At 40.6% G+C, this 144,179-nt stretch overlaps 1 protein-coding gene across 1 annotated transcript; it reads right to left on the bottom strand.

The window, feature by feature from the left end:
- Positions 1-81,855: 81,855 nt before the first annotated feature.
- Positions 81,856-143,771, bottom strand: Irs1 (insulin receptor substrate 1). Its single transcript, XM_076865643.2, has 2 exons — positions 139,504-143,771; positions 81,856-86,490 (listed from the first exon to the last, which is right to left on the bottom strand). The coding sequence occupies exon 1, from the start codon at positions 143,251-143,253 to the stop codon at positions 139,525-139,527; it is 3,729 nt and encodes a 1,242-aa protein (XP_076721758.1). The 5' UTR covers positions 143,254-143,771; the 3' UTR covers positions 81,856-86,490; positions 139,504-139,524.
- Between the last annotated feature and the right edge of the window lie 408 nt (positions 143,772-144,179).

Here is a 144,179-nt window from a genome sequence, read left to right as displayed (position 1 = left end):
AAACTGACCATTGATTGTGTCAATCAATTCCCTCTTTTCACAAAATCTAATTCGAGTTGGGCTTTGGTGGTTTGCCATCAAGAGTCACATACAGTTACCAGAACATTCCCATAAATTGTTTTCTAACTTACTCAATAAATGGGAAACACATCCTCACTGGCCTTTTCCCAAACCTATGATTCTAAAACATGTTCTATTCTCTAACTTGAGCAGATTACTTTCTAATGTAGCAACCAATTTATTTCTGGATCCGTTTTCTGTTATTTAAATAAGATTGAATTGTTCCTCCCTCAAATATTTTGTGGAGATGAATTTGTCCTCTCTTAAATTTTTATGGATTCAAAATTTAGACATGCTGTGAAGAGAAAGTCCAACTTCTGCAAAAACAGTCCGCTGCCTGGTTTGCAAGTACGAGTCTGCAAGTACGGCTGTGTCAGATTCAGTCTTCTTGCCGTTGACCTTGTTGTATAACTGGGACGTCAGCCCCTTATTTGGTTCTGGTGAGAATCCAAACAAAGAGCAAAAGCAAAATGTGTTGATAATATTTGCTGACGTATTGTGAGCAGTTATATCGTAAGACCCAGGCCTTGGCAGGCCTGATAAATCCAAATGACCACAAGAAAAGGTTACATTGCTCTATAAACAGTTTTTATATATAAATGTCACATGAAAGGCAGTGGGATTTAAGATTTATGCTGTGGGGTTGCCTGGAAAACATCACCCAAGCACTGTTGCTCCTTGGGCCGTAGATGTAGTGGCACTTACTATTTGTTTAATCAGGGCCTCTCTTTCTTAGAACTCTACAATGTCAAAACAGTCCTTTGTTCTTAGTTTATATGTGTAAAATTTTATTAAAAAGAACTGGAGACATTTTATTTCTTTTATAAAAAAACAAAGAACTAGAGGCAACTATGAGAAAATGTTTACAAAAAAACACTTCTGTTTTTTGGGAACACAGGTGTTTTTTTGTTGTTGTTGTGAGGGGTTTGTTTTGTTTTTCTTGGTACATAAAGTACTTGGGGCTCTATTGGTTACACCAAATTATCACCCATATGGAACAAAGCTCCAGAAGGATTTGTGAGTATATTTTCTGTCCTAATAGAAGCACTTTAAGAAAAAAGTTATCAAGTGTCATAACTGAACCCAGAGCTGAAAAACAAAACATGTTTAGATGAAAATGTTTGAAAGCACTCAGAACACAAAGGAAGCCAAACTGGGAATCTCCCTACAAACCTGCACTTGTTAAGAGTTTTTCATCTTTAAGATGAGAGTTGCCTGGAAGGACTTAAACAACCACAGAGGCTGGCTGTTGCCATATACATACAAACTGTACAGATATTCTGCAGATAATTTAGATTTTTATTGCTTTGGTATTATTTGTCATTTTCATTATTACTTACCATTGCTTAATCTCAAGAAATAAAGTTTTTCTTCAGCATAAAAGCCATAGCTTTATTCACATATGACTATTTATTTAATCCACTCTAATAATATTAACACAGCACTCACTCAGAAATGTAATAATTAAGCATCAAAGGAATTTTTCAGGCAGACTATCCTTTCATGTCATTTAATATGTCAATTATTGCACAATATGATTTATTCATGGAATCCGGTATTACGTGAAAGGAAATATATTGTTCCAAGCATAGCCTGCTTCGGAGAGAGTTGTTGGGACTCATATTCCAAATCTCTCACAGTGATTGACATATTCAAAGAAAAAGATTCCAGGTTTTACATCAGAAGATATGGGCAAACAAACATGCATTTAAGTGTCTTAAGGTCAAACATAATATTTAAGGCAAGCACCATTTTTTTAATTATTCCCTAAAATAAACTGATTATTTAGTGAATACGTTAATAATCACAATGTTTAGTTCAATGGTGACTTATTACAAATGACATTTATTGCTTTTCTATTTTTATAATCAACCTATAAACTTCAAAAAGTATCAGAAGCTTAATTACATTTACAGAACAAAATGTAAATGCTAAAATCCTGAGTGATGTAATAGGAAAGATAGAACCGACAGAAATCAGCAGTCAGAAGAGAAAAGGCTGACTGATGTTGGGGGAGCAGATGTCCTCCACCTACATAGAATTATCACCTGAATTCAAGGAAACAATAGAGAGAAATAAGTATAAGCATAGTGCAGAGTTACATAGGTTACCATGAACTGAAAATAACGTAACCTCTAAGTGAGATCTTTTAAAAGTAGGTACAAGACAATTCTTTATCTGCAAGAACAGAAATCAATACTGATATATTTGAGGAAAGAAAAGAGATAAATATTATTTTGCATTACACAGAAGTTATAAGAAAAATGAAGTCAGAAATGAATAAAGAAACTGTGGTATATATACACAATAGAATATTACTTAGCATTAAAAGAGAATAAAATGATGACATAGACAGGTAAATGGATGGAGTTGGAGAATATCATGCCAAGCAAAGTATGCAAATTCCAAAAAACCAAAGGCTAAATGTGCTCTCTGATAAGTGGATGCTAATCCATAATGGCAAGGTGGGGGAGAATGGAGAAACTTTGAACAAAGGGGAGGCACTGGAGGGGTAGTGTATGGGGGCAGGAATGATGAGATGGACATCATTTCCCTGGGTACGTGTATGACTGCACATACGGTGCAATGCTACATCGTGTACAACTAGAGAAATGAAGAGTTGTGCTCCACTTGTGCACAATGAATCAAAATGCATTCTGCTGTCATATATACCTAATTAGAATAAATAAATCTAAAGAAAAAAAAAGAAACGATAAATTCCCAGTTTTGCTCTTACTTGATCCATCAGCACCATTTGCCTGTGGATGACCCTCTCTCTGATGCCTGGCCTGCCTAGGCTCCTTGGACCCTATTCTCTGGGCTCTTTTTTTTCTGCTTCTGCCTTCACATTCCTCTTTGCCGCTTCCACCTCTCTGGGCTTTTAAGGTCATGGTGCCCCAGACCTTTTCTTGATTGTTTCTTTTTCTCTTTCTTCACATTTTCCATTGATAATGACAGTCACTTAGCTTAGGATCGTCTGGATATTTTTTTAGGATTTTGAAAATTGCAACTAATTGTGATAATTAGTTGGCAAATATTCACTAAGCACCTATGATATCAAGGCCCTGGACTGCACTCTCAGGCAATATCATTCTAGAGAATTTTCTGTGAGGATGGAAACATTCCATACCTGAACTCCCAATGAACCACTAGGCTGCATGAACCACCCATTGCACCCAACTACAGGGACAGATTAAGCCCATAGACACCCCTAGATAATAGATATCCATTGGCAACCCTATGATGATGTTCTTAAGCTTTCTCCAGTATCTTTTATATAACTGAAAGGCAATCAGGGCTTTATGCCTTTCACAGGTCTTCAAAATTTATTATAACCCAACCCATGCTTGGGTCAAAGGTACAGTGAAAGGCCATGTCTTGCTGGAATGCTTGAACTTGAACTTATTCTCCAAGGCTGTGTCTTCCTTTAAGAATCTTCTGTTGAATGAAAAAAAAAAATGGTCTGAGAAATTGGTTTTTCCCTAAACCAACAAAATTTGAGTTCTCTACAGTCCCTTAAAATTCTATTTGCAAACCAGCTGTCTGTTTTCTCAGTTTATCCTATGAAGCTCAGTGAAGCTAATACTTCATCATTCTAATAGAAACCATCTTGCTCAGCCTACAAGTTCATTGATCACATGTGTATCTTCCTGCTCACCAGGAAGACAATTATACCAAAGAGTTCATGGTTACATAAAGTGGACCAACACTTTTGTAGGCTTCTATGACTGTTCCTTCAGTATTTTACCAACCTACAGCCACTACTTAATCCCACATATTTTAATTTTTGTTTTAGCTAGCACACCATTATGAACTTAAACTTCTGCATTGGCTTGCAATTGGTACAAAAACCTTGCATAACAAACACCTACAAAATCTGTGGTATACAACAATATTTAGTTAGCTACATTTTCTGTGGTTGGCTAGGGGTTCTGTTGGACTAGGCTAGAGAACCTCAGCTGGATGGCTTTGCAACCGGGGTCTGTCATCCTCCTTCTGGAATCTGTGACTGACCTGGTCATGCTCTTCTCATGGCCACAGCTGAAGTGCAAGAGCCCAGGACTCCACATGAAAGAGCATCCTCAGATTCCATTGAGTCACAACTGCTAACATCCCATTAGCAAAGCAAATCACATTCTAAACCCAAACCAAGAAGTAAGGAATTTCTCTCTGTCCACTCTGAAGCCCAAGAAAGTTACATGGTCAAATCCAACATGAGTGGGAAATATACTCCTTTTGTGGAAGTGAAGGAAGAGAAAATATCAGACAAAAATTAAAACTACATCAAAAAAAATAAAATCATATTTCTACCTTTCTTTCATAATTCCTATATTAAGGAATTCTAGGTATGAATGAGACAAGACAGACCATGCATAGGCAGTCAGGTAAAGGATCTCAGAGAAGAAAAGATGAAAGAGAAGATTAGGAAACCAAGCTTCTGACCCCAGTTGGTTCTAGCCACAAGAACAGTCCCTTTATAGTCCCTAGCAATGACCCAGAAATGTTCTCTCAAAGGCACTTCTTCTTGCACACACACACACAAAAACCTTCATCTTATCCTTGTGCTAATAAAGGCTTAGAAATCATTTTTCTCCAGAGTTGCTAAAGAAGACAAAATAGAATTGATGGGCCCTTTCTGAATCTCATATTTATATGTCATCCCACAAATCAACTACAGGGACAGATCAAGCCCATAGATACCCGTAGACAATAGATATCCATTGGCAACCCTCTCTTGGGGCACCCCCTACCATTTGTAGCTCTGCTATCTCTCTATTACTCTAATAAATCTGACTGCTGTGCTCTCTGTCTTATGACTGTGGATTTCATCCTTTGAATTTATGAAACAAAGAACCCACCCATCCATGTTCCTGTTACATAAACACGGCTAAAATAAATTTCACTAAACTAATCATGAAGGAATTCATTGGAAAGGTATGTAGACATTCATAGAATCAAAGAAAAATTCTGATCATACAGGTAAGAAGAATAATAAAGACAAAGAAAAGCTTCAAATATCCAGGCAGCAGAAACTAACAGTCTCTGGGGAATTGGCCACGCAATGGGGTATGGGCAAGATGTCCCATCCTCATGCAGGCCACTAGAGATTCAAATTCTCAAGACAGATCAGTTGAGAGAGTCTGCTCAGCCCTAGGCCAGAGAGGAGGGAGCTGGAGCACTGTCCTGCCAAATCCACACACAACAGGGAAAATTTGGTCCCAGAGGAAAATCAATGCTTTATTACCAGGAGTGATGGGCTGCATGCTGAGAAGGCAAAATCAACAGGTATACCCACCAGCCGCCTCATGGGCCAATCTATTAAAATTTTATGGACATTAAGGCTGTCAAAAGCAACACATTGTGCTAGCACACTTACACATGCCCATCCAATAAAAACTTGCTTGAAGAAATAAAACCATGTCACTCTAGTAAACATTGTTCATAAAAAGTATTAGAATCAGAAGACTTAGGCTGAAGATCTAGGGCTACTGTTTACTACTTTATATGACCTTGGGCAAATCACTAAGTCAGCCTTTGCATGGCAGTACATTGCTAAGTAAATTAACAGAGACAAATGAACAAATGGATAAAACTACAGAAGTACTCTAAACACTGGGAAGAGACTCCTCTTGACAGCAACTCTTATGTGTTTAATGATACCGATACCAATTAAAAATGTCTTATTATGACCAAATCTTATCACCACAACATCCAAACCCTATGCCTATAAATACAGGCAAGTCAGGAACACATTCCTCACTTAAGTTCATGGTTTCTTATTATAGGAAGAAGACACTCTGCTCATAGTGCCCTCAAAAGTTGAAGGAGGGCAGAAGGGTGGTTATTTGCATAGCAGGCAAGTTGGAAGACAGCCTTAATGAGACCCAGGTCTGGGTCTTTACTACAAGGGCCAGTTCTTTATCACCATAGGAGGTACTGAGTTGGGAAAATATTCAACAGTCCTACAAAGTGAAATGGCAGAGGCCGGCAGGCAGAGAGAGACAGAAAAAGGAACAAATAATAATAATAATAATAATGTTTCTTTGTATTGACAAGTGCAGCTCGAATTTTCCCATTAATTAGCAATGACTATTCATGCTAGACAGCACATTGTTTAATTCCATACTTAAGTCCTTTCACTTCTTTTAGGTGTTTGCCATTAGGAAAGAATTGTAAAGGGGATAGAGTATAGCAGAAAACCCAAACAATCTTGGTGTTGTCAGCTGTGGGAGCATAAAGGCTCAAAAGTGGCTCAGCCATGTAGCCCTTAGAAGATTTGCTCTGGCTGGGGCAATCCAGCCTCAATTTGGACAGCAGCTCACAGTAGATGACAAGGTAAATCCTGTGCAGATGAAGCTTGTGTTAGCTTCCCCAAGTCCCTCCCAGAAGCACTGCATCTTTGAATTTATCCTGGAAGCTAGTAGAGTGCTGGGCTGCAGTGTCCACCTTAGCCCAGAGGGGCGTTCCGTTCTCACTGATTCAAGATGAAGCCTCTTGTGACTGTGTCCCAGCTGGGGACCTGCTCATTCATTAGCTCCCAAACAATTAGGCCCCAGTTTATGACTTGGCTTGTAACTGGCCTTTGTTTGTTCTTTATTTCCTGTAGCAAAATAATGCTTTCGGGGACAGTATATTTTCACCTCATGGCAATTTCCTTTTGTGGCCCCAAATCCAGATCCTTTGCCCCAGGGGATTGTGGTGGCAAAATCTTCCTGACTTTGTGGTTGCAAGAACTTCAACCCATTAAGAGACAATGTTAGTGCCTCTGGGGAAGACTTCACTGTAGAGGGCTGCCCTAGAGGAAAACATAACAGATCAAAGGAGGTAGGGGTTTTTGTAAAAATAGTGAAAGGTTTCCTGAGCTGAAGTAATACTAAGGAAGAGAGTAACAAGAACAATGACCTGAGTGGGTCGCAAGAAGAACTACTGCTCTACATAAACACACAAACACACACATACTCATACACAGGTAAGCACACATCCATACACACAATCACAAACCCACATGGACACATATGCGGAGAGCACACACAAACACACCAAATACACATATACAGATAGACACAGAGACACAGACGCATATAGACACAAATACACATACAGGGACACATAGAAAAAAGCCACTGATACACACACACCCATGGGCACCCATATACAGGTAGACACAGACTCACGTGGACACACACACAAGGACATACACACATGCACACTCTCCTCATATTCTACTTCTGGGGCAGAGCCTTGTCAGTTGTGTTCAGGCCTGCTGGGTCCTGGGAAGATGAGATCCCTGTGACGTGACATGACATCAAGCTTTCAGACTGTTAGTAGACTCCAAGGGGCCCAGGAAGAAAGAGTAAGGCTATTGCATCTGCTGCCAACCAAAGACTAGACAGCACACAGAGATGTCAGGGGATTCCTGATAGGTATACCAACAGATGAACCGAATGTCCCTTCATCCCAACACCTTGCTACTATTGCACAGGAAAAAGTAAGGAAGCTCCAAATGGTTTTGAGATAAAATTTCCAGCACACCAGCAGTATGGACCTGGAAACAGAAGTTGAATTATGGAAAAAATAAAATCATCTAGTGTGCACACTAAGATTTGTTGCCTAAGATCCACACTGGCTACCTGTGCATGTTTTTGTCTTTCAAACGAAAGTATGAGCTCCTACCAGATGTCAAGCAAATGCTTCTCTCAAGGATTGTTACAGCTTAACCTGTCAGATGTGAATGTGTGTTTGAATCACTCAGATCTTATTAAAGTACACATTCTGACTCAATAAATCCAGGGTGGTGCCCAAAAGTCTTCATGTCTAACAAGTTCCCAGATGTTTCTGATCACAATAAGGAAGACCAAAGATTCATAGTAACCTGCACATGCAATAGATACTGGAGTGAGGGGGGGAATAAACAAGCAGATTTAATGAGATTCTTGAATAACTTGAGTAGTTTGAAGAGAGTGCTGATTCTATTCATCATTCATATTTTTACTTCTAGGCTCAGAATAAGAGAGAAGGAAGGTATAACATATGTACAACACTAGGCTAAATGTTCTCATGAAGAAATGCTACCTTCATCAATTATCTTGTAGGTGATACCATACATTCATTTAAAAGTTTTACTGAACACACAATAATGCATGCTGGGGTTGCCAACATAATGCCACCTAGATGGGACTTACATTCTAGTTTGTTAATTTTTTGACCCTAGGCTAGATGAGATTTGGGCACATTTATCTCAACTGATCCATAAAAGAATTAGTTTTACAAATGAGAATACTATCAGCAGTCAGGGTATAAATTTGAACCTGATTTTGTTCATATGTTTCATGTCTTCTTTCTAGTATCCTAGTGAATGAATTTTACAGAATTAAGACATGGTAATAAGTGATTGTCAGGCTCTTCAGTCAACCACACTCTTCCTATGCTAGAAAATGACAAAAAGGATCTCACCTTATTGGTCAAATGTCATTTTTGTTTGTGAAAGAGATGTTCATTGGATGTCTGCACATCAAAGGACATCTGACTTCCATCTGGAAAGCAGGAAATAGTCTCATAAATGAATCAGCTTATATGTTCATCTTTATTTCAGATTCTTTGTAAATCTATTTGCAATTCTTGTGGCCTCAGTGGTTATTACCTTATCACCGGAAACATTCAAGTGCTTAGAGAAGTGATTTCTAACAAAACAAGGAAAAAACCCTTTCTGAAAATGTAAAGAATTGGTAACTCTGGAAGTTCATTCATGCATCTTCTAACCATTCACAAAGAAATTTCTATCCAAACTCAACAAATTAAATTTTAGTAAAATCTTCTGGAGTAAACTGATTATGTCACCTTTCAGGCAAAATTCTTAGAAGTGGCATAACATGGCCCATAAACTAGAGAGATATTATGGAGTCTGGGGGAAAAGGACACAGTGAAATAGACCAGCAGGTCCACATGTGAAGTCTCCATTAAATTATGAACTGAATGATTAAAAGTCATATAACATCTCCTGCTATACCTGAAAACTTCTCATACTCAGGAAGTTCTCTTCAACATAATATGCTTTATTTAGTCAACACAGTTCCCATTAAGACATTTGTAGAAATGCAAGAATTAAATGTATGCTGCAGAGTGCATTATAATTATTTCAATATGAGGGTAATGGGTTAGCTTAAGATAGCTGTTGAAAGGATGAGATAACCTAGGTTGGCAACTGCCATAACCAGAGTGAGCATGGTGGTCCTAGACACCCCCAGTTACTGCCTTTGAGACATCATAATCATTAAGAGCTCCCTTTATTATATCCAAATGTGCCCCTCTTTTGAACAACAAATTACACAGTCACTTTATTTCTGATCAACTCTCAATTCTGCATAAACTTCACTCTTTGCCAATTTTCTGATTTTGCTGGGCATTTCTCTACACAAAGATAAAAGAGTAAGGAACATAGATTCAAGGGTCCTGTATAATAAGGGAAATTATAGAGTAAATCAGTAAACCAATGATACCATGTTACATCTCTATCATGAATATCTGAAAAGACTTAAAAATTTTATAACTAAGTTATTACATGGAGGCAGATATGACATGACAAATGATGGAGCTAAAATTAAGAAAAGGTAGTTTAAAAGTATTTGAGCACCTACCTGACAATGAGCATGACAATAGGTGGTATTTAGAATCTGTTGTGGGACAGCACAGGCTAAGGGAAAAAAATGTAAGAAATTGTAAATGACAGGGACAGACTCTTGCTCCCAAGTGTTGAACGACCTCTCCCAAGGTTACACAATAAATATGTGTCAGAGTTAAAAATAGAGGGAGTGGAAATAAAATAAACATTTATCAAGCATATACCATCAGTCAATATGAATTAGCTTTATGTCTTATCTCAATTCTGTTACCAGCCCTATTAAGGTGAGAGTGTTTTTCTCACTTGCAAATAAAGAAACAGACCCTAAGAGAAATAACTTGCCTGAGTGAGAGAGTCCACCCCCAAATCTACTGAGGTCACAGCTATCATTGTCTTCCCTGTACTCTATAGATTGCCTTTATTTCCTATATCCCTGGGAAGAAAGTGACAATATCAGGAATTCACTGATTATTGAGATTCAGGAGAAATAAATGCAAAATTGTGCAAAATGTAATGCAAAAATAAATTTAAATAAATTATTTTTTAAAAAACTGAGGGAATGAAAAAAGATTGCTTCTTCACATTTTCCTTATCTGATTTCAAAAGCAAATTTCCATGCAATTATGTATGATTTGGAAAAGGGGGAAATGGATTGTGCAAAAGTACATAGTGATCCAAAAAATATTTGCTGAGCTGGTCATGCTGACTTCCCTAGAAAGACTCTCTACAGAATGGATTAACCTCTTCTGGCTGTTCTCCTAATGCTGTTTCAAACAAAACCCCCTATTTAGTGTCACCCTCATTGTCGTGGAAGGAAAAGAATCTCTGAGCTGCAGGTGGACACTTCAGAGCATTCAAAACATGAAGACATTTGTGCTGCTATGGATTCAAATCTCCCACCCCAATTTATCAAATGCTTTCGTGGAGGCTGGATGGAGGGAAGGGGCAGAAGAGAGCCAAGACACAATTCCTGGCCTCCAGGATGTTATGATCCAGTAGAAAAGTGGAACAAGTACATTTGTAAGACAAGGAGTCACCCTGCAATTTGCCAAAAGTAAAGTAAATACAGAGATCTGTGAACTTGGCCCAGTCGTGTATGTCTGTAATCTTAGCTACTCAGGAGGATTGTTAAGTTCAAGGCCAGCCTAGGCAATTTAGGGAGAGCAGGTCTCAAAATAAAATAAAAAATGCTGGTTCAGTTCCTCAGTGGTAGAGTACTTGCCTACCATGCATGAGGCCCTGGGTTCCACTCCAGCACCACCAAGATAAAAATAAAAACAAGCGAAGATAAAGAACTATGAGCATGCTGGTGTCCAGGAAAAATGAATTCTCATCTCCTTTTCCCACCCACAGTCTCACAGATGAACTTCATCGCCCTTGTCATTAGAACAGGCCTCACTGGAAAGGATGTTAGGGAGGAGGGGGAGGAGAGGATGGTTAATGGGACAGGAAAGCAGTTAGATAGGAGGAGTGACCTCCAGTGTTCTATACACAGTAGAGTAACTGTGGTTGACAGCAATTAATGGAAACTTTGAAATAGCTAATTAAGAAGATTTTGAATATTCCCAACAAAAAGAAATTATATATGGGGAAAATATATATATATACACACACACACATACACATGAGGTGATAGAAATGCCAGTTATCCTGATCTGACCATTACCCATTGTACACATGTATTAAAATCCCACACTGTACCCCATAAATATGGACAATTAATATGCATCAACTTAAAATTTTTAAGTAAAAAATAAAAATAGAATAAAGCAAGGCTCGTAATATCTTCCACGACTTCCTCAATAGTTTAAGAATGCAATTTTCAAAGTTGAAAATGCACTTTGAAAAATCTTACTTCAATACACAAATGGGAGGCATTATTTTTAAAGAAGAAAACAGCAAAGCCTTGTTTAACTCTTAATGCAAATCCACACTGTCCAGCTACATCATGGGTCCAGCAGGCTTCTGCAGGTCTGCAAGTGTACTGCCTCCCTGCCTGATCGCTGTCCAGCATGCTGTGCCCCTACCCCCAGGGTCTCTCTCACACTCAGCCATCTCCTCTGAGGATCTCATGCACATACACAGCTTTAAGTCTCTGTTGACCCAACTTCATGCATTCAGCCCAGACCTCTCTCAACTCCAGACTTCATTTGCCTGCCTAGTGAAGATTTCTACTTGGACATCCCTAAAGCTAGAAGGAACTCACCATCTTTCTTCTCCTCCAAAGAGAGTCTGCTTCCCTTGTTCCCATTCTCCATGAATGTCAATCATCCACCAGATATAAAACTTTAACCTGAGTATCCTCTAGGTATAGTCCTCTCCTCCTCCAACCATCCATCACTTATTCTTCATGTTACTTGCTTAAGATACAACATAAGAGGGAAGGAAAGTGGCAGATAATATTTTTTACCATTTACTGCTCATGTTCCCACATGGTTAAATGTTGCTTGTTTTTGATTTCAGTATTCTAGGATCTCTTGTGTCTTAACAAGGAGAACAAAGAACATTGAATATCTATATATACAAGCATTTTCCTAACTGGGGTCTATGAAAGGTTGTTTCCAAAGATTTGAATTGCGGGTGTTTCTTTAAAAAAAATATTTCTAAAAAATGTGGAGGTGGTTTCATGGAAGTCATATTGAGCATTGATCATGTGTCCTGGGCCTTCCCCCTTTGCCTCATTCCCAGGTCTGGGGCTTCTGGGCTGGCTGTCCTATAACGAGATTTTTCATTCTGGCCTCAAGAAAGGAGCAAGATGCGTCCATCTGCATTGAACACGCAGACAGCATGCTTTGGTACAAATGTGGTATCTGAACTTGAGGAGTGTGACTCGATGGTATTTTTCCGACTGGCTTTTTTGATGTACCTGAGAGAATTGGGAGATTTGAGAGCGTACAGGTCCCAGCTGACACAAAATTGGTGTCTGTCCTTTCCCAGGGAAGCCTGATGTAGCAGGACCACACAGCCTCACCTTCCACTGCTGTTCACTTGCTAGAAATAGCCCTCACAATGGCTGTCCCACCTGACACCCCTTCCTGCCAGGTGCAGTGAGTACAGATGCGGCTGCTCCCAGCTGCCAGCAGCATGCTTGGTACCTGCCTAGGATGCTGAAAGCCTTGATGGGTCTCTCTCCAGACCTTGGACTCTTCCGTTTTCCCCTAGTGGGGTAAGGTCCTGTAGTCAGCCACAAAGCTAGTTGTGCTTTTACTCCTGTCTGGTGTATCCATATTCTCTTAGCAAGGCTTTATCTGATGAAGAAAAATCACCTGTCCCTTGTTCCCCATCACAAAAGAAATCAGCGATTAACCAAGCTAAAGTACATCAACCCTGCACTCCTGAACCCATTTGCAAAGCCACCAAACACAAATGTTCAGTCATGTCCCACAGCATAGGACCTGCGTGCTTTTCTTGCCTTTTGAAATCTAGTTTCCCAAGCTGTTTGCACGTCAGATAAGACAACTTGCCTTTTATTGGGTACGTGTTGACGAAAACTGGCAAAAAAACACTTGAGGACTTGAAAGTAGCTCCTGCAGCAGGGCGTTCTGGGTAAGCCCAAGGACTTCAGCTTTCAGTTGTGTTCAGAACAGGTGACGAGGGGCACCTGTGTCTCTTGGTGTGAGATAATCTACATCAAACTGCAGGTCCTGTCCTAAAGAAGGGCACAGCTTGTTGATGCAGGAGACTCTGAAAGAACGAAGGAGCCAGGGAGAAGCAGCCAGAGGAAGAGCACAGACTCTGCCTTCTCCTGCCACCTCACCCTTTCTGGTTTTTCTTCCTCAACCTTTAGCTTGAGTCCCTGTGGAATGAAAGCTGAGAGATGATCAGGAAGCCGGGGCAGGGCAGTCACGGTGATTCTGTGCATGCAGTGAGGGCCACTCAGGGCCCAGAGCAGCACTGAGTTCTGGAAAGAAGCATCCTTGCCACCATACCCCAAGTTCTCATTTTTTGGCCCCAAACTGCAGCATAACTTAAACTCCTGAGTCCAGTGGAATAGCCTCCCAAGAAGGGCAGCAGCAGACCAAGGACAGGAAAAGTGTCTGGCCAGGGTGTGTGGAGGGGACGAACAACCCAGGCCTGTTACTGAACACAGGAGTGATACCACAGATCAGGGGCATCCAACCCAGGACCCCTGTTGTGTGGGGGTTCATGCGTCTTCATTCCACCCAGAAGCTGGGCAGCCCCAGGGGGTAGATTCCTTTACCCCAACATTGACCTTCTTGTTTCCTCCTCCCCTTTTTCCCCAGGCCACACTTTCCCCATCTTCCCAGTCCTCAGGAGCAATCCATCCAAGGAGGTAGCCAGTGAGAGGCAGGGTCTTTTCTATTTTATTCACAGGGCTCAGTGGGGGGTCGTGTCAAGACTCCCCATGGGGTTACTGGACTCCAAACAGTTTCATTAAATAAATGGGAAAGCTCAGGTCAGAGTTGTTGCGAGTCTGGGGAGCTCCCTTGTCCTAAATCCCCAGGACTGTGTACTGGGGAAGGCAGTGTTTCATGTGAAACAGGACGAACTGCAGCCATGCATCTCTTCTGGCACGGCCAGGCTGAGCCCAAGGTTTGCATTCTAAGCACTGTAAGTGCAGAGTGGCCACGATGGCAGCAAGCCAAACAGTAATGTTTCCTTTTGCTGTTGTTGAAAAAGGCATTCAGGAAAACAATTGAGCACAATAAGGGCCTTCCTGTTCCGGCAGGCAGGCCGGCGTGTGAACCACCCGAACCACCCAGCAACGTGGAGTGAGTCATAGCAGGGAGCTGCAGCAAGACGCCAGGGTGGACCTCCACCAGATTAGCATTTTCAGAATCCATTTCTCACACCTCTCCAGGCACCCAGGGATTTCCAGGCTAAACAAAGTCAATGTTTACGCGGGGCCATGTCACCAGCTTTGGATGGGAAGGGCATTGGCAGCCTTCCATTGCTGTCCAGCCAGGAAGTCAGTCCCGTAAAGGGAGGCCCACTGCAGCTTGCCCCCAGGATCAGAGTGCTGAGATTTCCCGGCTTTTGATTATGTGGGGGACACAGACAAACATGCGCTTGTCTCACTAAGGTAGAGCCAGATAATTGCAGCTGCCCAGGAAGGGGAAATGACTGAGCGCCAATGAAATCAGCTGTGTACTAAAGCAGTCAGAATGACCAGAAAGAGACCACGCCTCAAAATGGGTTTTGGCCCTTAATTTTTTTTTTTCAGGTAGTGTGACTGAAATACTAAGAATTGCACTGACATGTCCTGGATCAATGAGAAGGAATCGAGAGATATAGAAGCCTCAGTGGTTGGTTGGCATTATTAAGAGTGTTTCTGTCTTTCTTTCTCCTTGTCTTCCTCCTCCTCCTCCTCCTCCTCCTCCTTCTCTTGGCATCTTTCTCCCCTACCTCTAGTGTATTGTAAAACATTCTTCCCTGAGTGAAATCTAAAGTCTAAAAGACCCTTCAAAGTCTGACCCAATAGAGATGGTAAACTTGACATCATTCCTCAGACTGTGCTAGGAGCCAGCCCTCCAGCTGCTAATCAAAAGTTAACAATAATTACTGTTAACTTCCAAGTATCCACATCCCATACTCTAATACAGTTTCCACTAGTAATTTTTATTTTCATAAAATGAGCTCAGCGTCAAACTGCACTGCCTGTTTCTGTTTTCTAGCTTGCCTTGCACAAATCATCTGAGTTCTTCATTTCCTCATTTTAAAACAGGGATAATAATAGTGTCTACCTCGCAGATTGTCTTGAAAGGGCTTCCTACCTAACCAGTTTTAAAGTCCTACCCAGTGCTCAATAAAGGCAATTACTATTTCTATAAAAATAAATTAATCAATAGTCATTAGATTAATTGTTTTAATTGGAGGTCTAATAAATTGGACATGGAAGAGAGGAAAGCATCACGCCACATCTTGGGAAGGTTCAGCCTCTCTTCTGGGCCACAAGCTTCTAAAGATAAATTGTTTTGTGATGAAGGAAGGAGGTGATTTGTCAATGGAAGAGTGGTATCTTTTTTCAATCATAATAGAAAATATCTCAAAAAGGTGTAAATTTCAGGAGGAAGGATTTCTCCAACAAATACGTGGATAGTTTCTATTGGTAGATAGTTCCTAGAAATTCATACTTAAGGGTCAACTAAACCCTTGAACTACACAAATCAGGTAAATTAAATAAAACATTCATTTGCAAGACACTGAAATATCTGCCAGATTTGTATGCTAACTGGATGTGATAGCATAATATGTATTTTGGGGGTTTTGTTCACAGGTCCTAGCTCATAAATCCCTTCCTTAATCTTCTCTGCCTGTGTCTTAGAGCCATAGAGAAACCTCTGACTCTTTTTTGTCAGACAGTAGATCATAAGACTCTTCTCATTCTAGAGGGCTCCTACCCTGCACCCTGAATGGAGGAATACTGCACAAAGGTCAAAAAGAATCTAAATGGACACCCAGTCTGTAAGCAATCACCTATGCAATGAAGTCTCTACAAAACCTCAAAAGGACAGGGTTCAGAGAGCATCTATTCAGCTGGGGACCCAGAGGCTCCTGGAGGCTGGTGCACCAGGAGATGACATAGAAGCTCCCTGCCTCATCCCCCATACCTGCCCCTGTGCATCCCTCCATCTGTAACCTTTGTCATACTCTTTATGATAAACCTGTTAAGGTAAATACGTATTTCCCTCAGATCTGTGAGCCTACCCCCCCCAAAAAAATTCATTGAACCCAAGGAGTGGATTATGAGAACCACACTTTATAGGTGGCCAGTCACAAGCACAGGAAAATCCACCTGAGGCTAGAAACTGGCATCTAAAATTGATGTGGGAGAAGCAGTCTTGGTGACTGAACCTACAGCCTGTGGGAACTGATGCCATCTTCAAGTAGATGGTGTCAGAACTGAATTGGGTTACAAGATGTTCAACTGGTGTCCACTGATACAGAATTGCTTGCTTGGTGTGAAGGGGACAAAACCCCACGTCAGGTGTTCTGAGTCTCCCGTATGGATGGGTGGTGTGAGAATAGAGGAAAGCACCCCATCTATGTTTGCCTGAGACATACTGAATCAGGCTCATAGCTGGAGGAAATTCTGGGATATCCTTTCTCTTTATTCTAAAAGAATAATCATTCAACAAAACACATTCAAGTATCCATTCTGGTAAGTCCAGTGGCAGGCAGTTGTACATCTCAATTAAGCCCTTTGAAAACTCATTTTTTTTAACTGCACTGTTGTGTCAAATCTTGGATGTGATCCAAGTTAGGGCACATCTCATTCTGGAGTCACAATCCACATCCCTATGGGAGTCTCGGCTTTGATCTCAGCCATTCCATGTAAGAAAAATGTCCACATGTCAAGAAAACCCAAGTGCAGCAAGATTTTGGCAACACAGACAGAAAATTAAGAATGATTCTGGTTAATACATCTGAAGTGTTTACACATGATCTTGGTGGGCACAGGTCATTTTCAGCTCAGTCAGGACTTTGGAAAACTGAACCACAGCAAGAGCACAGATGCCGAACAAATCAGCTACATCCTGTGGCTCTCTGCTTCAAAGGTAGCCACAGATTCTTAAGGTATGATTCATAGTCATCAAAATCTATGAATGCCCTCTGAAATTGCTCTTTCACTTCCACTAAACAGCACTCTAACTCTTCAGATCTGTGAGGCCATTAAGGTCCAGGAAGTGCAGCAGGTCAGGAATGTGGTAAGAAATGAGTGTAGCTGACATCTCCTCAGGCCAGTTGGCCAGTCAGAGCCTGCATCTACTTGAACCAGGATTAGAGGGAAGTCAGGCCTCATGCCGTCTTAAGCCCTTCAGGGGTCCAAGGAAGAGCTACTTCAAAGATACTCAATGCAAGTGGCTTATGTCATCTGGGCTTCTCTGCTAAAGTTTAAGATCCTATCAAACAACTCTATATGTGTCTGCCAGTTGTGAGAGTTTAGAAATAATGCCATACAGAAAAATGCTAGATAAAAGAATCCTAACAGAAATACCCTAGTAATTCTCTCTGGGTTTCCCCTCCTTGGTACTATGCACCGAACCCAGGGGCACTTTACCACTAAGCGACATCCCTATTCCTTTTTGTTATTTTGAGACAGAGTCTCACTAAGAAGCAGAGACTGGCCTCTAATTTGTAATTTCCTGCATCAGCCTCCCAAGTCACTGGTTTCTTACAGGCTTCTGCCTCAATGCCTGGCACCTATTAATTGATTAATTCAAAACAGGGATCCACAAAAATGCTCAGAGAGCCCAATGCCACTTCAGGCATAAATTGATGACTATATCAGTTAACTTATATGGCATAGCAAGCCACCCCAGAACTTAGTAGTTTAGAACAACAGCTAAGAATGAACTCACAGTGACCACTCAGTTTCCAGCTCACTCATGTCTCCGAGGAACCAGAAGGTTTGCACAGGTGCTAAAAAAAATACATTACTAGAGATAGATGCTTCAGCAGAGAGCTTTGGTTTCTTATTATGATGGATTTATGAGTTTTCCACAAAAGCCCCTTTCTAGTATGACTTCAGTTTGGGAGGACTACAAAGGATGTCCTCTCCTGAGAGTCAGAGGAAGGAAAATAGGCAGTAGCCACACAGTAGCATACACATACCTTCTTGTAGCAATTGGGTTAATGTCAATCCAGATGTTGCTGTGAAGAGATCTCATAGATGTATTTAAGGTCCCTAATCAGTTGACTTTCAGTAATCAGTGGAGAGACTGTCCTGTTGGATCCAACTTAATCAGTTGGTTATCATTTATAAGAGGGCCCAGGCCTTCCCTAACTTCGGAGAGTCCATATTCCAGCTCATGCTTCTAGATTCTAGCATTGCTATGGTTTGAATGTCCCCAAAAACACTCGTGTTGAAATTCAATCCCCATCCGGAGGCCTCAGAAACTTAGTGAGATCCTGTCTCAAAGTAAAAAATGAATAGGCCTAGGAATGTGGCTCAGTGGCCAAGTACCCCTGGGTTTAAACACCAAAATCAGAAAAAAGAAATTCAGTTCCCATCATGGGGTATTAGGAGTTAGGACCAGGTGGGACCTTTGAGGCCTTTATGAATGGACTTGAACTAATCCACTCAGGGACTGGTGAATTGGTGGGTTATCTTGGAAGTACTTTTGTTATGAAAGTGAGCTCATTCTGGCTTGCTCTCAGCCCATGATGTCCTTCACCATGCCATGACCCATCAGGAAGACCCAAGCAGATGGCGACACCATGCTCTTGGACTTCCAGACCCGTGGGCTAATTACCCAGTCTGTGGTATTCAGGTACAGTAACAAAGCAGGCATGTCCGTGACTTCCCTTCCTGACCACCTCCTCCATGGGCTCCAGGCATATCTAGCCAGTCCCCCAAATTGCCTCAGCCAATCCGTTTTCACAAATGTCACATGGGTTCTCTTTCTCTCTCGAACCCTGACTGAGAGTTATCACCACAAGGCAAGAAGTCTATTTTTAAGTTTGTTGTTCACATCTTCCACAAAGAGATGAATATCTACAGAATGTGATGGGGCAAACATAGACTCCGGAGCCACCTGACCTGAACTTCCTGTTGGCATTTACCTTCACCACCCAAGAGACTTTGGCAAAAAAACCTGGCCAATTTTTTACTTATAAAATACCTTTACGTAGTAAGTCCAAATCTAACTACTTTCCAAGATTGTTTTGAAAACTCAGAGGAGATAATGTGTATGAAAGCACTTCTGTAACCACCAGACAAATGAAAGATCTGACATTTTTAGATAGAGGAGACAGAGAATGTGAAGGAATAAATATTTACTACTGCTTGTGGTAGTAGGGACTTATAATTTCTACTTTTTGCAGGAAATATGAACACATTCTCCCAAGCGATCTCTGGGGCCTTCTCCTAAGGCAGGCAGATTGCTGAATATCAGAGATGAGGACATTGCAGCTCTAGAAGTTGAGCAGCTTGCCTAGATCACAGGTATGATTTGAAGGCCATTAAGAAACCAATTCTATGACACCAAAGGCCAGGCTTTGCCTGGGCCTCCTTCAGAAAAGAAAGACATTTCTTTTCATGTGACACCATGAAATCCATTCTAGCTCCCAGAAGACTTGTGGGAAATATGTTCAGGATATGCAGCTTTTCTTTGGGACATGCTACTTTAAGTGAGAAGCAAACAGTCATTAGCATCAAAGTGGTTTCATCTGAAATGCCTAGAGTCAGGACACTTGAGAAATCAGCGAAAGATAAAACCTTTCCTGCTTCTTTGCCAAGTGGCAAATTTTTATTCCTTAATTTACAATTAAACAATTCCTGTAGAATAATGAAAGTGAAACCTCACTCTTTACTTATTTTGAGTGCCACAGTCATTAGAGACTCACAAAGGACACTTTACCATGCTCATGCCCACAGGGAAATGGCTGTGACTATAGGTTGAAGTTATTCAACAAACAAAAATAATGTTTTTAAATGTTCCTTTTCCTAAAAACTTTAAAGCAGCCAGTATAACACAGGGTTTAGGCATTTCCTGAGAATTAATGGTCAACCATTGGAAAAGTCCTTGAGATAGTAAGTTTGTAAAATAGCAAAGAATAACCTTCCACTGGATGCTGGAGATTTGGCAGCATTTGTGAAGCACAAACAGAACCTAGAATGAGCAAATGTATATTCAGAGAAAATTGGTCTTTTTCAGATCACTACATTACATGTAAAGTTAATTCTACTCAAATTAACTTTAAATATAAAGGAAGGAGAGGAAGAACACTTATTCGTTATTCATATTATGTTTGGCATCTTAAATTCCTTTTCTCTTAATTCTCTCAAGATTTCTTATTTATTAATCCCATTTTAATGTTGAGGAAATTAACAGAGGTTTGCATAACTAGTGAGAATAGTGATAAGGCACAAACCCAGCTCAAGTCAAGGGACTTATAATTTCTACTTTTTGCAATTTTATAGTCTTTTTTCTTAAATGAGTATTTATTATTACCATAGTTCAAGAGGGTTTTTGTTTGTTTGTTTTTTCAGTACTAGAGATGGGGAATTCAGGGCTTCACACATGTTAGGCAAGTACTTTACCAAGAAACTACATTTGCCAGTCCAAGAGTTCTATTTTAATAAATAATAAATGTACCAACCTTACCACCTTGACTTGGAAACAAAACTGAACCTAGTATGCAAAAATCCAATCAATGCTCTTTAAATCTTCTTGAAGCTAGTGAAAATCTTCATAACTTCTTATATTGGGGCCACAAATTTTCATTCCTACTAGTTTTTTCATACTACTAACTATTTTTTATACTACTAACTATTCCTACTAGTTTTTTATACTATTTTTTATACTACTAGCTATTCCTACTAGTTTTTTTTTTATACTACTAACCCTAGTGCAATCCCAATGACAGGAAACTTATTATATGCTATATTGTATATCAAACTTGGAGCACAGCATACAGTGGATGTTAACAAACAGCAAGTGCTCAATAATTGCAACTGAATGCAATCTCATACATGCCTGGTGCATCCAAACTTACAAATCACTCTTGCTCTTATTATTGCTGTGACAGTTTGGGGTATGATTATAACAAACTGCTAGCCCCACTTTTTAAATAAGAAAACTGAAACTCAGAATAAATTGAGCAATCTGTTCAAAACCTCTTGGATTCAACTCTTAAGTACAAACAAAGGTTTCATTCTACTACAAACACTCCTTCATGAATACCTATCAATTTTTGTTAATGATTGACAAAACTATACCTTCTATTTAAATAAAATGCTGAAAGGAAAATACCTGGGTGATAGCAAACTACATGTTAAAGCTTGAGGTCCCAAGTTTATTATCAATGCCTGAGTGGGCTCTTACCACACTGAGCATCTTGTAAACTAGATCAGTAGTTGTCAGTCATGGTGTTGGGTCACCATGGTAGTGATGTGTCTGAGACCAACTCATAAGACAGGAGACATTTTAGAGCTGGAAATTGTGATATTATCCACGTAGCACCTGATATTATTTGCCATCACCAATAGCAAGGCCAGCCATGAGCAACCAAAAGTTAGTGATGGGTACCAGTTAACTTGATTCATTATCAAAATGTTAAAATAGAGGCCAAAAATAGTAAAAAATATACATCCTTGTGGGCTGACACAGCTGTTTCTTGAGATTTTATATTTAGAGCATAAAGTGAATAATTTAAAAAAAATTGATATAGAGGAATGAACCTAGTGGCACTTTACCATTGAACTACACCGCCACCACTTATTTTTCATTTTTCATTTACCACTTATTTTTATTTTCGGTCTCAATAAGTTGCCAGGGCTGGCCTTGAACTTGTGATCCTCTGGTCTCAGCCTCCCAAGTAGCTGAGATTATAAATGTGGACCACTGTGCCCAGCTTTTAAGAAAAATTTTTATGTGATTATACAATGTCAAGTTTGGAAGAACTAAAGCCGTAACAAATGCAATGTAAACCAAAAACCAAATGTGTGTGTGTGTGTGTGTGTGTGTGTGTGTGGTGTGTATGTAACGCTCATAATCTCAACCAAAATTAGAATATTTAAAGGGATATATTTTCACTTGAGTTATCCCAATGTGTAAAAACCAACACATTTTATTCTCAATTACACGTGGTCTTATTTGCTTCCCACAGAACTTGAAGGACATGAGGAAGCTGCGTTATGCATTACTTGGCGCTATTTAGCACACTCTCGAATTTTCTTACCCCATCTAATCCCTTTTCATAGCCTTAGGGAAATTCAACACTATGCAGAAAGAGCCTTTTGCTTTATGGTCTTATATAAAAGATCCTATCACCCAAAAGTCATGGGATATGTTGCTGACTCAACCTAAAGAAGGATTTCAGGTTGGGTCAGCAACATGTCCCAGGGGCTGAGGCTGCCAAACTTCCTCTTAAGGCCAGGTCACAGGGAGCACCCTGAGGGGACTGGATGGATCCTGTAGTGACTGCTGGAACTCACTCCAAAACCAACATCTATAAAAAGAAACTTCTCTTCAGTCTCCCCTCCCAATCAGCAAACCTGGGAGCTTCCTCGCAGGAAATAGAGGTGAAACCACTTTTTCTTTTCTCTCTGGCCTTTCTGGGGGAAGAACCCCACTTCAGAGATTCGGAAAGATGATGTATGTGTCGTTGGGCTTTGTCCATTCAAAGTCAGGTATCATATGGCAATGTAAGTTCCTCCTTACAGGCTCCCAGGAGTAGGAATGGGAGGGAATGGTCACTACTCACCGAACTGCCCCTTTAAAAGCACTGACTTTATTATGTGGGGGTTGGGTGCAAGAAGATGACCCTTCTTTAGTCCTGTGCACCACCTTGGAACCGCCAGATACTTAAATAACACCCAGATTAAGATATTTCTTATATACCTGTGTCCCCAGCTCCCCACACCAGCCTGGGAGATAAAATATCCTCACAAAACAGCAGAGACCCTATTTCCTTGACTGTCATCTCCTCTGACATCATCTCCAGTCTCCAGAAAGTCCCATTTGCTTATTAGGAAGAGTGACCTGGGGGTAACTGCAGTTACTTGAGCTCCTTTGCCCCTTCTTCACTATAGCTGTCTCTACAATGTTGCATGAGGCCTCTGGTCACCACAGGGCTCTCATTGCTTGACCTGCTCTGGCCCTGTGACAAGAAAATTACCCTCCCTGCCAAAATCTATGTCCCTGTGGTACTCCTGAGAGTACCAGCCAGCCCCCACTCTCACCCCCAACACCAAGCACCCCCGCCTGGGGCACCTCCTGGGCCGCACCCATAGGATATCTGCAGCTGGTGCCAAAGTGAGAAGAATGAAAAATGAATACTTGTCGTAGGCCAGCTTTCCCATAGAAACAGAACCAATAGGGAGGGGGAGGGGTGTGTGTGTGTGTGTGTGTGTGTGTGTGTGTGTGTGTGAGAGAGAGAGAGAGAGAGAGAGAGAGAGAGAGAGAGAACAGTTGTGCCATGGGGGTTTAGTCCCAGTACCACCCTTAGATGCCAAACTCCACAGATGTTGTAGTCTCTTGTACAAAACTGTATGGTGTTTGCCTATAACCTCTTCATGTAACCTCCTCTATACTGTAAATCATCTCTAGATTGCTTATAATACCTAATACAATGTCAATGCATCATAAGCTATATAAATAGTTGTTATACATTATGCTTAGGAAATAATGACAAGAAAATGGTCTGTACATAGTCACTCCAGATGCAATGTTTTTTCCAATATGTTTTCAGTCTCCAATTTAGTCTGTGGCTGCAAAACACACCTAGGACTGACTCTGTGTGTGTGTGTGTGTGTGTGTGTGTGTGTGTGTGTGTGAATAAACATGAAATATAATGTATGCATCATTCATAGAACATAGCATATAATGCAACACATTTAATCTATGTATATAAATAGATTGACTTAGGGGATTGTCTCACGTGGTGACATCTGGCAAGCCTGGAGCCTGCAGGAGAGGCTGGCAGGCTGGAGACCCAGGAAAAGTATAAGGTTGCAGGGTCCAAAAGTAGTCTGCTGCCTGGCAGAATTTCACTGGGAGAATTCCCTCTTTGGGGAGAAAGTTGATCTTTTCTCTCCCAAGGCCTTCTGCTGGTTGGATGAGGCCTGTCTGTGTTATAGAGGGCAAATTTCTTTACTCCAAGTCTACTGTTTTTTGTTTCCCAAGAAAACTGATTTAAATGCAACTCTCATCTCTAAAATACCTTCACAGGACATTCAGGATACTGTTTGGCCAAATGCCTAGGTATCTATGTGTCAACATGGCCCAGTCAAGTTGGCACATAAAATTACCAGTATGATGCTCTCCGTCTCTTTGATTTGACAGTCTAGAGGCCTCCTGGCTACTTGCCCTCCTCTTGGTGGGCTTACAGCTCTAAGCAGTGGTTCTCGAACCCCCCTGAGTATGTTTAGCTATCACAACTTGGGAGCACTATTGGCCTCTCATGATTAGAGCCCAGAGACACTGCACAATATCCTCCAAGATACAGAACAGCCCCCAACAGCGCAGGGTTTTCCGGTCTCACATGCCAAGAGTAGCACTGCGGTTGAGAAATCCTGCTCTAAATGACCAGCTCACTTCCTGTCTTTCTAACCCTGTTCATTATTGCTTCATCTTCTCTGGCCTCCTTTCAGGTCACAGAACAGGCCAGTTCCTTCCCTCTTTAGGGCCTCTACAATTGTCATTCCCACTGTCTGAAGCACTGGATTCCTTGAATGGCCAGCTCCTGGTCATCTCTCCAGTTTCACCAAGAAACCCCAGCCTTGCCTGGCCCCGAGCCCTCCAATTCATTAACCTGAGCACTTCTTCATCTCCAGCTGACATCTGCTTGTTTTACCTGGTACATCAGGAGCCTGACCCCCAGTAAGAGTCAGGAGGGATGAGTACCAAGGACTCTGCCCCAGGGCTGAGTGTAGGCCTGCCACATAGCAAGTGCTCCACAAGTACTCCTTGAACCAGGGAGGAATGTGTCTTAGATATTTTTAGAGGACACTGGCCTCCCTGTGTGTTTGGCCCCACACCACACCTTTCCACCAAGTCACATGGGCCCTTAGAGCACCTGTTCCCCAAAGCGTCACCTTGACAGTAGTTTTCATATGCTGACTCTGCACAGAGAACACTGAGTCATTTTCTCCTGAACCTAAAACATGAGCCCAGGTCTTTTCTCAAGGTCATTTCTCTCCCAAGACACAGTGTGGTCCCTCAAGACATGTCTGAGTCCTACCCCACGACTTTTCCTAATGTGCAGAGATTCAGCTTCAATTCAAAGGGGGACCACAGGTACAGAGCCCATAACTGATCAGAGTTCTTAAGAGGGACTTTCCATAAAAAGGGATTATAAATAGATCTCATTAAAACAATTTACATTGCAAATACAACCAACCATACTACCTGGGACCACAGATGCCTCCTTCCAGGAACAATGTCATCTAGGCTGGACCATCTAGCTGGTCATCTGTATCTTGACCTTCATCCTGATTCTTCCCCTGCCCCCTGCCCCCTTTGTCACATATCTGGCATGTTTTTAGGGAGACAGCTAAGAATTTACAAATGCCTCTGAAGTGACTCAGTCTGTGGCCACTACTGATAATTTATAGTCCTTTGCTGTTTTCCCTGTGAGTACTGTAAGTGACATCTCTTACCCCCATGCACCCTGCAGGACACTTGACGTGACCCTCAAAGCATCCTTCCTGCTTTGGCATTTCCTCACATGATCCTTCTGCTCTCCGTTCTGCTCACGTGGCTATGCACGTGGCTACCCACCATTGAATAGATCTGCCTCTGTCACTCCTGTCTGCACTTGGTCTCCTTCTGGACTAAATATCCATCATGTGGGCAGGAAAAGCATGTCCCTTCACAAATCCACTGTTTAGGGGAAAAGATTAGGACCTTTGAGACAAGGGAGGCCATATTCACAGGGAAAACAGGAGTTGGTGCCCCTTGCTCTCTCCATTCCAAACACTCCTGTCCACATAAGAGTCACAACCTGTGGAGGGGCTGCCTATGTCGTATCTTTGCTGCATGTGAGTGATCCCAACACCCTCCACAGCTGTAGCTTGGCTTCACTGGCATAGCTGCAGACAGTGAGCAGGCAGAAGGTTGCAGGAGCCCTTGTTCTCTATGATATTTGTAGAAGTAAAGAGGCAGAAGGACCCTCTGACTCGCCCCTCAGTCCGCACAGGAAAGGGTAGCATCTCTCCAGTTTATTTTTTTTATTATTGTTTTATTACCAAACAATCTCAAAGTTGAAAAAGGTATCAGAACTATTTAAGCCAATTCTTTCACTGTGAAAAGGAGGCAGCCATGTCCCATCTGAGAACAGGCAAATGGCACATTCCAGGCTGCACATGTGGAAGTTAGGGTGAAGCCAAGTCTGGAAACCAAAGCCCTGATGCCTAGTGTTCAACCCTGTGATAATCTCATGGCACTCTTTCCCCTTCTGTCTGCCTCTCTTCATTTTATAAACCACCCTAGTCCATGCGCTTCACCACCCCCACCACCCCCACTCCAGCAATTTCCTGGAAACTCTAATTAGTCCAGTAGGTGGTTAGGAACCAAAGTGAAATAACGAGAATACTTTTATAAAATTGATATGGACACAAGCATCATGAGAGGTGACCTTAGGATAGGCTAACTACTATGAAAATAATATCAAAATCATAGTGACTTAACACTATGCAAAGGTTTTTTTCTGGCTTGGGTAACAGACCAGTGTGTGTCTGAATGAGGAACCCATCCTCTCTCAATCCTCTGGGCCAGGGAGTCTTCCCTGGGTCCCCCTGCAGCTGGCTGGTAGCCTGGGAAGAGAGAATGAGTGAAGTCTCTTGAGACAGGCTGGATTCTGCCACTTCTGCCACCTCCCATCAGTCAGAAGTCATCACGTGCTCACACCTAAATGCAGGAGAGGTTTAGAAATAAGTACAGTCCTATCCCCAGAGCAAAAGGGAAGAATGGATCAAGTGAACTAGCGCAGGTTACCCGAGTCCACCTTTTCTATCATGTGGAAAAAGAGACTGCTAAAAAGTGTAACTAAAACATAGCCCAAAAAAAAAAAAAAAAAAAGAGAGAGAGAGAGAGAAAAAAAACAGAGAAAAAGAAAGATCTGAGAAACATCATTTGGACCTCTCGATAGATTCACGTCTGAGGTTGGACCAACTCCAGTAGTTACCATTTCAAAGAGAACATCCTTGCGTTTACCAAAACGTGTTCAGCAGAATAATATTTTCACAGGATGGCAGATAAAAAATCTTACAGCTTAAAGAGGTGACTGGATGAACCAGCACTTTTACACAATCTGCAGATCCCTCTTGGGCCCACCTCTTCTTCTGGCCACTGTGTGAGGTGTCCATTTCCAGGCTATCACTCAAGTGCCAGCTGGTAATGTTCACCTTGGCCCAACGCCTGGGGCCTTTCCTTCCAACTCAGGGCTTCCCTAATACGGCAGCCCAATTCTTCAGTGGGAACTACTCATCAATCATGGGGGAGCAACCCTGAAGGGCAGAGGTTTAGGCACATGGGGACCACCCCTGACCAAGGCAGCTCAGAAGCCCAGGGATAAACATGCCTCCTTTCATGGATAATTCTGAGACATTTGATAGGACTCTAATTAGAGGCTCACATGATAGTTTCCATGTGCTGTTCTCCTTTTCTGAACATTTCCCTCTAGCTCCTATGTTTCAGTTCTATTCTCCAGCAGGAAGACCCTAGGTCCAGCACAGATGCCCTTCGTGAGGCTGACCCTGTGCACAGGCTGACTTCCTCTCCTCCCCTTCCTTACTCCCCCTTGCTCCTTGCCCTGCTCTCTGAATTCCTACTCCCTAACAAACTACCCCCACACAGCCTCTGGCAGCCTCTGCTCTTGAGGTCACACAGGCTAAGACACTTCCTCCGCTGAAGAGAGAACTCTAATATGTTCATGTGCACTTTGATTGTCCTGGAAGAAACAGATGCAGAATTCCCCCAAGATATTTGCCTGGACCACTCTTGTTCCTTTACATTTTATCTTTCTAGAAACCTTTAGAACTAATATGAAGGTCTTTCTACTGATTTTACTTCTAGATTATAGGTACCTAATGCTCTAAGCTTATGTGTCCCCAACCAGATCACAAGTGCTGGGTAGAACAGACACAGATCCATTGATACAACCATCAAACTAAATAAATTAAACACTAAATAAATTCTCACAAATGGGTTAATAGAAGGATCGCTGATTGAATAGATACTCACACTTCAACTATTTCAGTGATGCCTTAAATAATCAGAATATTTTTTACTTTTATTTAACTGGAACAAAGTGAAATGTTAAATAGTTTAAGTCTCTATAACAATAACATACTGAATCTTTTTCTTCTTCTTTCCTCTTTTTTTTTCTTTTTTTGGTTTAAAATTCAGGGAAAAATTCTCCAGGGACACTGAGTCAGTCAATCAAAGATTCAAAGATGTGTTGAATCCCATGGTAGAGAAAGTAGAGAGCCACTGAGAATTCCAAAATAGATGTAGATCTTGTGGGAAAATCACCACCATGCCTTCCGCTCCCATAGAGGATGGTGCTCATTTGCCTGTGTCCTTCTCCTGTGTTTATAATTATCTTGGGCTAAACATTTCTTTGAGAAAGTCTTTCCTACCTCCCAACTCCCACTCCCATGAACTTTGCTTTTATTGGTAGTGCTGTCACAACTCAAAAGACTAAAACTTCAGTGAGAAGTAGTGACATGTTTAGAGGCAATAACTGGTGGTCAGTCCATCTTTGATTCAACAATCGTATTTCAAGGTAGAATTTTGTAAGTCTCTCTGATCCTCAATTGGTTAATGTTTAACAAATTTCTATTATCAATCAAAATCAAAATATACACATTATCTCCTTAAGCCCTGGGGCATAGTAGTTTTCCTTTCATTCTATCCCTATTTGTTTATTCACATAAATAAATAAAATTTGGTATGTATATCATGTGATGGGTTTATTATCATTATTCTGAGCCACTGCCTATTAAAAGGGGACTATTTGACTCCATACCTACTCTTTTACACATATTGTATTTAATTTTTGTTTCACAAAAATCCTGTAAATTAGGGATTGCTATCCACACTTTACAGGGAGGTTTAAATAACTGGCCCATGATCATACACCCAGTTAGGTGGCACAGGTGGGATTCAGACCAATACATGTCTGATATCAAAGTCAGCACTCACTCAATGAACCTCCGTTTGACTGATATGAGAAGAATCAGTGGTTTGAAAGGTTAAATGACATTATATATGTGCTTAGCACATAATAAAGTATCAAAAATTATTGGTGAGAGGACTATTATGTTTATCATTATTGGTCTCTTAGTATCATTATTCAAAGACTCAGACTCTTCAAACCTAATGTCCAGGCCTTAGAAAGACCTATGGTATTAAAACCATAAATGTGATGTTAAATTCTCTAAACTAATGTCAGAAGGTGAAAATATAAGGTCAATAAAGGCATTATGTCTAAATATGAAATAAATGAATTGAAATAAGAACTTTCTCTAAAAGTTTCACAGTTGTTCACAGAATTTCAACACAGGAAATGTTGCAGATGGATAATGATTGGCCAAGCTATGGAAAGGGCAAGCTGGTAATGAGTTCCTTAAAATAAAAAAAATAATAATAAAATAAAAAATAAAAAAACATACTCCAGCTCATGATAGCCATATCCGATGGTTACACCAAAATGGCAGGGATATGGATTGACCAGCTATTAAACACTGAGTTACTTTACCTAGAAAGACTGTAACTTTTCTTTTCTAGAAGTATGATTTCCAACGTACAATATGTGGTCAAAAAACAAGCTGGCCAGGCTGGGGAAATACCTCAGATGGCAGAGTGCTTGCCTTGCATGCACAAGACCCTGGGTTCGATCCCCTGCATCACAGGAAAGGGAAAAAAAAAATCTGCCACTTGGTGTCTGTTGCTCCAAATACTCTTTCCCACTTACAGGGTGTTGCAGGTCCTGGGAGCAACACACAGAAGTCTGTTATGTGCACGATACAACTAAGGTTCATTGTAATCCCAGTGGCTTGAACACCAAGGACTGCAATGAGAACATGCTGCTGGAATCCCAGCCCCAGAGAGCAAAAAATGTGTCTGCCACACTGCAACCCTGGAAGCAGATGGAAGTCCCTTTCACCTCCTCCCTTCTGGCCAGGAAGAGAAGCAGAGGCTCTACTGGGTCTCTGAGGCCTGGTGGCGAGGGATCTGAGGGATGGTGGCTCTGGTGGGGAAAACGTCAGAGCAGTGGTAAAGAGCTGGATCAGAGATTCCAGATGACAGCAGCAGGGAAGGCTCAAAACACCTTGGAAATCTCTGGGGTACCTTCTGATCCTGAGTTTCCCTATCCTAATCCCTGTGTCTTATTTCTTCCCAAGGGTTCGAATGGAGTTTCCTCTTGCCCTCATATACAAAGACAGTATTCTGGTTCTCTGCTTGGGCTCTCATGGGCCAAAATCAAGGTGTCAACTGGGGCAATGAACTTTGGTCTTCTTCCAAGTTTATTGGTTGGTGGCCAAGTTCAGTTTGATTAGAGGACCCATGATCCCACTTTCTTGCTGGCTATTGATCATGGGTTACTCTCAGCCTAAAAGTCCACATCTCCTAACTCAGGGCCTTCTCTCATGACTGCCCTCCTTCTAATAGAATCTTTCAGAGACTCCACTTTCCTTACCCTTCCTTGAGATTCTCAAAGGAGTTTTCTAAGGTGTTTTCCTATCTAGGGTGAGCTGCAGATACTAAGGTGGGACCTAGGCGGGTATGAGGATGAGCCCATGTAACACTCCTCATTCCCCTTTGTTTAGGTCACAAGATGCCAAATTCCTTTGCAGGAATCCTCCCCTCCTCATTGGGAGGCTGTGAAGGAGAATGTTCTAACTTGCTCTGGTCAAGGAGTAAAGCCATATTCAAGCCAGGACTCCTGTTTCCTAGGATATTGATAATTTAGGAAGAAGGCTAAAGAATGAGGAAAAAAGTGGCACCCTGGAAAAGCTATCTGAAATTAATTTGTACCTGCATTTATTTAATAAGTACTATTGAACACTATTCCAGGAATTTGAGATTAGAGAGTAAAAACAAAAAAAGCACAAAAATCTGTGCCCACTGTAATTGAAGTTGACAAGTTGGGAGAGAAGGAACCCAAGAAGTAAGATAACTATAAAGAAAACTAGCTTAAGAAAAGGAGACAGAGAAGAAAAATGAGGTTCACCTACACAAAGTTCTTACTGAGAAGGTGACATTTGAGTGAAAACCTGAAGCAGGGTGGGGGCGGGGGAGCCATGAGGCTGTGAGAGATGAGAGATTCCAGCATAGGAAACAAATGCAGAGGCCTAAGTGGGAAGAGGCCTAGTGAGGTTAAGGTTAACCAAAGAGACCAAACTGGCAGATGTGCAGGAAATAGGAAGGGAGGGATTAGGACCATTATGGGATAGAATGTGCAAGACACTATAGACCACTGGAAGCACTTTAGTCTCTCCTCTGAGCCTGACTCAGTCAGTTATTGCTTCAAGACAAACACACAGACTCTGGGGTATAGAAGTATAAGTATTTCTCATTTCTACTCACTTGCTCAAAGCCGGTACATGGCCAAGCCAGAGTCAAGGAATGGGGCAGCACACTTCACCTCTTATGAGAGGGATAGAGAAAGAGGACAAATAAGCCATTCGACCAGCGAGCTATTGGAAGTTGTCAAGAGACCTGTTCTGTCTTTCATTGAACACCATCAATCTGGTTCAAAATACACTTTGAGAGAGCCAAGGTGGAATCAGGGAGAACAGTTAGAAGCAATTACACCATTCTAAATGAAACACCACAATGGCCGAGATCAGAGGGATAGGAGAGAAGTTAGTGAGAGGTGGTAAATTCAGGAAATATTCTGAAATTACATCAAAGGATTTGTTGATGGATTGAGCATAAAACATGTTACAAAGTTTTTGCATTAGGCAACTGTAAAGACAGAGTTGTCACTTTTGAGATGGAAGGACAGGAGGAAGAGTGAGTTAAAAGAAGGTAAAGGTGATGAACCTGGTTGGGACATGTTAAGTGTGCAATGTCCCCAGATGGAGATGTCAAATAGGTAGCTGAAAATCAGACTGAAGTTCAGGAGACAAGACTGAACTGGAAATCTGAATTTTGGAGCTATCAGTATGCAGAGGGTGTATTCGTTTTCTGGTACTGCAAATCAAATTACCACAAACTGAGAAGCTGAGAATGGTACTCATCGTCTGATGGTTGGGGAGGTCAGGAGCCCAACACAGCTTGACTGATTTGTCAGCCTGGGCTTTCATTGTTGCAGGGGCTGAGGTGAGATATCTGGTCTTCTCCACATGGCTATCTTCTTCCTCAAGGCCATTAAGAGAATCTCTTTCTCATCAAATCCATCACCCTGAAAAAAGATGCAGTCCCTCTTGTAAGAGCTCACAAATCCAGAATAATCACCCTTTTGATTAAGTCAGGGTCAACTGATCAATGACCTTATCATAGAAGTGATATCCCATCATATTCATAGTCCCACTTCCAGTCAAGAGGAGGTTATAGGGAGGGATGAGAATCTAGAGCCCATCTTGGAATTCTAAATACTTTGAGATTCAATGAGACCATCAAGTTTAGTGTAGATAGAAAATTACTTTCTTCCACAGAGACCCACAGAACTGCCTTGTCTTTATCCTTTTCCTGGCCTGATTCTCCAGTCTTCCATTTAGTTCTGACAGCTGCTCAAATCCTCGCTCTTTACAACAGCCAGAGAAGATTTCCACTACTTTACAATATACAAATGCCAGTAGACTCACCCCCTGATGAGTCTCATTCATACCAATGATTGAGGACCACTTGCTCAAACCAGCAGAGGAAGCCTGGAATGCAAATAAATACTAATGAGTCTTTGGTACCCAAAATTCTGATATACAACACACCTCTGCTTCCTGTAGGAAATCCTGTCTAAATAATTGTCTTGATGTTTGCTTCATGGAAAGAGAGAAGTCCTTGCATCTAGAACGTGGCAACATGGCAGAACAATGTTCTACAGTGTGTTTTAGAAGACTAACTCCTTTCATTTCAAAACTGGTCATAACTCCTTTCATTCAAAACTGTCTCTCTTTTAAGCCAAGGCTTTTCCCATGGTTTTCTGCTTAGTGTGGTGGACAGAGAAGCAAGAAGGAAATGTAATAGGGACAGAATGTGGTAGAATGTCAAAAGACCCTGAAACCAGGGGCCCACGTAGTATCTCCACCTTCTCAAGACTTTGCTTTAAAAAAGGCATTGAGTACAGTAACAAAAGCACAGACATTAGTGAGAGACAAAGTAGTTTTCAATTCTGACACTTCCATTCACCAGTCATGCAACTTCGAGCTCATTACCCAGTGTTTTGTGTCTTTCTTTTTTTTTTCTCACCTGTGAAATGCAATTATATTACCTTACTTTCGCGTTATTTAAAGGATTAAGCAAGATGATGAATATAAATGCATTTATATCATTTTCTAAGTAACAGTGACTATTACTATGGCTATTGTCCCTGTAATTCTCTTTGAAATAGGAGTTGGAAAGATGACATCCCTATGTCTCTTACTATTGCCAAACACACACAAATCAGAAGCCTTAGGAGAGAAAAGCTGTAAATAGCATGAGGCAGCAGCTCAGCTTGCTCATATCCTTTGCCCTAATCCTGATTTGCTAATCTTATCCTGCCTTCCCATAAGCTTCAGTCTAGATTGAACAGAAAATTAACAAGTAGGAGGTGGGGAGCAGAACCCATACAGTTAAGCCATCCTGTGTACATGCACATGAAGTCAATGGGGTGGGAATCATGAACCCCAGAAAAAGGAAAAGCAAACTAGGGCATTCAAAACCTTTCCTTGCATGAATGAAAAACCACAACAATTGCACAAGGTATGGCTTTATTCCAGGTACTACCTTCCCCTGAATCAACACAGAGAAACAGCACTTAAGATGTGTACACAGTCATGTCTATTTTCTTGAACATTTTTTACTACACAAATATACAGTGTGACAGATATCTTTCCTCACTTATCTACACTGTAACTCTCTATTTTTGTATATTTAAAATTTTTTCCTTATATTACCTTCTGCCCATTAGCAAGGCTTGCGTCAAATCCAGCTACTAATGTTTCTCAATAACTCTCACAGTTCTACTAGTGAAAATAATCAGAGCACCCACAATTTACGCAGTTAATTTTCACAGTCCTGGATTCCAAGGATTATCTTCATCTAAATGTAAAGGTAAGGATGAACCAAATGTTCCCTTTGGGAGTTTTTCTTATTCCTCAATGCTTTAAACAAGTTGCTGCCACCTGATTATAAAAGACAAGGTTTGGACTGGGTGCAGAAGCACACACCTATACTCTCAGCAACTCAGAATACTGGGGGAGGAGGGTTGAAAGTTCAAGACAAGCTTCAGCAGCTTAGAGAGATACTGTCTCAAAATTTAAAAAAGAAAAAAGGACTGAGGATATAGCTCACTGGTAAAGTGCCTCTGGGTTCAATCCCCAGTACCAAAATAAGCAAATAAATGACAAGGTCTAAGCATATATGAAACTCACCTTGTTATTTTTCCTTGAGTATAGATAGACAACCTAGAACCCAAAGCTCTCAGTTCAAGGAATTCACAAACATCACAAGCTTAGCTATCGGGAATTGAACTGCTATAAACATCAATGTGGCTGTGTCATTGCCCCATATGCTACCATTGTGTATAATTTTAAAGAACCAATAAAAAAGAAAGTCAACTTTGAATTCAAATCAATAAATGACTTTAATGAAATTCTTAAAAAAGAAAATCACAAGCAACAAGAAGAACCAAAAGTCTAGAGCAAATACAATGGAAGTTCTCATGACCTCTTTGACATGTTCTGACCTCCATCCAAGTTTCACGTTAGCTAAACCAGAGTATTCATGAAACAGAATAAAACAATGGCATGCCTCACTAAATCGGGGAGAGAGAGCTTTTTGACAATCAAAACTGCAAATATACACTGTGACAAATGGTCAGGACAATATTTGACCTCTAAATTTCTGACCTCTTCTTTCCATTTGAATTTGTAAGGGTTTGGGAAGGAAAAGTAAACAACTATAGGAGATGAACAACATTATTTTGTATTTTTTCCATATTTTGTGCATGAAATTCAACAAATAAATATAATAGGCATTAATAGGGGCCAAATAAACTGGATCTGTGAGTCAGGTGGATATTGATATGCCATTTTATCAGCTGCTAACTCAATGTAAGACCATCCCACAAATTACTGATTCAATGCATTCAGTGATATTTAAAAACCTCAGGAAGCATCTAATTGCCCAAATCAGCCTAAAAACCGAGGCAGAAACTACAGAGGACAGAAAAACTGTTGCATACGCATACTCTTTGACTCCAAATAATTGCATATATATTTATTTCTCTCCCTCACTCCTTCTTTTCTTTCTTTTTTTATTAATTGCCTCACTCCTTCTCTGCTATTTTCACTTCTTTTCATTTTCTATTCCCTTTTTCTATCTTCCATATTGGAGGCAAAAACATCTGTAGTCTCACCGGTGTCATTAAAAACCCCAGAGCTTATTCACGCTTGGCTCACGTTATTTAGGATTAAGGATATCTGTTCTACAGTTTCATCACATTTCCTGGGAATTGCTCAAGATGGAACGACCCACCAAGTTCACCATTGTGTAGAATTCACTCCGCTGAGCTTCCTTTGAAACAAATGCAGAAATTGACACCAGCCGTCGACCCCAGGCGTTCATAATTCAAAAACCAACAGGAAGCGGAGCAGAGAAATGAAGAAGAGGGTGTGGATAAGGAAGGGGATTCGATGCCAGGAAATAAAGCCCTTTTCGTGGTAAGAGAAGTCTAGAAACCACAAACCGATAAGGAAGGCCCTAGGGCTGCCTTCCCAAAGAGATGCCAATAAGGAAAACTGATTCTGAATTTAGAGGAAGCAGCTGGCAACCAGGAAAGAGTGTGGGCACATGGACCAGCAGGGCAGCGGTGGGGGGGGGGGGGCGGGGGGGGGTGGTAGAAGCCACAGAGGCCTCTGAGTCAAGACTCCGGCGTTTAGTCTTGGGTTTGACATTAAAGCTGCACGGCTCGGTGCCACTCATTTCATGCCTGTGAGCGAGAGCTGCCTCGTCTGTACAATGTGGAGGACAAAAATTTACTCCCAGAGAATTGTTTATGGTCTCAGATGAAATCAGGCTGTGCAAGCCCCTCATCAGGTGGAGAGGGATTTGTACATGTCAAACTTAGCTCTTATTAACATTTGCTGGACTTGTGGCCCAACCTTGGGATCTTTGCCTGGAAACCCTGGGGTCTCTGCCTCAGTGCAGTATGATTTGGAAGGTTTCAAGGAAAATTGCAGAAAAGAAGCCTTTATCCCCTGATGAAAGGGGAAAAAACGATCCTAAGCTTCCACACCCTTGGAGAGAGGGCTGACTCCCCAGCACATTTGAAATGAGAAAGGGCTATCTTCTGATGTTCTGACCTCCCTTCCCCGTGTCCTATCCCATTCAGTGCTTCTCCCGGAAATATTTTCTTGTCCCTTTTTCTTCGCTGCATTTATTCCCTTCTCCTCAAAACCTCCCCCAGAAAAGAACACTAATGAACCCGTTGTGTTAATTGTAGTAGGTTTTCTAATCCAATGGTTTTAAACAACACAGAATATACGACTCCCTTATCTGAAGTCTCGATAAATGCTGGACAAACTTGGGGCTGGACAATGTCATGACACACTCAGGTTCGCTCTCTTGATGCTCTGTTCAAACAAGACACAGGCCTCATCCTAAGGGGGTTTTCTGTGAGGCTACCAGATGGTTATGTGTATCCGATAGGACCCATGCTTCCTTCAAGGAGTGTCAAGAGAATGGGAAGGGGGAAGGGGGCGAGGAAGAGCCTCGACCCAACTCATGGAATCCAAGCCTTCTCTTCTGTCTGGTTGGACCAACGTGTCATTTATTCCTGGAGTTGTGTGCTGAACCAATTGCTGGTAAGGAAAAGACACTTACCATACTTCATGGAGATGAATCAGAGTCCTCCCTCTCTGGAGCTGGGTCAATCTCCCCACACCCACTTCTGCTGCACAGAGACGACAGTGGAATAGCTGTTGTGCACTCAACCACAATATCCTGTTCCGTTTCCCTTTGTTTCTCCAAACAAAAACATTATTGGTGAGACTTTTGTGTTAGTTCTCCCAGAGATGTCTACATTATCTTTTCAAATGAGGAAACAACAGAGAAAAAATGAATCGTTAGGATTTTATTTTTCAGAGGTACGTTTGGGAAATACTCCCTGAAGGACTCTAATGCCATGTCTTAGAGGGGACAGACCAGATCTGGGAGACAAAGAGACTTCTCAGAGTTAGTGTAAGGGAGGAAGAGGCTTGGAGTACAGGTTCACCCAGGATGGATTAGACCTGGAGTGTTAAGGAGGCACCTTCCAGAAGGAGAGGCCATAACCTGAATTAGGGGTAGGAGGACTTAGAAATCAAATCAAGTCTGAGAAACAGCAAAATGAAGCAAGATGAAGGTGTTAATGTTACTCAAACACAGAAGAAAGGGTCAGCCAGAGAAGACAGACTGTTTGGGAATTAAATCAGAAAGAGCTGGAGAAAGCCTGGCAGAGCTAACCTATTCTTTAAGGAGCCACTGAGACAAAACTTGGCCAATTCTGAGGGGGTATTTTTACTACCGAGTGAGATAAAAAGAGGTTCTTCTTTGCTTCGACTCCAGCATGCTTTAATTGCTTTCTGCTTTGGGAGTATGTATAAATCAACAAACAGAATAAATTATCTCTACCAAGAGGAAATCCTAAATAAATACATGGTGTTTAGTTAAAGCAGAAATCACATAGAAATACACTGTAAACTTGTTTTTTCAGAGGTATCCAATAATATTAATCAATATAGTTTTAAATTAGCAGGATTATTTTCCAAACCGAATCTAACATGTCAGTAGAGCAGAGCCCTGTTCTGGGAGGGTTTGTGAGTATTAATTACATTTAGGATTTCTAATCAAGAAAACATGCTGTGGATGTTGCCTAAACACACAGGTGACCCTCAGTAATGATACAACTCTTGGGGTTTCAAATGAATGAAACTAACTCAAAGCAACTCTGGCCAGAAAGGCAATCTTATTTCTAGAAGGTGGAGAATCACCACTGGCTTTAGGCGCAGTGGGTATCAGGATCTAAATAATGTTTTCCAAACTCAGTTTCTCATTTCCTCATCCCTCTTGATCTAGCTTGAGTCCATTCTTCAATTTATGTTTCTCTAAGATGACCTCAGCTGACAGCCAACCCCATCCTCTCAGCATGTTGCCAATTCCAGCAGGAAAACACTCAACGCCAAGCTAAAAAATTTAGGGAATGCAGTGATTGAATCAAATTGGCCACATGCCCATCTGTGAAACAGTGCTACAGCCACACAAAGGGGATATGCCTCACACCTGTGGTCAGTATGGGGCAGGCCACTGTGACTTCCAGCCCCACCAAGTTCACGTGGAACTTGCAGGGTTGTCAACTGGAAGGAGAACAAAGATCTGCCGTCAGAACAACTCTAGAAAAACTGTATGGAACTGAGAGGCCAAAGCTACCACATCCTAGCTACTCTCTGGGTCTTAATCTTTCTTCTGTGACTTCCTGAAAGGTAATTTAAATTTGCTTAGTGCCCCACCTTGAATATAAGCTCATGGTAATTCCTATCCACACACATCAAAGTAATATTTAGAAATCACCTAATAGATAATTTAAGAGTTCAGCGAATTTCATATAACAAAATGTTTAATAACAAACATGAGAGAGGAGACCAAGAATACAACTGTGATAAATATGTTTACTAACTTCCAGTGCTGTTTGGCCTAATTAGATGGTAATCACTGTTAGTTAGTACACAGTGTTCATGCATAAGAAACAGGCACAATAAATATTTGATCTGAGTACTGATAATCCTGCCTGGGTTCTCCTTGTAGACACGTAAGTCTTTAAGGGAGGAAACTTTTTACCTATGTTTGTATGTACTGTACTCCATTATGATTAAGATTGAAGGACTAAAAAAATTTCACCAAGTCATACATAAGCAGAGATGTGTTCCAACATGACTAAATGTCTTTTAAATAATTCTCCATTAAAATTCTGCTTTTAGCATTCTAACAAGTGAGCAGAGATGGAGAGGCATAATGATATTTGTTTTATTGACAGATTTTATAGCTATCTGTTATCCTGCTGTGGGTTCCATTTGTAGTTAGTTCATCACAGGGCAATTAAAGATATTGGTCCTTAGATACCCAGCCAGATTGTTTCTAAGTCATTTTGTTAATTAGAAATTACTACATTAATATGCATAACTCTTGGTAACTAACCTACTCATTCCAACACAAACTTCATATTATTAACATCCCTGAGAAACTTTCCCCACAAAACAGTCTTGGATCAAAAGTCTACAGAATACTTCTTAAATAGTGTATTCACTTAGTAATAAATTGCAGTATACTGCTCTCATTAATTAAAGGGAATATTTGCTTATATGCCACAGCAGATCACACATAGAAAAATCTGCTTCAAAACTATTGCAAAAATAAGCAAAACTTCAACTTCTCTTGCTTTAAAAGGCAGTGAAATTCAAAACAATTTACATTAATAAAATTATGTGTTATACTTACAAAAAAATGAACCCAGGCTTTTGTGTGTGTGTGTGTGTGTGTGTGTGTGTGTGTGTGTGAGTGTGTATGTGTGTGTGAATTAATATTATAATATAATATCCAACATTGGCCCCAAGCCCAAAAGAAAGCTTGAAGTAAATTGCAAACTATTTGTGAGACGGCAATGAGCTGCCTTCTCTGTAATTGTCTGAGCCCCCAGGGACGCCTGACCTTGCTTATCTGAGTGTGAGCGCACTGCTGGGTTCAGTCTGGACCTCTCTGTATCTGCACAGGCTGACTGGTAAACTAAGCAGGCCTCTCCATGCAGGTGGCCTGCATACGTACTGCCTTTGTAGCCCAGTGACAAATGCCTGGTGCTCTCATGGGTGTTCCCTACCAGAGTCCACAGAAACGTGGCAAAAGTCAGTTGGTCTTAAATCACGAGGGAAAAAAGGGCACCATTACCCTGGGCTCTGTTATTTCAATTTGTTTCTAGAACATGTTCTCTTTTACACTAGCGTACATCTGGGTGGGGGTAAGAATAAAAAAAAAGATGTCAGCAAACGATGTCACTTTAAGAGGAGTGCTGTATCAATGAAGAGAAAGATCCAGATTTAAAGGTAGCTTGGGACTGTCTCTTCGGGGATAGAGACTGTGTCCTGCACACCATGTGTCTCCAGTGTCTGGAACTCCCTGGCACATAAACACTATGAATGATCCAACTATGGTTCTCTGATTGATCCACGACAGGCCTCATGGATCATGTTCATCTTTATCTAACGTCTTCCTCTTGCCTTCTCCATCATTTGAAGACAGAAGGTCTGACCTGTGAACCCTGTAAGGAAAGCAGACTGTGAGATACAGCTACCATCAGGTCGTAGACTCTTTTCTTGTGCAGACTTCAAGAATGTGGCAATTTGGGTTGTACCTTTCATCAGTGAATGGTGGAAGGGAAAGAGACTTCGGCCGGGGAAAGAGTGCTGTTAAAAACACAGGGATGAAAAACGGCAAGGGATGACCTGTTGGAGAAGAGATCAGGAAACAGTCCAATCCTAGAGGTTCTTAAAAGCCAGAATAATCATTCTTTCATGTTCTGTTCTCCCAAGTTAGCTCAGCTGTCAGATCAGTTGTGTGCATGAGATGACCTACCGCAGTGCCAGGAAGTAACTCTATAACAGGATCCCCCCATCCAGTCTGCTTCTCCTCGCTGGGCACGGGACTCACAGCCCAATCCGGCTGTACGCAGCTGGTGGGCATTTGGAGCCAGGTGCCTGCTGATAATCCTGTTAGGGCCTCAGCTAAATCAGTCCTCACTCAGCTTCTCCTAAGAGATCTAGACAGTAATTCTTACATGTTTCGAAAGCTGAGATAATTAGACTTATTAGGGCACAGCACAGAGGTTAGAGAAATGTCATGGATACCTCAATGTTTCAAAGTAGGCCTGGAATTCTACTTTTTAAAAAGTAATTGCTCAGGGACGGTGGAGTTCAAACCATATGCTGAGGACCTTGCACAGTCTCAGTATCTCACATAAGTCATCCAGTACTCAATAAATAATAGGCTCTTGAAAACATTTTCTTTAATAGTAATAAGGGCTTCAGACAGTCTTGACACTATGGCATGGTTCTGGGGACCCTTTTAGTTAGAGAGTTCTAGGGAATGCTGGAAATTGGGGGGTGGGTCCCTTGGGAAGTCTCTGGAAGCCAGTGACTATTTAACAACCTTATGGAACTATTAGATTAAAAATATGAAATAACTGTTATAGCCATTTCGAAAAAAACTGTCAACCATCTAAGCTCTACCTAATGCCTCACTGTTTGAATAACCCCCTCAGCCATAATCGGCACATACATCCCAGAGAGGAAGCAGGGATTAGGCTTCCCTGCAAAGGGGCCAAGTCTGACTCTTCAGCTGTATTTGCCCAGCACAATTAGATAGGATGTGACAGGAATCTAGTTCACTATATCCATGCAGGCAACCAGATAGATCCAATCATCAGTAGAAATTGTTAGGACTGGGAGATCAATCAGTAGCATACCTTGTCCCCACACTCCAGTCAGATTCCTAACAGCTAATATTTACCAATATGCTCCACGTTCCCAATATATTTATAAGGCCTTTCTAAGAATTCACTCACCAAAATCTCATACAACCCTCCAGGAGAGATTCTCCCATCAATCTCATTTTATGAATGAAAAAAAAAAAAAATGGAGTGAAAGAAATAGATAATTTTCCAAAGTTCCAGGGGTTGTCTCTGCCACAAAACTGCCTGTCTCCAGAATCTATGCACTTATCTAAGCCAGTGTTCTCCAGAGAAATTGAAACAATGGGATACATTGGTATATGAAAAGCTTTTTATCGCGAAGGATTGGCCCACATTATTATAGAGGTCGAGAAAGCCTACCATTTATGGTTCGCAAGCTGGAGACCCAGGAAAACCAGTGGAATAGTTTCAGTCTGTCATGGTTTGGATATGAGGTTATCCCCCAAAAGCTCCTGCTAAAGCAGCAAAATTCACAAGTAAAAGGGTTAGATTATGAGAGCTGTAATGTAATCAGCCCATTCTAGTTTAAATGGACTGACTGGATGGTAAGTGGAGCCTGGAGCAGGTGGGTCACAGGGGGCGTGCCCCAGAAGGGTGCATCTTCCCTGTGGCTTTTTCCCCTCTCTTTCTGTGCTTCCTGGTTGCCCTGATCTGACAGATCTCCTCGGGACTCTCCTCCCCCACAATGTGCTGCTTTGTTTTAGGCCCAGAGCAATAGAGTCAGCCGTCTACATACTGAGACCTCTGAAACCATGAGCACCAAATAAACTTTTTCTTCTCTAAGTTGTTCTTGTTGGTATTTTGGTCACAGCAACTAAGTGCTAACTAAAGCACAGTTCAAGCCTGAAGGCCTGAGACCCTTGGGAGTCAATCATGTAAGAGCCCCAGGCCCATAAGCCAGAGTGTCGTATGTCTGAGGACAGGAGAAGATGAATGTCCCAGCTCAAACAGAGAGAGAAATTTGCCCTCCCTCTCCTTTTTTTGTTCTATTCAGGCCTTCAACAGGATTGGATGATGCTCACCCACTCTGCAGAAGGCAATCTGTATGGGGTCTACAGATTTAGATGCTCACCTCTTCCAGAAATAGCCTCAGACACAGCTAGAGATACTGTTTAACCAGCCATCTGACCACCCCTTATTGCAGTTCAGGTGACACATCACAGTCCTTCACGGTCTCCAGCTGCCTCAGAATCCAATGGGAGGTCAACAGAGGAGGCGAACCACAGGAGACATTTGCAGATCAACATGGCAGCTTTATTACCAATAAAAGCTGATTGGAGCACACAGCTTAGTACTGCCACAAAGGAGTGTAACACCCACCCTGAAAGACACAGATTGGTCCACTTAATCACTGGCACAGCTGGACAAGTCTCCCTTTCGGCTGCGTGGCTCTAGCAGGACGGAGCAGAAGGGCAGATGTGTGTTGTACAGGCAGGCTGGATGGGAAGAGAGAGTCCTGCCAGAGCCTGAGCTGCGCTCCTCTCCCAGTCACCAGTGACTGTGGACAGAGTCAGTGAAAGTGTGGCCACAGGTTCTTAACACGAGGTTCCTGGAGAAAACTTGGGAAACCTATGAAATTGGAGAGGGGAAATTATTACTTCCTATTGTCACTAACCTCTCTCTGACCTACCAACTTCTGACTGAAATTCAGCCTTCAGTTATGAAAAGAGACAATAAGCCAGATTTCGACAAGCCGGGCCTGTGACTCTGGGAGCAATAAGTGTCTCAGAATATTGTCATTCCACAATACAACTGTGGAGACATCCAGAATCATCACTACTTCAAAATTATGCAAGTTCAGAGCTGCTACTAGATGTCGTTATTTAGTGCAATAAGAAGTGTGCACATTAATTAATATGTATATCCCAAGTTTAGATTTTTAATGGTATTTTGATTTTGACCTTTCAGTATAATTAATTTTCTCTACACTGCAATGTATTGTAGTGTAGAGAAAATTAATCCTACTGAAAGGTATACATCTAAAAACATTCTGAAGGGGTTCATAGGCATTGTCAGAATTTTAAAAAGTCCCCCCCAAAATAATAGCCTCCGAACCTGAGGTCTAGAAATGGAGTTTTCTCCTTCTACCTGCACTGAAACATGTTTCTTTCGCACTAAGGAATCTTGTTTCTTTAGATTCAATGTCTCCCTCCTCTCTGTGAGTCTGGTCATATCTCTCCATCAGAGTACTCAAAAAAAAGGAGCGGCTGTGAGTGGAAATTCTATGATAGAATTGCATGTTGGGGATTTCCTTTATATCTTCCTTTGATCACAAATTGCTTTTGTTTTATATATTCTTGTCCTGCTTTGTTCTAAAAATATTTTTAAGGATTACCAAAATGATGCCTTTTAGGACCATCACACTATGATATTACAAGTTCTAGTGATAGACCATCTGTCTGCCTGTCATTGCCCATGACCAGGCCCTGGACATTCAAGCTCCATGTCCAGTCCAGACACAAATGAAAGGCAGGGGTCTCTCATAGAGGAACAGCTAAGAATCTGCTGCTGCAAACAGCCAGGGATGCTTCTTCACTGCTCACTGACCAAAGTCGATCTGGAATTCTTACCCTGGATACCACTCTCCCTTTGAACTGTATGTTTGTACAAGGAAAATTCTTCCACACCCAACCTCAGGTTTTGTGTCTGCCCTACAGACAGCCTACCCCATTGCGGAAGTCTTTGTCAGGGGTCAAAGACAACCTTGACCTGAGTATAAACACCAGGCAGAGTTCATGGTTCCTTCCTACTAGCGTAATTTCTCATTGTCTAATCAGAAGGTTGAAATTCAGAGAGTAAGGAAAAAATTGACTGAAGACCCAGGCTAAAATCCTCACACAGATGTTATAGGTTTGCTTTTCCTAGAATTTCATCTTTCTTTCCTTTCTATTTTTCCCCAAATTTGAGTAAAGATCCAATATTTGTTGTTGAGATTCAAGTCTTTGTCACCTTTTCAATCATATCATGACATCCAATTTACTTTGCTCATTTGTATAACTATTTTGCATTGCCCCACCCAAGCAACTCTCTTCCTCTCCTTCTCCTTCTCTTTTCCTCTCTCTCTCTCTCTCTCTCTCTCTCTCTCTCTCTCTCGTGTGTATGTGTAAAAATGGGTTTATTTCTCTTTCTCTGCCAAATATAATCAATGACTACATGACTACTGGCCAGTGATATGGTGCTAACTTTATGAATCTTTCCAGGCTGAACTAAGCCTTATCTAGGCACGCACTGTGAGGAGGGCTATTTATCTGATTAGCCATCTTGGAAGATCTGAAACTCATATGAATTTATCAGTGGATTCCATCTGGTACAGATATGCAAATAAAAATATCAGAACAAGTTCTTTAGCCTAGGACTTTATACAGAATTCACTGAAATTGATAAAATCCATACCAAGAAATAAACACTAGCGGTTACTAACTAATTAATATAACCGTGTCCATAGACACACACGCCAGCAGCAGCAGCAGGCCCACCACACCCAGAAAACAAACTGCAAACTGCACTGTAAAGTTCTGCTGTTCGGTTCCCAGCCAGCCTTTCTTCCTAAGGAATTGGTAAAAGTTCAGAGCCAGGTGGGGCTCCTGTTCTCATTCTCTTAGTTCCACCCCCAGAGATTCATTTCTAGATTTCTAAGCTTATTTGCACTGCTGGGTTGTTTCTTTGTAGCAAGGCATTTAATTTTACCTGGGAATGATTCTCAGTCTGCAGTCCTGCTTTAAGTGGCATCGCTAAGTGCACAGTTTTGATCAACCCCATTCCAACTGGGTTTGCTTTCATTCAATGCTTTCTGAAGTGTTGGCCACCTGTTGGTATGGTGCTTATAGTTCTGTGGTTGTGCCTTTATTCTGCTGCTTGCAACATCTTGTCCACTGAAGCCCTGTCCAGCCTTCTTAGAGAGGCTACAGTGTCTTTAATGTGGTTTTTAAAGCAACTGACTTTAATTCCAAGAATGTACCTAAAGTAAAAGAGTTCTCCCAGACATATGGAATTCATGGGCCTCTTCCCCCGTCTCCACCTTTGGTTCTGGGGATCAAACCCAGGGCCTAGAACATGCTAGGCAACTTTCTACCACTAGCTACCCCCTAGCCCTTATGGACCTTTTGATAATTCCTAGGCAGCTCCTCTAAATGTGCTCCCTATGGGTCAAGCTCCAGGCTTTAAAATTGAGCCCCTTTGTCCCTATGGTCTCATAGATAGCACAAGGAATTCTCTGCCATGGGGTTGTAACACCACATGTATTAGTCAGGGACAAGGTGCACTGGAAATAATTCATCACTGAAACTCGAAAATGATTGGCTTTTTCAATATGTCGGAGTCATTGCTAGGTTATTCTCATAGCAGTGACTAATTGCACTCACCTTTCCTTTCATGGTAAAGCTGTGGACATCCGCCCTGGAAATAAAATATAGTAGAAGGCCTAGTTTATCTATGCCACAGGCTCTTAATTCTTGAGATTAGAACTGTTATTGTTAGTCTCTCCCATTTTGGTGTTTCAGTAAAATCTGACTATGGCCAGGAAGTATCAGAGCAGGATAAGGACAGATTTTAATCAGAAACATACCAGCCATTGCATTGAACTCAACCTCAATTTGTGCAGAGGTAACTGGGCATTTATGGGAAGGAGGAGGGACTAGGGAGGAGGCATGTGGGGCTCAGTGGTCAAGGAAGTGAAAAGATACAAAAAGCAGGAGGTGGATTTGTTTTCTATGAAACCCATCTGGGTTTGCTAACTGACTCTCACCAACACTCCATTGGAGGCTGGGATTTGGCTGGAAGATAATAGCATATTCTTTTTGGCATCCTTCAGTTTTCCCAGGCAGGCACTTTAAGAGGGGCTAAGGTCATCCAAAGGATGTAACCTTGAGCTTTTAGAAACTGTTAGGGTCTGTTCTTTATAAGCCTAGGTTGAGGCCTAATTGAGACAAGGTCTCAGAGGAATCCTGGCTAGAGTTTGGTCAGGGAAAGAATCTTTCTCAGTCCATGCATGAATGTCAACTAATCATACTAGCAAAGTAGGGCTGGGGAAGGGGTTGGCTCATGGAGACAGTTTAAAATGCCTGAGCCACAATCAATCAGTTTGGCAATCACCCCAGGCAATACAGTTCTAGAAATCCACTGTAAATATGACCATAAGAAATTGCCAATATTTGGCCATTTCTGATTCACAAAAGTAGCAAATTCTTGTCTTCGATTTAATATGATTTCACATTGCATTAAAACAACCTAGAGAAGTGACAGACCAACCCCCACCCCATCCCCATGCTGCTAGCTGGATCTGCAGGCAAGGGAGGAAGGCACTCCACAATGATTTCATTTTGCTCTATTTTGTTTCATTCCATTTTTAACCAAGAGGACTGCAACACTATACAGTGTTACAAATGCTTCCTTGTTGTTACCCATGTTTGGGTCTGCCCATGTGAGAACAGCAGTGGAATTTCAATCTCAGCTCTAGGCCCTCCATGGCTACAGAAAGGTACATCCACAGAAATTAAGAATGGTTGGTTTAACTCCTCTGGACCTGGAAAGCTGTAGTTTGAAAATTTCAGAGGAATGAATTATCCTTTGACTTGAACTTTTCTGATTGAGTTTCTCCATCAGTAACTGGGTACTATTATATCTGCAACTTACAATTTGACTCCAAAATACAAATAAAAATTGGACAGCATATGAAATATGCAGAATAGTTCTAGTCTCTTAAAATTTTTGTTCTATGTTCATTTATCATCTTAACCTGATTGTTGTGATTTCAAGGAAGGTATTAACCAAATACATCATAAGCTTTATACCTTGCTAGATCTATCAATATGGGAAACTGTATTTCCTTAATGTGTTTACCTTTATACATGGAACCAGTTCATCCTCCATTGCCAAGATCATAACAATTACTATTTCAAAACAAAGGTGTGGCCATGAGTTGCTTAAACATTGGCTGCCTAGATCTTCCTCTTTTTAGTACTAAACAGCCAAAGGGCCAAAAGGCCCAGCCCTTCAGGCCTTGCCTTTTAATTAAGGTTCAGGTATACGCATCCTGGAAATGCCTTAAACATTTTATCAAGCACAGGCTAATTATGATGGAGACTATGTTGGGAGATGTCTTTACCTGTTGACGTTTTTTCAAAGGATTTCAATCTTTGATGAGGGAGGAAACAGAATATGGAAAGGAACAGGTATGCTTGCTTGGCAGCTCCTTGCCTAGGGAGCCATAAGCATACAATTCTTTTCAACCCAACAGTGGCAGTGCAGTTCGCATTTGTCTGCTTAGGTTGCTGTAACAAAACGCCACAAGCCGAGTAGCTTAAACAACAACAAAGTTCTGGAAGTGGTGTTCAAGGTGCTGCCATATTAGATTCTTGGTGAGGGCTGTTCTCCTGGCTTGCCAACAACCCCCTCCTCACTGTGTCCTCACACAGTAGAGAAAGAGAGGGAGGGAGAACTCTGCCCCATCCTGAAGGCCCAGACCTCATGACCCCGCCTAATCTAATTATCTCCCAAAGGCCTCAACTCCACACACTGTGGCATGAAGGGCAAGGTTTAGACATGAATCTAGAGGCATTGGTCTTTGGCATTGGTTAAATAAATAAAATCACAACAAATATTAAGGAAATACAGAGATGGCCATTTAAAAACAACACCCTTAAGATCCTACTGGACAATTCTCACATCTTTAGAGAACTATTGCAATACACCAAGAAATTTATGGTATCTTTTTCTTTAAGCATTTATATTTACTTTCTACTTACTCTCTCCAGTCTATTTTTTTTTTTTAACAATTTGGCTTAGTGTGCTAAAAATAGCCTATTGCACTGTTTTTCCTTTTAGCGTCATTGTTACACACTGACTCCAAATTTTCTTGGAAACTAGGAACACCTCATGTGAGCCTGTGAGCATATTTGATGGAAGCTTACGTGGCCATTATGCAACCTTAGATGTGGGGCCCTGGTTCTGATGACTTCTGCGCTACCACTCCTTAATCCCACACCCTTTTGGAATTTATTTCTGCCCATGCAGAATCTGAGTATTAAACTGCTCTGAGTGGCTATAGTTAGATAGACTCTATTTTTAGTAACAAACTGCTTCCCTGAGACACACACAGCTGCTCATTAACACTGAAAGCCTTTTCCACAAAGCTCATATTCTCGTCCTTCCTTTTTAATGCCCAGTAGACTTCTTAGGGAAAATACAAACATGGGTTATATTTAGTTTTCTACTCAGCCATGGCAAGCCCCTGAATCTAGAGGAGGTTATAAATATACTATAAGGAAAATTTTCTGCTTCCTTCAAGTAGTATTTTAATACCCCACGGTACTGTGACATAAGGGGCACAGATGAATGATATTAAAATAAGAGGTAGAGTGAATTAAAATGTGACTTTTTCCAACATGTGGAGTGACCAGGGCACAGTGGACACTCTTTAAAGATTTGTAAATGTTGACAGGATGGTCAGAAGGAGTAGGATAGATGGCATCTAAACAAGATGGGTGGCTGGAATGGATATATCACTTCATATATTTACCCTCTGAGATCAGAGAAAATGTTCTTTGAAGCAAACTTCATACATATTTTTTCAAGAACAACATCAGTCAGTTAATAATTGCTGAGTTTTCATTAACTAGTATTCCACAGAAAACTTTTCTTATATTTTTATTGCAAAAAACACCATACCTCAGCTCCATGATGGGTAAAATAGACTGTCAGGGGTTAACTTTGAAAACCAGCAAATTATAAAGTGTTTCTATAAGAGCATGTTCCAAATTCCAACTAAATGACTTACAAGTCGCATATAGAATGGCCTGGTAGCAAGTTAGGATGTGAATTGTTAAGCATTTTCTCACCCTTAGCACATCTTCCTCTGTTTTTTGTTTGTTTGTTTGTTTGTTTGTTTTTTGTTTTGTTTTGTTTTTGTTTTCCCAAGATGTGGTTTGGAAAAGAGTGAAACAGCTCTCCAACACTGATGAAAGGGAAGGACCCAGGATCTAGAAGTGACTGTCAGTAGGAAAGTGGTCTACTTGCTGAGACATTACCACTTTTCATCACAACAAATATTTGCAAAGCAGTAATCATAAGTCCTTCTCCAGGAACACCTGCAACCTCAGGTTTTGGGTTTTCATATTTTGGCTTTTTTTTTTTCCTTTTCTTTTCTTTCTTTAACATAAGGGCCTTACCATATCGCAAGAACATACCTTATTTTATGATCAGCATTGCAGTCTTCATGAGAGAGAGAAATGGAAACTCCTAAACTTCAAAACCATACACTGAACATTCTGTCCATCCATTTTAAATTTACATGAAGCAGGTGCTCACATCTCTGCAGGCATTCCTATAGAATGGTGCTGCCCTGCATAGAATCCTTTAGATTGAATAGCTACTTAAAATGAATAAGTAAAATAAGTAAAACTAAACATCCAGTTTTGCAATTTCAGAATCCACATATGACTTGTGACTACCATATTGGACAGTGTAGACACAGAATGGTTTCTTCATTATAGAAGACTTTATTGAACAATGACACTGTGAGATATGGATTTTCCATGGTAAAACAAAGCCAATGATCTACATTATACCCAAATGTTACACTTTAAGAGAGAACCAGTATTCTGGACCAGTGTTCCAATGAAGACTTCTTCATTTTACCTCATGACTCTTCTAAAAATTCCAGAGTATAGCACATTCTTCACCCCATTCTTCAGACTTAGTGGCTTATTGCTTCAGAAAGATCTCCAATCACAGATTCAGACTTTTCTCTTGCACAATCCAGAAGGCAAGGAGCAGCCAGGGAGTCAACCTTTGTTCTAACTCACTTTATTAGCAAGCAAATTAGGCCAGGACAACAATATAATTATCATGTTCCCCCTAAATGCAGCAGGGATTATGAATATATAGCCAAAGTCATAACACAGTTCTGGGAATAAAGCTTCCCTGGTTTCCTGTATGGCTTTTATGACACTTGTAAAGATGACTTGACATTTTCAAGAATTCAGCACATGGACCACCTGCTCAGGAAGGGAAGGCAGATAACAAAAACCACTTCTCTAGAAGACTGGGCCAGCCTTCCATAGTAGTCCTCTAAGTTCAAGAGCACATAAAATATTCTTCTGACCTACCCCCTTTATTATTTGAACATTAATTTCTACCTTCTAAAATGCGCCTATTAAATTTTGTATCCTAATAAGTGTTTAATTAAATGTAAGTCGAGCTGCCTTTCACTTAACTCTGCCATGAGCTTATTAAATTAAAAAAAATTATTAAGAAGATCAAAAGTTCCTTCCTTTAATTCCTTTAGATCCTTTGGGGAAACCACTGTTTATCTCTGTAAAGTTCAAGTCTGCATAACTAAAAGTCAGCCAAATCTGACATCCAACCACTGGATCTTGTGGAGACCATTTCCCCCTCCTTGCTGTCTTCATATTCCCACTCCATGCCCAGACTACAGTTTGGAAGTCGCTGAATGAATTCACAAGTACTACCGTTTGCACTTTCACACACTGTTTAAAGGCAGAAGTATCAGATTTCACAGCACTGGGAAGAAGTTGGCAACCACTTCAAAGCAATTTTGAAGCATCTATTACTTTATTAACCAAGGATAATAATGATCTCCAAAGCACCAACTAGCTCATGTTTTCCTGTTCTCCTGCATTTCATTATAAATACCACAGTCTCTCTTTTCCTGCTTAAACACTAGTTAGTTCATTGCCTTTAAAATTACAGATCAGACAGAAATCACATATAAAGAGCTCAAACCACACAGCTAAATGAGTTGCACAACCATGAGAGCTACCAAAGGGTAGAAAATCTGCTGTAAGGTAATGTGTCTCTCGTTACCTTGTGGGCAGTAGTATAAACTTGGTTCCCCCATCCCTTTGTCTCTACCTTCTACACATTTCTACAGATATTGTGAGACCCAATAGCATTCCTTTACAAATTGTTAGTCCCTACAATAAATTCAATAATATTTAACTGAGTGTTTCCAAAATTGCTAATCCAAGTGGAGATGGCATAAGTGTAAACTTTCTGTCCTAAATTCAAGGAACTTATCAGCCTAGTCTTGGAGACAAGTCTAACCCACATTAAGCAATAATGAGAAAATCTAAAAATTTTAGATTCATTGTGAATTTGGGAAAATGAATTACCCTCCACAGATACCTTTCTACTTTAATGCCTTATAAATTCTAAGACAATAGAATTAGGGGACTCCATTATGCCTCTGTAAACCTTGTGGATGTTAGTGCCAAGGTGACAATTGAGTTGCCATTCCTGAAACTTGACCTTGTCACTTTCAACAAGACATGTTCTTACCAAGTGATCCCTTGTACTTAGGGTGTCTTTGTAAGCATCTAGTGACACTCCATCTCAGTTGATATCCATACTTACCTCTTTCCCACTGGCAGTTCCCTGGATGACACACATGGAGGTGACTGACCTTCAATGCCACACTAACCAGGTCTGCCTCTCAAATATTACCCATTAGTAGTTGATTCTTCTTCAAATTCCTATAAAAGAATAAATCCAATGGATTCCATATGTTAACTCTGATTATTGATCTTCCCATAGAAATGATTTAGTGATTATATCCCTCTGCCCCGCCCCCCCAAAAAAATCAAATGCTGAAGAACTTAGAAATAGCATCTACCCATGAAATCTGAGGCAAATTTTAAATTATCTCTGAATATAGCCCATTATTGGAGTATTCAGGAACTCAGGTTCCTGAACCTTGGACTTGTCCAAGGTCTGTTTGAGGAGTAAAGTTGGGTTTGGCAGAACACGAGGAAATAGCATAGTGACTTGGATCACTGAGTTTCCCCAAACTTCCTGTTCACATGATGGAGCCACTGCCTGAGTATTCTCTTTGATTAAGGTCAAAGTTAAATACCTCCTTTGACCACACTATTGATGTTCACCTAGTAATTAATGACTCGCAAAACTCCAATTGCAACCTACCAAATATTGGAGTTAAAGAGCTCTTTGTCATGCTCTTTGTCCTACATTGTTCTTACATCATGGAAAACATTTCTCATCATCACAACTGACCCAAATCCAATGGGGAAAAATCCAATAAACATAGAATCAGAGAAAACACTGCCATATGCAAAGGACTGGTACAAAGAATTGAGAAAAACGGGAAATTATTCCATATTTGTAATTGTGAAGGGTGACTTATAAAGGAATAGCACTGGCTGCTTTTTAAATAATTATTCAGTATGAAAATTCAATAGACTTTAATTTGAAGGTTAAAAAAAAATCTTTGACTTTAGATTGTTTTTCATCTACAGTTACATTCTAAATTATTAAGTATCCTCTATTAAAATAAAAAGAAAATAGGAAATGTCAAAACTTTTTAAAAATAAGCTAAAATATTTATTCATCCAAATGAGCAATGGCTTTCTAGACAGTTACCTTAGAAGGTAACAAAACATTATGAGGAAACAACATTTTCAAACCCCAAATTTGTAGTTGCTTTCGTCTCTAATGCATAAAACACATTGGAAAATCCAGCCCATTAATTTAAAAATTACACTTCAGTTGAGGCCCCACAGCATTGCCTGGATTGATAGGTCACTTCATTAACCCAGCTTGACCCAGGATCCCTGTTCTTACATTTCAAGTAATGTTCTAGTGGCAAAGGATACCAGCAACAGTGGACATCCAAAGAAGGAGTCACAGTCCCTGAAGATCATTCCCACTTGAACGTTTCATAATGACTGGAGCACAGTTAGTATCATGGGGATTGGTTTAGAGCTCTGTAACTCTCTAAAGATCTGTCCTGCAAAGCCTGAGGACCATCTCCCAGTGCCACAATTTTGCACAGTCTCTGAACTTTCCAGTTACACTCTTCTACCCCCCCATTACTCCTGCCACATGGGTTTCACCTCTTTCTTGCCCCCAAGGTTAAATCCCATGTTTTCCTGGAAACTTTTCCTGACACGAGCTGCCCACCCTCAGTCAACTCATTGACTACACTGTTTAGATGTTGTTATGAACTGAATGGTTTTGCTCCCCGCTAAAATATATATGTTGAAATAGTGATCCCCCCCTCTCCAAAGAGCACAGGGAGGTAGTTTAGGTCATGAGAGAGAAACCCTCATGGGTAATATTAATATCCTCCTAAAAGAGACTCCAGAAAGCTTTCTAGTTCTCCTTCCACCACATGAGACAGGAAGCCACAGTCTGCAACCCATACTTGGGCCTTCACCAGAACCTAATCATGTTGACACCGTGATCTTGAACCTCCACCCTCCAGGCCTGTGAAAAATACATTTCTGTTGTTTACAAGTTACCCAATCTGTGACACTTTTGTTAGAGCAGCCGCAGAGTATGACAGTGCTCCCTTAGCTCATTCTCTTTTTCTACTTGAGATAGCTCTAATTATTTCCCTATATTGGTCTTCAAGCCCCATGGCATTTACCTTTGTACACATTGCTTCATATCTTCTTTCCCATCTAAACTCTGAGATATTTGATCTCTCTTGGGTTTCTACATACCATACCATCCAACAGTGTGCCTAGTATGCAATAAGCACTCCATAACTATTTATTAATACCTCAGTTGCAAGATAATTATTTTTCTACCTAACTTTTATCTAATATTTTCTCCTTGAATTTTTGGCTAGATAAGCAATAAAAAGTAAAAAAAGCATAGACCATAAAATATATTCTTAATTTTGTATAAATTATAATAAAACTCATTCTTTCTTCTAGGCAACAAATCGAACACCTCCTCTGTGGCAGTCACTATTATAACTCCTGAGAATTCAGTCATGTAAGAATAAAGCTTACATTTAAATTAATGAAGAGAGAGAAAAAGTTAATCATTACTAATAACAACAAATAGAAAATAAAATATATATAATGGCAGACAGTGGCCCCATACTAAGGAGAAAAAAACAAAGCATGGGAGAGGGTTTAGGACTAGAAGGAGGGTGAGGGGCAGAGGCCAAGGGTACATTTGAAATGAGATGATCAGGGAAGAGCACTAAGAAGGTGATGCTTGAGGAAATACCTGCAGAGAATGGTATGTAAAACCACATAACAGGTTGAGATCATTTGGGATGCTTAAAGAAACAAAAGTCCACACAGGTAACTGCAAAAGTCTTTGCCATTTCAGTGGGTTTTCTGAGCCTCACATCCCTTTCTGGGACCCTCAAAGTGGTTCCATCAGCCCCTGTTCTTTTTTATTCCTAAATATTAATCATAACATAACACTAATGTTTTACTATACCACTCCTCAAGAGACCATGAGCTATTTGAAGCCAGGATTATCTCATTCGTCAATAAAAACTTCATAGTATTTAACACAAATCCTGGCCAGCAGTGAGAAATCAATAAATGCTTGTTGAATACAGAATACATCTTCATTCAGGTAAATAATTCATCTCATCTGTATTCAAAACACAGTTCATACTAACCTGAGTCAAATGGTGTTTGTGTGAATACTCTTTTATTTTTTAATGCAAACACTTGGCAAACTTCTTTTGAAATAAAGAATTAAAATGTCTTATGGAAAACAATCAAAGAAAACTGGTGCCTGTTTGGGCACTTCTGTCTGAACAGTGAAGCAAGCACTCACCAAGTATGCATTTGAAACTGGGTGACGTACACTAGGGTTCAACAAAGGATAGCTAGTGCAAGGAGAGGTGGTGTAGGGCTCCCTTAGGAAACTGTCAACTAGCACACAGAGTACTAACATAGTCCCAGAGTTTGAAGTTCAAGCCATCCACATGCTCAAGGACAAAGGAGATACGTCACAGTTCTTCTTGGAACAGCCATGGTAGTACAGAGACGTAACTTTCTTGCTGGCTTTTTAGCAGGGAGAGGGAATGTGAGCAATGCCAGTTTCCTCTAACACTGATCTACACCTCATGGAAAAGAAGTTTTCATTCTCTTTTAACTCTTTTAACTCATCCCCCAGGGACTATTAAAGCCCAAAGCTAGCAAAGTCCAGCAGGCTGTCATCTATGTTTTTGTCCAGAACTGCTGGACAAAGGGTGACCATCCAGCAGCCTGGAAGGCTGACATCAAGGTCCCTGCTGATGTGCCCTGGCCACAAAGTCTCATAAGGAAGTTTATTCTAATCAAATAAAATTTATTATAATTATAGTTTATACAAAAGGCCAAAGTCATTTGTCACCACTCAATACCCAACTGTGAGCATTCCACAGTGTCTCTAAGAGCTTGGGGGACACAGATGACTCGGGCCCCTTCCATATGCTCCTTGACCCTGAGCTGGTGTGGCAATTCAGTGAAATCTGCTGCTGGCTGCTAGCCAGACAGGATCCTGCCTGCTAGTCCTGCTCTAGTCATTTAATAGTTGGCCAGGTCCAGTTGTTGCTCTTCATGGTAACTCTCTGCCATCCCGAGGGGTGATAAGGTTCCTATAAAAAGCTGCAGGCTCCATCTCCCTACCACTGCTAACTCTCTTGCCTCATCTGGTTCCAGCCTATGGACTGGACCCTTGTTCTGCTAGGTCCTTCAGACTGACAGACTAGAGAGATGGTTTTACCTGATTCTATTTCCAATTCCTACTCCAACAGGTCCCTTCCTTCAGTGACTGAGCATTAGCACCAAGGGCTTGGGACAGCCATCCCTGGCCCCCTCACTACAATAAAAATGCTCTAGACTGCTAATGTGGATGGAGCATCATTTGTGGTCCCACGCCAAAAAACGAAATAGAAAACAAATGAAACAAAGGAACGCACTCAACCTGTGTTCAGCAATACCCTCTGCCATTCGAAGGCACACCTTAGCCAACAAACAGTGTGGAATCAACAGTGGGCTTCTAGATGCTCTGGGTTCTTGCTATACTCAACACACCAGAGAGCAGGGGACATGCTGTCCCAATGAGTGGGTAGAAGTCAGAGAGGGCACAATTTTGCTGACTTGCTGTAAAGAAAAAAAAAAATAATGAAGATAATCATAGGCCAGCTCATGGATGCCTCTTAAGTCTTAACATTTGTCTGTGAACATAAAGTCGTGCCTTCAGGGAGCAGTGAATATAATGGAGTAGCCTGGAAATCACCTCTAAACCAGGAGGTAGAGACCCTAGAGCTTAAATTTCAAAGAAAGCTGGACCTGAATTTTACATGTCAATTCTTTATTTTATAGATGAAAACCAAAGGCCTGGAAGTTAAATAATAAACCCCAAGAATTTGGCTGGAGTTTTTAACTGAATCTATGCAGATGTCTGTCCCTAACTCTTTAATCAAGTTCATAAGTGGTTCATTTTAGCCCTCAGGTTTCCCCAAACTCTAATGATGCTGAATGCCCCTTCCTTGAAAGAAGATACCCTCTGTTCAGAAACAAGTGAGTCACATAACATTTCCCCTGGTTAACTCAAAGAAATGAACCCCAAGGTTTCCCTCTGACCCAGCACTCCAAATGGTATGGTGAACATAACACACACACACACACACATGCACACACATTTTTTAAAAAAGGTAAAATTACAATATCAAGGTACTAAGGATGTAAACAGTCCTGATTGCATATAATTTATTACTATTCAATACAGGTAACTTTAAATCTAAATATTCTTTCATTGTTATCCTATTTAAAGATTTTAACCAAATAGGTATTTAAAATACAAAGAAAAATTAGTTTTAGATCACATGTTCTAATTTTTGTTCAGAATCCAAGGTCACTTTAAAAAAAAGAGAAGTAAATAAAAGGTAATAGAGTAAACAGAATAGTCTGATGCTTTTAATCTCAAACAGATTATCATGTCATTTGTGTATATATTTATGTGTTTTAAATACACACACACACACACACACACACACACACAACAATAAAATTTGAAAGAAACTCAGCTGAGCAGGAGGAGGACGCCTTGAAGGCATAATAAGTGAAAGTGAGTCACGGTGACAATGATCTATGGATCAGAAATTTGAGCATCTCCTCTCTGGTTTGTAGGTTTGGGGTAGGTAGGACACAGGATAAATACACAAAGCAGAATAAATTTAAGATTATTTGTCTAACCAAGAGATTTCCTTTCAGGGCAAGGAAAAAAATGATAAGTTATAACTTACTGCAGTCAGTACAACTACTCCTGCAAAAGTTGCACAGTAAGAAGCACTTACACTTCATTAGTGCCTTCTCAGATATGAGAAAGAAGTCGCTATATGGAAGTAGGAAGGGAATAGAAAAGATTTTATCTCTAATCTGGTAGCTAAAAGGAAACCAACTCATTCAGCAAGGAGGACCAACAAGTTTATTGACATGTGAACAAGCAAAGCATGGTGGGGTCAGAGTCTGCAAAGCAGATGCCAGAGGGCCTTGATTCAGAAGTGACAGCTGGCAGGAAGACGGCTGCTTTCCCTGGGGAGTACATATAGATTCCATTCCCTAAATAGCTTGACCTGTACCACGCACAGAACACTACACATAGATGATTTTTTTTTCCTTTTGCTCTGTTCATTTTTTGTATTGATAAATACAAAATTTTTCTATGGGCAAATACAAATGGCTTTGTTGTGTTTTTTTCCTAATGTAATAGCAATACATATTAATACATGTTTTGTGGAAAACATATAGATACAGAACAATACACAAATAGAAAGTAATGTCACCCATAATCTCAGCAATACTAATGATATTCTGATGTATCTATCTCACTGTTGCTTCTTTACCATGCATAACTTTTTTTTAATTGGAGATAATTATGAACACTGTTTTATAACTGCCCTTTTACATTTTAAATAGTATGATAATTTTGGCAATGTCCTTAAATAGTCTTTTAAAATGTGAGTTTTAATGGTTGCATGAAACACTGCCTATGGGTGTTCCTATCTAACAATCACCCTGCTCATACTTCAATTTATTTCAATCTACACAAAATTTTGTAATATATATCCCCATGCCTAAGACTTGAACAAATCTCTTTCCCATTTTTCTTCCAGAAAAATTTTCTGGAGGTGAAACTGTGTGGATGACTATGCATGTTTCTCAGGCATTTGAAAGCTGATGTCAAATTGTCCTCCAGAAAATTCTACTGATTAACATTTCCTCAGCAGTCTGTGAGTCTGCCTTTTCCCCTACACCTTCACTAGCAATAAATATCATTGCAAAAGGAATATGTTGAGTTGATATCTAAATAAAATTAGGATGTTGTAATTTTAGTTATGATTTTTAAAAAATTGTTGGTGACACTTTCCTGACATTTATTTAATTCATGTGGTCTAGTGTGAAAAATTAAACAAAAATGCAGTTTTGTACTGTGCACATCCTTCTACTCAAAAGCAGACAGGGTGGGTGGTTATCTCCTCTCCATCCGTATGCTTGAGGTCTCATTTCTCTCTGTCATTTTCCTTCTGACATGATGATAAAGCAGTAAATAAAAAGCAAAGATAGAAGAGCAGGAGAGGACATCAAAAAGCTTAGAAGGAGGAAGCAGATGAACAGAACAGTGGGAAATTGCAAATAAGGTTTCAACTTCTAGTTCTCTGAAGGAGAGGACCCAACAAAAAGCAAGTGAGTTCTTGCGAGAGAACATTGGGACATCTGGGAGATTACAGACACTGGTGCCTCTGGAAATCTGTATTAGGGATAGTCCAACACATGTGTTCCTTCTTCCAACCCACAGACCTGGCAGCTGCTCCCTGGCCCTATAAAGAAGACGGATGTAGAGTATACCTGGAGGGATCCCCAGGAAGGGTTCTCATTTTCTTGTATTCTGCCCAATTTGGTATTTGTCAATCCCTGGAGAGTCTTGGTTTGAACAAAAAAAATTATAAGATTACTGTATTAGATTGAAATGTGTTCCCCACAAGATATCCATCCACCAAGAACATGAGTGTAAACTTCCTCCGAATAAAAGTTTTTGCAGGTGTAATGAAGAAAGGATCTCAAGATGAGATCATCCTAAATTAAGTGAGGAGAACCCTTACTAAAAACAGAGAGAAGATGACAGAGAACAGAGAAGGACATATGCATATTAAGAAGGAGACTGGAAGTTATGCTGCCACAAGCCAAGGACACCAACAATCGCCAGCATCAATTCAAAACTGGGAGAAAGGTGAGCAATGAACTCTTCCTCAGACCTTCCAGAGGGAAACAACCCTACTTTCATTGTGATGTAGAACTCTGTCCTCCAGAACTCTGAAAGAAGAAATTTATGTTGTTTTAAGCAACCCAAATCATATGGTCCTTTGTCCTAAGAAACCAACACTGTCACCCTAATTTGGAGAGGCCAATCTCAGGAAAGCAGAGTGACATCCTGCATATATAAAGGGAAGTGAAGTTCAGACATCTCATTGGCCTTCTTCTCCTGCTCAGGTCCCGAATTTAGCCTTCAGGCTTGTATACCCAACCCTTCCCTGTTCAGGTAGGAAACTGGAAGAGATTTCTCTGGAGAAGCCCCTGACCTGGCTGGTGTCCCTCCTGAATGCCCAACTATGGGGCTCACAAGTCAACCAGTTCTGCCCATGTGGACTTGACCTCCAATCCCCTTTCCATGCAGCACTTAACTATAAATGGACACCCAATCATCAGAAGAGGAAAGAAATTCATAGAAGCAAGTGAGTAGTGTGCACAGAGATTGACCAGTTTTGGGAGCACCAGATTTCCCTCCTTCCCACATGTCAATCAATCTGTCTCTGGATTCCTGGAGTCTGACCTCACTGCTTTAGTCCCGTGTCATTTACAAAGAGCTTTTATATTCCTTTTGCCCTTCCATTCAGATGTCGTGTCTCAGGGAGATTGGATCTATATTTCCTGTGTCTCCACCTTCCTCACAGCATTGCCTCCTGAAAATAGTCTCTGTGTCAAGACTACAGATGGGACCCAGCACACTTTTCCCTGTGCAGTACATTCAGCATAACCCCAACCAGCAAATCTGTCCTAGGAGTTTCCATGGCTGGACACATCATTCCTAAATGCTATTGTGGAAAGAGTAATCCGAGATTTCAGGCACTGCGCTAAGAGCTTCATTCACATTATCTGTTCAATCTTCACAACAACTTTGGAAATTGGAATCTGCAATTATCCCCATTTTCTAGGTATTGAAACTGAAGACACTGAAGGTTTTCTAACTTGCCCAGGGTCACACAGCCTAAATTGAGAACCAGGTAATCCAACTCCAGAGTTTGGATCCTTTTTTCCTTAAGATAGATTTTGCTTTGGACATCACTTTCATGATATTCAGCTACAGGTTGAGCTTCCCTAATCTAAAATCCAGATGCTCCAAAACCCAAAACTTTTTGAGTGCTGACACAATGCCAGAAGTGGATAATTCCACACCATGAAACTTTGTTGTGTGCATAAAATTATTTAAAATACTATATGTAAAATTACTTTCCGATTATGTATGTAAAGTATATATTAAGTATAAGTGAATTTCATATTTAGACTTGGGTCTTATCCCCAAGATAGCTCAATTTCCAATAAATAAATAAATAGAGTCTGAAATTAAAAACATTTCTGGTCCCAAGCATTTTGGATAAAGGATACTGATCTACATAACCCTCATTCACTCCACCTCCATTTATAGTGTCCCTAACACCAGAGATCACAGGCCCATCTTCATTAAGACCAAAGAGGGAATTCACTGGTCAGTGCCATGGGTGAACTCTGAACTGCAGTGGAAAGCAACCAAGCCCACAGCCTGACACAGGGCCTTTCCAGAAGGATCCTCATCAACAGGGTTTCAGCCAGTGCTCCTGTGATGAGATTCAACTTGAACTTGCAAGAGTGAAGGACAGGAGAGCAGAGAAAGGAATCGTTTTTCTTCTCCTAATTTCCTCTCCTAACCTCTGTATCTGCACCAACTCCACCAGACACGGCCTCCACCTGGCAGTGTGCAGACTGGCCATGAAGCAGCAGTGGTAGCAGCAGCTGTGATTCAAACCTGACCTGGCTCCCAGGCCCCAGTGGGTATAAACTAGGCCTTTGGAAAAGTAAATGAACTCCTTTGGGCTCTAGGACTCCCTGGTACTGTATCCAGTGGCTCTGTAGAATTAATAATGCCTGAACGAGGGGCTCAGATGTATCTACGAGGAAGCTCTATGACCTTGCAGACAGTGGCTGGCTGAACTATGACCCCTCAAAGATGTTGAAGATGAAATTCCTTGAACCTGCAAATGTTACCTTATTTGACCCCCCCCCCCAAAAAAAAAGACTTTGCAAGTATGATTAAGAATCTTGAGGTAGGGAAATTATCCTGAATTATTACCCCAAATGCAATCAGAAGTGTCCTTGTAAGAGAGAAGCAAAAGGAGATTTGATTAGAGAGACAAAGGCAATGTGAAGACTGGCTGTCAAGTGCAATATGTCTGGCTTTGAGGATGAGGCTCTATCCAAAGGAAAGGATGCAAGGAATGCTTGAGAGGCTGAAAAGGTAATAAATGGGTCCTCCCCAGAGACTTGGAGTGGATAAGGCCCTTGACACTTGATTTTGGCCCCGTGAAACTGATTCCAAACTTCTGACCTTCTGTTATGTTTTGGATGTGAGGTGTCCCCCAAAAGCTCATGTGCGAGACAATGCAAGAAAGTTCAGAGGAGAAATGATTGGGTTGTAAGAGTCTTAACCCAATCAATAAATTAATCCGCGATGGGATTAATTGAAGTTGTAGGGTATGGCTGGAGGAGGTGGGAATTGGAGTGTGGTTATGGGGTATATATTTTATATCTGGACCTGAAGTCTCTCTCTGCTTCCTGATCACCATGATGTGAGCTGCTTCCCTCTGCTACACTCTTCTGTCATGTTCAGCCTAGCCTCCAGCCCCAAGAAATGGAGTCACCCTTGTAAGGAGTTAGACCTCTGAAACTATGAGGCCTCAAATAAACTTTTCTGGTCAGGTCCTACAGTCACAGCAACAAAAAAGCTGACTAAAACACCGTCTGAACTCTTAAAGAATAAATGTGTGTTGTTTTAGATCATCACATTTGTTATAGCTACCATAGGAAACTAATGCAAAGATTCATGCCTGATAATGAATAACAAGTTTATTTCACTTTCTTTTAGTAGAGCCATTTTTCTTTCTGTTACATATGTAGTGAACTTGATAACCAGGTGGTTTGTAAATAAAGAACAAGCAACAGTTGGCCAGTCAAATGCCACTCTTAACTACTGGAAAATGTGTTTCTCATTTCTTCTGAGCCTTCCTGTATGGGCCTGTGGGAAGGTGTCAGGACAAGGCAGTGTTCAATAGGACCCATGAATCCCAAAGCTTATGAAGATCTGCTCTTCCTCAATACCAATTAGTAATACAAAACACAACAAATTCACCAGTCATTGTGTGCCACAGTCTTAAATACCTTCTTCCCTCATCTCCATCCCAAGTAAGGATAGAGAGGCTGAAATGGCAGTGTTGAGATGATGTCCACATTATCAACAGCAAAATAAAATTCCTCTCACTCATTTTCAACAGAAGGGCAATAAAGCCAAGGAAAAAAAATAGGCTTAGCCACTGTAACTCAACTCCTGTTCTTTGGCCCAAGTTCACTTTGTGGAAGAGCTTTGAGAAAATTGTTGAAGACATTTGATAAAAAGTGTTTGGCCACATCCTGGGCACCTCAGATCCTCAGGCAGCATTGGTTGATAGAAGGTAAGCTGGCTTTAGAATTAGCTGAACCCAGCTTTGGCATTTCACACCTGGCCCTCAATGTCCTCATCTATGAAATGAGAGCATTGGCTTAAGATTGGTGTTTGCAAATGAGCATCTGTTTACTGATTTCATCAGCTCACATTGTCAAAATATTTAAACACCATCACTCGATGTATAGCTTCGAAATAGTGCTGCTTCAACATGTAACTGAAAAGAAAACTATTTTTCCTTTTATAGATAAAACTGTGTAGAATCTGCATCCTTTTAAATTCTAAATAGAGATGCCTATTTTTTGAAGGGGGTATTTCAAGAGAGCAACCAAAATAATGCCAGCTGGTTCTATAATGATCACATTTGCAATAGTCATATCTTATGATATTTAACCAAATGCTTAGTCAACTGTCATCTTTATTTCACTTGACCCTATATATAAACATGTGTTTACTCTGTTGGATTCTTTGTTGAACTTTAATGAATCATATATACTTTCAGAAGCTATCACAACGTGTATTTTGTGTTTAAGCACCTCCTGAAATAAATTTAACAAAGTTGCTGAGATCAAGACACTCTGCAGAAAGTGCTGATCATTACCTGTTAAATAAATTAATTTATGCAGTATCATAGGTGGTATAGGTGAGAAAGTATTTATCAGTGAATATTTTTTACAATCCTCGACCTGCTAAGAAAATGCGTTTACAGCCAATTGAGTGGTTAATTGTGTGAATTACTTTGCAAGAGTTTCCTTTTCCTCTTTCATCTTTGTAGAGGGAAAGTGTTTAACTTGCTGCAGTTTAAGGCAGAGCTGGTGGGTTGAAAGACCCTCTGCACAGTGAACATTTCCCAGGAAGCTTCTCAGCATGGTGAGAGGTCAGAGGAAAAGAGTCTATCTGCAACCATATGTGAGACCTTGAGCACCTATCTCCCTAAGCCTGGGCTTGGACATCTTGAAATGGGGACTTGGGGAATTCCCTTTCTTTCTTCCCACTTACTGCCTGCCTAACTCACCAACTACTGTTCCTCACCAAAAGTCAAAAAGGGAGAGAGGAGAGCTAAGCAGGAAAAAGTTTTGATGTGCACAGTGCTCTTGTAAGGTAACCAGGCCCTCTGGGACTAAGAACTTTCAACCTTGACACTTTCTGCCTTACTCTTGTGTTTGGAGGACTTGGATAATCTGAATATACCTTTGTCAGGCGCCGAGCCTCCTGTATCAATTAGCTTCTGTTTCTGGAAGAACACTCCATAGCTTGGATCCCCTGTTTGCTCAAGTCTTTGTCGGGCTCCTGACCACTATGCCCACCAACTGTTCAGGGCATACAGCTTCCTGAGATTTAATCTAGCCCTTGTGGAAAGTTGGGGCTTCACACAAATCTCTCTTCACAAGATCCCCCCTACCAAGTCATCTAATTTACATGTTCTTGGCCCTTTAAATCCTTCATCTATGTAACAGTCATTTGAGTAAGACATCCAAGAGACTTGATGAACCCAACTAGGATGTATAACCATTAAGCTCTTAAAAAAAAAAAAAGACATCCACGACATATATAAGTTGTTCTAGAATCTATCTTTTGAAAATGGGCATATAGATGATCTTCTTATAGGTAAGTGTGGCATCTCACATCATAGCATCTTTTTTAAAATTTGAGCTATAATTTATAAGCCATAAGATTCTCCAGTGGAGAGTGTACATTCCAATGGATTTTACTATATTCATGAAGTTGTGCAGACGCTACGACTATCTAATCCCAGAGCATTGCCATCACCCAAAAAAGAAGCCCCTCATCCATTAGCCAACAATCCTCCTCCACCCATCCCCAAAGATCCTGCAATCCCTCATTTACTTTCTTTGTCAATGGGTTTAGTTATTCCAAAAATTTCAAGTAGATGAAATCAGAAAATTTTTGGTCTTTTTTGATCCTTCTTTCACTTAGCATCATGTTTTAAAGGTTTGTCCAGGTTGTAACATGAATCAGTCCTTCATTTCTTTTTCTAGCTGAATAATACTGTGATAACAGATATAACACATTTTGTCATCCATTCATCAGCTGATGGACAATTAGGTTGTTTTCATTTGGAGGTTATTATAAATACTTACAAGATTTTGTGTGACTATGTTTCCAGTTCTTTTGAGTATATACCTAAGAGTGAAATTGATGAATAACATGATAACTAGGTTAAACTTTATGAGGAACTGCCTGGCTGTTTTCAAATATCTATATCATTTTACAGCCCCAAATGTATAAGACCCCTGATTTCTCCATCCTTGTACACTGCTGCTGCTCTTTTATTATAGCCAACTTAGTGCATATGAAATGAGATCTTGCGATTTTGAGGTACATTTCTCTAAGGACTAATGATGCTGGTCACCTTTTCATGTACTAACTTCATTTGTATATGTTATCTGGAGAAATGTCTATTGAAATCCTTTGCTCACTTTTTAATGGGATAATTGGTCCTTTTCTTGTTGATGTGTAAGGGTTATATATATATACATATATATGTATATATATGTAAATATATATATAAGTATACAAATATATATATATATATATATATATATATATATATATATATATATATATATTCTTACTACTAGACCACTCAGATAAATTATTTCAAAATATTTTCTCTTCTTCTGTGAGTCATCCTTTTACTTTCTTGGTAGCATTCTTTGAAACATAAAGGTTTTTAATTTTGTTGATGTCTAATCTCTATTTTTACTTTGTTTATATTTTAAGCTTATATTTTAAATATAAATATAAGTATTTTATATTTATATTTCTTATATCTAAGAAACTGGTGCCTAACCTAAGGTAAAAAAAGATTTACAGCCATGTTTTCTTTTAGAAGCTTTATCATTCTAGCTATTAAAATAAGATTTTTAATTTACTTTGAGTCAATTTTTGTATGTGCTGTAAGGATTTGATGTATGTTGACACCACACTAAACCTCCAACTCAGCATCTTGTTGCATAAGTAAATCAACTACATTTTTGTAAACAGGAGATGGTAAAAGAATATCTATGCCACCAAAGAAAAATATCTTTAGCACTTTAAAATAGTCAGTTGTTTTTAAAATTAAAGTATTTACTTTCATGTGCATTAAAAATCATCCTTGTATATTAGAAAAGGTCCTTACTGTCCTTTGGCAATAGATGTTTTACTTCCTTTGACTTATTATTTTTACTTTAAAGTAATACAAACATGTTTTTTAAAAAGTCATGATGCATAACCTTTAGTGCATTCAAGTTATTCCAATACTCAATAACTAATTACTCAAAGGACAAAAAAAAATCTTTACAAATAAACATGTTACTTTTATGGGTACAATCCTTATTAGGCACAAGTTAACAGAAATATTTTCACTCAAAATTGTTCTTGCTAAATTTAGGTGCCTGACCCCCCCCCAAAAAAAAATAAAAATAAGAACCTTGCAGCTTTCTGATCTTTTCTTAAGTAAAGTCTTGGATAAAATGAAGTGTCAAGGAATAGAACTTGGTAGACTGCCATCAGAACTCATTGCATTCGGAAATTCACGAAAGCACAAAGAGAAGACATTTCTAACTCAGTGGGTGTTAGAGAAGAGGGAAAGGAAATAGTACCAAATGATGTAAAAAATAACAACAACAACAACAAAAAAAAAAAAAAAGTCCATGAGACAGAAACAGCTCAGAAAAGATGAAGAGAGTGCTTTTGGAATTAGACTTCCTACATCTGTGCCTCACTTCCATGACTGACCAGATGTATAAACTTGAACCAGTTAAAATATGTAGGCCTATTTCTTCCTCTGTAAAATGGGTTTCACGGTAGTATCCATGTTATAAGGATTTCTGTGAAGATCATCAGACTTGATGCAAGAAGAACACCTAACTTAGTTCCTTGCTGATAGAGAGAGCCCAAAATGTTACCTTTATTATTTATGAAAATTATTCCAGGATGGGTTGCAGCTCAGAGATAAAGAACTTGTCTACCATGCAAGAGGCCCTGGGTTTCATCCCTAGTACCACAAAAAAAATGTATATTTTCAATTTAAAATATATATATATATAAGTATACATATATATAAGTATATATCTGCATATATGTATGTTATTCCAAAACACAGAATGCTTGCATGAGGCTTCCAAATTACTGAAAATTCTTGGTTTCAGGAGTTAAACTCCTATTACTTGGAGTTATTATACGATACATAACTTCAGGATAAAACTCCTAGCAAAATAGGTAAATTTGGTTGTGATTCTAGTCTTTGGTCATATAATTCCACACTGGGGGGAAAAGATCTTGGAAGGCCCTTGGAGTAGTTATTAGACAATGAAAACAGAAAGAATCACTCCAGTAAAAATGGGAGAGCCAATGTAGCCTGAAATGAGCATTATGAATAATAAATAAAGGTGCCAGTGAGTCTGTAGGAAAATGTGAGATGCCCCAGTTCCAGTCCAACTCTGACAGTAGACAGAACACACCATTTAACTTCTTTGGGTTTCACTTTTCTCATTTGGCAAATGAGATTGTGTATCTCATCAGTTGATCAGTAAAGCCAAAAAGTTCATAGGCAAAAAGTTATATGATTACCACTCCAAAATGCTGATGACCATTCACTTATTTTAGATTTAATGCAACATTGTAAGGGAAAGCAACATTTTAAGGACTACCACTTCCAGTGACAGCACAAATAACCACATTAGCACAAAACTTTCAACTTATTTTTCAAGTGTTAGATTTAATTTTCTGAGTAGGCAATGCTTCCAACTAATTCTAACATGAACAAGTGCAAAGGATATATCACAAAAAGCCTTTCTTTGTCCACCCAGCACCAATTCTTTCCCTGGCTTTCCAAACATAATAGTCATATGATTAGCTTCCTTATCATCACTGCAGATGTTGTTTACAAGTTTATATATTCAAGGCAACACTTGTCTTGTTCCTGATGTTAAAGAAATTGCACCTTAAGTATATTTATTAATCATGACTTTCAAAATAAATTTTCAACATACAACATTTTTCAATTTAATTAAATTCCTTTCTAAACCTAGAGGACTAGTCTTTTCAGAGTAATCAGTTGTTAACCACCACCAAAAGTTTTCTTTGCATCACTTGAGATGATCACATAATGTTTCTCCTTTAGTTTACTGATGTTCTAAATTATTTTTTAAAAGTCTGCAGTGGTAAACCATCCTTGCATTCCTGGGACAAAGTCTCCTTGATGGCATTGTATTTTGTTTTAAATACATTAATTTATTTAGGACCTGTGCATTTACATTATGTAAAGAAATGGGCCTATCACTTTCTTGGTTGTGTGCGAACGTGTGAGTGATTTAGTTATTTTGTTTTGGAATAAAGGATACATTAGCCACATAAAATAACTTGGGCAAACTTTTCTCATTCCTCCTCTCCCCTTCTGTAAGATAAAAATTAACTGTTTATTAAGATTCTGATAAAATTACACATGTAAAACTCTCTCTGCCAGAAAGTTTGAGGGGGAATTGAGTTTTTTTCACCATCATTTTAATTTCTTTAACACTCGCTAATCCATTCAAGCTATTTTGTCATCAATTTTGATATGTTATATTTTTCAAGAAATATTGCATTTCATCTGGACTTTAAAACTTATTAGCAAATAATTGTATTATATTTAATTTCTTTTTAAAAAGTATTTTGTCCAAATTTATTGTCCCTTTCCTCTTAATTCTGTTTATTTTAATCATTTCTCTCTTTCTCCTTTAGCAGGAGTGCCAGGTTTGTTTGTTTATGTGTTGTGTTTGGTTTTGTAATGGGAATTGAACCCAGGGGCACTCTACCACTGAGCTATATTTCCAGACCTTTTTAAAATATTTTTTAAAATTTTGAGGCAGGGTCTCACTAAGTCACTGATGCTGGCTCAAACTTGTGCTCCTTCTGCCTCAGCCTCTCCAGTCACTTGCATTACTGGTGTGCAACTCAGCACCCAGTTCATCTTCTTGCTATTTTCTAAGAACTGACTTTTGCTTTTGTTACTCTTTAGTATTATTATTTTTTTATTTATAGTCTGTACTTCTATTCCTTTGCTCTGTTGTGCTTTCCATTTCTTTAGTTGATCATCATGTTCATTTTCTTACCTTCCCTGTTTCTGAATAAATGTATTTAATGCAGTAACATTCTTTCAAAGTGCAACTTTTCTGTCATGTAATTTTTAAACCAACTTTATTGACATGAAATTTACAAAAAAAAATAAAATGTAGCTGTGAGTAAACAAACTACAGTGAAGATAGTAAATCTTCCCTCTCTCTTCCAGGACGTTCTCTGGTGCAGCCTGCCAGTCAATCTTCCTGATCTTTCATGGAATCTTCTGTGAGAATTTGGACATAACTCTCGGTGTTGTCCCACAAATTTTGAACTGTAGTATTTTCATATCTTTTGTTACTGAGAATTTTAAAATTTTCTTCATAATTTCCTTTTAACTTAAGAGTTAGTAAAATGTTACTCTGTGTCCAAATTTATGAGTTTTAAGCTTTTTTGAAAAATAATTTTCTAATGCTTCTACTTTCCATCTAGTGCAGCATCTGTTTTCATAACTCGCTATTCTAGAAAACTCATCCAGTGCAACCCACTTCTCAGATTCATTTTTGTGGAGTGCTGCCTCCTAGTCCTCCTCACGTCTTCCTAGGACCTCAACTGTCATCCTGTGATTATTTTCCAGTGATTAGTTTTCATTTGGTGCATTCTTTTCTTTTTTCACTTGATTTGGTCGACGGATAGCTTTGCTTTACTTTGTCTTTTCGTAAACACCAGATCTTGGCTTTGCTGTGTTTTCTAACCCTCCCTGTCCTCTTCTTAACCAGCCCCTCCCCTCTTCTCCGTTGCTCTCTCCCTCTGCTTTCTTTTGGTTTGTTTTCTTCAATTGGTCAATTCATTCTCATTTTTCCTTACATATATACTATGTTTTCATTTTCATTATTTCTTAGATATTCTGCTGTTTCAGTGTTGACATCTTCTTTGACTCAGGACTTACGCTGGAGACAAAACTATTTCCAGGCGAGTAGTGCTTTTGTTGCCTCTGATTTATTTATTTATTTATGTTCCCAATTGTGACCACTGAAGGTTTTTGTATAGAGTCTACTCTTTGGACTTCACTCCGTTTTCTTCTTATTCTAATATCTGATCATTTCTTGTGAATGTTCCATAGAAACTGGGGGGGGGGGGGAATATGCATGTTCTACCTTCAAAGGGCAGAGGTTTATAGAGTGCAGGGCATTGATTCCAGGACCCTTCATGGGTCCAGAAATCCATGAATGCTCAAGTCTGTTATTTAGTAGACTGGCATAGTATTTGCATATGCCCTATGCACACCTTCCCATACCCTTGAAGTCACCTCAGGTGATTCACAACACCTAATGCAGTGTAAGTGCTATGTTAATTGTTATTGAGCTGCACTATTTAGGGAATGATGACAAGAAGAAAGAAAGGCCTCATAATCCAGAGGAGGCCTCACTACAAAGTACATGGACCAGACCTGAGACAGGGGATGCTCCCGCAAGCCTTGGAGAGAGACTGAGCAGCCTTAAAGTGTAGGGCGGCTGCAGCAGGATGCTCCTGCACCCATCACTTCATTTACTTGGGTTCCACGCAGGGGTCAGTGTGGCAAATTCAAGTTTTGTCACTTGAAAATTGCTCAAATGTTTTTCCTAATATTTTTGGAACCTGTGAATCAGGAGAAGGCCAACTGCATGTATCAGCCGAATTTCCCTGTTAATTGTGTTATTTAGATCTACTTTTGCAATTACCTCTTATTCACTTGATCTTGCATGGACTAAAAGAACACACAGAAATCTCTTCCTATAATGTTGTTCACCTGTATCTTCTTGTGTTGGAATTTCTTTCTTTATACATGCTGACACTATGTTCTTGGGCACATATTCAAACTGCCACATCCTCATTTCGAGATGCACTCTTGGTGTTAAATTATGATGTAGTGATCAAGGCAAACAGAAAACCACAGTTATTGCAGTTCTATTTCCTCCCCATCCTCTTTCCCTGACTATTGAAACTTTATTTATAATCTTTATCATCAGACTCTAATTATACTTTCAGTTCTACCATTTGATTTATCAACTATAAATTATATATTTTGACTTTTCACCTAAAAGATCAAAAAAAAGTAGCATAACCTTCCTTATTGTCTTACACTAGCACCATGACGCTGCCGTCATTGTGGTTTCTAACATGACATCCAGCTCGTAACAACACTGGTATTCACCTAATGGACCCTGTTATGACAGCCAGTCCTTCTGCTGTGCCTTTGCTTCAGGTCTCCAGCCCTCCCCTACTGATCATAGTGCTCACAGAGGAGGCCTCATCATTGTCCTATGAGGGCCACCACGTGGCTCCAGTGCCATGAAAACTACAGGAATGCGGCCAGTTTGGAAACCGAGACTCTGGCTTTGGAACCTCAGGCAGGGGGCTTGGCTCAAAGCACAGAGTCCAGTGCTTGGGGGGACAGCGATGCCTTGTTGCAGAGAGAGGATACCAAGCAGGTGAGAGCAGCAGAGCCGAGCAGGAGGGACTGGCTTGTGAGTCTGTGAGTCTTGAAGGCTCCAGAGAATCTGGGCAGAGCTGTTGCAGGGGCCCTAGGTCCTCCTTGCCTGGGTGGGATCTGAATCACTAAAACTTGGGCTTAAAGGGAAATCTGATCAAGTGATTCCCAGGATAGATAGGTTTTAGGACACTGAGACTACACCTGTTATTAAAATGAGAGTAAATGGGAAACACATTTTTAAAAAAGATAAATAGTGAAGATTGTTTGAACAGAAATATGGGACAATAAATGTGTGTACAAAGCTCTTAGTCGAATAGAGACAGATGTACATACTTTTGTCTTTAAATAAGAATCGAAGTTATAACTGAACAACAAAAAAATAAATTACTTCTTTCTACAACAATTACCTTTTTCTGAATAGAATTTGAACTCTCCTCATCTTTCTTGACTTTCTACCCTCTAATACAATGTACACACACACATACACACACACACACACACACACACACAAATATACCATCACAATGCTGTTTTTTTTTTCCCTGAGATTTCTTGTTTCACCTCCAACTGTCCACAGCTCCCCAGCACAGCCCAGAAAAACAAAGTCACCTTGTCACATACCCTTTCCTGCTGCCCTGGCCCAGAGGCCACTTCTTCCTCCTTTGAACTCTCAGGATGCTTTATCTGACCTCACAGAGCTTATCTCCTTCTGTCTTACAGCACAGTTGTTTACATGACTGGACACCAAGCACAAGAATAAAGAACCCTCTGAGGATGAGGGCTGGGTCCATCCCTCACTAGGTGGGTGGCCCTGGGAAAACACCAACTCCTGGGAGCCTCCACTTTTTGTGCTGGCAAAATATAAAAGTATCCTCTCTTCTCGTTGTTCTGAGGGTTGGAAGGTAGTATATGTAAAACACAGTGTTTGGTAAAATACACAAAAAAGAAGTTGATGATTATTACTGATATCTTTACTGGTGATGTTATTTTTGTTAGTTCTTCCATCCTCTGCTAAGGTATTTATTCATTCATTCATTCAACAGGTATTTATTGAGGACAAACTATGTGCCAGGCACTGGAGACACAGGAAGACAAAGAGAATTTGAAGGTTAAAGGCAACAAATGAACAAGGCAACCAATGAACACAGAGATAACTCCGGATGAAGATAGTGCCATGAAGAAACAAAAACAAGATATGCAATGGAGTTGGTAGGGAAAGAGGAGATAAGAAAAACCTCCCTGGGAAGAAGCACTGGGGCTGAGGGTGGGATGAGATCCAGGTACCTGTGGGAAGCTCAGAGGCCAGAGCACTGAGTCCTGCAGAGTGACGCTGGCTCCCAGGAGCAGTTCCGGTTTATACCCAGTGTCCTGGATGCCTCCATGGAGACATGGCGCCCAGGTGGTACTCAGCATTGTGCTTGCCAGCATCTCTGACTCCTGGGCCATGTTCCCTGGCAGCCAGCCTCAGATTTCTGTGAGAGGTGGAGGTGGAGGGTAGGAAGGAAGAAGGAGGGAAGAAAGAGAAGAAGGCAGGCTGGAGGGAGGGAAGGAGGATGAAGGAATGTCACTGTAGCATCCAGACAGATGAATCTGATGGCTCTCCCCATTGTCAGGGACTCAAGTCCAGACTGAGGCCCGTGGTGGGTGGGGGGACTTTCCATCCTCCCATGAACATGTGGAGTCACACTGGCCTCCTTCCGGGGGTGGTCCCAGATGGCAGTGGGAGCTGGGAGCTGGGAGGTCTTGCAGAAGAACAACTCATCCCTGCCTCTGGCACTCGTCGCTGGCAGTTCTGTGTCTCAGGTCGCAGATAACAACTGTCAGATGGTCTTACTATGAAGCAATAAGCTCTCCCAAAACAAGGAGGCAGGCCAGCTCCAGGGAAGCGGCAGTCTGGACCAAACACACAAGCCTGGAAAGAATTAGAAGTACATGTGCAGAGGAACGAAGCACCTCTGGGAAATGCAAGGGGTTAAACCTAAGCACACGGTGTTCCTGACGCCCTTGAACACACCAGCCGGAAAATCGTCCTGCATCTCTGGTAAGTGGAATAGAAACGAGGGAGAAACAAGTTGGTGTTCCCATGTGAGAACTAAAAATAGCTGTGAAAGGTTGGCCAAACCCAAAACATGGAGGGAAAGAGAAAGGTAAGGAGTGGAAGAAGGTGAGAAGCAAGGCAGGAGGAAGAGGCAGGAGCAGCCTGCTCAGCACAGCCTGGCTCAAGGGTCCCCCTCCTTTACCCTGGAGGGTCCTCCCTCCCTCCAGGTGGGTAGAGTAGGGGAAGCTGGCTTGGCAGGTTTCCTCTGGGCACCTCCCTCCTTTTGTAAAAAGACACTATGAAGGAGGGAACCTAGACCCCCCAAATGAAGGAAAAACAGCATCCTATCCTTAAATACGTTTTATCAAAATTTTGTTCTCAAATATGAAAAGGATTGAACTCCAACTTGGTCAGTCACAGAGATCAAATGGCATGGTGGAGCGGGTACATGGTAATGGACGAGCCTCCTCAAAGGAATGCCTGTGTGCAGAACAGAACATCAGCATTTGGATGAGCAGGAAGTGTGAGAGTGTGAGACTTGGGGATCACAGACGAATCCAACTTAAAGGTTAACGAGCCTGGATTGGATGGAAGTTTCTAGTTGCAGCTCCTATCTTGAGGAAGTAATGCAGCAGTTGGAATGGAAGGTAGAGCTGGCTGGCTTGCTTGCTATTATTAACATCCACTTTCCTCATGGGGGCCAGTCTTGTGCTCAGAAAGTGCATTTCTGAGAAGGAGGGCCAAGATCGCAAGTTCTCAACATGGGACGTTTGTACCAGAAAGATAGGATGAGGACTTTGAGCAAGGCATTGTTCTTTCTGTCCAAGGCCTTTTCAACTTTAGTTATAAAAAAATACAGCAAACTGTCACAGAGGAAGAGATTGTGCCCAAACATTCTAAACATGTTCAGAATAAAATCACAACACCATGTCACCGATGTTCTGGGTACCAGCTAGGGATGAAGTACTATTCAGAATGCTTTGCATGTGGCAGGAATGCCTCGGGTTCCTCAAAAGTCTGCAAAATAGGTATTATTACCCCTCTGCCCATCACAGATGGTCAAACTATGGTTCTGAGAGTTTAAGTAATTTTCCCAGAGTCTCTTAGCCAGTTAATAGAATCTCTATGTTGGCCTAGGATTGTATAAATCCAACGCCAAAACTCATCTCTCCATGACCAATAAAAAAAAAAATAGTGACAGACTTCAATTTCCTGGTCATCTTTGGTGACAATCTTCTGACAGTTGGTGATGTTTACATGGGGTCTACTATCTTTGTGGAGCATACACACAGAGGGTAGTTTTCTTACCTGAAACACTTAGTTTCTTAGAGAAGAGATTTTGAGTTTACAGTCTCCAAGGAGCCATATGTTTTTTTACAATCTTGGCTGAGGGTTTCTTTGTGTCATGAAGAGCTACAAGGAATAGGGAAGAACAAAAACTGATGGCCCACCACTGGCAACAGGTAGGAGTCCTCTGTCACTCCGGAGGGCCTCTAATTTTTTTCCTGCTCTCCCTCATTCTGTTCTTTTTCTGCCTACATAAGTAAGCAAGGTTCCTCTTAGAGCAGGTCAGAGCCAACTTCATAAGCTGGTGGATAGATGGTCATCTATAAAAGATGACTTCAGAGATGAGAGAAGGGTGCTGGACCCTGGCTGGACTACAGACCACCAGCCAAGCAGGGTTCCAACTCCCTAAAATCAAAGGAAATAGTTTATCTTTGATGAATTTATCCCAAACTTAATTATTTGGAAAAATCTAGAAAGTAGCACTTTTTGTTAGCAAATACACAAATTATGTGTCATTTTCAAAGTAAAGTGTTATTTTTAGTTACAAAAAAAAGGGGAAAGGGACCAGCTAGCTTGTCATGATCATTTTCAGGGCTCATGCCTATGAAGTGTCCAGTATGCACCATTAGCCATCAGTTTCCTTGTGCTAAAGTGCTACCTTACCTCTATGGTAGGTTTTCTTATTGAGGCAAATGTCCTGGGAACTAACACAATAATTTCATTGACTTCTGGGGAAAAAATAGTTTATCACATGTTCTCTGCATTCCAGAAAGAATCAGGCAGGGAGGAGTGCCCACCATCAACCAATAAGTAGCACTGAGGGGAGAAGGAAGTAGAATAAACTTTGCTGGCCCAATAGCTCTAGGCTATTCCTTAATTCTATAAAATTTGGTAAGGAATCATATAAATCATGATGATATTAAGAAAACATTTCTCTGTGACCCCAGAGCCTTTAGTGATTCCACTGGAAGTTACAATCCCTTTTCCCTAGAAATAAAACAATGTGCACACCCCTGAAAACACATTTGACTCAGGAGTGTTGACAAATTTCCGAAGCCCAGGTTAAGATCAGATAACGCTCCTGTCTTCTAAACCAGGAAGGGGGTGGGCAGAGAGCAGAGCTTTGCTCTAAGTCACACAGTTCCTGGCAAGGCAAAGATGAGAACTGAAGTTTTCACACGGTCATGAAAAGAAATACCTCCCATTAGATTCCCATCTGTCAAACATTTCTGCAAAGAAAAATAGGAGGGTAGCTCTACTCAGGAAGAAGTTTGTTTAGCTCAGCCAAACTGATTTTATTTTTCAACAGATGAAATAAACCAGATTCAGAACATTTTTTTCCCATATGGGGCATGAGACCCTGCTGACTAGAATAGTTGGTGTGTGGTGGAAATGAGAGGAGGATGAAAAATTAAATGAAAATTTTGAATTTAAACCAGAAGCACACTGTTGATGCCATACATATACTGGTTATTTTACATGCACTGTTAACATTTACCCCTTGTGTGTGTGTGGCGGGGGGGGGGGCGGTAAGGTGGGGAGGATGAGGTGGGGTTTATGTGTGTATTTGGCTTTGACCTTCTGTGGAAAGCCAGAGAGAAGCCATATTTAATTTGGTGTGGAAAACCCTTCTTTAAGAACTGAGCATCAAGAGGTTAATAAGAGATTGAGGAGCCTTCCATTCTGACTTAACCAGATACCTTCAAAGCTCTAGAGAAGAAAGTTGGACTTGAGGGTGGGGGCTGGGAAGAGGGCCCAGGCTGTAGCTGGAATAAAAACAGCAAACCAAGACATTCCACATGGCATTTTCTGACAATCCAGTGTCATAAAGGAGGATTTCAAAGTACATGGAGTTTTGTTTCACTTTCCATGTCTTTTGATTATTATTGAATGGATCTGAGTTGGAATCCCACTTACCAACTGAGTGACCATGGACAAGGCCTCTTCTACACATTAGCTTATTTACTCTATAAAATGGTGTCATACTATCTAATGGGACCACATGAACTGGTCCATGACCAACCATAGGCAGTTGGAAAACACTCCATAAAGATGAGCTGTGGCTCATGTTATTTGGGTCTCTACTAGATCGGATCCAGAACTCACAGGGGAGGGACTGGTAACCTCAGTTTCTTACCTTAGTTGAGAATGAGGAGTTGCATCAGATGGTAAATAAAGCAGCCCTCCAGCAGTAAGACTTTGTGATTTTATGATGCTCTCTGGCCTCTTGGACAGTCCTCCATGGGAGACATTGCCCACCTGCCTGCTCTGCTTCTCATCCCATCTACCTGGCCCTCTAGTGCTGGATCTATCCCTAGCTCTCCATATCCCAGGCCATCCAGTTAAGACTTCAGGAACCCTTCAGGACAAGGCTTCCCCAATCCACTCACCAGCTGCACGCTCTGCAAGCTGGGCCCACGAGCGTGCTCCGCTGGGGGGGACACTATGGCACGTTTGGAATCCGTCTTAATCAATCTAGTATTGAGATGATTTTAAAATAAAGTTATGTTAAGTGAAGGTGAAACTGAAATCCAGTTTCCTTATCTAGAATAAAGAAGTAGTTCAGACAAGTTGAAATCGGAGATCGCTTGCAGAACTAATTCGGGAACTTCAAAGAGCAGGGATTTTGTCGGATGCCAAATCTCACACCTAGCATAAAATACTTCCACAGTGATATTGAGGGTGTGATGAGTGAAGATTGAGATTTGATGATAAAAATGCTAACAAATTACCTTCCTAGTTTATTTAATGACCCAATTTGGAACAATGATTCATTTTTTAAATCCAATAATCCTCAAATATTTTATCTTTGTCTCAGAGGTTACCAGATATTGTCTTCCTGGCCAGAATCCATGCTTCCTGTACTCATCTTAATTCTTAGCACTGCAGCTGTTCACAAGTTTGGGGGGAAAATGGAAAAAAAAAATATAAGTTTTTTGTCCCCACTATTCATTGAGGTCATGCTATTCAGGATACCTTATCTATTCTGAACTTCCTCTGGACTCCCTCATGGAACCCCAAACTTTATTTTAGAAAGACAACATTTAACCGATTTCTCCTGTTTTTTTTTTTCCTCCTATTTTTTCTTTTTTGATGGTTAATCTAGAAAAAGTGAGACACCAACAAAAAAGGATCATCCTAATTCTACTTTCATTCAGTTCTACTTTCCAAACTATAAAATATCCTTTTAGTGTTTGCAGATGAAAAACATTCTAATGAAGTGTTTTTGGCATTCTAAAAGTACTAGTTGTGGCAGCAGAGGTTCAGCCTCTATGATAATAGGGTTTTTTTTTTTGTTGTTGTTGTTTGTTTAAGCAAGTCCTAGAAAATTTCAGAAGCCCAGGGCAAGGGACTTTGTCTCAGATCCCAATTTTCCCTCTTGAAAAACATCTATGGCAGGGGCCAGCAAACATTCTATAAACATTTTGTAAAGACCCAGACAAGTGTTTTAGCGAAAAACAGTAAAAAAACAGTAAACAGTCTGATTCAGACTTTGTGTTTTTGGTTTTTTAAGGTCATTGAATTTTTGTCTCCTCTATTCAACTCTGCTGTGAATACCAAAGACAATATATAAATGATTGAACACAGATATGTTCCAATAAAACTTTATTTATAAAAACAAGCAGCACATAGAATTAGGCCTCCAAGCTGTAGGTGGATAACTCCTAATTTGTAGACAATGAATAGGAAGATTAATTGGGGGGGGGGTTCACTGAGAGTATCATCCAACCCTCTTTGTGTTTTTATAACAGTTTATTGTTCTCTTTCTCAATATAAAAATAACATATGATCACTATAAAAGTTTACAGAAAAAGAAAAAAGAAAAATCATCCAAAATACCATCAGAATACCACTTCTTAAAATTTTGAGAAATAAACTTCCATTTGCATACATATTTGTTATTTGTTTTATAGAATCATGCTAATGTTGTATAATATCTATGCAAATTTACCTAATAACTCTATTTTCATGCTATTTCTTTGTAAGTTTAGACTAGTTTTACTGAATTTTACTTTTTGGGTTGTTTTTCTTTTCAGGAACTCCAACTATAACAATTCTTCTCTCATTTACAATTAGGTAACTTTGATCCTTGAGATTTGGAACTTGGAGCAACTTACAGAGAGGGAGCAGATAGGACATTACTTAATGAACTTCAGTAACATATTCCTTCAGAGTTGGGGTATAGGTCATCCAAATGTGTGTGTATTGGGAAACCAATTTATTATTAAAATAGTTTCCTATGGCCATTGCTAAAGTCTGTTGTTATAAGCACATTAGGAATTCTGTTAGAGTTGCTCTTGGTCTGAACTTTGGGAAAAACTGACTGTAGCTTAGAGGAGTTCCTGTACTTTAGGGGAGCTTCATTCATTCATTCACTAATGGTGGGAACTATTTCTGTGATTCAGCTGATACTCAGGCATCTGCCTCCCCATATTTCCTATTGCTTTTCCACTCATTTTCCTAATCATCCATATCCCATGAGAAATTCTGATTCAGAAAGGTTCACCAGAGGTAATATGTAAAACCTAATGCCCCCAAACATATCTGTTTGGATTTTATGTGGCTTTCACATCTAACCATATTACTTTCCTTTTGTGTTCTACTAAATTGAATCTGGATATCTCTATTCTATTGCTGAAGTGGGGTGTACTTAGTGAGAAAAACAGAATTAGGATAAACTCTTGACACTAACGAACTAAACTAGATACAAAGGTAAGAAATGGAAATAAATGGAATCAGGCCCTGTTACCTTGTAGAGTGGAAGTTATAAGCTGGACAAGCAAAAGCATACTTTCAGGCTCACATATTATGTTTGTGCAGCAAGTTCATAGCCCAAGGCAGCTAGAGTAATAGTGGGTTGTATTTTTTCTTTCTTTTCCTTTTTTTTTGTGGGGGGGTGCTGGGGGGATTAAACCTAGGGCCTTCCCATACTAGGCAAGAAATGCTCTACCACTAAGCTACAACCTCAGCCCAACAGTATTTTAAATTTGTGGAACATAATTTTAAGTATCTGGAACCCAGAGACTTGCAGTGGTGTTGATAGGAACATAAACCCTGTCATCCAACAGTCCTCAATGTGAGAGACTATTCCACTTCAGTAATCTGTGACCAGACACACCCCTCCTCTACCCCTGGGTTACCTACAAGAATAAAATGAGATAATTGACATAAATCCTGGTGGCTAAACTAGAATAAATGTGGAATAAATGTTGCTACTATTTATAATAGAATCACTGAGGTAATTACAAGCTCTACTTGGCTATGCATTTCTCAAAGGTCCTTCATTGACAGCACTTTACTTGCTATACTTTGTTTTTATATATTTGTAAAGGTAATAAGCAGCTGTGCTAAAAATTACACCATTAATTCATTCCAACTAGACCTCCCTCAAATTCATACTAATTAGTGATGTTCACATGTCATTTCAATAGGGGATACATGTTCACTTTGCAGTACCCGTAGGAGGGGAAAAATCAGTGGTTCTTGTTTTAAGTATAAATGGAGAAAGGTAATATAAAAGGAACACCAAAGAGCTTCTAGCATTTATTAAATCAGGTCATATGCTGCTCCGAAACAGTGAAAATATTATTTACACTGGCAGGCAGAAGGAAGAGTCCTCCAGCCGACGCCCCAAATAAGGATGGGAAAGTGAGTCTGTCTGCTTTCAGGGCAACACCATGCTTATAAAAAATTAAATAAAAAAAAACTTGAATATGTTTCCAAAATGTCAAAAAACTTTTGAGTTACCTTTAACGATCCAGGACCTATCAATTATCTTCATTTTAAGTTGTTGAAGCAAGAAAGCTCAGAGGAGCAAGGGAAGATCCTGGCTGCTTCTATATAGGCACATGGCAAATTATTTTCAAAAATTGCAGGTGTTGCTATTCCTTCTATTGGTGAAATGATCTAAAACCTCCACTTCCACAGAAATGAGTCTCTCCCAAACTTGCCTACCAGAAGAGTCGCCTGCTGAAAGTTGCACATTCCTATACCACTCCAGGTGTCAGTATTTCTAATAAGCAGCTCTAATAATCAGAGAAGTTTAGTCAACACTTTGCAGACAGTGGTTCTCAGCCCTGACCACTTGCTAGAATCTCCCTGGAAGCATCAAGTGCATCTGAAACAACTAAAGTTGAGGGCCCACCCCTGGACCTGTTAAACCAGCATCCCCAGAGTTGGCCTGGCCACTGAGTCTTTTCAATAGCTGCCCAGATGACACTAATATGTATCCAAAGCTAATTACCATCAGGTTAGGACTAGCAGCACCTGCCTTGGCCTTGCCAGGGAATTGGTTAGAAAAGCTATCTCTCAGGTCTGGCCCCAATATCTGGAATGACAACCTGCATTTGAACCAGAGATCTGTGTGCACATTTAAGGTTGAAGAGGCTGTCTCGGTGTCTGTAAACTAAACACAAATCTTTCCACCAAGGATGGATTTTTTTTTCTCTGCCTATTCTGTTCTCCCTCATCACCACCACCAATAAAAGCACCTTAAAATCTTTCCCAAGGCCATTGTGTTTATTCACTTGGTCTTTGAAAGCCAACTGAGAAGAGATAGAGTCAGGCAAAAAGATCAATTTCAAAATTACCTATGGAAGTAGGTTTAATGGTATCCACTGCTCCTACCCAGCCAAATGCCCAGTTTCTGTGTCATGTCCCATAATCAAAAGACAGGAAGGATCACTAACATTCACATCGTGAAATTCATTTAGACAGTTTAATTAACGATGAAGACACTACAGTTCTAAGTACCAGACAGAATCAAGGGGGAAAAAAATTGAAAATAAACATAACACTATAAAGAAAACTTGGAAAAGTGAAACACTTCTAAATAAAAAATATAAACCTGGCCTGGTACCCATGACATATATACATAATACGTATGTTATACACATATATACAATAAATGTTTTGGTAGCAATACAGACCATGTGTTGGTCTCTTGTACACAGATGAAGTAGCACCAGGAGCAGCACCACCATCTTAGGATGATAAACCAAACTGCACACACAGTAAGTGAAAATATATATGTAGCTGATTTGGCCCACCCTGTAGCCAAGAGGTGTAAGGAAAATATTTTGCAAGAAAAAAATTGTTCTGGGAACTACATTCTTAGGCCAATGGCAAAGAAGGAAAAAAAAAAAATCAGCACTAAAGATGTCTACACAAATCTAGCCACTTTCCTGTGTAGTGAATTTGTCCTAGCACATGGCATATTGGGTAACACTGGTAAATGAACAGCATGAGCAAAGAGAGATTTAAATGCCAGGTGAATGGTGAAAGGCTAACACACCACACCGGATCTCTTTGTGTATACATCACGAATGCCAAGTCATCGACAAGCTAGGAAAGGAAGACAACTTGTCACCTAAGTCATACATTTTCTAATCATACTAGCTAATTATAAGCTGTTTATTAATGATAGATCTCTTAAGAGTAGGGCCAAACACTCCCAATATCATTCAACCTTGCAGCATCGAATTTGATGCTCTGGTTACAAGCAGTGAGAAATGGCCAACACACACCAGACCCACACGTTCTGCAGCCACACCTAGGGGTCTGGTTTACAGAGCTATGGCAAGACCTTGAAGATCTTCCCAGGCTTGACTTTAGAAATGACCAAAGGCCCTCTTTAACCCTGGACATTCTACTAACAAGGCTGTCATTGCTCCTCATAATTAAATCTACCGTCTGGATGCAGCTCTTTTCCTTAGCCTTGGCAAGGTGATATTCCTCACATCCCTGGAAGAGCATGCTTCTTCCTTCAGGTTTCTCAGTAGCCTATATACATGAATCTAGTGTCACCTCCAACTAACATTCACCAAGTGCTGGGAACACTATCCCTCCCTCAAATCACTACAAAGAAGTGATTTCATATACGATTTCCACCCATTCTCTTTTGCATGCCTCCCAAAGGATCCTTCTCTCCCCTATCAGGGCTTTAATTCTCGGTGTCTGGTTTCAGGGCCTCCTTGTATGATGGACTGACCTGTAGAGCTCCACAAAGTCAATGAGAGACTGAATATGGGATCAGCCACGGTGCTTCTCTCTGTACTGATTTTTGTGGCTCTTGGCGTCAATGGGTGGTGAGCCTCCTTCCCCACCTTTAAACCGCCTATAGTAAATAAAATTGAAGTTTTCAGCTACATGGCATATTGCATTCAGGATGCAAGACTGCATAAAACAGGGCTTCAGTACTGTAAAGCACTGTTTCTTACAGTACAAAACTGTTTCTTAATACTCTGTCTCCCATTTAAAAGATACCTAAAAGACAAAAGCCAGGGAAAGAAAGGTTAAAAATCTCTACTTTCTGACCAGATGATTCTGAGTAAATCCATTTTTGCATCACTAGATTAGTCAAGAGAGTCCCTGACCTTTGAGAGTTAGCAAGAAATAGCCACACATGTAACATCAGAACTGATTTGTCATTATTGACTCAGGTGGTTGATCATTAATGGATTCCCCTTACTTCTAACTGGTTCTAGGGACATGCTTTTGCCCAGAATGAAGATATCAAAGCTACAAAACATTTGTTCCTTTCACAAAGGAGAATTTTATAACTCTGCCTGTATCTAAGAAAGAACGCTGTGAAAGGTTGTTCTCATGAAGAAAAAGCCACTAACTTCTAGGTTAACCAGAGGCCACTAGAAGCCCCATTGACGTAAGCCCTTGGCTGGCCTACAAATACTTTGAAATGGATAAAAGCCAACTCTCTTAAATAGGAACCAAACACAAGGACCTAGCAGCTGATGTGCTCAAAGCAAAACCCTTTGAGTTAGCCAGAGCATGAGCTGTTGGCTTGAGTACCAGCAACTTCCAGTTTTAAGTCAGTAAAGTTTGATACTGCCATCAAACCCAGCTCAGGCACCTCTGGAAGCAGCTTAAATAAGAATTTCTACCTTTATTTGAATCAACAAAAAGTCAGCCATAGAAACTAAGAGATGCACTTTCCAGTCTGTTCGTTTCTGTTCTCACCCAAAATATGTTGATAATTCCACATGCAGAGGTATCTTGGTAATACATATTTAAAGTCTGGGTTCCTTGAGAAATAATAACCAGCTTAGCAGGAAAAATAGTTGAGGCAGCTTTGTTCATTGATTTCTCTTTTACTACTTAAGTGCTCAACGGAAGAGAGCAGGATAGCTAGCTTTCTTCTTATACTAGCAAGAGTACGAATCAGAAGAGTCAAAAATGAAAAGTTAGTTTGACTGAGAAAGTCTTCTTCTTTTTTTTTTTTTTTACAAAGGAGTAAAAAATAACTTTCCTATGAGATTTTCAAAGTTGGTGGTGTTCTCTATGAATAGGAAATGATGTAATTCAGCAAGTTCCTTGAAAACAATGGATTCTTATGACTATAGGCCTATTTATCTTAGAAATTGATGAGCATGCAAATGATTAAAATCTGCAACGATGAACATTGTACAATAGTCTGTGAGGTACATGCCATCTGGCTGAATGAACAGTAACACGGGCCTCAGCAGTGTGGGGGTGCCATTTATCTCCACTCCCTTTTAAGTAGAGCAGAGCTCCCCAACCAGCTGATCAGAGCAGCAGCCCCTGCAAGGCCCTCCAACCCTGGCCCTTCCTTGTAGCTCCACCCAGGAGGATCAACCCTTCCCAGAAATAAACTGTTGCTCCTCCCAACAGCAGGGCTGGCAACCACTGATACAGACTTCACACTGGCTCAGAGGGAGCCTGATATTTGCATGAATTCACTTAACTTTTGGAAGTTTCCTGGCAAAAAGATTCAAAACTTCTGTAGGCAATATCTTTAAATGTGCTCATTGCCATTTGTGTTTCACAAGGAAAAATCCCAAGATGTGTATACTTTCTAAACAAGAAAAGGATTAAAAATTCTCACTGCAGGCTAGATGTTCCCATAGCAGGTCATTATGTTTTTATGTGCTCTCTGTGCACTGTTTTTTATTTTTGTTTTTTGTGTTTTTTGTTTTGTTTTGTTTTTTTTTTGTGTTTTTTTTTTTTTTTATTAAACTAATCACTACTAGGCCAGCACCTACCAGGGCAAATGGGCCAGTTACATTCGGTTAAATAATGTAAAACTGGAAGTTCTCAGAACATGTGAACTCAGGGTCTTAAGGAAACTGACATGTAGCCCTGGTCATGATTAAAAAAAAAAAAAAGCCACTCTGGAATTTTAATTTCTGGTTAGCAAGCACTCACTTGTCTAAGTATACTCAATACAACGCAGGAAATGAAATATTATAACATGTGCACAGGAAAAAAAAAATGGTGGGAATGGAGCAGGAAGCTTCCAGAAGTGGACTGGGGGAGGGGGAGAGAAGAAAAGATTAACAGATTCTAGTTTATTATGAATAGAAAGACATTTCCAGAATTTACAAACACCCACATTGTTCATTCCAAAGAGAGCTTTTGATTTGAAAGGATCACCCAGGTCTCCTTCTCTTTACAATATATACAATGGAAGACTTTGATTTCCTTTTCTTATAATTTTGCTTCCATTCAATCATCAATTTTAAGCTGACACTTGAAAATACTCAAGTAGTATATATTGTTCTTCAGTTTAATTAACATGGTCTACTGTCTTACAGGAAAAATACAAAATTAAGATTAATTCTTTTAAGGAACTCAGCTCAACATCAAGTTTATATTACAAGAGATAGTATCAGCAAATATAACTATACAATTGAGAATCATCTATGGCACTATGATTCTTATTATATTATTTTTCTGAATTACAATCTTAAAACAAGGATCATACACTATTCTACTCTTGTTAGCCTTGTTTTAAGCATTTGCTCCACTCTTTACAACAGAACATTGTATACCTCAGTTCCACATCCAAAAAAAAGATGTGCTGTAAGAAAAGTTACATTTTCATTAAAAAAAATTACACATATAAATCAAAACCTATGTTAAATATTTAATACTCTCTCCACCCAATGTGAACAGTTTTGAATGAAATAATTTACAATGACATTTTGTCAAACACAGTTTCAGCAGCAGATGAAACGAATCTTGTAAATGAGAGGAAACCCATTCTCTCGCAGCCTGGTAGTGGGCACATCAGCTCATTGTGGCCAGCTAAGTCCTTAAGGTTCAAGATGAAGTTCACGCAGACTATTCTTCTGGTGTCACAGTGCTTTTTTGCTTGGCACAATATAGAACGTGCAGTTCAGTCAACGAACTCCTGAGGATTGTATAAAGTAAACAAACTGAAATGGATGCATCGTACCATCTACAGAGGCGGAAGATGTGAGGTCCTGATTGTGAATCATGAAAGAGTTAGAGTCTGGGTACCCATGAGTTAGAGGAAGATTTTCTGAGGTCGTTTAGGTCTTCATTCTGAAAGGGAAAAGGAAAGACTTGGTTTAGCATGGGCATCTCAAAACACACACCCAACCCCAACTAGGGGGCTTGCCTTCTAAAAAGGAGAAGTCTCAGATAAGCCCAAGTAACAGGCACAAACAGTCCTGTGTACCTAAATAAAATCAACAAACTGTATTTGACTATTCTTTCTTTCAAGATGCAAGATGCAATCACAAACTAAAAGTAGTCAATATTAAATCAGAAAACAAATGTGATCTGGACCTTTCAGAGGTTTAGCCACAACAAAAAGATTCTTTGGTGTTATGATTGAAGCAAAAATGCAGATCATAGTTAGTGGATAAAATATGGTAAACAGGTTACAGGCAATCTATGCTCAATCTTCTTTTGGTTAAAAGTCAACTGCAAATTTTAGCTTCTGAAGTTGCAGAGCTTAACATTACAAAATCTGGAATCAATTTTTAATGTGACATTGTTTGACAGAAGAATTTTAGATGCAAAGGAGACCCATGCAAAACAGACATGGTAAATTATTAAATAAGAAAAGAAAGGGATTCCGATTTAAGTCTTATAGAAATAAGTTATATTTAGGCAGAAGCAAGCATTACTTCTCTGCAATTCAAGAAGGCAGACCTCAAAGGGACATTATCCATAATTCCCCTTCTGAGATGAGACCCTTTTTCAAACTCATAAAGCATCTGTGCTCTCAAGAATAATAATAGACAATCCTTGGAGCTTCATATTTTTCATGCATTCAAAAGTTACCTATACATATCAATATTTATAGAGTGCCCTGAGCCACATTCAGCACAGAGCAGATGATCATAAATACTTGTTGAATGAGTCAATGGCCACATTAGGTTCTATAGAGGATTCAAAGTTGAATTCTGCTATACACTTTGCCTTCTAGAAAGGAGGCACTCTTCATTCATAAATAGATAAAATGCTAAGCTGGCAGGTGAATTTCATGATAGATGCACAGCGAGGGAAAAGCTCTAGATGCATGCAGGAGAAAAAGAATACTTCCAGCGAAGAATCAAAGGGAGGAACCTCCCTGACACACTCCGCTTGCTTTGCGAGAAAAATAATTGGGTGTGCGGAAACAGGGGTTGTGTCTTGGTTGCTTTTATATGGCATCTTCCAGAGCTTCAGGTGTGCAAGAGATGTGAGTTGAACAAATGACAAGGACACAGTACACTTCCCACAGACGTGATGAAACAAGGCCCAGGGGATGAGAGGGCAGCCATGAACGGGCCACTTAAAGGGTACACGGCTTCACAGGACAGCAAGGTACCTGAACAGGGCACACTGAGTAGAGTCTATGGATCTGGATGGATGGTGAAAAACCTTGACTGACAAGCCATGAGCTCTTTATCTAATTATAGGGACAACAAGAATAGGCCTGGGGATATGATCAAGATCCACAAAGGCTACAGAGATAGCAGCAGTTTCTAAAATTCACAAATTTAAATGTTGACCAATATTTTCATCCCCCACCCCCTTCAAGGGTGATTAAGGGTCAGACCCATCAGCATTCACTATTTACATGATAGTTTCACATAAGTTGAAATTTGCCAAATGAAGACTCTAGGTTTAGGGGATTTCTGTTTATTTCAAAATATTAACTTTGCCTCTAGAAAATCAGGTAAACAGACTATTATTTAATTTACTAATAGAGACTTGGCATGAAGGTGCCAAAGTAGAAGCAGGTAAACAAACAAATAGAAAGCTTATTCCTTTAACTGCCCAAATAAATGGGATTTTCTTTATGTGGCATCTAAAAGGGAAAGGTAGGCTCCCTTCTTTCAGGAGCCCTGATGGGGCTCTGTGCAAGTCCCCAGACAAGAAGGCCCAGGTCTCTCATTAACTTCCAAGTGACTATCAGAAGATTCCTACCAGAACATTCTAGCGCAGCTGAACACAGCTTCTCGGTTCCAGGACTAATATTAGGCAAGGAAGGCCACACCATATTAAAGGACTTACCACAAAATTTTGCCAAATATAAAATGGGGGGGAAAGCAAAGAGTATGCACTATGTTTTTCATTTCTTATCTGGCTCCCATCCAGAAGGGCTGAATGAACAGCTCAGGACAGGAACAAACTGTACCCCGATTTATCATTCACATGCGGTGCCAACCTGCATGCACAGAGATCTGCACAGGGCAGAGATCTGGGGCCCTGAGAGGGCAGGGGAAAGTACGGCCTCCAGGGTATTGAAATCTATTGTTGTGGACCAGGCAGAGCTCATCCTTGTAACTTTCCACAAATATGTTCCAAGAGCAGATGCAAAAGGATATATAATATCCATCATAGACCTTTCTTCTATAGTCTTATAACATAGTACTTTTAAAAGCCTATATCATAAATCCTGATCAACCCATGCTTCAGCCACAAAGCTACCAAAGGGTGCTATCAACTTAGGAATCTATGAAAAAGTAGAGCAGGTGGTAAAGAATGAGGCAATGCAGACAGGGCGTAGGAATACACCGTGACAGGTAGGTTAAAAAAAAAAAAAAAAAAAAAGCACCTGGAAAATTCTAAAGGGAAAGTCTGAATTTCACACCTGCCTGTCTTTATAGTGTGGTTTGCCCATGGGTGTTGGTGAAAGTGGAGCTATGCTCATCAGGTAATGCCCGCAGCTAGCCCTCAGTGGGAGCCACCTTGGAAGCCGCACCCTTACTGCAGTCATGCAGCCATGTTGGCAGGGGTTTGGGAATGCCTTCTCAAGTCCCCAGTTCTTTTTTTGCAACTGCCTTCTCAGTCTTGAGCATATTCTTTTGAATAGTCTCTATAGCAGCCAGTCTCAGCCCTTGGAGGGCACATTTGATCTTTGGAGACAGCCAAATAGCTTTGAGAGCCAAATATGGCGAATAAAGGAGCTGATGAAGCAGAGTAATGGTTCCCAGAGAGGTATTATCTGGAGCCAAAGGGCTCCAAAATTGAAGTTCCAAAAAGACAGTTGTTCACAGCAGCTACTCCGATGAGTCAGCTGGGACAGGAAGTCTGACTTTTGGAACAGACCTCAACATACCCTTTATGGGACTTAAGTTCATCTCCCCACATCTCTGCTTTGACATGCTTGCAATCAAGACAGGGTAAGTTTGAAAAAAGCCCCCAAAAGAAAGGCTAAGATCTATGTGTATATATTGTTGTAATGTAGAAATGGTTTTTTAAAAAAAATATTTTTGTGCTTATAGATGGACACAATACCTTTATTTATTTGTTTATTTTTATGTGGTTCCTGGGAATGAAGCCAGTCTCATGCATGCTAGGGCAAATGCTCTACCACTGAGCCACAACCCCCCAGCCCCAGAAACATGTTTTTAAAAAGTTCCTTCAGTCATTCACTTCAACAAACATCTGTGAGTGACAAATTACAAATGTAATAATAAATATTGTAATAAGTACAAGAGAAGATGACATTCTCAGATGTACATTTAATACACTTTATAAACACAACCTCAATTGATACCAACCATATACAGCTAATACTGCTTCCATGTTTTACAAAAACAGAAGCTCATTTGAGCTCATCTGTAACGTTCATAAACTAGATACCCAAAAGTAAATTGTTTCCTTATGAGAAGACACTGCACAAATATCAAGTGGTAACGTTCTGTGACAGACTCTCTCTAGTTAGCTCACTGGGGAATAACTTCTGAACCCAGACTCACAATGCACCTGTCACGAGATTTACTAGCAGGAAATTACATTTTGACAAAATTTCCTCACCACACCTTCTATGTGTATCTTCTTGTAAGATAAAACCCACTTAATCCTATGGCCAGTAATGAAAAATGTAATTTTTAAAGTATTATCAAGTAAGTCAACACTTGAGCAATGCTACTTGAGACCTATGGATTATTGCATTATTGCATCCAGAAGGAATTTACATCTCCTGAACTCTACCCACTTAAACTATGCCTACTAAAGCTGAAAAACAAATACAGCTTTTTGCTTTCTTCCACAGTCTCAGCCTGCTGTTTGGTATTGACCGTGAACGCTGGAAACAGCACAGTTAAGATCTAAGTATAATGGAAGGATCCTTCCAGCAGTGCATTGTCAGTCAAAACATCAACAAGTGTATTTGCCTTGAATTTACCTGTTCTGAACATTCTTGCCAATTTGTGAGTCAAACACAACATAGTAATAAATATCTGACCAGAGCACTATTAGTTGTTTCTACTGTAAGAAAATAGGAATAAAGTTGGTTGGCTATTGTCATATACTGAAATGTAGCCAGAAAATAACCCTTCCTCATCCAACTGTGCTTAAAAAACAACTAGTACTGAACTTTCTTCAATGGAATCATTGTTTTAACTCTTATAGGCTCACCTAGAACATTTTTTATAAATTAAATCTCTCCACTTAAAGCAATGTGTCAAAGCAATCTGTTTCATTTAACATAAATGACTGTGTTTTTTAAAAATGATATACCTTGAGTGTAATACAGAAAATGTATAAAATACAGGGAAATACAAAGAAAGAATAAATATTGTTTATAATTCCTGACACTCAAGAAAAATTACTATTCATATGTTGTTCTGTTCTAACTTTATCATTTATTTGCAGGATTTGAACTTTAAAAATTCTGCATTTGATGAAAAAAATAAAAAGCTTAAATTAGAAAAGTAGCATTCCAATTATACTTAGTTCTTTCTCATGTTTCAAAATCAGTGATGAGAAATGATTTGAAATTTTTAACCCTTTTCAGTACTGTATCCTTTCCCCGTGTTCCAAAGTCACCATATACAGCCGGAAAGTAGGGACTCTGGCTTCCTGGTTTTGGCTTCCAAAAACCTAAGTCCTTAAAGGAATGGTACAGAGAAAAATTCAGGAAGAACTGAGAGAGGAAGCTTCCTCCAAAGGAGAAAAAGGATTCCCCTCAGTGAGGAATGGGGAGAGAAAAGATGGGGGACGTGAGGGCCAGACGTCAGCTGGGACTTGAAAGGTGCTGACCACGATGCCTATAAAGTCCCTCTCTATTCTGCTTCCATGGTGATTTCTTCCTTCACACAGTTACATCCAACTGTATACCACTACCACAACTCACTTCCTCAGCTATGTCACTAATGCAGCTGCAATTAATTCATGACCCCACTAATTGAAAGCAGATCCCATATTCTAGAATGTTGGCATATTAATAAAAAGCACCTTATAAAGTACTGCAAAAGTATTACTCTATTTTTAAGCATCCTTGAATCTGGCAAATGAACCCAGTAAGTTAAAGAAAAAGTAACCATCATCTCAAATATCTTCATAGTTCTGGTGGTAGATGGGTATTACTCATTTTAACATTCACATTATAAAATCTTGGACAAATAAATGAGACTGCTGATCTGCATGGTAGACCAGGAAGCTTTTACCAAAGGAATTTTTGTGGCTCAGAGTCTAGGTTCTACCATCTGAGTTTGATGACAGCATCAGGAGATGAAGCACCATTGTCTGGGTTGGCTCTACTAGTTAGAGTGGTCACCCACGAAAAAAGAAAAGTAAGGCTAAATCCAAAGAGCTTCAAAAGTTATGGGCAAGGGAGAATCTCTTTGCTCTTCTCAAAGTTTAGTGAGAAGTGCGGAGACAGGCTAAAGCTTTGGAAAAGGACAAAACTAAGTGCTGAAAAAAAGCATTCTTCGTTTTAAAGCCTTCAGGACCATATCCCCACCCCCCACCCCAATTAATCAATCAAATAAAACTGACAGAACTAAAGTTAAAGGTGAGATCAAGATGTCTGCTACTTGATGTTAAAAGGAGAAAGGCATTCAAGCTAAAGAAGGGAAACCAACTGCTTTTAAAACAGGCCAGGACTGAGCAGGAAAGACTTGGTTTTGTGCTTAAATGGCAAAGGGTAACCAACCAGCCAGGCCAGTACTTTAATGGAGCTGCTTAAATAGCACTTTAGCCTGTGCAAGTCGCATGGAGAGGGCTGTGAAAATAACAAGGGGACAGCCAGCCCTTCATGTGCACAGGGTTGTCAAGGAGGAAAATTCAGGGAGAGCTGCCAACACGTGAGAGGCCATCTCGCTCCAGTTCCCCTTTTGTCTCAGTGAAAGACCTTCTGGCAGGGCTGGTGACTTCAGAAGACCACCAATGAAGAAAGACACACATATTATGGAAAGGACAGGAGATCAAGGAGATCAGGAGTGACCAAGGAAGGGAGATCAGGCCCATCACCCCCGCTGTGGTCTACCAGGATGAACACTGTCAGCACTGGAGCTTTCTCTTCCCCAGCTTCAAAAGGCAGAAGAAAGTTCTGGGAACTCTTCAAGATGGCTAGGATAAGCAGACGAATCACACCAACCATAATAGATCGTCCTCAATAATTATTAAGTATTCTGTTCATGACAGTTACATCCAACTGTATACCACGACCACAACTCACTTCTTCAGCTATGTTAAGGAAATTCAATGAAATATTCAGAGGTCTTTTAAACAGAAGAATAACTACTTCAGTGATTTACCATTCTTTTTATTAACAAAACATGCTGATCAAGTAAATGAGGTCAAGGCCATAACACCACCCCCACCCCAAATCAAAATGTCTCCAATGTCTCTTCTACCAACTTATAATATGTCCCATTTATATGACTGAATCAAGATAGAATAACTCAGAAAAAAAGTCCCTCTACATGTCAAGCCTGACCACGTGTACTATGGGGACAGGAAGCATTAATTTAAACAGTTCAACCAAAACCAACCTGTGATGAGAAGACACAAAAGTAAGATGCTGCGTCCAGAAGACGAGAAGCCGCTCTGTCCCTGCACCCATGGAAGGTTTTTCTGCAAAACATTCCCTCCCTCACAGGCACTGCATCCTGGCTCTGAGGTTTATATGGCAATATCGCGTCACTTTTTGGTTTGGGGTTTTGTTTTGTTTGTAACAGTCAGAACACAGGACACAGGTTTTATAGGTATGGCTTTGGTACAAACCAGTAGAGTTAAATTACATCAGAACTCCATTTACAATGTGGCACAGAGAGAGCAGAAAGTGTAGTCCCCTTTCTGCAACGAGGTGAAAGAGATTCAGGCAGACATATTCCTACTTCCTTTATTTTTCTCTTCAACAATAAATAGATCTCTCCCTCTTGGCCCTCCCCCAGGAGGCAAATGGCTTCAAGAGAGCAAGTGCCCAACTCTCCATGTGAGTATTGTCAGTATAACCGTCCAGCACCTCAATTGTTTCTTAACCACCATCAGCTTTTCCATAACAGCCCTTGAACTGGGCACAGAACAGACTTGCAGAGACAGCCTGGGTCTGCAGAGAACTGAGGTAGGGTCATTAACACCGCTGACATCACTTCTGGCAGCTGGAGGAATGGGAAAACCTGTGTTTAATCTATTTCCTACTCACCGCAAGATTTAACTGGAGTCCCCGATAATATGGGTTGTGGTTGACTTTATGGAAGAACGTGGTAATGCAAGAAAAATCTCCCCCAGTGGTATGGCCCGGATCCCCTCCCCATACGGCTTTTTTTTTTTGGTGGGAGGGGTGTCAGTAAACAAACCTGCTAGAGGACAATGCCATTCCCAGCAGTACCTAGTGAGGCCAAGCTCCAGCTCAGTAGAAGACTGCCCCATGACATTTAATTCACATCACCAGGAAACCACCGTCTCAAGTCACAAGAAAAAAGTTTTAGCCTTTGATTTCTTTTTTCTTGCTTTGAGGAGGATACCAGAGGGAAAACATTGGGAAGAATTTGATCAGTGATTCTTTAAGATTAAGTGAATTGTTCTTTAAAGAAAAAAAAGAAAAGGAAAAAGTGATCTAACTACTGGAGAACACTGAAACTGTCCACAAAGACTAAGTATATGGCAGTATGTTTCACATGTATTCAACCCACAATTCTCATTCACTTCACCTGAAGAATTCTTGAAGAAATGCAAATCACAAAGATTTCCGGGCTCTGAGAGTGATTGTTAAGCACAAAGCAAGGTTAAGGAGTATGGAAAACTGTGCCATACTCAGTATGGACCAATATTAATTGTGTCCTGTTAAAGATAAAGCCATAACAGTTGCTTGCAATAAAGTAATAATGCAATAAACTCATGATCCTCTTGAATTGCCACTACCTGAATGATAAGTATGTGATTTTGAGTTCTAAAATGTAATTTAGGAAATTCAACACAAAAAGGGTAACTTTGAAAATGAAAATGGAGCTATTATTACATGGCTGTCATGCTTTCTAAAGACTGGTAATTTTGTTTAACTCAAAACTTATTTCCAAGTTAAAACTTGAAAGGAAACTTCCATTATCTCTCCTCTTGTTCTTTGCTCTGTGATTTTAGGCAAGTAACTCAAGCCTCTTAAATCTCAATGTTTTCCCATGTAACACAGGATAGCAATATCCATTGCAGAGGGTTACCGAGATTAAGTGAAATAATACACAATAAGTTCTTATTTTGCATGGCATATAATAAGCCCTCAATCTTTAGTTCTTTTGTAACTACTGTTATTAAAAACCCCAAACCCGGAGATCTCACATCTCCTGATACCTGAAAATACACCAGCCAAAAAAACACCCCGATAGAACCAGCAAGCAAGAACGAATCCACAAACCAAATGCTAGCCAAGAGCTGGAGCTGAAGCTCAAATCAGGGGATGCATTTTGGGAAGAGAGACAAAGTTATTTTGGAGAGGAGGTAGCACAGGGAAATGCCAGAACAGAAAGAACAGGGACAGGTAGTGGTAGCAGTGCTAAAAATATGCCCTGCGATACCAAAGAGGACCAGCCTACCTGTACAGGAACAGCACAAATTAACTACTAAGACAGCGGCATTCGCTTACCTTTGAGCAAATCTTAAATTAATGCTGTCTACAGAAACTCCCTTCAAAGGCCCCTTCTAGTGCGTGAAGATATTAGAAGCCTGAAGCCCCCTGCCCTTTCTAAGTCTGTTAATGAAAGCCTTATAATACCACATGAAAGCACTGACAAAGAAATCACATGAATAGGCTTAAGTGGACGTTCAGTGAGATTTTTTAAATGCAGTATTCCAGGTTCTAAAGCATGTTTATAATTGGTAGGGGAGGAACTGGGTGGCTTTTGTTTTCAAATTCTTTTCCTCAATCTCTTGTGTAAAGGAACTGAACAAGAGGGTGATCCAGCCCTTCAGTGCTGCGTGAGTCACTTGAAAAACTGAAATTGCTGCCAGATGCACATCTAATCGTTGGCAGCTGGAAGAGGAGGAGGAAAAAATCAGAAAGATAATCTGAAATAATTGATAATGTGTACATTGCTGCCTCCAACTCTAAGGTCTTGGAGGCAGTCAAAGGTGCAGATTTCTGACTGCAAACACTTCTTTATTGTCTCCCATGAAGAGGCAAAATTCTCCCAGTTGACAAAGAGGGCTGACCTTTCACCCACTGACCCCAAAGCTCCTTTTCCTTAGCTTTCATCTTTCAAGTTTTACTTCCACTTCGATCCAGCTCCCCCCTGACATTTTAAGTTGGAAAATGTCATTTGCTTAGAGGTTCCTTAACAGCATTCTGAATTAATCTGTGTCATGTTCTCATGGTGCTGAGCAGGCTGCCTGGCTGAGGTGAAATATCTCTGAAGGCAATTGGGCCCGATTCTTAATTAGGAGGCTGTGATGACTCTTAACTAAGAGATCCTTGCTAAGAAATATTGACCATGGCGAGGATGTGAGGAAAAAGGTACAATCATATATTGCTGCTGGGACTGCAAATTGGATGCAACCATTATGAAAAACAGTATGGAGATTCAGATATTCCATTCCTTGGTTTATAACCAAAAGATTTTAAATCAGCATACTACAGTGATGCAGCCATGTCAATGTTTATAGCAGCTCAATTCACAATGGCTTAACTATGGAACCAACCTAGGTGTCCTTCAACAGATGAATGGACAAAGAATATGTGGTATATATACACAATGGAATATTACTCAGCCTAAAAGAAGAATGAAATTATGGTATTTGCCGGTAAATGGATGGAGCTGGAGAATATCATGCTAAGGGAAATAAGCCAATCCCAAAAAACCAAAGGCCAAATGTTTTCTCTGATATGAGGATGCTAATTCACAATAAGGGGAGTGGGGCTAGGGAAAAATAGAGTTATTTTGGATTAGGCAGAGGGAAATGAAAGGAGGGGAGGACAGAGAATAGAATGCATCGGACATTATGACCCCATGAGCATCTATGACTACACAATCGGAGTGTTTCTACATCATGTGCAGCCAGAAGAATGAGAGGCTATACTCCATTTATGTATGATGGGTCAAAGTGCATTCTACTGGCATGTATAACTAATTAGAAGAAATAAAAAGAATAAAAATCTAATATAAAAAGCATAAGAAAAGGTGATTTCTTATGAAAAATTTGAAGAAATGTTGTTTGGAAGTTTTATTCTAATTAAATATTTACTGTCTTCTGGAAGGAAGGAAGGCAGGCTGGCTGGCTGACCAGTGTCTGGTATGGACTGAATCGTGTCCCCTGCCCCCTTATCTTCAAACCCCTACTGCCCTGGTATTAGGAAGCGGGACCCTCTGGAGGTTATTAAGTCTTGAAGATGGAGCTCTCAAGAGGGGGAACAGTATCCATCTAAGAACAGACTCAAGGCTTGCTCTCTGCTCTCCATCACGAGAAAATACAAAAAGAAGATGGCCATCTGCAAGTTGGGAAGGGGGCCTCACTGGACACCACTGTGGCAGCACCTTGATCTTCAACTCCCCAACCTCCAGGACTATGAAAAGAAATGTGTGTTGTTAAGCCACACTCTGTGCAGCAGCTGGAACTAAAACTGACTCCAAGGGAGCCACTATCCCAAGGGAAAGGGTCCTGCTCATTGGAAGCCAGGCAGGTTACCAGTGCACTTCTGCTGAAATGTTCTCAGAGGGCCAAACCTACTGTCCTCTGGTCTCCATGCATTTCACTACATCTCTAGAGTAGCTACTTCTCAGTATGGGTGAGTGGGGAAAATTCTGCCCTACAGGGGATATTTGGAAACACCTGAAGACTTCTGGTTGTCACAACTAAGGTAGTGAGGTCTGGAAGAGGTGCTCCCGGCATGGAGCAGGTAGAGGCCAGGAGTGCTACCAAACCTCCCACAACACACAGCACGGTAGCCTGCAACAAGAACTATCTGGCCACTAGTGCTGAGGCTGAGAAATCCTGCCCTGGAGCAGTGGCCTTTAGCTAAGGAAATGGAGGAAGCCCGAACCCTGCCTCGTTGTTTGTTTCTGGGGCTCACATTATCTCTAAACAAGAATGTGAGGCAAGAGGCATTTGTGTTTGCAGTCCCTGTTCTGGAGCCTTCCTGTATTCTGTGAAGTGCCACTACCATGCCCTTCAGGATCCCACCGGCTCCTCCCTCCTGCTCACGGCCTTTCCCAAATTATTACTGCTGCTTAGAAATCCTCTACTGTTTCCCATTCCTTTATAACCTTTTTGATGGAAGATGGCTGGAGAAGCCAGATAAGTCCAGGCCCATGTTCTCCTGTCCCTCCTCCAGAACAAAACAGCAATGCCATAGCAAAGCACTGACTACTGAGGGAGAACAGGCAGGGCGACCCGAACCCCAGAGACAACGAGGGAAGATAAGTAAGATGTGACACAGCTGCACCTACTCTGACCATGAAAAAGAGAACCACCCCGCTAGGAAAGACACTTGTCACCCCAGGTCTGCTTAACCCATACTTTCTGGTGGATCCTGGACACATCACTGGTCCTCCCTTAATGCCACAATTTAATGAAATGGAGAGAACACCTGGTGCTCAGGATCTGTGGCAAACCCCAGGGAGATAACAAGAGAAGGATGCTGGGAGCCAGAAGACCCTTTACTTGTGCTTCTTGTGACTATTTTAGTCATGTTCTCCGTCCCCAAATATCTGGGCATAAAAACAAAATGAAGGAATAGGCCCCCCCTCCATTCCAGAATAGGTTGACTTTTGCAATAAATCCACCAAGCTTGCTCAATAAGACGCTACTCCTAAATCAGGCTGCTATTTGCTAGAGGTTCTCCCCCACCACAACTTTATGAAAATAATAAATCATCTTTCATCTTGGAAGATGATTTATCACCAGACAAAGGAAAAACAACAGTCAAAATACAAGACTGAAATACAAATTTCCATTGTTGTTTCTATGTGTATGATGTCTGCTTAGTTTAGATTTTTAGGCTTTCCTAAACGTATCTTTAAAAAATAAAAACAGCAGGGTGCAGAGGGGAGCGACCACATGCCATCATTACTGAGAGTAGCCAGGGTTCTAAGAATTAGACCATAAGTGGAAAGGAGTAGTCAAATACAAAGATTTTCAGACCAAACCCCAAGGTAATAATAGTAATAACCAACCCTCCTTAAATACAGCCACTGGGGTTTCTGTGGCCCCAGGGTTCACCAAGAAAACAACAGCTTCTATTCTTCTTAGATTGTAGCCTGAAATGCTGACAGAATGCCTTTAAAATAAGAGCAAACCACACAATTTTTCCTTGTTATCAAACATCAACAGGCTATAATTAACACTTAATTGAGAGTCATCTGATTAATTCTGCTCAAAAAATCACATGAAGTTTTTGCCATAAAACCGCATCATTAATGGACAGTGGCCTCCCTCCCTTGGCTTTTCCCCACTTTCCTTTCAGAGGGATGTAAGGGAGAATTGTGACAGGTAAGTGTCCCTGGCAGCCCTGTCCCTTGGAGCTGCTCCTCTCTCTTGGCGAGTTCTCACTCCCCACCATCACCAAAACCCACAGGGCCTGTGAGCATAGCTACTGACTCTGCCTACATCATATCAGAAAGCATTTAATATCAGAAACCATTTCTCCCAGGAACTGCTCAAGAGAATTTGCAGTAGAAACAAAGAACACCTCCCCAGGGTGTCCCAAGCAGAGGTGCCAGGACGGTTTAATCCTAATTTCCACCTCCAAGGCATAGCTGGAGAATGCCAATAGGAAACTGACTTGAGAACCCTCTGACCTTAATTAGATGAGCTGGGCCCCTTCCCCATGGTGGCCTCCTCCCCCTGCTTTGACCATGGAGTGACTTACTAGCACTTCTTCCTTGGAGAGAGCCAAGAAGTAAAAGAGAACTTAAAACATTCAACTTAGCACATTTCTCCTACTTGACAGCTCGATGAAAGTGGTAAGGAGGGTGGTACAATGACTAATCAAAATCCATGTCTAGGTGACAATTATTTCAATATATTTTTTAAATTGCTTCATGCTCATTTCTAGAGGTGACTTCCACTGAATGATCAAGTCACCATAAAAAAGGATTCATGGATGAATACGCAAGGAACCATCAAAGCAGCCCTAGGCTGGTATTACAGGGACTTCCTTAATTGTGTCATTACGATCTGAGTTGCCTGATTCTATGAAACCGGGCAGTAGGGAGCTGGGTGAGACTAGGGGGTCTCTTTGCCCCCGGAGACATGCTGTAAACACAAGTCCCTGGAAACTTAATAGTGTGGCTATTAGAAAAGCAAAATAATCATAACAGAAGGATATAAGGGTGATGTTCAAAATAAGTGTAAGTAAAGCAAGCATCCAAGCAAACTGATTGACTACAAAATGAGAATTTCTATAGATGAATACAGAATAGGAGAAAGGGACAAAAGTCTATGAAGATCACGAAATTTTTTATAAAAGAAGAATACACATCACTGTAGGTATAAATGTTTGAATATCAGAATTAACAGAAATTTGAGCTACCTAAATACTTATTAAAATTATTCCCACTATATTTGGCACTATCTAAGCCATCATTATAGCACCATAGCTAATTTTGGTCTCCACTGTTAAACCATATGAGAGAAAATAACCAAATTAACACCAAAGCAGAGCTTCTCAAACTTGTTTTAAAAAGTTCTCTTCCTTTCTCTCTCCCTCCCCCCCCCCTTATTACTTAGGATCTCCTGAGGATATTGCTAGAATGAAGATTCTATTCTGATTCATTAGGTTTGGGGTATGGCCCAGGATTCTGCATTTCTAACCAGCTTCCAAGGGACCTCAATGCTGTTCGTCTGAGGACCACACTCTTGAGTAGCCAAGGGGGTAAGAACCTACAAGAAAAAGGGAAAGCTGCTATTTAACATTTTAAAAAACAAGAGGGGGGCTGGGGATGTGGCTCAAGTGGTAGCGCGCTCGCCTGGCATGCGTGCGGCCCGGGTTCGAACCTCAGCACCACATACAAACAAAGATGTTGTGTCCACCGATAACTGAAAAATAAATATTAAAATTCTCTCTCTCTCTCCCCCGCTCTCTCACTCTCTCTTAAAAAAAAAAAAAAACAAGAGGGCTTAGCTGGAGGACTAATGAGGAGGGTTACACTCTGAGTCATCTGTTCTCCATCTCCAAAGAGCAAATAGACTTCAGTGGCATAAATAGTTTAATTGAAACATGAGGGAAAAGTTCTAGGTAGAGAAAGTTCTAGAAGGTACTCTTGACTGACACAGATTCAGATGACTGCAAAGACAACCCTAGGGAAGACAATAAGGGTTACATTCTTGAAGACTCCAACTCCAGCTTCCATTCCCTTCCCTACCCTTTTATTCTTGTCCTTCCTCTCACCTCCTTCTTTACTTTTTTTCCTCCCTTCCTGTCTTCCCTTCCTTCATGCAAATCTGGTGATCTAATCATTTCTAAGATGTTCTTAATCAACTGTATCAACCCCAGATTTTATCTCTATCCAGGAGCAAGTAGACAGCCATCCAGTTGATTTTCAACTGGGGGGCCTAGCAGACATAAGAGATTAAAAATGATCCAACCCTAAAATCTTGACCTTCTTCTGCCTGAACTATCTATATAAATTCCTATCTATATAAATGGTACCACTTTTCTCCTAGAACTTGGAAAACTTCCTTCCTCCTTATCTCCCCATGGTCCAATCCTGTCCACCCCTCTCCCATTATAAAAAATAAATAAAAGTACAGCAGACTCCATATTTTGGTATTTCATTTTACCCTGCTTCATGTTCATGCTCAGGAGAAAGGCCCAGAGACTGAGGCAGTTGGACTGGGAAAAGGGGTATGAAAACAGCAACTCAATGCATTTCTATCCCTTTGACATCTGAGGGTCTTGGTCAAGAAGAACTTCAGTAGGACCCTGTACATTAGCTGAGAGGTGAAGACCCCAAACTGAACAGGCATTTGTCTCAATACTCAAGGAAACACATACATCTTGCCCTACATCATCTTGTACCAAATAAACCACAAGGCACAAACCAAAGGTGAGTTCCTAACTCCACATCTTCATTAATTAAGGAGACCTCAAGTAGTAACAGTCACCAAACTGCCAACTCAGGTCTCATCTCGAAGGAGTCGAACTGAGATAACAAGAAATTACAACAGTCTACAGCACCTTCAACTTCAAAACACCAAAAGTCTTCATGTCCAAACACACTTTCATTTTCCATTGAGTATGAATTCACCCTCCATCATGATTCTTAAAAACAAGGAGTACTCCTCATGTGGACAGCTCATCCCAAGAACCCTGGCTGCTTGCAAAGGGAGATCCAGAAGTAGCATGTGAGGGAAGCCATGAAATCACAATGGTGTGAAGGTACCAAAATTCGGAGAAGACTCAAAACTAAGCAAGAAAGGAAGGTTTGTGTGTGCTAATTACTTCCATTCAGGCCAGCAGACAGTACCAGACTGCTCCCGATTTTTACAGGAAGGCAAACAGGCATGTCCCTTGGTCCTGTTTATTTGGAAGTCAGTCTCCAGATTCTGTCCTCCAGTCAATGAAGTTTTATAGCAGTGGACAGGCCTTAATTAGTTGATGGCAATTTTATCCACGAAGCCTGCCTCTGTGCTCTGATCCCGAGGTACAGTTTAACTGGTCTGGAAAAGAAGGCCGGGCAAGGCATAAGCTCCTAATGACTTTAGGAAATGGTAGGAAAATGATGATGTGGCCAGAGATACTCCCCAAGAGCTAATTCTAAAACCACTGCTGAGCTCTGCAACTCACATGCCGCGCAATTCACACGAGTTGTTTTCCTAACCAGTAGGGACAGAGTGAGAACACATTTTACCCAGGGCTGTGAGACACAACAGGAATATAAACGCCTGCAAGGCACTCTGTATTGGAGCCAGGCAGCCACCAGACAGTGGGAAGACCCCAGACCAGCTTGCTGGTGGGATCTCAGACACCTGATTATTCTCACTGAGCTGCCATTCCTGGTACAATAGTGATGAAAGTACTTAACTCATTCAGTGGCTTTGAGGATTCAATGAGGTGGTGACTGTGAAGCAGGACGCACAGATCCAGACAACTGAGCAATTACAGGACAATTGGGGTTTTATTCAATCCAATAGCAAGAACCTATCAGAAATCATAATGGGAAGGAGACAGCAGAAAGAACTGAATGGGAGAAGCAAGGTACTGGGCACTGTATTTCTACCTCTCTGCAATTTTGTGTGCTGCAAAGAGGACCAAGAACCGCAAAGAATTGTGGCATTGAAACTCAGCTGCTTACATTCATCATATAATACCACAGGCACTAAATAAGTCCCCGCTGATTTATCACTGACCACGAAGGTGCTTCCTAGCTTGCCTTGAATTTCTTGTTTTAAACATCTTTGAACTGATCATTTGAAATGGACTGCCCTTAAATAAAAGGGCAATTCTAAAGCACCCTAAACTTTTGTCACCAGCATTTTTATACTTCCTTAGCTGGAAGGCAAATGGTGTCTAGTAAGGTAGGTAGCATCAGATTTGGAAATGAACTTTCATAGCATATGCCATGAAATGTAATTTTCCAACACTGAATACTTATAATTGATTAATACCCTATCCAACTTGTTCTTCAGGTTTCTTATCTCCAACTCTAAACATGTTTATACTATCTAAAAAAGGATTTACAGGAAAATCATAGATTCTCATGACTTACTCTAAGGTCCACCTAACTTGGTTAAGAGGTTGGTAATTTCAGCCAAAGCAAAGATAATGGATGTTAAGTATTTGTGAAGAGAGCCTCACATTTGGCAGTGATTAAAGCAGGAACTTGGTAAGTTTTTAAAAGTGTTTTCTTCTTTTAATGTTTAAAAAAATAGACCCTCAGTCCGTCTTTTAATGCTGCACATTAAGCATCACGACTAAGAAAATAAAGCGATTTTAATATTGATAATTGTTTTCAAATTGTATCTTCCTCCCTTGTGGGATATTTTAGTAAATCATTCATGGGGAAGGAGTGGGGGATATAAACCACCCAAAACACACTCCCAGCAATTTCAGAGATCGATGGAGATCGATACTATTGCCCACACTGGTTATTTGTCATGGATGTCAACGGTCTTAATATGCATTATTTCATACCACCCTCACGACCATACTGAGATTGTATTACTATTCATATTTTAAAGACAAGGAAACTGAGGTTTAGAAAGGATGAGTAAATTCCTCAAGATCTCTTCACTAGTAAATAGGGCAGCTGGGATTCAAAGTCCATGGCTTTTGCCACAGATTTATAGACAATGCTATAAAAAGCTTGGGTGGAAGTGTTGTCAACCCTTTCATCTAAATAGAGTCCACTGCAATAGACAAAGCTATTTTTATAAAAGGAAACAGAGGGTAAGCTTTGTGTTTACAAAGGGTAATGAGAAATTGCATACTGAAATGCCATGCTGATAAATCTGCATGAACTCAGCTAAAACAGCATTCCACATAATAGGCACCTGGATATCAGAAGCAACTTCCCCCTGGAAAACAGTTTGCAAAAGAGATTGGCATCATAAAAGCATGCTTTCATCCGTTATTATGTGTCCTCCTATAAAAACACTAAAAAATGAAATCCCTTATTTCTGCAAAGAGTCTAGACAGTGGTAGACACAAGCAACTAGGTGTGACTAATAGATCCTGACGAACAAATACAAACGGGACCGAAGGTAAAGCGTGAAGGCCTGACGTGTATTGACCCCATAAAACAGAATCCCTCTTCCCTGTGAGGCCTGCAGGTCTGCTGCCCCACTGCTTCTGGTACAAGACCGTTGGACAAGGGGATATTTTTATCCAGCAATTTTCCTTCAGTCCTTCCGCCCTTTATTTAGAAAGCCAAAATAAAACCCAGAAAAACTATACTTATAAAGTCATAAGCCATACACTATAATAGGTAAATAAAAGTTCTTTAACATTAGAAGCCAAGAAAGAAGATTAAAAAGTAAATCATAAACAGCTGTATCTCCCCTCCCAATTGTTTACATTCTTAGACATCTACTTTTTAAAAATATTCCCTATGTAGATCAAAACATGCTGTACTTTGAGAAGGAGAAAAACAATGACGTTAGTTTTAAAATATGACACAGTTTACATATAAACAGAGCTAAGTTTATGTGCATTATTCTAGTTGGCAGCAACTGAAGTCAATGGCTCAAATGGCAAGCTATAATTAAATGTGTTAATTATCTTTGCCTGCAGAAAAATAAAAAATACCTGTGTCACCTTTAAAATGGTGTCTAGCTTGAGCACATGTGCCCTGTTATAGAGAACAGGATACAACTGGTTTAACAAATCAAAATAATCCAAAAAGCTTATTCAAGTTGAACTTGGGTGCTCCTGGATGAAATGGATACAATATTGGGAGCACTCTCTTCATCTTCCTTCCCGCCTCCTCCCATCCCTCAACTATCCCCTCCCGCTTTGCCCTTTCAGCTCATGCAACCCATAAATGCTGCTCAGCTCATTATTAATACCCAGACTTAGAAAACTGAATGGCCCCTGCCAACAACTATTTTTTAATGTTTTATTCTTGCCTTCAAGCATCAAATATTAATCCAATAAAAAGCTACCCTTAAGAGCATGAATCTCCCTTCCCAGCACCACATATATACGCAAGAGAAAAGCAAGAAAGAGTCAAAATCTTTAGAATTCTGGTTTGTTACATATTCTAAGGTTGACAGTTGATCAAAGTCTTCAAAAGACAATATCCAGACCAGGCATGGTGGTGGCACACACCTGTAATACCAGCAGCTTGGAAGGCTGAGGCAGGAGGGTGGCAAGTACAAAACCAGCCTCAGCAACTTAGCAAGGCCCTAAGCAACTCAATGAGACCCTGTCTCAAAAAGTAAAAAGGGCTGGGGATGTGGCTCAGTGGTTAAGTGCCCCTGGGTTTAATCCCAGGTAACAAAAAACCAAAAACACAATATTCATTTACAGATTTTATGAACTTACCTCCAGTTGTCCTTTTAAAGGGAAATACTTCACCCCAGGTATGTTCTAAGTATTTTGTTGTAGTTGTTGTTGTCTGTTATTAAGTGCTGGGTAACAAACCTAGGTCCTTATGCACACTGAGCAAGCCCTTTACCACTGAGCTACACCTCCAGGCCTCGGTGTAAGTTTTAACATAACATAATACAATCCAACTTCCATCAGGATCAGCAAATTAATATTAATGGCAAGAGAGTCAGTAAGTTCAGGCAGACAAAAGAGTTGGCTGCCCTGAACTATCATTAAGAAAGCATTTATCTTATACCCACGTGTCTAAGGTACAAGCCAAGGTGAATCACCAACGCATCTCCCTGAGAAAGCTCTGATGTTAAAATCTGGCATTGCTGACCTCACTGGATCAAGACCTATTCTCCCCTGAAGGTGATGAAACATCCCTGTCAGTGAATCATGGTCTCTCAAAAATCCCCAAAGATGATGTATAAACATGAGCCCTGAAACTACAAGTCAAAATCCTGACATCTAAAGAAGTGGCTTCTGCGCTAATGCATACCCAAGGTTTAGTGAGAATAAAAGGAAACAGCAGGTTTTTCCCTTAGAATACAAGTAGGGAAGATAATTTTTTTTTTAAAATCAGATGACTTACTGATTAACCATAATATACTTATTGAAGTGTTACGATAGCCATATGAAGTCAGATCCCAATATCCCAATCCACAGCTGGGATAGAATCATAAAGAACAGAATTGTCTCCTTTAAAATAGCACGGTTCCTTTCCTTAACAGGGCGTATATGGTTATACATGGTCAAAGAGAGGTCTAATGGCATGTGTGCTTGCTTTAAATGATGAAGTGCATGGATAAAAAGCACAAATATATTTGACTATAAAGTACTGCAATGAATGGGTTATGACAACGACTCTGTGTCATTTGTTTCATGATACCTCCAACAGAACAGAAAGCATTCACCCTTAGAAAATGAGTAGAGCCAGCACATGTGGACTCTCCTGGAGATCTGACCCCAGGCATGCAGTCAGCTGCATAACACATTCCATAGAACATGAGCTCCGTGAGATTAAGTTCTGTATGCAAAGACACTTAGGAGCCACCTTCCTCTTGGCATCTGCCATCTCGTATTAGAGTCTTGACATTTTGTTTAACCATGTGTTTCCTAAGCTTATGATCAGAAAATATATAGCTTTTATTTCATACTGACTACTTTAACATGCTATGAAATACGCTTTAGGAAAATTCTGCAGGAAAGTTTTCCCTCCCTATAAACCTTTCCCCTTGAACTTTACTTTTCAACAAGCATTGTGATAAAGTACCAGACAAAATATGTACAGGCATAAGCAAAGAAAATTGTTTTAGGATAGATAATAAAATGAACTGAACACAAAAAAAAATATGCTTCATTTGAAAATATATTTGTTTTTTTATTCCCAAATTCATATGATTTGTAAACAATAAGATCTTAATAACAATAACGTACAATTTGACATAATACTTATATGTCAAAAGATTTCTTTGCTGCTCTGAATATAAAGGAAATAAAAATGAGAGGGGGAAAAAAAAGAAAAGAAAAGTGGAAAGCGAGCTTCCTCCCCTAATTACTCACAGACCCACTTTGAATTCAGAAAACTATTCTTCATGTTTCAGGACTCATGAATAAAAGTGTTTTATTTTTACCCTCATAGCATTGATAGACAAATGCTATACAAATGAAATGGTTTATTACTGCATAATTTTTAAATAATTCTTGAGGAACAGATGGGAAGATATTCTACATTACTAGGAAACAGCTCTAGTATTACATTAATCTACCACCTTGACCAACATACGATGAGTCTTTTAAAAATCATAAAAAAGAATCATAAATGAAAACCCAATAGCTCTTTTCTCAAAATATTAAACAGCATGTTGTATTAATTTTTAGCCTAAATACCTTCCTAATTTACAGTTGTCTATATTGGGAAAATGAGAAGCTTGAGTGTCTAAATGTGAATATTTAGACTTGGTAGAATTTTTCCCTTATTAGGTTAGGCTTTGATATGATACAGAAATAATTATGATGAATTCGACTATTAGATTCCTACTTGATTTCCAAGAAGCTGTGATGATACACAATATTTTCTAACATATCTTTATGTGCCTAAATTATATACTGCCAGAAATATGGAAATGAAACATAAAGGGCATCCTATTTCTAGGGAGTTTTAAAAAGAGTTGGCAGGGGAGCAGTGAGGTTAAATGATCAGACACACATGGTAACAACCCCACAATTAGCCAAAAAAAGGACACAATCCATTCTAAGATTCCTAAAATGTCAAAAAAAAAAAAAAAAAAAAGTGGAAATTTTGAGGCTTTACAGATAAGATATTGGAATTATCTTTGAAGAGATTTTGTATATTCCTCTGGCAAAAATACTAATTGTGCACTACACATTTTTTTATCCAGTTAATGTGCAATAAGACAGGTATGCAATTATACATTCATTTCTGTTTGAGCCCACAGTGTGACTTAGAGAGGCCCAATGGAAACTAATGAAAAACTAAGCTCAAGTATCCAAAGCTGTGTATTTCTTGAGGTGGGCAGATTACACAAACTCAGAACACAAATACAAACCACACCTAGAAAGTCATATTCATTAGGCACCCTCATGGTTTTCAAACACAATTCCAAATGCTCATTTAAATAACTGGTTGATGAATTTTGTTGCAGTACCATGTTGGGTAAGTTTGGAAGAGTTCTATCTACAAAGCAAAACATTTTGTCCAGAGAAAAGGTTTGCAGAAGTTTGTAGCAAATGGATTTCTAAACATAGTACTTGCTTTTAATAAAGGGAAAAATCAGTACTGGGTTCTGGAACCTAAAGTTTTAAGGTTTTGACATAGTCCCAATGAACCAAGGCAGACCCGTGGCAGCTGGCAAATGTCTTGAACCATTAACCACCAAACAGCTGCTAAAGAAAGTCACATTCCAAAACCCTGTAGCACTTCCTGTATCATGGTAAATGTTGGATGTAATGAAATGGATGCTTTTGCTAAGGCTGAGTGGAGATGTGTGAGCAGAGAGCAGCTCTTATGATCAAAATTGATACATACTTTCAAATGAATTTTTTGAATGAATGAAAAACAACATAAAAGTTATTTTTTTTCAAAATCCACAGATAAAAACCATTTTTTTTTTGGATACAATCTGAAACATGGCACTTCTCTAGTAAACCCAAAAGAAAAGCCACAATAAAATGAAAATATATTATAAATTACAAAGGCATGAAAATATTTTGTTTTCTAGCACTCTGTTGAACATATACATGGGCTTGGATGAGAAAGAAAAGCCATGCATGGAAGAGCACAGCCTCCAAACAAATATTTTAATTTATGTGCACGAATTAATTTCAATTGCATTGTTTTTGTTTTTGCCTTCTAACTAGATTAAAAATAATTTTAACACTGAGATGCAATAAGTGGATTTACTAAAATGTTGCCTGAACTATTTCAACACAAGCCAACACCAAGAATTTCTCCTTTGTATTTCTTGGAATGTTGAAAATATCCAATTAATTTATAAAAAATCAATAGAAGAGGATCTCACAGATTGCAAATCTGATGGGTGTCCAGTTCACACTTCCCTACAAATACATGCATCAAGCTTTTTTTTTTTTTTTTTTTTGGACTCTTAATCTGCTGTGGCTCCATTAGTAAGCCCCTAAAAATGTGACCTGGTGTTTTTACTCTTGTCCATCTGGAATGTGTCCACATCAGAGGAAATCCCTCACTCCTCCATCCCCTAGAAAAGCACACAGCTGGTGGAAATCTGGGCACGTATGAGGGCAACCACTTACACACACACACGGATGAAATGCTTAACCCCTCGACACTTTCCTACATTGAGATAATGCTAGGCAAGATGTGAGCTGTTTTTTGAAATTTAATTCTGTACTATTATAAGACACAAAATGATCCCTTGTTGAAAAAACATATTCCAAGAACAAAGCAAAAAATTTGCCATCAAATTGTCTGAAGTCCAAGGTGCTATCTTCTCCTGGCAGTTGAAGCCATGGAACCCAAAACGCATACCTCTAAGGCCAATCTTCTGAAAGTATCATTGTGAAACCCAACCCTACTACCCTGTCCTCTTTGGAGCAGGGGATTCACATATGGGCATTTCAGCACAGATTTAGGCAATGCCAATAGCATTTTCCATGCTGATCCCATGAAAACCAATACTTCTAAGTTTCACTGCTGGCTCATGATGTGAAGCGCAACTGAGAAATCAAGCTGGGCTCCATATCAAGCTACCCCGCCTAAAAGCTGTGGGCAGGAATATGACTATATAGACAATTCCAGTTCTTAGCTATTGGTTTTAATGAGAAAAGCTGACCAGTAAAATTCAACCCTCCAAGTGATTTAACGACTACATAATGGCTTGGAAATGCATTTTGGTATTAAATCTGACTACTGTTGCTAACTGAGATTTGGCCATGCAAGGGGTGCTACTTATACCTTTGAGTGTGTGTAAACTGTGCACCAAGTTGTGCTATACACAGCCCAGGTGATTGCAGATTTTATTAAGTCATTTGAAACTCAGTTTCCAGGAGTTCTACCTCAGATAAAGCTGTAAAGTGTTCACTGTATCCCTGATACCTTCCAATGTAATTCTTCCCAGCCACCTTCTCTACTTTGATCAACTGTCACTCATACAATGTTTTGCTTTTTATCAAATCTCAAATTGAATAAAGGTTTCTTGAGGTTTCAAGGGGCTTTCCTCTTTCCAAATGGAATTCTAAATTGTGTATGATTAAGGTGTTAAAGATGAATTCCAATTTAGTTTTACAGGTAGCTCAATAAACCAGAAATTCCCCCCAAATCTGCTAACTTAGTTAAGCTACAAATTGTAAATCTTGAAACTCAAATGATTATTTCATGAATGCAATCTGGAAATCATGAGAGAGCCCTAAGTATGGTCACAAATGACAGAAGTTGCCAAGTGGCATTACTTTATATCATCAACTACAGGGAAATTAAAGTTTCTCAATAGTTTTAGCAAAGACTCCTGGTTATACTGGATGGTATAGGCATTTCCTCCCACTTACCCAAAAAGCAAATAAGAGAGAACTAAAGTGGCTAATGGATTCGAAAGGCTGAGCTGCAGCCCAAGCTCAACACCAACCATCCTTGATCTTCATACTGCACTCTCAATTCAGATCAGGGGGGCTCAAGGTTCACTCTACTCTGACAACTGGCAGTTATTATTTTCCAGGAAATATAGATTCAAATTTGGTTTGATCTGTAACGTTACTTAAACCTCTAACTCTTGGTAAGCAAAAGTGTGTTTGTCGCTTTTCATTATTATTTTTTAAAATACCCCAAGTGATCAATTTACAAGGGAGAATTGTTTATTTTAGCTCAGTTTTAGACATTTCAGGCTACAACTGGTTGGCCTCAATGGTTTGGGCCTGTGGAAGGCAGCACATCATAGGGGCACACACGTAGAGGAAGCTGCTCACCTTGTGGCTGTCAAGAAGCAAGAAGAGGGAAGAAGAGGGAGCGCATGGGTATGCCCTCTCAAGTCATGCTCCCAGTAACCTCACTTCCTTCCATTAGGCCCTCCCTACCTAGGCCTAATGGTTCCATCACCTCTCAATAATGCCACAGGCTGGGGGCAAATCCTTTAACACATGGGCCTTTGGGAGACAATTATCCAAACCATTGCCACAAATATGTCCTACCATCATTCAAGTGTGGTATCGCAATTTGGACCACTGCCCGGAACTCTTTGGGAAGTTGTTAAACATGTCTTTTTTTGTGGAGGGAGAGGGGGGAATATCAGGGATTGAACTCAGGAGCACTCAAGCAGTGAGCCACACCCCCAGCCCTATTTTGTATTTTATTTAGAGACAGGGTCTCACTGAGTTGCTTAGCACCTTGCTATTGCTGAGGCTGGTTTAGAACTCACAATCTTCCTGCCTCAGCCTCCTGAGCCACTGGGATTAGAGGCATGTACCACCACACCTGGCCGTTAAACATGTCTTTTTTGTTCTGACAAGTCACACAGCTCATAATTCCTGAGATGTTACTATCTGAAATGCCATGAGAACATAAAAGTGTAAAAAAAGATAGAGAGCAAATCACAACATCGTATAAGCTTTACCTGCCACAGGCAACGATGGTGCATCTGCAAGATTAACAGACACTGCATTGAGAATATTAACTGATGAAGTGGCTGGCAATGTTTACTGCACAGGGCCAGACTGTAAATACTTTTGTCTTTGTGGGCCACATACAGTCTGTATTGCAACAACTCAACTCTGCCATTATAGCTCAAAAGCAACCACCGACAACACATAAAGAAATGGGTGCTCCAATAAAGTGCTACAGAAACAAGTGGCAGTTGGATTTGGCCCACAGGCTCTAGTTTGCCAGACTCTCATCCAGTATAAAGTGAGAAAAGCTACATGTTTCATTGTGAGTCAGAAGTCAGAATCCAAAAGGTACTGCACATAAAAACAAATCAGCTTGGAGAAACAACTCTCCAAATATAAAACATCTTTCTAATGAGAGGAAGTGGGTAAATGAAAGAGTTAATAAGTAGTTTGCCAAAATATAAATAGGTATTTGCTATTCTTAAAAAATTATCATACTATCATGATCAACCAAAAGATAACAAAAACAAACCCTAGAACATTCGGGTCATTATCTTCCATGGGATGCTTTTATAATGAAGAATGCACAGTGTACAACCAGAGATATGAAAAATTGTGCTCTATGTGTGTAATATAAATTGTAACGCATTCTGCTGTCATGTATAACAAATTTTAAAAAAAACATAAGGCTACAAAAAAAAAAAAAAGGAAGAATGCACAGTAACTTTCTGAATGAAAAGACAAAAGGGGAAAAAAGACAATACCTCCAAAAGCAAAAGGGAAGATCACTGGCGAAGGAATGAAGGGAAGACAGAAAGTGTGCTGCCGAGGGCCTTCTACTGTTGGAGGTCCTTTTGGTTGTAATTCACCATTCCCTAAACATTTCCCATACCATCTCATTTTTGGCTCTTTTTTATTCAAATTGCTACATTTTGGGTTTTTTTTCTTTTTATACCCTTTGTGGTTTCAGTTCTGAAATTCTATGCAAGGTTCTGACAGTGCCATAATAAGGCTCTCTGGAAGGCTACTGTCCACATTTATGACAAAAATATTACAAACAAAATCCACACCAAGTGCCATAGATGCCACATCTCAGATCCTGGTGGTTACCTCCTGTGAATTCCAAGTTGAAAATGAAATGAGCAACCCAGAGAGCTTGAATTTCAAGGGCATCTTTATAAAGATGCCATCTGCTTTCCAAAAGCAAAACAGAAGCAGAAATAGTCTTCTCTGTTCTAGCACCAGCAACCCAAAATATTAGATCTCCAATGGCCAAGGTATAACATTTCTGTGGTCTTTCTTTGTTTCTCTAATACTGGTCAAGTTTTCTTCCTCTGAAATTATTTGCTCATTTCACAATAACTCCAAATTGATTTTAAATGTCATTAAAAAAGACCCTTCATAAATTCTCCATTCACAAAAACTTTTGAGGGTTTTGAATCAAATTTCTCTTTACCAATACCCAAGCTACTCTTTTTTTTTTTCATTGTGAAATGCAACAATGAATCTCTGAGCATTAATATATCCTACTTGGTATGATAATCTTTGGCTCAATCACTTAGTAATCAGAGCTTCAAAATTCACTCGCATCAATGTTGTGTGGCAAATGAACTGCAAATCCTAATAATATGAAAATTTCTATACATAACTCTGTAGTTGTAACAAATGATGAAAAGTGAAGCATGAATAAATCTTAACAGCTCACAATCCAAGAAGCATTTCCATTCAGCCTGAAAAAACATTTTATGATTTCTCCCCTTAAGTAATATTTTGCTTTTACTTTTACAGCCCTAAAAAAAAAAAAAAAAAAAAAAGGTGTGCACTTCTCTGTTCTCTGGCAACACAAAAGGATCACTAAATGGATGAGACAGAGTTAGACTTAAAAATATAGATTTCTGGAGTCTGAGGTTATGGCTCAGTGGCCTAGCATGTGTGAGGACTGGGTTCAATTCTCAGCACCACATATAGATAAATAAAATAGAGGTTCATCAACAACTAGAAAAACATTTTTTTAAAAAAAAAATACGGATTTCTAATTTGCTCTGAAAAGTATCCCACAATCCTGAAACATATCATTGGCCTAGAGACCAGAAAAAAGAAAGAGAATGAAGGAATGAGGATGACATTGCTACTCGTGGAACAGGAGTTAGAGACAATGACAATGACAGTGATCCTCAGTCTCAATTCTGTAGGTGAATCCCAGCACGGCTGGCCTCTTGTGGTGAGGTCATCAGTGTCCGGATGCGCATCTACATGTGAGCACATCAGAAACTGACCAGCGGCCTCAATGGTTTTTCTACAAGATCATGTACCACAAGGCACCCAACAGAGCGCAGGCACAGTAAGTGGTGGTTCTAGGAATGTCATCAATACTGAACTGAGGACTCTATCATACAAACTTCACTTCTAGTTAATTCCCTTCAGAGACAAGAGAATCTGCTTATATTTCCATTTCCCTTACACTGCAACTTCAGGGGTTCCCATTCTTAGGGGGAAAAAAAAAAGCCTCACTTTCCTATGGAAATATACAGTTGAGTTGAAATGGGAATTAGATAATGCCTTTAAATTTTTATTGACTAGCAAATATCAAACTCATAAAAATAAATGGCTCTGTTGTTAGATACCATGTCCATGCAGCCTTCCCTAGGACTGCTCCATGTCCAGCTACCAGGGCCAGAAATTTTAATTTATTGGGACCTGTGGGGAAACAACCACTTATTTGCTCTTCTGCCTCACTGGTTAATATCACCCTGTCCCAGAGAGTTCTCTAAAACAATACCATGAGCACTAACCACTGGTCTTTACTGGGCTCACAGGAGTGAAAGTCTACCCAACCACTGGCCTCACAGCTTTGGAGCAATGAGTAACTCAATTTCTACTCTGCAAAAGTTGGGGAGGAAAGAGCAAGAACTTCCCACAACTCTCTCCTGCTACCACTCTAAGTGAAATATTGGGGATGTCTCCATCAGTTGAACCTAACCAGAACCAGAAGGGAACCATTTTCAAAAGCAAATCTACTAAAGCATGGACACAATTTTTACAGTAAAATGGATTTAACTGAAAATTTCCATTGAAAACTGAAATTGAAATACATGCAGAAAAAAGTGATTTTATCCCATATTTAACAAAATTTAAGTTTTAACTGAATCCATGGCAAAGTCTTACAATGAACCAAGTGTGATTAGGTGTTCATTTTCCCTTTTTTTGGACTATTTATTGTTAGAGTCTGTAAACAAGTCAGGATAGCACCTGGCATTTTGCCAGAGAAATGTTAGCGTCTGTAAACAAGTCTGGATGGTGCCTGGCAAAATGTCAGAGGGAGTGGTTTGTGAAGTAACACCAGCGAGCCATTAAGTATGGAGATTTCTTATTGGTTGACTGCTGTATCTAGTTTATGCTAATTAAGATAAGCTGTGTGGAATGTATAAATACCTCTGTTGTCTTACAATAAACGCTCCCATTCCTGCTGTATCAATCTACACAAGTTCCTTGTCACCCCGCCCCCACTTCCACCCCCGGTTATTTTGCTGCACCCAGACTGCGGCAATTTATTCTTCATTTTCCTTCTTTGATGTCTTGTTTGGTTTTCATGGAATATTTTTTCTTAAAAAAGGACCATTTCTATGGAACTATTCAAAGACTTTAACAATTTTCCCAAGGTCCTCTTTTAATCCTGTAATATTCTTACCTTGTATCTTAAAAGTACTAACACAGTTGTTACCTTGTTTCTTCAACAGTTGATCATCTAATTCTGCTACTTTCTCTACTTCCTTCCTTGTCCTTGATTACTAGTGAAACCCAGCAATGATCTAGCATCACTTTCATTACCTTAAGAAAATTTTGCACCTTTTTTGCAAAAATGTACATTTTCACACTGACTAAAAACTGATGCAGGAACAGACACTGGTGTTACATGTAGATAGACAATAAGAAAGGAGTTAAAAGTGGTTATTTCAGTAGTGGATATTTTTGGAGCTACTTCCCTACTAAGTCCTTATAATTGCAGAACTCAGATAATGAAGATCACCCTCCCATTTCCAACTCCACCACCACCATTAGGAGATTTGGTTTCATCCACTCACTAGCAGGCCTGCCTGAAACTATTAGAGCCAGCTGTCCAGAGCAGCTCTAAATAAGAAGGATCACAAAATTAACACCTAAAGCAAATGGCATAATTGAAAACACCATTAAAGGTTAATTCGACCAACATAATTTTCCAGCAAACAGGCAAAAAATCAAGTTTGCAGAAAAAAGTAATAAAAATCTAACCAAACCCATTCTACCTGATTGACGCCATTATGTTTTCACCATGGACTTCAAATATTTAAAATAAATAAATAAATAAAAGGCTCTGAAATGTAGGTGTTAGAGAAGACTAATATCCAGCATATAGGAAGATTAAAGGATTAAAATGAACTAATACTGTACTTCCTAAAACGTACAGGCATCCATACAGTGACAGTCAACCAGCAACCAAGTATTATCAGCAAGGCTAAATTTGGATCTCATAACCTAAAAACCACTTCAGATAAAAAGAATGCTGAAATAAGTCATAATAAGGGCCAGTGAGTGAACGAGTTATGTTAGGTGACAGTTTCCAAAACAAAAAGGACCAATTCGAGATCTATAAAAACCAGGTCAAAATATTTATAGCTGGAATGTTTGTTGGAGGCTTAAAACAAGGATTCTATCCTGGAAGTGGGGGGGAGCTCAGCCATTCTTTACAGAAGAACTGAGATGCCGTCTTAAAGAAACCAGAGCAGGTACATCATAAAAGGAGTGTGTCAATGTCATTGCCTGAGTGGCCAAACATTCAAGTAGGCCCAGAACCAGAAATAAACTGCAGTCACAGTTCCCACTTGGCATCTCCGGGGGTAGACCAATATGACCCTGGGGCCAAACTAAAGATGAAGCCTCCTTGAGGCACCCCTAGAATAGGCCTGGGTGATGCTGGGAATGAATCTATAAAAATCTCTATCAGAGGTGGCTTTAGCTTATATCTACAGAATTCCAGCTGATTGTCTCCATCAAAACTGAAGGCATGGGAGGAGCAAATCATATGGAAGAACTCCACCTCCCTTCCATGTAAAACCCTGTAGGCATGGTGGATGGTCCTGGCACATATGCTATCCTACTAAATGGTCTTCCCATCATACTTTGAAAGACCCTATTTACCATGGTCTCAAAAGCCCTCCAAGGTCTGGCCCTAGGTTATACTTCCACTGCCTCTCCTATCCCATCCGGGCTGCTCCAGATGCACGGAGTGTGCCAGAACTGTCCCCACATCTACGGCACCTACTGAGGGCACTCTTCACCAGTGTATAGTCGAGTTCCTCTCTCATCCAGATGTTTACTCAAACTCTGCCTCCTTTTCTGCCTAGTCTTGTAAAGAACAGCCCACCCTACCCCTTTTTCTCTATCCCTTCACAGAGTTTCATTATTTTTATGGCTCTTACTCTCTGAAAATACATTAATTTTATTTACTTGGTTCTCATTTGTCTCTTCCATTACAAGAACACACACCATGAAGACACAAACCTACTACTCTGCCTGATTCATCAGTCTCTCTTCCAAAGATGTGTCTGAGCACATAAGAAGCCTCAATCAGTAAATATATGTGCAACCAATAAATGGACACATACTCATTGCATTGATACAAATATGCTTCATGGAAATAATACATGGTAAACAATAATCAAATAGTCATCGATAAGAATAAAATAAACTAAACCCAGGGACTAATCAAAGACTTGGATTTCTGTGCACTACCTACTACAACAAAAGCTGCTTGGTAAAACTGGCTTAAGTACTCCTTTGGGTTTCCTGAGTTTAAAATTCATGTTAAACTAGGCTCTGCCTATTACTAAGCCAATCTGAATGGCCTTGAAAGTCCACCAAAATCTTGATTCTTCCTTAAAGTCATCAAAATTGAATGAGGCGTGTGAGAAACAGTACTCTCTGTGACCCAGTATCCTACAATGTCGCTCACACCTGTTCATATAAGAGGACCACTCGCAGTCAATATATTTCATGTACCTATATTCAATATATTTGTTTGGTTTTATGCAACAAAAGACACAATCAGAACCTAGCAACTGCTAAAAGAATTCTGTTGATTCAACATCACCACTATTACTCAACCATTCCATGACCACGGTTTCTTCTTACATCACAGAAGACATGACTAAAATGACAAACCACTAAGCAGAGTCAGGAAAGAATTATCTAACACACAGTGAAACTGAAGACAACTAAGGCCACCAGCCCTTGCCCAGCCAAGCATGGTCACTGGCAATACAGGGCACAACAATGAATTAGGACAGTCTAGGTTCAAATAATTGGTGACCAAAAAGAAAAATGAGGCTGAACAAAGCCAAATGAGTGTCTTCAGGAAGCAACTGGGTCTATGAAAGATTAGTCCAAAGCAGAGCAAGCCTCCACCACCCAGAGAACCACAGAGCCATTGTTGGGCTTGTCTTTCTGATCAACCAATCCACAGATGGAAGACCTGGACACGCGGGAGATGCCTTTTTATACTTCTGAGGAGTTTTACAGAAGACTTAGAAACAACTTCCATTTAAAGGCAACAACTTATCATCTCACCACTATCCCACCAATGCAGTTTAACAAAACTATCCTTTGGGAACATGGCAGATAATGGCAGAGGACTTTTCTGCTCATAATCTCTAAAAACCTGTCCCTACAACTCTGGAAAATCAGGAACATATACAAAGAGGTCATTCACCAATGGAGCAGAGTCTTCCAACTTCCCAAGTGAGCCCAAACCATTCACAGATGACAAGTGAAGTGTGTCATCTAGTAGATGACCTTGCTGTCTGTTGTCCAAGGTGTGGCCTTTCAATCTTAGACTCTAGCATCACAACTTCACTACTCTCCTAGCTGATAAGCAGTGGAGGCTCTGAGAAATCCATTCCTTTCCAAGCAGGAAAGAGGTTTAAGAGGGGAAAAAAAAAAAGAACACCAATTAAGTCCTAGAGTCATAAATGTATTTTGAAATCTTTATGGTTAGAGCTAAGTCATAAATATAGACAGTTAATTACCAGCGTTCAGAAATTATTTTCAAGCAGGGCTAAAATCAAACTCTACACATAAAAGAAGAAACATCATTTAACGAGCTACCTTTTAATTCCTTTATTCTCATAAATTGTGATTTTTTTTCTTCCAAATATATTGTTGAAAATCTGAATGGTTTCCTTCCCAGTAGAATTTTTCAAAAGAAACTTCAAAAGCAATACATTAAAACAAAATTTTGAATGTGGCCCACTTTGCTTTTTTTTGATAAGTTTATGGTCAGACACTATGTCCATAATCTTCTCTACCTTGCTTGACATATTCCTAGGGGTTAAACTAACTGGAATATCTTTATGTATTCACTGTCTGTTGCTCCTACTGGAACATAAGCTCCAAGAAGGCAGAAACTAGGTTTCATTCCAATTAAATTCCCATCATCCAAAACAGTGTGTGGCAATGTAAGTAGCTGAGGAATAAATGAACCAATAGCTACATCTATAACACACACTCTCCGACACATAGCTGAATATGCAACGTGTGTACAGGATCTACAAAACAGGGCACATATACACACACATCTTCATAAAACAGAGCGTAGGGGGAGGCATCAAGCTGCAGTCAGAACATAGGAGTATTTTTCCTGTTTCTACCAAGAAACAACTATCATCTTGAGTAAGTAAGTTACTTAAACTCTCTGGTCTTGAGACTATTTATCTATGGAAAGAACATTTTGAAATTTATTCTCTTGAGGGACACTTTTGGCTTTAATATTTTTCTTAACAAATTCAAGAGACACATCCAACAATTTACATAATCTGCACAGATGGCAAAATATCTAAAGTTCTAACTCCTGCCTGATCTTCAAGAAATTAAAAATTATTAACTAACTATGGTCAACGGCTAGCAAAAAGACTGTCATATGAATTTTAGCCCTCTCCCAACTTACCTCTTTGTTCTCCTCATTTATTATTGTCTTATTCCTTGATCAGGAGACCCAAGTGCTCTGAAATAACTACAGAACACAAATTAGCCTGGTGAGCCACTGAGAATTGGCTAAAACCACATACTCAAACCCAGGAGAGAGGAGCCAGCTCTACATCCTCAGCAGCCCCCTTGCCCCCTCCCTTATCCTTAACCAAACCTTCTGATCATGACACATCTAAAGACCAAGAATGAGTTCATGGTTAAATACCCACCCTTCTTATAAAAATAAGGTATCCTTTAAAATCACAAACAGCACTGCCAAAGGTATTCTATAACAGTGAGAGCCAAACATCAAGAGAGGACTTGGCTATTTCTTGCTCTTCCAAGTTCCCTTTCATTGGATAAGTAAGCTCAGCTTCTGTGACCAGCCTAGAAGAGCCGATCTCATTTGCTCACTACACAGGTAAAAACATGGTTGCCCTTTCTGCCTGGCAAAGCACAGATCACGGGCTCTCTCTGCCAAAGACTATGGGACTCAAGAGTGCAGATATTTAGCAACAAGAATTTTGTAAGAATAAAACATTTAGCACTACCCAGTAGTATTTTTATTTTCCATATTTAATACATAATCAAATCCATAGGAACTATAAAATGTATGCACATACCTTCTTTTAAAGATTAGTAAAAATATTTCAGCCTTTAATCCTGATGTACACTTATAGCTTGTAAAATAATTTAGCCCACATGTAGAACTTTGTTTTCTTCTATGCCAAGCTAACAAATGCAACCCAGTTTCCTAGAATTTAACAGCACAACATGCTCATATTCTGAGAAATACACATCTGAACTGCAGAGTCAATGCTGATGCATCTTTTCAGGCACTCAGTCATGATACATTACTGCAGCCAAGTTATCTAGGAAACTCACTGAATTTGAAACATATTTTTAATTAGAGTAAAACACAATCAAAAGTACCCCTGTGTTCTAAGTGTGAAAGGGAAGTCAGTGGAATATAATTCCAATCACCATAAACCCCAGGCTTGAAGGGCAATTCACAGTTTACAACCACACTTTCATATATTCTTTCATTTGATCCTCAAGACACACTCTAAGATGGATTGAGAAATATTACTACCTCCAATTTTATGAACCAGAAAATCAGCTCAAAGGATGACAAGTCCCAGAGGTGACAGAATAAGGAATAAAATCCACATCTTCTTTTTTCTTGTGCACACTACTTCCATTCTGTCATTCGACCTCTAACTTACAATAGCCACCCCAGCCTTGCTTTACAATACAGACAGAATCAATCCTGTCCACACACAGGGGATACAGTCGATGAAGGTATGAATAGCAGTATTCAATTTTTCTCTTACCCAAGCAAGTACACTGAATAAGAGGAAATGAAAGGCTCTTATCAAGACAGGAAAAGTGATGCTGGTAAACTCTGTTTTCCCTCCACAGCAACTTTTTTTTTTTTTAATTTCTAATCCTCTTATAGAAGATGATTACAAAAAAAAGAAATCTTGGAATCAGGAAAGCAGAACTGAAACCTAAAGCTTATCATACTGATAAGGATACTTACACAGGAAGCAATACGTTACCACTGCTTCCTGTTTTAAGTATTCTTATCTGTAGTACATGAAAGGTTTTTCACCAGAACCTCCCATTTAGGACACCCCAAAATAGCATCTTCTGATCTTCAGCTGTCAGCTGAAGTTGTTTCATAAATAGCCCAGCATATGTACCCTGAGAGTTGGGAACACTCTAAATGCAAATACAGCGCAGTAATACCAATTCCTTGCAGACTCTGTGATGAAATGGAATGTGCACATTCAAGCAATTCTATAGAGGATACCATAAATATCTGCAGCTAATGACCTGTGGAGCTCTATGTGGACTATTTCTAGAAACACTGAAGTCAAGTCATTAGCAGATATATATTCCTGTTTAGTGTATGCGTCACAAAGAAACATTAGATTCATTTGAGGTCTGTTAAATATTTAAACAATTTAAAAAAAAAAACTCTGATGCAGAGATTCATTTTTGGTGAAAAGGGTGTGTAGACAGAAACAACTGGGTTTTTCATAATCAACAAGTATACAGAGCAAAACTGATTATAAGGGAATGTGTTTGAAAATTTACACATGTTAACTCAAGGTTACACACACACACACACATACACACACAGGTATAAGAGATGCCTAGCCATAATCTACATGATCTAGTATGTCAGAAATTCTATTGCCAAAATCACACAAGATGAGACAATTTCAGAGAGAGAGAGAGGAGAAATATGTGTTAAAAAAAAAAAAAAAAAAAAGGAACTGTGTGGAATGGTTCTGTGGAGCACAAACAGAGGTTTTTATTATTTTCTTTTGTGTGCCTTTGTGACTCCCTCTTCCCCGACCCCAGCACGTTCACCCCAGGAGGGATAAGAGAGCATTTTGCTTTGGTTCTCTGAAGATCAGAGTGACTCCAAAATGACACATAAACCTATAAAGTTCTACAGCCACTGAACACAAACACTAACATACAGCAGGTTAAAAGTGGGGAGGGACATGGAAAACAAGAAGCAATCCTCTAACTGGACCTGGAGCTAGTTTGAATGACTCTTCTAGAGAATGTTGGACAACTCTGGACAGGAAAAAGATGTGGAAAACTCTATAGGTTTTGGAAACAACCACAAAACTAATGGAAGGTTTGAGAAGAATGATAAATCGAACATGGTAGCACACACCTGTAATCCCAGCAGCTCAGGAGGCTGAGGCAGGAGAATCACAAGTTCAAAACCAGCCTCTGAAATTTAGCAAGGCTCTCAATAAATTAGCAAGACCCTGTCTCAAAATAAAAAATAAAAAGGGCTGGGGATGTGACTCAGAGGTCAAGCACTCCAGGGTTCAATCCCCAATACCAAATGAAAAAAAAAAAAAAAAAGAGTAAAACCTGAAAATGAATAATATTAAAGGAAAACTAAGAGCTAACTACACAAAGGTCTTCAAATATATGTAGCGAAACATCTCATTAAAGGCCAGTGGGATTGCTATGATAACTCCATACAAAGAAATCCATCAGCAATAAAAAGAAAAGAGCTATCAAGTCACACACAAAAAAAAATGTGGGTGAATCTGAAGTACATATTACTAAGGAAGGCAGTCTGATAGAGATACGAACTATAACGACTCCAATTATATGACATTCTGAAAAAGACAAAACTATAGAAACAATAAACACATCAATGATTGCCAGAAGTTGGGAAGAGAAAGGAAGGATTAAATAGGTAAAGAATGGGAATTTTTTTTAAAGAACAAGTTATTTTGCATGATACTATAATGGTCAATAAAAGACATTAAGCATTTGTTAAAACCCACAGAGTTTATAGCACAAAGAACAAACCTTAGTGTGTGCAAATTTTTAAAAAAATCATTGGGGTGGTCAGCGATCACAACATGGAATACAGAATGTGACAAAAGAATCCAGGCACATCACAGTGCAAGGAGCACCCTCACTGAAGGAGGAAGGGTGATAAGGTGCTGACCTAAGCAACTCTGGAACTGAAGGGAGTCCTGAAGACAAAAGGTAAAAGAATCTGTACGTAAGCAGTGGGCCTAACCGAGAAAGCTGTTTCTCACTGGGTCTACATTAACAACCCTAATGCTGCTATGCAGTATCAGAATTACACATGTAACTGAACACACAACTTAAATTGATGAAGGACGATGGCAACCAGGTTGCTCATAGTTGGAGGGGGGAGGTGACAGACAAGCTCAGGGAGGAGGCCACATAGAAACAGACCGAAGTTAACAGTATGAACTCAGGTGTAGCTTGGTAGAGAGCTACATGGTTACACATGGAAATAGTTATAGATAGATGTGGACACGAATCCATAAATACACATATCTATTTCCTTGCTCTGTTGGCTGAAAGGGGAAAAAAAAAAAGCAATGGACACCCCAGTCCCAACACTCAATCTCAGTTTCTAATATAATTTTCCAATAAAAGGAACCAGGGTACCTTAAAGAAATGGATGATTCTAGGACTGGAGGATAAAATAGACAAGATGATCCTAGGGTATCTTGTAGCATCAGAAATTAAGAAAATGGACCCCCCAAAAGTGCAGAATTAAAAACCCACAATGATGGGAATATGTCAAGGGGACATAGGAGCCAACCAAAAGAGCTAAAGCTGGAACAATCTGAACAACAAATAAAGTACTACTGACTATAACCCAAAGCGTAAAATAAATTGCCACAAGTCCCAACTGATGCATATGTGATTGAGTAAATTAATCAGAAACAAATCTGTGCAGGAGAGTCCAAATATATATATATATATATATATATCTCCAGATAAATGCCCACTTCTCAGGCAATGGGCTACATACGTATCACGACTTCCTTCCAAAGAGTACAATATGGAAAGGGAGTAAAATAAGACCAACTTTTACAGGAGAAAGACTTGACCAGTATGCCTTCAGCTAGGGGGTCAAGGTAAAGAACAACCTTGATAAACCAAGGTAGTAGTAGTGCACATGCACATGCTTAATCAAATAAGAAGATGGTACTTTATCTTTTGTGATCTTCATCCCCAGAACACACTACCCCACTCCAATCATGAGAAACACATCAGACAAATCCTAATTAGGTCCATGCTACAAAGTACCTGATCAGTACTCCTCAAAACGGCCCAAGTCAAGCCAGGTCTGGGGGTGTGCCTGTAATCCTAGCTACTTAGGAGGCTGAGGCAAGAGGATTTCAAGTTCAGGGTCAATTTAAGGAACCCCTGTCTCAAGAGAAAATAAACAGGGTTCAGTGGTAGAGCCCTTGCCTAGCACGAGTGAGACCCTGGGTTCATGTCATCTTATTTCCCCTTTCAGTAAACAGATTAGCAGCTGTTCCAATGTTATGATCGCCCACTCCCCCTTCCATAACTTTAAATGTGTTTATCATGCTTTAGGTTTCATTGGTATTGAGGACCTTATAGTATTTTGCGATAAGCTTTTTATTGTGTCAATTTGAACTTCTGGTAAAAATACGATTTACGACCTCAGACTTTAAAAAAAGGTCAGGTGTCCTTCCTCCTAAAATCAGGAGGGAAATGCTCTCAGGCGAGAATGAAAAAGTTAGTTCTGAAGGAATATCCCACCATAATTGCTGTTATCCATCACAAAAAGGAACCTCGAGATTGCGGGATTTCCTCCAGTGCTGTATGGATTTAACAAGAATGTGCCTGAAGATCTGTACTTGTAAAATACGCTGTGGTATCAAAATAAAAGCTCTTTACCCAAGAACACTTTCAAGTTAGTAGTCTTTCCTCCCATTCTGTACAAGGAATAAAAACCGAGTGAAGCAAAAGAATGAAATGCTTTTCCAACAGAATGAAGCAGCATCTTGGGAAAGCAGGACCCAGTATATAAACACATCACCAGTTTTGCATAATGGTCTTAAAAAAGAAAACAAGTACCCGGTGAAAATCACCAACACCCAATGCTGTGTCGTGAGCTACAAGCACATGTAGCCCTGTACATGCTGGTGGCCACACTTGCTGGAGGTTTCCATACTCTCTCCCTGGTTGTCACCTGTTCCAGATCTTGCACGTCAATCTCTCTTAAGCAGGTACACGTGAACTCAACTCTTACTTTCTTCAAGTTAATATGGTGCCCTATTAAGTCAGAAAAATCTGACTCCATTTCACAAGACAACCTTAATCATGACCAATAAAGCCACAAAGAGCACCAATGACCACTTAGGTCCAGGCAAATATAAGTCATAAGTTTCACAAGGAAATCAATGTGGTCATCCTCTCAAGTCCATTAAAGGGGCCAGAGACCTGGTTACTTCTCTCAACGGGTCTCATTTGTTCCCTGGGGAAGCTGGTCCCTTGACATCCTTCTCCCATTCAATCAGTCTGCAAGAAAGGAAGCTCTATGAAGGCTTGAATTATTGTCTTCACAGAGTTTTCTTCAACTCAAGAACTAAGGAATAGGACTGATGCTTAGGAGAAACTAACTCCTTGTTGATTTAATTAACCAGAATATTCCTTCATGTCTGGTCTTCAGCAATTCTCCACCACTATCTTCATGACCAGTTGTGTATTCTTCAAAATTTCAGGAGCAGCAACCACAACAGCTTAATTATTCAATGAATGGAAAGATATAAGTAAACCACATATTTAGTACCCACCAAGTATCAGGCAACAGTAATGTCATTAAGAAAAACTCTGCCCTCCTCAATGAATATGATTCTGGCTTACAGTGAATGAGGTGCTGGTGTGTTTCCAAAACTGTGCTTTAAAAACACATGGTCCAGTGTCCATTCTTTCACTATCTAGAGATGACAAACAGTACCTACCAAATGCCGGACTCCCTCCATTAAGAATTCAAACCACATCTACCAAGATAACAGAGAGAAACTGCCCAGCTTAATGCCAGATGCATACCTGTTGGAAAATATTTTCAAGCTTTAGAAACTAGCATAAATGTCAACTGACTGTGAAGAGCCAATAAAACTGAAGCCGTGCTTAAAATATAATAGAATGAATTTGTACTACAGAACTTGGGCAGTTAGGAATTTTCTATTAAAAGATAACAAATGTTTTTGCTATATGTCAAATTGCTTGGATACTAAATTTTATCTCAATACTTGAAATGTCAAATAATATTTTAAAAGAATTGTTATAACAGCTGACAAACTAGTTTAGGATACACGTTCTATTCTTTTGGTCGCCACGCTAGATGAGTCTCATTCAAGTGTGGAAACAAACACTGGGAGATACAGGGGGACAAGTCTCAAATCCTGGACCAACCTAACATTTCAGCAGAGCAGCTCACAACTGCCATGCATGCTAAATAATCTCACTAAAATTTAATTCCTGTTCCCAAACCTTACCCATATATTTTAGTAGAGGGACTAGTTAGCAGCAATTCCAAGAGGAAGAAAGGGAATGAGGCAAAGGGACATATTAGAAGGGGTTTATGAATCACAAACTTAATAACTGGCCTCTTTCTAAAAATAAAGGTAACTGTGATATAATAGCTATTTTTCAAATAATTTTCTCATTGCTTTTGATATCTTAAACCTCAGTGCAAATGCTATGCTGTGACCTAGATCAGTAAGCTACAATTAACATCAGAGGAACTATATTAATAGAATAAAGTTGCTGAGCTACTGTTGGAGGCAGAGAAATAAATCTTGTCAAAACAAAGCAAAGTTTCTGTCAATCTTCAAAAGAATGGTTTGGGGGAACAGAGGAAGTATCCAAGACTTTAAAATACACTGCAATTTCAGACTTGGGAATGATACAGTTGTAATTAATTTTACCCAAGTTTTCATATCCATACCAGATTACAAGGGCTCTTGTAACTTTTTTTTTTTTTTTCCTATTTAAAATACATTCAACACTACTAAAGCTGAATTTAGCTTTTAAAATATTTGATGAGTGAAATGTTTTGGGGTACTCAAAACATCCACATTGTTGTTTTTGAGATTTCCTAAAGCCATCCTCTTCCCTGGTTCAAGGATTCTTCCCAGAAGGGCTGATAAACATGTTTTCAATTCAGGAGGGTTCTGTGAGCAACATGAAATGAACACTGAGCCTACCCTCACATAGCTCCTAAGTTTTAGTGGAAAAGAGTGCTCGGGACCAATAACTACAAGGACAGGTATTCCCATTCTCCCTCAGGAAGGGTTAAAGTTTCTGAAACAGAGGCAGGAGCTAGGTATAGTCTAACACAGCAAATAAAATACTTCTGATGTTTTCTAATCTAAATGTATTTTTGGTTTTTGTTTGTTTGTTACAAAATGCTAGAAATTCATTCATTGGGAACTATTTAGAGCAAAGATCTCCCCCTAAATACCTTCTGCCATAATTTAAAAAAATAAGATTCCCCACGCTCCCCTCCACACCCCCAAAAAAAGCCTGAAGTTTCCCATCTAGCAAGTAACAGTAAGTTCTATCAGTAGGGGTGGAGAGGGAGCGATGGAATGGGGCTCTATTCTCAGAGAAGAAACACATTAATTAAAAATCCACCTAAAAAGAGCCAGTGAATTAGATCGAATTGGGTGGCATGGGTTTTTGTTGTGCACTTGATAATGCAAAGACGATTTCCAAGAGCCCATCTAACACAGCGTGGTGGGAAGCTGGCTTTGAAGACACAATGACATTCCTCTAGCGAGTTTCAGGCTGGAGGCTAAAAGCGCCAGTCATTCATCTTTCCATCTTGAGACACATTCTTCACCCAGTTCAAAGGCCCGAGAAACAACAAGCCCGCACACTTTCCTAAGTCGTCCCTTGTAGGGACTTGTGAGGGACCAAAGGCTCAGGCTGCAAAATATTATTAAAGACCTAGCTTTAGGAATGTAACCTTTTTATTGGACTGCAGTTTCCACCCTGAACCTTACTCCCCACCCCCGAACACAAACACACTCTTTCCTTCCTTTCCTTCTTTCTCTCCCTCCCTTCCTCTCTCTCACATGGGGAAAGTTTAGGGCAAAAGGGAAAGTTTTAATTATACTCTCATGATTTCCAGGGTACTCAAGCAGTGGAAATATCTTTTAAAAATGGTTCATTACCCATTATTTTAAAAATGGAATATTTATATTCCTTAATCTAACCAGAGGGAATGGGATCAGCTTTGAAAGGAAGTTATTGTTTAGCTGTGGTTCAAAGAGTGTGCTGGAATTGGGAAGGGAGGGCAGACAGGCAAGTGAGGGGGGTTTCTGGGGGGTGGGTGGGAGCTGCCAAGATCACAATATAAATACCAAGCTCAACAAGGCTCTGCCCCCACCCCCACCACCACAACATACTTTATACAGTGTCCCATTTGGTTTTGTTCTGTAACCTCAAGAATATTTAAGGCATTTGAGTTTCTGGTAAAAGAAGAATGTAAATACTGGCTGATGGGAGTTCCAGGCAGAGTGAAGGAAAAGCAAGCCTTTGCTTTTAGCGTGACTTTGCAAACCATTTAAGTTTTCTGTCCAATCAACAGCAATTCTGTGCTATCTACGTTTGGGTTTGTGCTCAGGTGGCAAAAGCTCTCTTTCCAACAGTTTGAAAGTTGTGGACACGGCCCTTTCCCTCTACCTCTCCCCACAAAAAATCTGCTTCTCCCAGTAGTTCTCCTCTGGCTCAGCTAGTTTATAAGTAGGAAGATGTTCACGAGCTCTGGGTTCCCATGTTTGAGCTCAGGTCTGATGTGAGCCACTCAAGGGGTGTTAGGAAGTGTAATCCTCTAGTCTAAGTCACAGTAGGAATCTAACACAAACAGCATAAATCTTTTCACCAACCACCAACGCCACTAAAAATACAGGCAAAAGCCTCTGCTACTAGAAACTTCAGAAGTCTTTTTTTTTTTTTTTTTTTTTTTTGAGATTAACTTTCAGCCTACACTCATCCAGCAAGAGGCATTTTTAAGCTGAAAATCTAACTCTTAAAGAGATGCCACCTCAAGACATAAATCTGCGCTTGGCCAACAGAATATGGGATATAACATTATTTGTTTACCCTTCACACACCTGAATGTTAGGACTATAATATTTGCTATTCTCTCAAGTTATTTCCTGCCCCAACGTTTAAAGTAGTTCCCATTACTCTACCCTTCCCTTCTTCTTCTTCATATCACATTTTGTAGTATACTTCTATATTCACATGTCTATTCTTTGTTCCTTGTAAAGTATCACAAAGAAAGGAACATGCCTATGTCAGTCTCCATTGCCTGGCTCAAGGTATAAACTTGGAAGAGATTTATGGAAGGGAAGACAAGCATTTGTGATTTTCAAAGAAAAGTGAAGATGGAAAAATGAATTCTGTCCTACCATGAAGGAAATGGCTCATATTTCATCCAGAATTAGAGCTAAACATTATAATATCTTAACACTAATTTTATTCTAAATGTTCAACATGTAATGGATAAATGTTCATGATGGCAAAAGTATTTGCACTTATAGGTACCTTTATATAATATGGTAATTCAGAAGAACATGACTGCTCTCAAGAAGTATTATGTATTTTTTACCCCTTGGTATTGATTGGGACACATGGTCCAATCAATAGCAAGCACAAACTGACAGCAGCAGCATCCTCCCCACCCCAGACAGGTGAGAAAGGGTATTCTCAACAACCAGCCCCCAGCAGATCCCCCAGCACAATGTAACCACATGCATTTACCCTGGTGAGACAAGCAGAAGAACCACCTGGCTGAGCCCAGCCAAATCAGCAGCCTAGAAAATTCATCTAATAAATGATTGCTGTTTTAAAGCATTTAGTTTGGGAGTGGTTTGTTACACTTCAAAGGCTAAATGATACATACATCTAAGAAACTAGATAATTTCATATATAAAACTCTTTTTAAAAGTTCCTTCATGTTGATGGATTTCATTTCTCCTTACTCCAGATGACAAGAAGAAAATCAATACTATTGCTAGGAGCATATTGTTATTGGCAAGTCACCCAAAATGACCAAACTGATAACTCAGATTAAATGTTATCTGTTATCATAACATCTTACAAGTTTCAAACAACCTCATTCTGTTCATAGACTTTCTGGGCCACAATCAGGGGGAAAAAGCAGAGCATCTGTCATTCATGATAAGTTCCTCTTTGGTTCAAAGTAGAAGTTATCTCAGCAATACACACACCCTTCTTAGGAGACCAGCCAGATGCTCTAAATTCCACTCCTCCATGGTGTTAATAAATTTGGAGAAAATGAGTAAAAGATCACGAGCATAAAGCAATTTCTTTTATTATTTGCATGCAATCTTATGTCTAAAATAAACTGTTCCCAGAATTTGAAAAAGCAAAAGACTTATTCTAATAAAAAAAAATCAAGTCTTTTAAGTTTTTTATCTTCTTATGAGATCCTGGTGATTAGAAAGTCTTGAAAAGAATCCTTAACTTTATATTTAACCCTACCACTACTACTGCTACATCATACCAACAACTCATTGTCATTCTGTCTTGAGGTGGGGAGATACATGAGTACCACCATGAAAGGAACAAGAGAAGAAAATCAAGACTTTAAATGTTAGTGTTTGAAATTGCAGACACCTTTTCCCTTCTTAATTTACACATATGTTTCAGTGTTGAAAAAGGAGACCATTTCTTAGCGAATGCTTTTCCCCCTTTACTAGGTTATGCCAGATCCCTCACTAGCCACTTTCTGAACCTGAGGATTCAAAAGAGGTCTCAAAAGGATATTTTTTCTTTTTCCTTTTAACAAAAACAAAACAAAACAAAACAAAAAAACAAAAAACAGGAGTCTGTTATGTTCCTTCAGAGCCAAACTTTGGGATCTGGGCATATTCTCACATAGAAGACTTTGAGCAGTTGGGCATTTAACCAAGCTTCTGTTACTAAGCTTCAAATTTTAGGAGTAGTCTATCTCTAGAAAGATGAATAAAAAAGTAGCAATAAAGGTGGTCCATGAGAAGGGAGACCGAGGGACAAGAAATGGAGGGAGCCTTACTTCTGACCCTACACCTTTAAAAAAGATCACTTTAAACTTAGAGCATGTGTGTGGACTGCCTATTCATGAAAAAAGACAGGGAAGGAGGGAGAAAGGAAGGGAGAGAAAGAAAGAAGAGTGTGAACAGACCCAGAAGCTATTAGAAGTCTTGATGGTATAAATCATGTTTTCTTTGTGTTTCTCAAAGAAAATACTATAAACTTAAAAACAAATATGACTTCCTATCATTGAAATAGAGCCAGGCTGGAAGTGTACGCCTGTAATCCCAACGGCTCTGGATGCCGAGGCAGGAGGATCACAAGTTCAAAGCCAGTCTCAGCTACTTAGGGAGACCCTAAGCAACTCAGTGAGACCCTGTCTCAAAAAGGTTAGGGATGTGGCTCAGTGGTTAAGTACCCCGGGTTCAATCTCTGGTTCCAAAACAAAAAAAAAGAAAAAACACTGAAAAGAAGAAAAAACTTCCTTTGTATCCCCACCCTTACCTCACATTTCCTAACACCCACCCCACAAGTCCACATTCAGGCCCTGTGCATCTAATATCTGGACCCTTCTTCAGGCCACTTCCCCTCACTAAAGATCCCAAACAAAGATACCTTTCCCTCCATTCTTGTGAATATTATGTTTGTTGGCTTAACACCTGCAAATGGGCCATTCACCCAAATGAGAGTTTCAACTATTTTTGTCACGGTGAGGATAATTTTAAAAAGCCTAAAGGTCTGAGGTAGCTTGGCATGTCTGTCTTATAAGTTAATGAAAAATGCCAATTTTTGTGGATTACTTTTTCTGAATCCTGTTTTTTCCCTCAAATAAGTTGTTCCATAAGAAATGTAGTAACCACTTTGCTTATCTTTCCTCACTTCTATTTTTTTTCCTCCATTTCTATGTATCTACCCTCATCTTCCTTCAACAAAATATGTAATATCTGGAACATAAGGAAGGAGAGAAGAAGAAGGAACAGTGGTTTGGGACCTGTCTAGCCACAGGCAGATAATTTACAGTGCGGTGGGGAGGTGGGTGACCTCTCCAGCATTGGAATTGGTAGAGATCTTCTAATTACTACAACACCTAAACGTCAAGCGTAAATATGAATATTTTTTGTATTAGATGGCCCTCCAAATAATTTTAACATAAACAAGGAAGTGATTATTAGAGAAGATCAGATGAATGTCAGTTGACTACATGGTAATTACTGAATATTCCAGTGGTCAGCACCTAACAGCTCTAATTTTTAATGTTGTGCTATTTTAACATTTTGCCTGTTTTGCTTAGATCATATCCTTCTTAAAAGCAAGATTTATGACTTTCTGTACAAAACATGATTTTTTTGCCACACTACATACATTTGAAAAAATAAAAATAATGCCTCTCCTCTTAGATCACTTCAGCAAACATAACTATCAAGTTCTCAATGTTAAATGATACTGTTCAAGCAACATGACCTAAATATGTCAGGGAGGATCAAAGAACTTGCATTAAAGTATTTTTTGGTCAAGGAGAAAAAAATATAAAAAGGAAGGGGATCACGCACATGTAATGTACAGTTAAAAAATAAGAAAGCATGGAATAGCAAAAGGGAAAGGAAGAAAGCAACTCAGTTTACACAATAAAGCATTCAGGTTAGGTATGAAAACTACAAAATTTCCTCTGCTTCAAGACAGCTAGGACAAAAATTGCAGTGTGACCTAAGTATTCCACTTACTGCCATCAGGAATGAAAAGGCAGGCCAGGGTCAAAAAAGAAACGAGGGCACTTCTCAACAAAAACATCATTTTTAAAAAGCCCTATTATTTCAAAGATCACTGACTCATGGAAGAAGCACAAATGACATTTATTCAACCAAATTTATTTTGACAAATAGATTATAGCAAAGCCTACAGCAAGAATATTATTAAAATGGAAAATGTTCCTTGTACCATTGATGACAGTACCTTATATTTATCTATCTTCCCCTGTTTTCTGTGAATTAAGATTGGGCAAGATACTGTTATTTTCATTAATATTACTACAACAAGAAGCCAGTAGGTGATCCTATCATTTAAAAAAGCCCTACAATAATTTTTGTTAAAACTATTTCATATTAGTATGAAGTTAGTATAATATTACTATAACAAACTAACATGAAAATTAATTCTATTAAGTTAAAACTCAATATGATTATAACTTCTCAACATGTTTCAATAATAACATTTTGAAAAGAGTTTTTAAAATCTGCCACATAGCTACAGACTCATAAGGAAATAATAAACCAAGTACATAATTATAAATATAAAAGGGCATCTCTTTTAAAGACAAAAACAAAAGGTATTAGTATGAAAAAGTCACAGAATCTTTAGTATGAAACTGACTTCAAACCAAATTCGCAAGCTATTTTCCTTGAATACGATTTCCAGTAACTCTCTAAAATGAGGAAATAATAGAGCACACAGCTTTCATGAAAACAAAACAAAACAAAAACCTTAAAATTGTGAAGTTTTCCATTATACGAAATTACCAACCCATCAAAATAAAAGAAGCCATTTATACACTATTCAGCTAAGAAATCCCACTATAGGAGGAGGATGGGAAAAGACCAAGTGAGTGGAGTTCTGAATGAAAAAGTCTGCAGCCTATTCCGATGATTTATGGAGCCCCAGAAGGAGGAAAGAGGGTGGGATCTTCTGAATATATTGGCAACTCAAAGGCCAAGAAAACACTGGGGCAGTCAAGCAGAGTACACATAGCTCAATTAGCCAATCAAAAATCCTAGAGCACGTAAGAAAACTAGACAACACTAATTTTGTCTGCAAGAGAAGCATTGAGCTGTTTCACACACCTAACAGAGGAAACTCAAACTACACAAAAAATTATGGAAGACTTCCCCTAGTCCCCAACTGGCTTCTCAGATTTCCTTTCCATTCACTTAAGTGGATATATCACTGGAGAATTCTGATGGTACAAAATGAGAAGCACTATCCATAAACAAGCTACCCAGAAGAAGGGTGATTCCCAACAGAATGAACATCTAAAATAACGTCACAGACATGCACTGACTAAAGCTTGACTGATACTGTGGGGCCAGAGGCTTCAGACAGTTGAACTGAGAAAGCAGGAACTAGGTAGGGACTAGCACTCTCTCACACTGGTGTATTTTTAAAGGGTGAGGGGAACCTAATCCAGTCTAGAAAGGGTTCCAAAAATTTAGAATGATATAATTAGGTGGGTTTGACTTCAGTTCTATAAAAACCTGGAAAATAAGCCCTCAAACAAGAAAGGTTAAAATCAGTCAAAGAATATTTTCCTTCCTTGTTCCTGTGTGCCCATCGTGTCTGATGCAAGGACTAGAACAGTATATTCCAATATATTTTATTATAACCCCATAAACAGCCTCTTCAGAAAGAATCCTCATTACAACTGACCCATTAAAGAATATCACTTTTTTCAAAACATTCCTATGTTTAGAGCTGCAAAGGAGGTTAAAATAACTGAGAACAAATTTCTCAAGTTACTGATGAGGAAATCAGTTCAGGGAAATTAAAGGCCTTGCTCAAGGTCACCGGGCTAGCAAAAGGCGGAGACTGTGTTAGAACCCAAGATCTCTGGCTCTCAGGAACTGCTTTTTCCATTGCATCATTCAAGATAATGAAAAGCTATTTTCCAGGAATTTTGATAAAAAAAAATAAAAATAAATCCCTTTTGGATCCCAAGTGCCTTCCTATAAGCAATATTGGAAATAGTATTTATTTAGGAAGCACCAAGATAAATGATCACAACACATGGAGTTTTTATGGATTTTTTTTAATGTAAAAAGCTACCTAAACAATGGCCAAAACTAATAAGATTGTTAGATAACTAAAGTATCTGGAACAAGAGAGAAAATTTTCTCTCTCTCTCTCTCTCTCACACACACACACACACCCCTGTTCCAAAGTCATATTGGGTCACTCACAAGGGGGCAGTCCTTCTTAGGTACATTTTCACCTTGCTGTTTCAATTGGCACCTCAGCAAAAACACTGCCTTTGGGGCTTATGACTCAGGAAAAGGGATGCTGGCTGATGAGAAATGTTTATTTGAGAGGGAGGGAGGGGGAAGGGGGAAATACTTCCCCAGCATGTCTCTTTCTTATTTTCTTTATTTAGGACAGGTAAATCTGAACATATTTTGCATCTTATAAAACAATACACCTCACAAAGTTTTGTTCTGGGAGGGGGCAAAACATATCTAGCAAGCTTTCAGGATCAGTTCACCCAGCTGCCCTGCTGGGTACCACAGACCAAAAAGTAATCTGTTTAAAAACAGGCAGCATTTCCTTCAAACCTTGCTAAGGAACCGCCTACTGAGCCCTTTCAATGAATCTCAAGATTCTCATGATCAAGCTGTAATCTAGGTTTTTATTTCGCTCCCAGTATACTCACAGCCTAGGAGGATGGGGTTTTCTTGGTCTGCTGTATCTCAGGTGCTTTGCAAGAGCAGGTGCTCAATAAAGGGTCTATGAAAGCTGGGGTGCTTTCAGGCCAAAGGAGTTCTTCTCTGAAAATTCCCCAAACTATACCAGCCACCGAGCTCCTATTTCCTTCCAGCTCCTTTTAGTAAAAGATATAACTTTGAGCCTCCTGAGCCAACCCCAGATTCCTCAACCACGTGCTGTAGTGCACTCCTGCTTGCAGATTTCAAGGCAGGAAGATGAAGGAACGGGTGTTGTAGTAAACCATAGTAAAGAGAGGAGGGAAACAAAATGGGGCATGTCACATGGTCACGGCCTGAATTTTTCTCAATTAAAAATAAGAGGAAGTGTGTGTTTCCGGCCTCTGTCAGCAGGCTGCTGGGACTTTTTCATTCTTAGGATTCTGCTCTAGATGAACAAATAAGGCTGAGCGCATAACATCCTCTGTGTGTGTGGGGGGGGGGGGGTGAATATTTGGCTGAGCACTGCAAGCGCTAGAGGAAGGGATGGAGGGAGAGGGGAGACAGGGCTCAGGGAGGAGTCGTCCCTGGCTGTCGCTGACCAAAGCCCCCGCTGGCCCCTCGGCTCTGCACCTCGCACAGGCCACGCCCCCTCCCGCCCACAGTTCGACCATCTCTCGCGTGCATTGGCTATGGTGGAGGCCAATCAGCACCCCCGGCCACCCCGCCCCGCCCAGGGCCAGCCGCTGCTCTGGCACGGGAGGGGCGGGGGGTGAGCCTGCCACCGCCTACCAAGCTGCCTAGGAAGGGGCCCTGCAGCCCCCAGACCCAGAGACAGGCAGAGGCGGAAGGCTGGAGGGTGGCCTCGACGCATCTTCCCCGACCCTGGCAAAACTGGAGGCCAAGTGCCAAATAAAAAAAGGAGGAATGCAGGAAGCAGAGGTGACCCAAGAAAAAGGAAAGTGCCAGTACTGAGAGGGTTTGCTCTGCCTCTGAAGGCCACACAGCAAAGAGAAGAGGGGAGAGAGAGCGAGACCTGAGGAGGTAGTCATGGAGGTCCGGAATCCTTGAAGTCATGGAAAGGAAAAACAGTGAAAGGAAGAGAAATGGCGAAATTCTTTTTTTAAGGGGGAAGGAGCTTAAAAGGATGACGAAAAGCAAAAACTGAACCTCAGAGGTCTGGCCCAGGTCTTGAGAAAGCCTGCTTTATCTGGCCAGTTGCAGTTTTAAAACCAAAAGACAAATCTGAGGGAAATGCTGTTGGAAAGTTGCAGGGCTGATGCTATCCTAAGGCTGAGAAGTCCTGTTTGCCCTCCTTGAGATCTCAATTTACCCCCTGCAGAGAGCAGGCCACTAGTACTGTACAGCGAAATTCTGAAAAGGAGAAAAACAAGGGCAATGCTAGCAATAAGAAATAAGAGGTGGGAAACAAAGGAAATGGGAGGGGAGTAGTGCTGGAAACCACCTAGCAGGTCAGAATTAAGTTGGGGGGAGTGACAGATGACAGAGAAGCAAGAAAAGGTTGTTGGATACAAGTCCTGAGCACCTGAGCTAAAGGCTGCACAGACGTTCTCCTTTAATGGACACTGAGAAATAGGAGACAAACCGAGATGTTTACAAGAGGTTGCCAGGAGAAAGTGCCCGCCCTCATCTCAACCCCATTCTCTTCATTATGCTGCACTTTTACCTGAGAAATGGGAAAAAGGCAAATAGAGCAATTGCAGAGGAAGTTAGAAAAACAGTTTTCTCAAACTAACATGGGCATTCTGATCAGAAGCTGTTTGCCTTTGATAGGTCTGCTCGGTTCAGATGACAATTAACTATCAATAACATCTTTAAACTCAACAGGGCAAAGGCAGCAAACAGGATGGAGGATGTGGATGTAGCTGGTAGTATTTGGTGCCCCACTTAAAAAACACGTTTGTATCTTAAAAACATAGACTGTAGAATTTTTCTGGCATGGTGCAGTTAAAGCAGGGTCCACAGTTTAGCCCCTACATTCAGTGCAAACCAAAACAAAATATATGATTATTCTAGAATATTATATTTTCCCTAAGAAAGTCAAAAATAGAAGACTGGGAGGTTGTTTTGTTATTTATTTTTGGTTTTGTTTTTTAGTGTATCTGCCACATAAAGAGGATTTTATTTTAAAAAGCTTTTTAAAAATGAAAATTCTATATGGTTTGTTTGTTCAGGACAAACATTATTTATTCTATTCTATAAAAGAAACCTATACAAATTAAGAAAATGGGTGAGAAAAACACTGTTCCTTAGTCTTTTCTTTCATCTGCTTTAAAATCAAAATTTAGGTTCTGGGTAAGTTCTCATTATATAAATGAGGCACTTTTCAATAGGAATGGTTAAAATGTTATAGGGATTCTGGTACCCAAAAACATCATTTGAAATAATCAAAATTTTTACACTGACAACTAAATCTCTCTTTAGTAAATGTTGAAAAAAGTGCTGAAATAAGTACTGATCAAATAAATGCTTTTCATAACATAACACCTAAATTCTTAGTTTAAACATTCAAATACCTGTATCTTCTATAAAACAGAGAATGATATGGGTTAGGTGTTGGGACACAGAATGAAGAAGGGGACCACATAATTCACAAATACTAGTGATAGGAACCCCAAAGCACAAATTAACTTTTGTGAACAGATACCTATTAAGAAGAATAAATGCTTTTAAAAGCTCATTCTGTAAGCATTTATAAAATTCACAAGATAATCATTTTGTCAGAATAAAGTGTTTCCAAATGCTGAAACTTCTGCTTTGCCAACTCATCACATTATTTGCAAACTATACTCCTCTCTTCTACCCACAATTATGACCACCAGAAAATAGATTCACAGAATGAAGGGCAGGCTAATTTCCTATTACAAATGTTTTTCATTTTCAATACAGCCTTAGCCACAGAAGACTTAAAGCCAACTTTCAACATTTCTGAGGCATCTACTCTTGAACTGAAAAAACAAATATTCTAAGAGCAAAAAGTACACAGTTTAGCCCTTACATTCAGTGCAAACCAAAACAAAACAACTTCCTTTTCCCAGACCTAATGTATCTTCTTTTCACCATAAAAATGTTAAGTAATTTTACAGAGGATGTACAGTAGCCCCCAAGTGATAAATGTGAAGGTTCCGCGCAAGAAGAGACAACTGCTAGGCAGACATGCAGGGATGAACTTCCATAACTCTTAACTCATAATGGGTCCCAGGCGCATGCAGTTTATTGCATATCCTGTATAAAAGCGGCCATGCCTGTGAGATGGGTGGTTGTGTGAAAAATATTTCACGACTCCTGGTACAGGAACAAAAAGAAAATGTCACCCATAATCACCTTCTCAAGAGATCATAGGCAGATAAGTACTTCTCTCTGAATATGTATGACTAAAGTGCTTTTACTCCTGAGTCTTTTTAGGACAACATGAATAAAAATTGATGCTTCCTGTTGCTGTTTATGTTGCTTTGGTATTGTGAAATCACAGAACAAAAGTGCACACAGCAACTCAGTAAGATCACCCTTCAGAGCTCTGAGAACTATCTTTAGTGAAGAGCTGAGCTTCTGTGTGAACAAGTATTTTTGTAGAATTGTCCCAATGAGGGCTGACCTTAATAAACGGTCAAAAGAAAACTTCAATAGAAAGATAAAGTTTCTCATATATGAACTTCACAAACCTCAGAACTGGTATTATAGCATATGAATTTTTAAAATACTACAGTATGTTATTTCACTTGGGAATTCTCAAATGAAAAAGCCCTCCTGTGGCTGCTCACACAGTTGATTATCTGCCAACAGTCATTGTGAGGTGAGCATCCATATGTCCTGACCCACCCACCAATTCTCAGTTAAGTGCATTCTCCCTATGGGAGCAGCGGGAAGGAGCACAAGGAGCAGAGGCAAAGAACAGAAATCTAGCACAAGATTAAAAGCAGTTTTGTCTTCTGAATCTGACACCATGAGACGCACCTGCTGTGACGTCCAGTTGAGCTACTGGCGGTCCTCTGGCTGCTTCTGGAAACTGATGCTGGCATAGGTGCTTAAATCCTCGCTGGAGCGGCTGGTGGAGCTGCTCTCACTACTGCCCAGGGGCTGATGAGGGGGTGGAGGTGGGGGAGGCTGCGGTTGAGGGGGGCGCTCCTGAGGGCGCTGTTTGAAGTCCTTGACCAAATCCAGGTCTATGTAGTTAAGACCATTCTCCAAACCCCCAGCAGCTCCACACCCTTGGGCCACCTCCTTGGGGGCTCCACCGAGCTCCCCAGGTCTCAGCCAGACATTCTCAAAGGAAGCAGAGCTGTGGCGTTTGACATCCTCACTGCTGTTGCTGCCACCACCGCCACTGCCCCCTACTGCAGCCCCTCCTCCAAAGGGCACCATGTTGGTCCCCCGGGAAGCAGTAGGTGTTGAGGAGAAGGTCTCTGAGCTATGCCTCCTCCGGCACCCTTGTGGATCTGCACGGATCACTTTGGCACTCTGGTTGCGGTTGGGACTGAGGTTTACCCGGGTGAAGGCGCTAATGCCCCCAGGTCCCTGTGGGCCCCCCAAAAGGGAAGAGTGGGCAGGAAGCTCAGTTGCTCCTTGAGGTGCAGCAGGGGAAGAAGAGGCTGTGGAGGCTGAAGGAGGAGCAGCCGCTGAGGCCCTGGGCAGTTTCACCTCCTCTGCAGCAATGCCTGTCCGCATGTCAGCATAGCTGACAGGGGCAACTGGTGAGGTGTCCACGTAGCTCTGACGGGGACAACCCATCTGCATGGTCATGTAGTCACCCCGGCTGCTGGGCACTGCCCGGGTAGGCCTGCAAATGCTAGTAGTTCCTGGAGGTGCAGGGCCCACTCTGCCCATCTCCCCCCCACTGCTCTCCTGCCAGGTTGCCCTCCGGCCTGGCCCCAAGTCCATGTTCATGTACTCCTCAGTGCCAGTCTCATCCTCTCTGGGAGCTGGCTGGAGCTGGGATGGACACCGAACAGAAGGTGAGCTGCGGGAAGTCATAGGGCCAGATAAGTAGCCAGGCTGGTCATTCCCAAATTCAATATTCACATATTCCCCTGGGCTTTTTGGCTCCGGAGGGTGCAGTAGGGGCTGCTGCTGTTGCTGTTCTCGAGCCCGAGGCAAGGTGCTGGCCTTGGGATCCCCCAAAGATAGCCTTGTGGGCCGAGCCAGGCGGCTGTTGGTCTGAGCAGCTGTGTCCACTTTTCGAGGCAAATGGGGCTGCAAGACATGATGGTGGGGATGTGGGAGGCCAGGCTCTGGCCTAGCCCCACAGTAACCCCCACCCAGGCTGTCGCTGCTGGTGGAGGAAGAAGAATCTTCTGCAGTTGCAGTGTAGAGAAGGCGACCAGAGCTAGAGGAGAGGCGGAGATGCTGGTGCCGGGCACCCTCCTCTGGCTCCCCAGGGCGCTGGGTGTGCTTAAAAGACCTTGGCAATGAATAGTAGGAAAGGACTGGCTTGTGCTGGGGATCCTCAGGGCCATAGTAGCAGTCAGAGGGGCTGCTGGTGTTGGAGTCCCCCACTGGTGACATGTTCATGTAATCACTTGTACAAGGCAAGAGCTTGCCACCCCCACTCTCCACAGGGGGCTTGGGGTGAGACAGGGCATGAGAGTGGTGCCCACTGACCCCATTTGTCCATAGCTTCCCATAGCTACTGCCAGAAGGGGCGGCACTGATGCTGCTGCTGCTGCTGGACCCACCTCCAATGTCAGGGGAGCAGCTGCCACTGGGGGACATCATCATGTAGCCATTGGGGTCCACTCTCTGGGGATGACGTCTGATGGGGTTGATGATCTGCTGCGGGGCAGACACGCTCTTGGGGCTCATGGGCATATAATCCCCACTGCCCTTCCGGCTATTGGGCACTGGGGCCACCCCTGGGGACATGGGCATGTATCCATCATCAGTGTGGAGGGTGGAACTATCTGGGCGATGGTGGCTGCTGCGGTGCTCCAAGGCATGCATCTCTAGACCCTCCTCAGGGTAGGAATGGGTGGGCACGAAGGCAGAGTGCCTGTAGCCAGGCAGTCGGCCTCCACTGCCACCTCCTGGTGGATAGGCAGGCATCATCTCTGTATACTCCTCAATGGAAGCCACTGAGGACTGGGATGGGGTCTTCTGGTGGGAAATGGTAGGGGATGTCCCTGCAGAGTGGGTTCTCTTCCGGAACCTATTATCCAGATCAGCAGCACTGGCAGCTTCATCCCCAGTCAACAACGCTGGGCTGGTGCCCAAGCCAGCTCCTGGGATGTACCGGTGGCCATTACCACCTCGGGACAAAATGTAATGACCATTGGGAGCTGTTAGAGTGGAGGCCCCCTTTCCACCCATGCATATATAATTGCTCAGCTCCTCCTCGCCTCGGGCTGGCGGGGTGTGGCCCAAGGAATCTGGAGTGACACTGCGGAAGGAACTTCGGAAGTCGCAGGGGCTAGAGCCATACTCATCCGAAGAGATGAAACCGCCATCACTGGGGGAACCAGACACGGAAGCACTAGAACGCCTTGGAAACAGACAGTCCGAAGTGGAACCATGGCCACTGGTGCTGCTGGAGGATAGACTAACTGGGCTGGTTGCCGAAGGCGAGCAGCGAGAAGAAGGCATGGGGATAGAGCGACTGTGGTTGAGAGGCGGGTGCAGCCGGGAGCTGCCCCGATGCCTGTGGGCGTGGGTTCTGTTGGTGCTAGGACTCACAGGGCTGCCATCCACAGAGGCTGGGCGGGACATGGTGCCTTCACCATCGCTGGAGGCGCGCACACGGAAGGATCCTGGCTTCCCACCTACCATACTGGCAGGGGAGGTGGCAGTGATGCTCTCAGTGCGTGATCTGCGGGTCAACCCCACCTGGCTGGGCGGGGGGTTGTTGAGATGGTGCCTGCGCAAGGGGACACTGATGGGGTTGGAGCAGTTGGATGAGGACTGGCTCTTGCTTCGAGGGCGAAACTCATCACTCATGGCCCGCATGGCCTCCAAGATAGTCTCATGCATGTTCTGGGCCACCACCGAGTCATCCACCTGCATCCAGAACTCCCCAGGCCCTGTCACAGCAGAACGGCCCACCTCAATGAAAAAGAAGTTTTCAGAGTGGCCGCAGCGTCTGATGTTCATTAGCTGTAGCACCACAGCCGCTGCCTCTGAGTTCAGCTTCACAAAGCTAATGGTCTTGCTGGTCAGGCAGAGGCGGTAGATGCCAATCAGGTTCTTTGTCTGACCCAGGCCCTTGGGCTTCAAGATCACCTGCCAGACCTCCTTAAACGCAGGTCCTGGGGGCCCATCTCCATAGCTCAAGTCCTCTCCAGCCTCGCCGAGGCCCAAGCTGCCACTGCAGCTACCACTGCCTCCTGCTCCAGGGGCTGAGGCCCCTTCGTGGTGGTGGCTTTTGGCACGGTTGTGCAGCTGCAGGAGAGCCTGGTACCAGCTGTCTTGCTCAGCCTCACTGTCCGCAGCAATGGCAAAGTGCTCGTCCCGGGTATAGAGAGCCACCAGGTGCTTGTTCTTGGAGTCAGCACGTTTGTTGATGTTGAAGCAGCTCTCGAGGGGGATCGAGCGTTTGGGGGCGCTCGACTTGTGCCTCCACTTCTTCTCGTTCTCGTAGTACTCCAAGCGCGCGGGGCCCCCGGCCTCGCTGGCCGCCCGCAGCACGAAGAAGCGCTTGTGCATGCTCTTGGGCTTGCGCAGGTAGCCCACCTTGCGCACGTCCGAGAAACCTTCGGTATCTGGAGGACTCGCCATGCTGCCGCCACCGCCACAGCCGCTGAGCAAAAGGAGGCGCCGAAAAACAACTAGTTGGGGGGCGGAGGCTCCTCACCGCAGCCCTGCACATGCAAACAAGGCTGAAGGCTGAAGAAACCCCGACTCCTAAATCCACGCCGCCCCCTGCAGTGGGGAGGGGTAGCAAAGAAGGACGCAGTGGCTGCGCCAAGGAAGAGAGCCGACTGGAGTTTATGGGCGGTTTATGCCCAGAGGGGAGGCAATGCGTCCGGGGTGAAAGCGGCCACGATCTTCCCGAAAGCCAAGTGTCCCCTCAACCACTGCAGCCAGGAAGGAGCTAAGATGCATCTCTAGCCGCCTCAGCTTAAGTCCCGCGCAGGAAGGCAGCCGCGGCCAGCGGGTCCCTGTGGTGCCCCTGCAGGCGCGCACGCCTTCCCTCCTGAGTTCCTCTCTGGAAGTAGCGATTCGCGAGGCAAATTAAATATCCTTGGGCAGGGGGAGGCGGGCTGCCAAGTCCCAACGTTGCACGGGGTTCTCCCTCCTCCTCCTTCGCCTCCTCCTTTGCCTCCTCCCACCCCCCCAACCGTCCCCGCCGCCACCAGCCGCCCAAATACCAGCTCAATCGCAGAGACCGCGGCGCTGCGGCTGTTGCTGCTGCTGCTGCCGCCGCCCGCGGACGCGTCCTCCGCAGCCCTCATTCGAGCCCATCTCGGCGGGCGGGGAAAGTGGCTTTTCCACGCGAAACGCTACTGGGCAGACGCGGGAGCCGGAGACGGTCCAGAGGGACAAGCTCATCCCTGCCCCTCGCTCCAGTCGGCAAGGGAGGAGGGGAGGGGACTAGGGAGGGAGGCAGAGGGGGAGGTTTGGGAAGGATTGGGGAAGACGCCTGTTCCCCGGGAGGCACTGCCGCTGCAGTTACTTCTCCCTCCCTCCTCCTCCTCCTCGGA

The sequence above is a fragment of the Callospermophilus lateralis genome, chromosome 9 (assembly GCF_048772815.1).
Source record: "Callospermophilus lateralis isolate mCalLat2 chromosome 9, mCalLat2.hap1, whole genome shotgun sequence".
In the NCBI taxonomy this organism is placed as follows: domain Eukaryota; kingdom Metazoa; phylum Chordata; class Mammalia; order Rodentia; family Sciuridae; genus Callospermophilus; species Callospermophilus lateralis.
Note: the sequence above shows the minus strand (reverse complement) of the source record. Positions and strands in the feature narration are given on the sequence as shown.

Coding starts and splice junctions, on each gene's coding strand:
- Irs1 (XM_076865643.2), bottom strand. CDS start 143,253: ATGGCGAGTCCTCCAGATACCGAAGGTTTCTCGGACGTGCGCAAGGTG.